The sequence below is a fragment of the Scyliorhinus torazame genome, chromosome 13, assembly GCF_047496885.1.
Source record: "Scyliorhinus torazame isolate Kashiwa2021f chromosome 13, sScyTor2.1, whole genome shotgun sequence".
Lineage (NCBI taxonomy): Eukaryota > Metazoa > Chordata > Chondrichthyes > Carcharhiniformes > Scyliorhinidae > Scyliorhinus > Scyliorhinus torazame.
In genome coordinates this window covers 73,917,668-74,061,846 of record NC_092719.1, presented here as the reverse complement: position 1 = coordinate 74,061,846, position 144,179 = coordinate 73,917,668, and the positions used below count along the sequence as shown (strand labels likewise).

The window sequence follows — 144,179 nt, the reverse complement described above, 5'->3', positions numbered from 1 at the left end:
AGAAGCCGTAAATCATTCTCCCTTTTTGAGCTGTCTTTCTCAACTACAATTTAAAACATCAACTTACTTTAAAATGTTAATCATCAATATAAATTTCAATTGAACTACTCTACTCCTCCGCTGCCCTCTGCTCTGAATACTCATTTACCAAATTGCCACCATGGAAATGTTGTTTTCACTCTCTGATGTAGTCTCTGTATAAAACCGAAAGCTCTTACTGCTACCTCTCATATGGTGTTTATTATCCCACCACTTCCAATCATGGTTTAATAACTCCTACACAGAATGCTAAGATTTTATTCAGGGACTGTCTAATGCTATGCTGTCAATGGCTATTAAAAGTAACAAGAGGGCCATAATTTGGTGTAGGACTGAATCTTCCGATATCTGCAGTTAGGCATAATCGCCTATGCATGTTTAGGTATATTTTTTAAGTGACAAGTTGCTGAAAATGTGAGCTGATAGTGTTGCTGAGAGAAATAGGGCATCTTAGACTGGACAGTACAATCAATTGTGCATCTCCCCAACCGATCAGATTAAAGATGCAAAATTAACACCAGAAGGGAAAAGAAGTGTGGATTAAAATGTTACAAAATCAGGCACAGAAAGATAAATAAAGAGATTGAAAGGAAGGTTGGATTGAGAACGAGAGATATAAGCAACAAAAGAGACCATTTTCTTAAATGTTACGTTTTGTTGCCAATCGGCACCGGAGACACCAATAATGTTGCTCTTTTTAATGAGTGGAATACTATCCCACCAGCGTCACCAATGATGTTGCCAAATTAACTAGATATGGCAGTTATTAATGATAATATTGCTTTTCAGAGTCGTCAGGTGTCAAATGTTACCACCACAAGGCTTTACTGGATATCGATCAAAGACCCAACAACCAGTTAGTCAGTTCAAGTTCAAAGATAGTTAATTTACACACAAGGATTACTTCGACATGCAACATAAAACACTACAAGTTAAATTACACCTAACAACTACAATAATGTATACTTAACTTCAGGGTAACCGGCTCTTTGCAGATGAACAAGGCCTTTGTTCGGATCTTGCGTGGCTGGGTAGAAGAAGTGGCTTCATTTCTGCTGGGCTCATCTGTCTGGTAGCGATCATTGATCTTGAACTTGTCTTCTGGTCGTAATGCTACACTTGGAGGTTTTATCCTTCTGGGATTTTGCGCTCTTTGGGCCGGTCCCAAGCTTTGGACCCAATAATTCGACAGGCTTCGATCACTGCCTTCGATTTTGGCCAATAAAGGGGCGGGTGCCTTGATGGCTGGGCGTGTCCTGAGCGGTCATTGACCTTGGCTGTTTGGGCTTTCTTAGCAAAGGGAGTGGCGCCGGTTAGTCTGCATCTGTATCGGTTACCTGAGTACAGTCCTTTTGTTCTGGGGAAATGCGCCATTAGAATGCACATGAAAGGGGGTTTCAATCGCGTCTAGCTATCTGGGTTGCAAATACACACACAAGCTCTGAGTGTGTCTGAGTCCTGGGTTGGCAATAATTCCCATGGTCCTTTGCAGGTGGCCATCCCAAATGGCTACAGTTTTAAAAATCTTCCAAGAATGAAAACCTAAAGAAAGGAGACTCTGAAACATGTATCAATTAATTTTCAGTGACAGAGAGGTTGTTTGGCAATAATCAACACTTTTCACACCAACCCAAAAGGGTTCCAAGATTGAAGTTTGTATCAACCTTACAAAGAGAGCAACTTCATTCCATTTATACACATCACTGTTAGCTGTGCACTTTGCATTTTGCTGCCTGCCTCACCATTGGAGTGGTAAATCTCTGCCAGTAACATTGTTTTTTCACATTTACATAGATTTATTCCTGGGATGGGAGGATTTTGTTCTGAGAAGCGATTGCATAGAATGGTCCTAAACTCTTGAGGTTTAGATGGATGAGGTGATCTAATTTAAATGGCAAGATTTCGCATTGTGGATGATTATAGGCTGTTTCCCTGGCTTGAGTGCCTAAAACTAAGAATGGTATCAGAATAAGGGGAATAGCTGTTTTGGACTGAGTGGAGGAAAGTAATTTACATTTAGAGGGTTGTGATTCTTTGAAATTCTTTACTCTAATAGGGCTGAGGATGCTCAGTTGTTGAACATCAATTCTGAGATCGATAAGATTTTTGTACTCCAAAGGAAACCAAGATATGGGGATCAGGAAGTAGAGTTGGGTCCAAGGATCAGCCATGATTTTATTGAATGGTGGAACAGAGATTTATGGCCCACTCATACCTATGTTCTTGCGCTCTTGCCTAAAACGGTTCCATTGGTTCCATTCGCACCACACAAGTGCCAGGCAATGACCATCTCCAGTAAGAGAGAATCTAATCATCATCCCATGACATTCAATGGCATTATCATCACTGAATCCCCTACAATCAACATCCGGGGGGGGGGGTAACATTGACTAGAAACTGAACTAGGCTAACCATGTAAATACTGTGGCTACGAGTGCAGGTCAGAGGCCAGGAACCATGCAGGTCAGAGGCCAGGAACCTTGCAGCAAGAAACACACCTCCTGATTCTCCAAAGCCGGTCCACAATCTACAAGGCACAGGTCAGGAGTGTGATGGAATACTCCCCACTTGCCTGGATGAGTGCAGCTCCAACAACACTCAAGAAGTTTGACACCATTCAGGCCAAAACAGCCCATTTGATTGGCACCCCATCCACAAACATTCACTCCCTCCACCAGTGACGCAGCAGTGTACAATCAACAAGATGCACTGCAGGAACTCATCAAGGCTCTTTCAAACTCACAAAATCTAGAAGGGTAGGGGCAGCAGATATTTAGGAACTCCACCACCCGGAAGTTCCCCTCTAAGCCACTCACCATCCTGACTTGGAAATATATCGCCTTTCCTTCACAGCTGCTGGGTCAATATCCTGGAATTCACTCCCTAACAGTACTGAAGGTGTACTTACATCGCATGAACTGCAGCAGTTCAAGAGGTAGCTCATCATTACCTTCTCAAGGGCAATTAGCAATGGACAATAAATGTTGGCCTAAGCAGCACAGCCCACAGCGCTTGAATGAACAAAAAAATTAAAAGGCAGAAAAAGATAGGCTGGTGTATTCAAGAGTAAATGAATATTTAATGTTATGAGTGCCAATTATTGTTAGGGACATTATTCCTTCAGCAATAAATTTACGTTGAAGTTTTCAAAAAACACTCCAGTCTCTCTACCTGCCTCACTTTTATATCTCCCTTAACCACATCTGTATGTTACAATCTTCTGTACATCAATTAAATTTAATTTATAGTTCCTGCTTTATACTTCCTGGTTTGAACTCTGCTCTTTTTTTACTCTTGTAAAGAGTGCCGCAATAAAACTGATGCTGAATTAAGCGGCAATTTCCACTGACAACCCTGTAAAAGGTATGTGGGCATCTGCCAGTGAAATGTAGAGTGAACACCATTAAACTCCTTCGCCACTGACAGCAAAATCCAGACAACACTATCATCACCCAGCGGCAAATCTTTAGCAGTTTCATATTCAAACTCCCAGGCAAATTGTGCATTTAAAATATCAAGGTTATATCAAGTAAACGGCAGCTGAAAAACAATTTTGAATGCAGGAAGGTTCAGGTCAAAAAGTAGTCAACTAGGATACAAGATTATTTTCAATGGGTCACAGCACAGGTCAAGAATTGCACTCATGAAAAGGCACACCCAATATGTATTTTCTATTGTGGCTATAAATCGCACATTCTGGGGAGGCGGGGCGGTGAATTTGATGTACAAAATTCAAAAATGTCAACCTGTATTAAGGTAAACAGAAATGTTTCCCAACACCGGAACTGCACTTGACCTTTTTAAAAAATATATACACAAGAGAGCTGTCTTACTGAATAAGTCAGGAGAACGTAACAGGATTTAAAATATCCTAAACATAAGGTTATGTTGTGAATAATAGTTTACTCACAGGAGAATTGCACGTATCAGCATCAATGTAAAAACTTTTAATTCACAGAAAACCTCCTGAACCAAGTTTGCACTGTCTATTGCATGATTCAATTAGAACTTTTATCCATCTTATGTATATGAACATTACCGTAACACTTTAATGAATTTTCTACATTGACTAATCGTCTCTTTCACAAGTCACCAACCAGCAGTCATGCTATTCTGCTCAGTCTGAAAGTCTGGCCAGCCCCCCATGACTGACACAAGATAACTACAGATGAGGGAAATATCCTATTGATTTTGTTGACTGCTACACTAAATTGGCTGGACACTTTGAACATCAAGTCTAAGATTCTTGGGTGACTTCCAACATTTTCCCTAGTTGTTTCAACACCATTGGAGTAAGTTTATTGCCCGTTATTTTCTTTTCCAATGTGCAATAGTCCACATTTCTCTGCATTAAATGCCATTATCCTGCCCACTTGCACATTTTGTTGAATATATTCAATTATTTGAGGTACCTCCTTTATTCCACTGCCTCCACTTCAACACATCCCTTTTTTACCTTCATCTCCAATTTGAACAACTTACAATAGATTTCTGAGGATAAATAGGGTAGTCACAAGGACTATAAACTAGCAAATGGAGTGGGGGGGGGGGGGGGGGGGGGAGGGAAGTGCAAAATTACAAGTAGTATACTGGTTCATTGGAACCAAAGCAGCAGGTCAATATGTAAGGAGAAGGCAGAGGTTAATAGGATGAACAGGCAGAGCCAGTCTAATGACTACGGAGGGGAAAGGAAACATAAAATATCAAAATGTAAGGTGACTGTGGGAATAAAGTTGGGGATAAGGCTGAGTGTTAACAGAGATTAATAAATGAGGTCAGAATGTGTGAAAAGCGTAGTGCACAAGAAAACTCTGCCTGGGAAAGACAAATCATGGGTGATTTAAAAACTTGTACCTATGTGCACGCAGTATTTGGAATAATGTCAATGAGCTGACAGCACAAATAGAGACAAATGGGTATGATTTGGTGGGATTTACTGAAATATGGTTGCAGGAGGACTGGGAATTGAATGTCCAAGGGTACACAGTTTCCAAAAGGATAAACAGGATGGAACAAGAGGTGGAGTTGCTTTATTGGCTAAAGATGACATCAAGGCTGTATTAAGAAATGATACCGGCACTAAGAGCCAAAATGTCAAATCGATCTGGGTGGAAATAAAAAACAAGGGGGAAAAAAATCACTGGTAGGGGTAATTTACAAACCCTCAAGCAATACTTCCAAAGTGGGGCATAGTATAAACCAAGAAATAATGAGAGCCTGTGAGAAGGGCACACTGGTAATCATGGGTGATTTTAATATGCATATTGACTGGACTAATCAAATTGGCAAGGGTAGCCTCGAGAGAGATTTCATAGAGTGTATGAGGGATTCTTTCTTAGAGCCAATCAGGGAGCAGGCTATTTTAAATTTAGTATTGACAAAAAAGGATTGATAAATAGTCTTGTCGTTAAGGGTCTTCTTGGAAGGAGTGATCACAGTATGCTAGAATATCAAATTCAGATTGAGCGAGAGATAAGACAGAGTGCCCTACTAGAGTTTTAGCATTGGACAGAGGTAATTATACAGGCCTGAGGAAAGAGTTGGCCCAAGTAGACTGGGCACAATAATTGAGGGCAGGACAGTTCAGGAACAATAGTGGATGGTTCAGGGAAATATTAAATACCTCTCAATTAAAGTACATTCCTGAAAGGAAGAGGAATTGTAAAAGGGAGAAAAATATTCCATGACTGATCAAGGAAGTCAAGGAAGACAAAGGCAAAAACTAGAGCATACCATACAGCAAAAGCTAGTGGTAAGCTGGAGGATTGGGAGAACTTTAAGGTTCAGCAAAAGGCTGTAGAAGTCAATATTTTCCTGCTTCTTTGACTATGGTAAAGACTCAACAAGAGTTTGTTATGGTAAAATAACAAGCCTTTATTTCCGAAAAGACCGCATGCAGCTTTGGCTGAAACTTGAGGTCGGAGAGCAGTTACTACCACTGCTGATTCCTTCTCAAGTCCGCTCTTTTACAGAAAATCAGTTCAGTATTTATACATTATCATTATCAAGATTGCGTGACTACAGCTTAGTCAGGAATTTGATCGGAAGTAGAAACGTAAGCAATGTCATGAAACAGGCATGACCTGTTGATCTTCTAGGACTCTTTGTCTCATCCCTCATACCATTATCTTGTCCTTTGATAGAACATTAAAAGGTCGGAGGAGACACATCCCTTCCTTATCTTGTCTTATTCATACCGCCCTGGGTTATGACGAGTTAGCCTTATCAGAAATTACAGAGGTCAGGCATTTTGGAATAGCTTGACCTTCTCTGATCTTGTTCATGCTGGTATATTGGAATGGCTAGATCAGCATTTCTTACAAAGGGGCCTGGTACATTGAAATGGCTAGGTCAGCTTTTCTTACATTGTACCGAATAGGTGTCCAGTTTTTCCATCATGCCATTACTTAATTCGTACAACATCACAAGGCTACTAAAAATAAAATCAAAAGAGCTAAGATGAACTACGAAAGGAAACTAGAAAAAAACATAAACATTGATTGAAGGGCATTGAGTATAAAAATTGGCTAGGCACGCTGCAGCAGTATCGAACATTAGTTAGGCCACACTTGGAATATAGTGTTCAATTCTGGTTGCCACACTACCAGAAGGATGTGGAGGCTTTGGAGAGGATACAGAAGAGGTTTACCAGGATGTTCCCTGGTATGGAGGGCATTAGCTATGTGTAGAGCTGTTTGTTCTCACTGGAATGAAAGAGATTGAGGGATGACCTGGCAGTAGTCTACAAAATTATAAGGGGAATGTGCAGAGTAAATAGTTATAAGCTTTTTGCCAGAGTTAATTACTAGGGTACATAGGTTTAAGGTGCGAGTGGCAAAGTTCAGGGGAGCGAGGGAAGTTTTTTACACAGAGGATAGTGAGAGCCTGGAACTCCCTGCCGGAGGAGATGGTGGACTTGGGTGCGATAATGGCATTTAAGGGCGTCTTGACAAATACACAAATAGGATTGGAATAGAGGGATATGGACCCCGCAAGTTTAGAAGGTTTTAGGCTAGATGGTAGCAGGCTTGGAGGGCTGAAGGGCCTGGTCCTGTGATGCCGTCCCAGCAGCCTTCACTTCTGTAACATCGCTGCAGTTCTATCTGATTAAAGCTGAACCGATATGACTCCTCGTGGTCTCAAGAGTATTGATTGTGCATCAGTCAGTTAATCAGGCCTCCGACTTCGGAGGCTTTGACTCCCTCCAAGCCAATAATATCCGTCTCCGGGATACCAGGGAGGCAAAGGCCAAAACATCTGCCTCTTTCTCCTCCTGGACTCCCGGATCTTCCGACACCCCAAAAATCGCCACCTCTGGACTCAGTGCCACCCTTGTTTTCAATTCTCTGGACGTGACGTCCGCAAACACCTGCCAATATCCCCAAAGTTTTGGACATGCCCAGAACATGTGGACATGGTTCGCTGGTCCGCCCGCACATTTTATACACCTGCCTTTCACCCCAAAGAATCTGCTCATCCGGGCCGCTGTCTTGTGGGCCCGATGGACCACCTTGAATTGGATCAAGCTGAGCCTGGCGCATGTAGCGGTCGTGTTGACTCTGCTCAACGCGTCCGCCCATAAGCCGTCTTCCATCTCTCCCCCCAGCTCCTCCTCCCGCTTACGCTTCAGCTCCTCGTCCTGCGTCTCCTCCGCCCCATTAGTTCTTTGTAGATGTCCGAGACACTCCCCTCCCCCACCCATCCCCTCGACACTACCCTATTCTGGATCCCCCTTAGTGGCAGGAGTGGGAAGGATGATACCTGCCTGCGCAGAAAACCCTGCACCTGTAAATATCTAAATTTGTTCCCCCTTGCCAACCCAAATTTCTCCTCCAGCGCCCTCAAGCTAGGGAAGCTCCCTTCCAGGAACAGGTCCCCCATCCTCTCAATTCCTGCCCTTCGCCATACTCGGAACCCGCCATCCAGGCTCCCCGGGGCAAACCGGTGGTTGTCACATATTGAGGACCAAACCGATGCTCCCACTGCTCCAATGTATCTCCTCCACAGACCCCAGATCCTCAGGGCCGCCACCACCACGGGACTGGTGGAATATCTCGCCGGCGGGAACGGTAGAAGTGCTGTTATCAACGCCCCCAAGCTGGTGCCCTGACATGAAGCTGCCTCCATCCGCTCCCAAACCGACCCCGTCCCCACCACCCACTTCCTTGTCATAGCAATATTGGCCGCCCAGTAGTAATTACTGAAGTTTGGCAGGGCAAGCCCCCCCTCCCCCCGATTCCTCTCCAGCATCGTCTTCTTCACCCGCGGGGACTTACCCGCCCAGACAAAGCCACAAATTATTTTGTTAATCCTCTTAAAAAAAGACCGCGTTAAAACTTAATTCTAACATTAACACTATCTCTTACCTTTCTCTTTTATGTTCACTTACAGGTCTGAAGATCCTCTGATGTCCGTGGGCTGGCCCACATGACCCGACCCTGGCTCGACCTGGAAGCGGAAGAGGCCCGACGCGGACGTCCAATCCCGACCTCGCATGGAAAACGATCCGGCCCCCGGAGCGCCCGACCTGGCCTAAGGAGTGATCCCAGCTCTCGAAGCGTTCAGCCTGGCTCATGGAACGCCAGACCCGGTCCCCTGACCACGGAAACCGGCCTGACCCGACCCAGAGAGGCCTGCCCAGCTCCCCGACGAACTGGCAGACGGAGGAAAGGGGCAATCAATATAGAGGCCCGACCAGATCTACTCCAGCACCCGATTCCAGGAACGCCCGACCAGACCACCAACGCTGGAACCAAACATGTGAAATGACCCAACCTGGCCCCGGAAGAACCTGTCAGCAACCCAAACCCAAACCCAGACTAAACACCCCAAAACTGGCAGAGACCCCACGCGAGGACCCAAACTCGCCAAAAGGTAGATCCATCCTCGTGGAATCCCGGGGTCTGACTGGATCATGAACATGCCCCCCTGGTGAACCCAAAACCATGACGAATGCCCCGGACCCCGCCACATGCGACCTCAAAATTGCAATCAGTGCCTGAGACCCCGCCAGACCCACCCACTTACATTCCACCAGGTCAGACTTCTCCATTTGATCCCGGGACAATCCAAATGCAGCTGCTGATCGAGGAAGCAAGGAAAATGCTGCGGTCTGCGTTTCAAGTCTCCTCTCCCCAGCATAGTCCTGGCAAACATCCAAGTGATCGAAAACAAGCTGGACGAGCTTAATGCTGGGCTTCTCTCTCAGAGGAAAGTAGAAACGCTGTGTGCTCTGTTTCACGGAGACATGGCTCACCCCTGCTTCACCAGACTGTGCTATATAACCTGACGGCTTCTCAATAGACAGGATGGACCACACAGCGAAGGGTGGAGGGGTTTGCCTCTTCATCAACTCCTTCTGGTGCTCGGATGTGGTGACCCTGGTGTACTTTTACTCCCCAGACATGGAATACCTGACTGTGAAGTGCTGCTCATACTACCTTTTAAGGGAGTTCACTTCTGCCATCATCACGCTGGTCTAGATCCCACCACAGGCGGAAGTGAAGAAGGAGCTTGATGAATTATACACCGCTATAAATAACAATGAAACAGAAATCCCGGAGGCATTGTGCATCGTGGCCAGGGGCGTTAACCAGGCCAACCTCTAAAAGTGCACTGCCAAAATTCCACCAAAACATCTCCTTTTCCACCAGGGGCCCCAACATTCTTGACCACTGCTGCACAAAAATAGAGGGTGCCTACTGATCCATCCCCCGACTGCACTTCGGAAAATCGGACCACAAGACGGTGCTCCTCCTGGCATACAAGCAGAACCTTAAGCTGGAGAATCCGGTTAAGAAGGTCGTGCGATGCTGGTCCGAGGCAACAGAAGATCTCCTAAGCGACTGCTTGGAGTCAGTGGACTGGTCCATATTAAACAACTCAGTGGTCAACCGAAACGAGCATGCCACCACCGTCACAGACTTCATCAGTAGGTGTATAGAAGATTGTGTGCCAAAGAAGGTAATACGTGCGTTCCCCGACCGGAAACCATGGTTTAACTGGGAGATCCACTCCTATTGAAAGCCAGGTCTGAGGCGTTCAAGACAGACGACCTGATCTATACAAGAAATCGCGGTACGACCGCCGGAAAGCCATCAGGGACCCCAAGAAACAATACCAGACTAAGCTAGAGTCATAGATTAATGACATAGACTCCTGTTGGTTGGGCAAGACTTAAACAACATAATGGGCTACAAAGTAATTCTGAATAGAATCTGTGGCAACAGCGCACCCCTCCCCGATGAACTCAATGCATTCTCTGCTCGTTTCAAGCAGGAAACCAACAAACCATTGTCAACTGCCCAGCAGCCTTGGACACACCCACATCCACCATCACAAACTCTGAAATCAGATTGGCCTTCTTGAAAATGAATCCACGGAAAGCAACGGGTCCTGATGGAGTCCCTGGTCGTGCAGTCAGATCCTGTGCAGACCGACTCTGTGTGTGTGTTCGCAGACATCTTCAACCTCCCCTTACTCTGTTTCGAGATTCTCACCTACTTCAAGACCACCATGTAAACCGATGCCAAAGAAGAACCAGGCAACATCCCTCAACGACTACTGGCCGGTGGCCTTGTCATCTATCATTATGAAGGGCATAAGACCATAAGACATAGGAGCGGAAGTAAGGCCATTCGGCCCATCGAGTCCACTCCACCATTCAATCATGGCTGATTTCAACTCCATTTACCCGCTCTCTCTCCATAGCCCTTACTTCCTCGAGAAATCAAGAATTTATCAACTTCTGTCTTAAAGACACTCAACGTCCCGGCCTCCACCGCCCTTTGTGGCAATGAATTCCACAGACCCACCACTCTCTGGCTGAAGAAATTTCTCCTCATCTCTGTTCTAAAGTGACTCCCTTTTATTCTAAGGCTGTGCCCCCGGGTCCTAGTCTCCCCTGCTAATGGAAACAACTTCCCTACGTCCACCATATCTAAGCCATTCATTATCTTGTAAGTTTCTATTAGATCTCCCCTCAACCTCCTAAACTCCAATGAATATATTCCCAGGATCCTCAGACGTTCATCGTATGTTAGGCCTACCATTCCTGGGATCATCCGTGTGAATCTCCGCTGGACCCGCTCCAGTGCCAGTATGTCCTTCCTGAGGTGTGGGGCCCAAAATTGCTCACAGTATTCTAAATGGGGCCTAACTAATGCTTTATAAAGCTTCAGAAGTACATCCCTGCTTTTATATTCCAAGCCTCTTGAGATAAATGACAACATTGCATTTGCTTTCTTAATTACAGACTCAACCTGCAAGTTTACCTTTAGAGAATCCTGGACAAGGACTCCCAAGTCCCTTTGCACTTCAGCATTATGAATTTTGTCACCGTTTAGAAAATAGTCCATACCTCTATTCTTTTTCCCCAAAGTGCAAGACCTCGCCCTTGCCCACGTTGAATTTCATCAGCCATTTCTTGGACCACTCTCCTAAACTGTCTAAATCTTTCTGCAGCCTCCCCACCTCCTCCATATTACCTGCCTCCTCACCTATCTTTGTATCATCGGCAAACTTAGCCAGAATGCCCCCAGTCCCGGCATCTAGATCGTTAATATATAAAGAGAACAGCTGTGGCCCCAACACTGAACCCTGCGGGACACCACTCGTCACCGGTTGCCATTCCGAAAAAGAACCTTTTATCCCAACTCTCTGCCTTCTGCCTGACAGCCAATCGTCAATCTGTTAGTACCTTGCCTCGAATACCATGGGACCTTATTTTACTCAGCAGTCTCCCGTGAGGCACTTTATCAAAGGCCTATTGGAAGTCAAGATAGATAACATCCATTGACTCTCCTTGGTCTAACCTATTTGTTATCTCTTCAAAGAACTCTAACAGGTTTGTCAGGTACGACCTCCCCTTACTAAATCCATGCTGACTTGTCCTAATCCGACCCTGCACTTCCAAGAATTTAGAAATCTCATCCTTAACAATGGATTCTAGAATCTTGCTGTTATAACCTGCCTACTTACCATTGGCTGGGGACTAATGACTATCCCACAATCCTGTGGGAGTATGAGCTTCCCCAATGAGGGGGGCGGAGAAACCATTAGTAAACTCCTAGTATAAATAAAACTGGCCAGTTCAGGAACCAGCAGGAAGAAGTATGTAGCAAGGGAAGTTACTGCTACTGTTATGTATATATGTTATTGTAAATAAATGTAATTACTTTGTATCCTTAAAACTCGTGCTGGATTCTACGTGGCCCTCACAAAACTGGCGACGAAGGTTAAAGTGAATAGCTGTCTACACTGCTGAAGCCACCTCCCTGGATTTTTGTTGGATACAGGTTGGAAGTTGTTTTCTATTATACCATGCCTCTGTACGGACGTTTGGATGTTTTTGATGCTGCGCTGGAAAGCTGGAACCAGTACACACAACGGATGCGTTACTATTTCCGGGCAAACAATATCACCGAAAACGAGCGCCAGGTGGTCATATTGCTCACCGCCTGCGGCCCGCATACGTTTGGGGTGATTAGGAGCCTTACGTACCCAGCTGCGCCGGACACCAAAACGTTTGATGAACTTGTGAATATAGTGGGGCAACATTTTAACCCAACCCCGTCCACGATAGTTCAGCGTGACCGGCTTAATACCGCTGAGAGGACCCCTGGAGAATCCCTTGCCGATTTTCTATCCAGGCTATGCAGGATTGCGGAGCACTGTGACTATGGGGAGACCTTGTCAGAAATGTTACGCGACCATTTGGTTTGCGGTATTAACAATGCGGCCACCCAGAGAAAGTTGTTAGCGGAGCCAACATTGACTTTTCAACAGGCCATTCAAATAGTATTGTCCCGAGAGAGCGCAGAACGAGGAGTACAGGAGCTACAGGGAATGGAAGTGCATGCCTTGGGGCGCAACCCCTTCCGTCCGAAAACGTCCCCCCGCACTCCTGCGGAACCTGGGCGAGGCAACGTCCGGACCGACGCCAATGGCCGTCGGACATTCGTCCCTGAAGGGAGCCTTCTCCAGAGCCAATGGATGAGGAGCCATGTCCGTGTCAGACTTGTAGGCGCCAACCCCGTCGCGGACGGCGGTCCTGGGGGCGCCAGAGGCACCATCGATCCGACCGAAACTGGGACCAGCCCAGGGGCCGTAACTGGGACCAGCCCAGGGGCCGTACCTTCCATGTGGATGAACCTGCGGCGACTACTCCTGAGGACGTGGAGACGGAGGACGACTGCCTGCAGCTGCATGGTGTGGCAGCTCCCCGTGTGGCCCCCATTAAGGCGACAGTACGGGTCAATGGCCACCCGCTTGAGATGGAGTTGGACACTGGCGCAACGGTCTCCGTGATCGCCCAGAGGACATTCGACTGCATCAAGCAGGGTATACAGACCCTTCCATTAACCGACTCACAGGCCAGGTTGGCCACCTACATGGGGGAACCACTGGACATTGCAGGAACTACAATGACCCCTGTTGTTTATGGACGCCAGGAGGGGCGTTTCCCACTTATCGTGGTGCGCGGCCATGGGCCCAGCCTGTTGGGTCGGGACTGGTTGCGCCATTTGCGGTTGCAATGGCAGCACATGCTCCAAACAGTTTCTGAAGGGTTGGCTGAGGTGCTAGGACGATACCCAGATGTATTCCAGCCTGGTTTGGGGAAAATAAAAGGGGCTGTAGCCCATATCAAAGTCGAACCAGGAGCCACGCCGCACTATTTCCGGGCGCGCCCAGTGCCTTACGCCTTGCTCGAGAAGGTAGAAGGGGAGCTCACTCGTTTGGAGAGTTTTGGTATTATCAGGCCCGTCCGTTTTGCTGACTGGGCAGCACCAATTGTACCTGTAATGAAGCCAGATGCCACAGTTCGCTTGTGCGGCGACTATAAACTTACAGTGAATACGGTTTCCCGACTCGACTGACAACCAATTCCTCGCATAGAGGATCTCTACGCGAAACTTGCAGGTGGACTCTTGTTCACAAAATTAGATACGAGTCACGCCTACCTGCAGTTGGAGCTGGACCCCGCCTCCCGACCATATGTAACGATTAATACACACCGGGGCCTGTATGAATATACACGGTTGCCCTTTGGAGTATCCTCTGCCTGCGCAATTTTTCAACGTGTTATGGAGGGCATTTTGAGAGGTTTACCACATGTGGCTGTCTACCTAGATGACGTTTTGATTACAGGGACGTCGGAGCAGGAACATTTGGAAAATCTGGAGGCTGTCCTTAGACGCCTTTCGGAGGCTGGAGTCCGTTTACGTCGCACAAAGTGCATATTTCAGGCAAAGGAAGTAGTCTACCTAGGTTATCGGGTGGACCGTGAAGGTTTGCACCCCGTCGCAGAGAAGGTGCGTGCAATTCAACATGCCCCCGCCCCGACTGACACTTCGCATCTTCGTTCTTTTCTCGGTCTCGTAAACTATTACGGGAAGTTCCTCCCCAATCTGGCAACTACGCTGGCCCCTTTGCACCTTCTGCTAAAGAAAAATCACACCTGGGTTTGGGGTCAGCCGCAAGAAACCGCTTTCCGGCGGGTAAAGCAACAATTGTCGTCGTCTGGGTTACTAACCCACTATGATCCTGGAAAGCCTTTGCTCGTCACATGTGATGCATCCCCGTATGGTATTGGGGCCGTCCTGTCCCACAAGATGGAGAACAGGGCTGAGCGACCGATAGCTTTCGCCTCCCGCACATTGACTGCAGCGGAGAAAAGGTATGCGCAGATCGAGAAGGAGGGCCTGGCAGTGGTTTTTGCGGTGAAACGCTTCCACCAGTACGTGTATAGCCGCCATTTCACTATCGTGACTGATCATAAGCCTCTGCTGGGACTTTTCAGAGAGGATAAGCCAGTACCGCCCATTGCTTCTGCACGGGTCCAGTGCTGGGCTTTGTTGCTTGCTGCATACGAGTATTCTCTGGAGCACAAACCAGGTACGCAGATAGCAAATGCCGACGCACTGAGCCAATTGCCTTTATCGACCGGCCCCTGTCGACCCCCACGACCAGTGAGGTGGTTGCAACCCAAAATTTTATGGACACCTTGCCTGTCACGGCATCACAGATCAGTGAGTGGACCCAGACGGAGCCAGTCCTGTCAAAGGTTCGGCACATAGTCCTGTATGGTGGGCAGCATAGACAGCTCCCAGGCGAGTTGTGGGTATTTTCCTCCAAGCTGTCAGAATTCAGCGTGGAAGACGGCATCCTCTTGTGGGGGACGCGTGTGATTGTCCCGGAAAAAGGCCAGGAGCTGATACTAACAGACTTGCATAATGGGCATCCAGGCGTGACCAAAATGAAAATGTTGGCCCGGAGTTATGTCTGGTGGCCAGGCCTCGACACCGACATTGAGAAGGTGGCCCAAAACTGCTCCATTTGCCAGGAGCATCAGAAGCTTCCGCCGGCCACGTCCCTACATCACTGGGAATGGCCAGGGCGGCCTTGGGCACGCTTGCATGCAGATTTCGCAGGCCCTTTTCAAGGATCCATGTTCCCTCTAATAATTGACGCCCAGTCTAAATGGCTCGAGGTGCATAAGATGCAGGGGACAACGTCCTGCGCAACAATTGAAAAGATGCGTTTATCGTTTAGCACGCATAGCCTCCCCGAGGTGCTGGTCACGGATAACGGCACTCCATTCACGAGTGAGGAATTTGCGAGGTTCACGAAGGTGAACGGCATCCGCCATATCCGCACTGCCCCTTTCCACCCGGCTTCAAATGGGTTGGCAGTGCAGACATTCAAAAGAGGCCTAAAGAAGCAGTCTTCCGGATCAATGGACACGAGACTGGCTCGCTTTTTGTTTACGTACAGGACCACCCCCCATGCAGTGACTGGGGTAGCTCCCGCAGAACTCCTAATGGGCCGGAGACTTCGCACCCGCCTTAGTATGGTTTTCCCGGACATTGGCACAAAAGTACGCCGCACACAAGAACGGCAGGGACAGGGATTTTCTCGGCATCGGCCGATTCGGCAGTTTGCGCCCGGTGACCCAGTATTCGTTCGGAATTTTGCTGGTGGTGCCCAATGGGTTCCTGGTGTAATCTTTCGCCAAACGGGCCCTATATCTTACCAGGTGCAAGCCCAGGGTCGTCTCCAGCGAAAACATGTAGACCACATTCGGTCCAGAAGACTATCCCCTCAAAAGATTCCCTGCCCCCGGAGCTCATTTCTACAGCCGCAGAGACCAGAGACAAGGGAAGGTAGTCCTCACAATCTTCCACTGGTGCCTCACTCGAAGCCTGCGCAGGTCGTTACGGAACTGAATGGAGATAGAGACGCTGACATGACGGAGGCAGCAGACTCTGACTCCGAGATGGAGACACAGGATGCATCAGAGGGGGAATCCTCGGGTCCACGGGCCGTGGATGTACAACCGTTGCGCCGTTCATCACGGAAGCGCCGGTCTCCGTCTCGTTACACGCCACCTGATCCAGCGCCGCGTGCAAATGGTGTCCGGCCTGCGGCCAAACGAGTCCAACGCCCTCCTTCGCCAGGGTCTTCGTGGATTCCTTGGACTTTGGGGGGGGGAGGGATGTTATAACCTGCCTACTTACCATTGGCTGGGGACTAATGACTATCCCACAATCCTGTGGGAGTATGAGCTTCCCCAATGAGGGGGGCAGAGAAACCATTAGTAAACTCCTAGTATAAATAAAGCTGGCCAGTTCAGGAACCAGCAGGAAGGAGTATGTAGCAAGGGAAGTTACTGCTACTGTTATGTATATATGTTATTGTAAATAAATGCAATTACTTTGTATCCTTAAAACTCGTGCTGGATTCTTCGTGGCCCTCACAAAACCTGCCAACAACCGAGGTTAGGCTAATTGGCCTATAATTTTCCATCTTTTTCCTTGTTCCCTTCTTGAACAGGGGGGTTACAACAGCGATTTTCCAATCCTCTGGGACTTTCCCTGACTCCAGTGACTTTTGAAAGATCATAACTAACGCCTCCACTATTTCTTCAGCTATCTCCTTTAGAACTCTAGGATGTAGCCCATCTGGGCCCGGAGATTTATCAATTTTTAGACCTCTTAGTTTCTCTAGCACTTTCTCCTCTGTGATGGCTACCATATTCAACTCTGCCCCCTGACTCTCCTGAATTGTTGGGATATTACTCATGTCTTCGACTGTGAAGACTGACGCAAAGTACTTATTTAGTTCCTCAGCTATTTCCTTGTCTCCCATCACTAGATTACCAGCGTCATTTTGGAGCGGCCCGATGTCTACTTTTGCCTCCCGTTTGTTTTTAATGTATTTAAAGAAAGTTTTACTATCATCCCTAATGTTACTGGCTAGCCTACCTTCAAAATTGATCCTTTCTTTCCTTATTTCTCTCTTTGTTATCCTCTGTTTGTTTTTGTAGCCTTCCCAATCTTCTGACTTCCCACTACTCTTTGCCACATTATAGGCTTTCTCTTTTGCTTTGATGCATTCCCTAACTTCCTTTGTCAGCCATGGCTGCCTAATCCCCCCTCTGATAGCCTTTCTTTTCTTTGGGATGAACCTCTGTACTGTGTCCTCAATTACTCCCAGAAACTCCTGCCATTGCTGTTCTACTATCTTTCCCACTAGGCTCTGCTCCCAGTCGATTTTCGTCAGTTCCTCCCTCATGCCCCTGTAGTTACCTTTATTTAACTGTAACACCTTTACATCTGATTCTACCTTCTTTCTTTCAAATTGGAGATTGAATTCTACCATATTATGATCACTGCCTCCTAAGTGTTCCCTTACTTTAAGATCTTTAATCAAGTCTGGCTCATTACATAACACTAAGTCCAGAATGGCCTGTCCCCTCGTGGGCTCCACCACAAGCTGTTCCAAATAGCCCTCCTGTAAACATTCAATGAATTCCCTTTCCTTGGATCCACTGGCAGCATTTTTTACCCAGTCCACCTGCATATTGAAGTCCCCCATGATCACTGTGACCTTGCCTTTCTGACATGCACTTTCTATTTTGTGGTGCATTTTGTGCCCCTGGTCCTGACCACTGTTAGGAGGCCTGTACATAAATTCCATTATGTTTTTTTTTGCCTTTGTGGTTCCTCAACTCTACCCACACAGACTCCACATCATCTGACCCCAGGTCGTTTAGTGCTATTGATTTAATTTCATTCTTAATTAACAAGGCAACCCCGCCCCCTCTGCCCACCTCTCTGTCTTTTCGATAGGTTGTGAATCCCTGGATGTTTAAATGCCAGTCCTGAACCCCCTGCAACCACGTCTCTGTGATGCCTACCACATCATACCTGCCAGTCACAATCTGGGCCACAAGCTCATCTACCTTGTTCCGTACACTGCGCGCATTTAAATATAGCACCTTTAATTCTCTATTGACCGTCCCTTTTTGTTTTCTCAGAGTGGTGGACCTTGGTTTACTGAGCCTTTCCATACACTGTGTCATATTTTGTGGGATGGGGACTATCGTAACCTCTCCTGAGTTCTGTCTTTTTGTGCTTTTTTGTATTCCTAAGCAGCTACGCTTCCCACTGATTACTTCACCTCTTGGTTCCCTGACTTTCCCTTCCCCCCCAATCTCTAGTTTAAAGTCCTATTGACCACCCTATTTACTCTTTTCGCCAGAACACTGGTCCCAGCTCAGTTCAGGTGGAGACAATCCCAATGGTATAGGTCCCCCCTGTCCCAAAACTAATGCCAGTGACCCATGAAAAGGAACCCCTCTTTCCCACACCACTCTTTCAGCCACGTGTTAACTTCCCTTATTCTTGCCTCCCTATGCCAATTTGCAGTAATCCGGAGATTATGACCCTTGAGGACCTGTTTTTTAATTTGAATCCTAGCTCTTTATAATCTCTAAACAGGTCCTCTTTTCTAGACTTGCCTATGTTGTTGGTACCGACATGGACCACAACAACTGGATCCTCCCCCTCCCTCTCCAGTATCCTTTCAAGCCGGTCAGTGATGTCCTGCGTCCTAGCACCGGGCAGGCAACATACCATGCGGGACTCTTTATCCTGCTCACAAAGGATACTATCTATCCCCCTGATAATAGAATCCCCGACAACTACAACTTGCCTATTTACTCCCTCCCCTTGAATGGCCTACTGAACCACGGTGCCTTGGTCAGCTGACTCATCCTTCCTGCAGCCCTGTTAGCCATCCACACAGGGAGCAAGTGCCTCATACCTGTTGGACAGGGTCAAGGGCTGAGGCTCCTGAGTTCCTGACTGCTGGTTCCCTTTACCTGCCTGACTGGCAGTCACACCCTGCTGTCCCTGGCCACTGGCAGGATTCAAACTACTTACTCTGACAGGTGTGACTGCCTCCTGAAACACAGTGTCCAGGTAAGTCTCCCCCTCCTGGATGTGCCTCAGTGTTTGAAGCTCAGACTCCAGCTCATCAACTCTGAGCCGGAGTTCTTTGAGCAGCCAACACTTACTGCAGATGTGGTCGCTGCAGCTCGCAATGGGATCTGCCAGCTCCCACATCAAGCAGCTCCACCACATCACCTGACCAGCCATCACTAATTAATTAATTAGTTTAATTTAAGTTTATGAGTTTTTAAAAAAGTTTGGGGTAGATTTGCTATCAACCAATCAGATCACAGCTTTCCTCTGACGTCACTTTTGGGGGAAAAACCTGGAAAACAGGAAGTTACCGTTAGGTTTTTTATACTCACAGAGACTGCTCCTCCTCCTCCGAATGGCTCCCAAAATTAGGCCCGAAGAAAGAGAGAGAACAAAACAGTCGGGAAAAAGCACCTTCTCCCACTCTTCACCGAATTACCTCACTGCACCAAATTACCAAATTCTCACTCTGTCTGTGTCTCACTCACTCAGGCTGTGTCTGAAGGGCAGCATGGTAGCACAGTGGGTAGCACTGTTGCTTCACAACTCCAGGTTCCCAAGTTCGATTCCCGGCTTGGGTCACTGTCTATGTGGAGTCTGCACATTCACCCTGTCTCTGCGTGGGTTTTCTCTGGGTGCTCCAGTTTCCTCCCACAAGTCCCAAAAGACGTCTTTGTTAGGTAATTTAGACATTCTGAATTCTCCCACCCGAACAGGCGCTGGAATGTGGCGACTAAGGGCTTTTCACAGTAACTTCATTGCAGTGTTAATGTAAGCCTACTTGTGAAAATAAAGATTACAAAAGAGGTTGGTCATGAGATACATCAACTCCATACTCCAGAATGCTTTGATTCACTGCAATTTGCATATCGCCACAACCGGTCCACAGCAGGTGCTATCGCTCTGGCCCTACACTCATCCCTGGAGCATCTCGACATCAAGGACTCCTATGTCAGACTGATTTTCATTGACTGCAGCTCCGCCTTCAATGCCATAATCCCAGCCAAGATTCTATCAAAACTCCAAAGCCTAGGACTTGGTTCCTCCCTCTGCAACTGGATCCTCGACTTCCTGACCCACAGACCATAATCAGTAAGGATAAACAACAACACCTCCTCCATGATAGCTCTCAATACTGGGGCCCCGAAAGGCTGCATACTTATCTCCCTACTATACTCCCCAATCACATGGGCAGCACGGTAGCCTTGTGGATAGCACAATTGCTTCACAGCTCCAGGGTCCCAGGTTCGATTCCAGATTGGGTCACTGTCTGTGCGGAGTCTGCACGTCCTCCCCGTGTGTGCGTGGGTTTCCTCCGGGTTCTCCGGTTTCCTCCCACAGTCCAAAGATGTGCAGGTTAGGTGGATTGGCCATGATAAATTGCCCTTAGTGTCCAAAATTGCCCTTAGTGTTGGGTGGGGTTACTGGGTTATGGGGATAGGGTGGCGGTGTTGACCTTGGGTGGGGTGCTCTTTCCAAGAGCCGGTGCAGACTCAATGGGCCGAATGGCCTCCTTCTGCACTGTAAATTCTATGATCTATGATATGACTGTGTGGCAAAATTTGGCTCCAACTCAATCTGCAAGTTTGCTGATGACATGTTCGTAGTGGGCCGGATTTTGAACGATGAGGAGGGAGATAGAGAACCTATTGACGTGGTGTAATGACAACAATCTCTCCCTCAACGTCAGCAAAACTAAGTAACTGGTCATTACCTACAGAAAGCGGAGTATCATACACACCCCTGTCTGCATCATTGGTGCCGAAGTGGAGATGGTTGACAGCTTCAAGTTCCTAGGTGTGCCCATCACCAACAATCTGTCCTGGTCCACCCACATCAACGCTATGACCAAGAAAGCACAACAGCGCTATACCTCCTCAGGAAACTAAGAAAATCAAGCATGTTCACAGCCTGGTATGGTAACTGCTCGTCCCAAAACCGTAAGAAACTAGAGTTATGAACACAGCCCACTCCATCATGCAAACCCGCCTCCCATGCATTAACTCTGTCTACACCTTCCGCTGCCTTTGGAAAGCAGGCAGAATAATCAAAGACCCCTCCCAACTGGGTTAGTCTCTCTTCCATCGGGCAGGAGATACAAAAGTCTGAGAACACACACTAACATTTAAAAACAGCTTCTTCCCCGCTGTTACCAGACTCCTGAATGACCCTCTTATGGACTGAACTGATCTCTCCACGCAGCTTCTCCACTGAATAGCACGACATTCCGTATGCTGCACCTGATATCTATTTATTTACATTGTCCTATGTTTTTTATGTATAGAACAATCTGACTGGACAGTACGCAGAACAACACTTTTCACTGTACCTCGGTACACATGACAATGAACCCAAATCCAAATGGCAAATAGAATGTTAGCATTCATTGCCTAAAAGTAGAGAAATGTTGTTGCAATTATATAGGGTATTGGTGAGACCACATCTGCAGTGGTGTCCAGTTTGGTCTCCTTATTTGAGGAAGGGTGTGATGGCATTGGAGGTGGTTCAGAGGAGATTCACCAGATTGATTCCGAGGATGAAATGGTTGACGTATGAGGAAAGATTATACAGTTCGGGCTTATACTCGCTGGAGTTTAGAAGGATGAGAGGGGATCTGATCAAGGTATATAAAATACTAAAGGGATTGATAAAGTAAACATACCAAATGTTCCCCCTTATGGGGCAATCTAGAATGAGAGGTCACAGATATAGGTTGAGAGGTGGTAGATTTAGAACTGAAATGAGGAGGAACTACTTCTCGCAGAGGGTGGTGAATTTATGGAATTCTCTGCTCCATAGTGTGGTAGAATCGGAGTCAATAAATGGTTTCAAGAAGGCGATAGATATATTTCTGATTTAAAATAACACGAAAAAGGGATATGGGGAACAGGTAGGGAGGTGTATTTGAGACCAGGAAGAGATCAGCCAGGATCTGATTGAATGGTGGAGCAGGCTTGAAGGGCTGAATTGCCCACTCCTGCTCCTAATTCCTATGTTCCTCGTCCAAGTCACTGGTGTAAATTAGAAACGGTAGTCACCTCAAACCAATCCTTGGGGAAATCCTCATCCTAACATAACTCCTTGAACAAATGTTTTTGTTCTATGCCATTCTCCCAATGTCTTATCTATAATAACAATAATCCTTATACCCAAGATTTACCCTGAATGCCAATATTTCTGAGTTTTACCAATCATCTTTTGTGCAGAACTTCATCACACATTCTGGAAGCTTGGATACAACAGGTTTAAGCTTACTTAGTTCACTTGGTTTGTTACTTCAAAGAAATCAAATAGGTTGATCTGGGGTCTTCCCCTTCTAAATCATTGTTTGCTGCTGTTTATTGAGCTGTTATCAAGTAATTTACTCCTGATAATTGCCTTACTATTCTACATGGGATGGAAAACTAATGGATCTGAATCTCTTACCTATTCCAATTGAGGCTTTTTGCCCTGATTAACACCTACATATCTCATTGTTAAATTTCTTATCCAGATGCTGTCCCTCAGCTGGCACAATCAACATTTTAAAAGAAAATGCTCCCTGCCTCCCCCGTAATAATAATTTTTATTAGAGTCATAAGTGGGTTTAGATTAACACTATAATGAAGTTACTGTGTAAATCCCCTAGTCGCCACACTCCGGCACCTGTTCAGGTACACGGAGGGAGAATTCAGAACGTCTAATTCACCTAACAAGCATGCCTTCCGGGACTTGTAGGAGGAAACTGGAGCACCCGGAGGAAACCCACACAGACACAGGGAGAACATGCCAACTCCGCACAGACAGTGACCCAAGCTGGAATAGGACACAGGTCCCTGGTGCTGTGAAGCAACAGTGCTAACCACTGTGCTACCTTGCCGCCCAGGAAGGTTGTAAGGGTCCTTCCTGCTTATTCCCTTATTTCCCCTTTTATTTTGCCATTATTATTTTTGATCCATGGATGATTAATGGACATGTATCTTTAAGGCGAGCAGCAAGATTCAGAAGTTACAGGAGAGAACACTTCTGCAAGTCTCAGCTGATTTAAACAGGAGCTGCAGACTTGTCGGCCCCAGGAGGTGATATGAGGTAGCACTTTATTTAATTGATTGGCAAATAATGGCCCAAAAGGTGGTGATTGGAGACTATCTCAGTGGAATGATTTTCAGAGTCCCCAAGGAGTTTCAGTTTTGATCCTGACAGCACAGAGACAAGAACCTGCTCTCTCTCTCTCCAGAAAGCCTGTGAGTGCTGTATTTCTGAAACCACAGGGACCTGAAATCTATCTACAGAAAAACCATTACAGGATGCAAACCAAGACGAGGACTTGCTTGCTCTCTCCAGAAAGGCTATGACTGCTGTATTTCTGAAGTTACAGATAACCTGAATGAATGAATTTACAGAGGCCATTACAGGTGGCAAACAGAAACTTTAACCTCCAAGCTTGCTGTGCTAAAAAAACACCATCTGAAACAAAGACCGTTTCCTTTTTACTAATTTTTAACCCCTTTCTTCCCCTCTGCGTTTGACTGTCTTGTGTGTGATATAAAGGGTGGGAGGAAAGCATAGTTAACCTGCTGTATTTACTGCAAATTTCATTATAGTCCCTATAATGACAATAAATAAACAATAATTGTGTTTACATTTACAAACCTGGTGACTGTAATTATCGGGCAGCCAAGGACCAAAGACTTTGAGTGTTTTTCTAAGCATTATTCGTTAATTCACTTGTGTTGTGACTCCGGGTCAAGTGGGGCTGGAATTGACCGTGCACTAGCCCAGGGTGCCATAACAAGGCTGACTGGATCAATTAGACTGGTTGAATGGTGATTTAAGGTTAGTAACAAACAATTTGATAATGGGTGGTATGGTTGCACTGTAGTTAGCACTGCTGCCTCAACACCAGGGGCCCGGGTTCAATTCTAGTCTTGGGTGATTGTCTGTGGAGTTTGCACATTCCAGCTGTGTGGGCTTCCTCCCACAGTCCAAAGTTGTGCAGGTTTGGTGGACTGGCTATGCTAAAATGAGGGTTAGTTGTGCTTACGGGGATAGGGAGGGCGAGTAGGCCGAGGCAGGGTGCTCTTTCAAAGGATCGGTGCAGACTCGATGAGCCATATGGCCCCCTCCAACACTGTAGGGATTCTATAGATCAAATATGTTAACACTGCAATGAAGTGACTGTGAAAATCCCCTAGTCGCCACACTCTGGCACCTCTTCGGGTACACCGAGGGAGAATTCAGAATGTCCAATTCACCTAACAAGCACGCCTGTCGGGACTTGTGGGAGGAAACCGGAGCACCCCGAGGAAACCCGTGCAGACACGGGGAGAACGTGCAGACTCTGCACAGACAGTGACCTAAGCTGGGATTCAAACCCGGGTCCCTGGCACTGTGAAGCAACAGTGTAAAGTCTTCAACAATCATGGGGAAATGCAAGTTAGAATATTGGCTTTTGTGAACATTTATTGCTCACCCTTAGTTGCCCTGGGACTTTGTTGCAACAAAGAGGCTTTTTTGGCCACTTCAGAAGACAGCGAAAAATCAAGTAAGTTAGCGTGGGAGGAGAGATGTGGTGGGCAACATGCCGCCCACAAGACATATCCATTGTTGACTATCCATGCACAGAGTTGCCTCGTTCCGCTTTCCACTTGCGTAGCTTTTCTCCTCCCAGTATGACTGAAGTGACATATAGCAAGGGCATGCAAAGTGAGGTTTGTTCTGATTGCACACAACCTTGACTATGAGATTGGTGTGCGCTCTCTGCGTTCAATCAAAAATATTTACTTTTTGTTTACCACTTAAGTTGATGACATACACATTTCTTATAACTTATGAAATATTTGGCATATATTAAATATACTTGTGGTAGTCACCACTAGCAATATTATATGTATTACGGTAAGACACGTATAATAGAGGTACATGGGTAAATCCCTGCCTGCTGGCTCTGCCCAGTAGGTGGCGTATAAATGTGTGTGCTCGCTGTGAATGCAGCCATTCTGGTCGAGATCAATGCATCGGACGTAGGTCTGGCCGCTACCTTCAACCAGGCGGGCAGGACCGTGGCCTTCTTTTCCCGCACCCTCCATGCCTCCGAAATTCGGCACTCCTCTGTCGAAAAGGAAGCCCAAGCCATTGTGGAAGCTGTGCGACATTGGAGGCATTACCTGGCCGGCAGGAGATTCACTTTCCTCACTGACCAACGGTCGGTGTGCCTTCATGTTCAATAACACACAGCGGGGCAAGATCAAAAACGACAAGATCTTGAGGTGGAGGATCGAGCTCTCCACCTGTAATGACGAGATTTTGTAAGGCCCGGGGAAGTTCAACGAGCCCCCTGACGCCCTATCCCGCGGTACATGTGCCAACGCACAAGTGGACAGACTCTGGGCTCTCCACTATGACCTCTGCCACCCAGGGGTCACCCGGTTCTTCCATTTCATCAAGGCCAGCATCCTGCCCTACTCCATTGAGGAGGTCAGGACTGTCACCAGAGACTGCCAACTCTGCGCAGAGTGCAAGCCGCACTTCTACCGGCCAGATCGAGCACACCTGGTGAAGGCCGCGCGCCCCTTTGAACGCCTCAGCATGGACATCAAAGGGCCCCTACCCTCCACCGACTGCAACACGTACTTTCTGAACGTGGTCGATGAGTACTCCCGGTTCCCTTTCGCCATCCCATGCCCCGATATGACTTCTGCCACGGTCATTAAAGTCCTCCACAGCATCTTCACACTGTTCGGTTTCCCCACCTACGTCCACAGCGATTGGGGATCCTCTTTTAGGAGTGATGAGCTGCGTCAGTTCCTGCTCAGCAAGGGCATCGCCTTGAGCAGGACGACCAGCTACAACCCCCGGGGAAACGGACAGGTGGAAAGGGAGAACGGGACGGTCTGGAAGGCTGTCCTGCTGGCCCTGCGGTCTAAAAATCTCCCGGTCTCCCGCTGGCAGGAGGTCCTCCCCGACGCGCTCCACTCCATTCGATCGCTCCTCTGCACCGCGACTAACGAGCATGTGCGGACCCATAAATCGGACACTTTGGTCGAAAGGGTCCACCTCCTACACGCGAACCCGCAGTATGCCTACGTGGCATACCCCGACAGGCGCCAGGACACAGTCTCCCTCCGGGATCTGGCACCTGCTGGATCTCCACCCATGGTCCCCGACCTGACACACGGTTGCCTCATTCACCGCTGCGCCACTCCCCCTCCCCCCAGCTAACATCACCGCAGACCCTGCCCCAGGAAGATCCGTCCTCCCATTGGTTCCACTCAGGGGTGACGAAGACGAGGACAACACACTCCCAGAGTCGAAGGTGACCAAGTCGGCACCCACATCACCACCAGGACTGAGGCGATCGCAGAGGAGGGTCAAGGCCCCCGACAGACTGAACTTGTAATTCTTTTTCACCACCCCCGCCGGACTCTTTTTTAACAGGGGGTGAATGTGTTTGCAATTCAGAGAATACAAAATGCAATCCCCATCTACTCTTGAAAACCATGGTTTCACACATTAATTTAGAATGTTTATTTCCAGTCCAAGATGAAACTAGCAGACAGGTTAATATCAAAGGAGTATGCTAAACATTAATCTGTTAACCATTGTGGTAAACCACTGTATTGTATTGTACTGTTGTATTGTTACATGCCCGGGCTTGTCCCTGCTGGCGCTGCCTGTGGCTCCTCCCCTCGGGCTCATGTATTAAGGTGGCCAACCTCCAGCTCTGCCCTCATTCTGGGACCGGCTGCCAGCAGGTGTCTTTAAGCTGATTAAAGCCAGTTTTTCTCCCGACTCCTCGTCTGTCGTCAACTGATGGTCGGTCCATCAATTTAATCAGCTTAAAATTTTCAGATGGATCCATCGCTAAAACCTGATCGACTGGAGCTGGACCCCCAAGCAGCCGACACCAGTATTACGTTTGAACACTGGCTACGCTGCTTCGAATCGTACGTCGAGTCCTCCGCGATCGCCGTCGCCGAGACCCACAAGCTGCGAATCCTCAACTCCCGGGTGAGCCCTCAAGTATTCCTTATCATCAGGGACGCTGATTCATACGAGGTTGCAATAGCGCTGTTGAAAGGACAGTATGTTAAGGGAATCAACGAGGTGTATGCTAGGCATCTCCTTGCCATGAGGCGACAGCGCCCCGGCGAATCGCAAGCCGAATGTCTGCGCGCATTGCGGGTACTCGGCCGGAACTGCAGTTGTAAGGCAGTATCGGCTGCCGAGCACATGGAGTTGCTGATCCGGGATGCCTATGTCGCAGGCATAAAATCGAATTACATCAGCCAGCGCCTACCAGATGGGGGTACACTCGACCTCCAAGAAACAGTACGGATTTTGGACTCATTAGAAGTGGCCTTCCGCAAATTGGAAGCCTACACCTCCGACCATGCGGCACCCTCGTGGACGTCGTAGGCACCGCCATCACTGGACCCGGGGGTGCCGCACGCCTGTGCCGTGCAGCAACCTGCCAATCCCGGAGGCTCAAAATGCTACTTCTGTGGCCAGGGTAAGCACCCCAGGCAATGCTGCCCAGCGAGGAGCGCGAACTGCAACGGGTGCGGTAAGAATGGCCACTTCTCTAAAGTCTGCCAGGCCCGACCTGTTTGTAAGCCCAGCAGCGCTGCGTGTAACTTGTGGGGGCCGCCCTCTTCAACACCACCCACCACGTGCGACCCGTGGGGGCCACCATCTTCGATGCCACCCGCCACGTACGACCAGTGAGGGCCACCATCATCAACGCCATCCACCACATGCGACCTGCGGGGGCCACCATCTTTGATTCACCCCGCTACCTTCCGGAACCCCTGCTCATCCGATCGGCACGCCCACCTTCCGAAGATTGCCTCCATCACCCTCGACCAGTCTCGACCACATCACCTCGTCAAATCATGGGGCTGGTTTAGCACAGGGCTAAATCGCTGGTTTTGAAATCAGACCAAGGCAGGCCAGCAGCACGGTTCAATTCCCGTACCAGCCTCCCCGAACAGGCGCCGGAATGTGGCGACTAGGGGCTTTTCACAGTAACTTCATTTGAAGCCTACTTGTGACAATAAGCGATTTTCATTTCAAATCCATGATGCCAGTCCAGATCAATGGTCACGAGATGTCCTGCTGTTTGACTCCAGGAGCGCAGAGAGTTTTATTCATCCAGATATGGTACGGCGCTGCTCCCTCCCAATCTTACCCGTGGCCCAAAAAATCACCCTGGCTTCAGAATCTCATTCCGTGGAAGTCCGTGGGTACTGTGTTGCAACCCTTACAGTTCGGGGCGTTGGGTTCAAAGGGTTCAAACTCTATGTCCTCCCACAACTCTGCGCTGCCATGCTACTTGGTCTTGACTTCCTGTGCCACCTCAAAAGTCTTACCCTGGAGTTCGATGACCCCTGCCCCGCCCCCCCTCATCGTATGTAGCCTTTCGACCCTTAAAGTCGCCCCACCCCCACTCTTCGCCAACCTCACCCCGTTGTAAGCCCGTCGCCACTAGGAGCAGACGATACAGTGCTCGGGACAAGGCCTTTATCAGGTCAGAGGTCCAGCGACTCCTGCGGGAAGAAATCATAGAGGCCAGAACTAGCCCCTGGAGAGCCCAAGTGTTGGTCGTCAAAACTGGGGAGAAGCACCGGATGGTCATCGACTACAGTCAGACCATCAACCGGTACACGCAGCTCGATGCGTACCCTCTTCCCCACATATCTGACATGGTCAATCAGATTGCGCAGTACCGGGTCTTCTCTACCATCGACTTGAAGTCCGCGTACCACCAGCTCCCTATCCTCCCGGAGGACCGCCAATACACTGCCTTTGAGGCAGCACAGGGCTAAATCGCTGGCTTTGAAAGCAGGCCAAGGCAGGCCAGCAGCACGGTTCAATTCCCGTATCAGCCTCCCCGAACAGGCGCCGGAATGTGGCGACTAGGGGCTTTTCACAGTAACTTCATTTGAAGCCTACTTGTGACAATAAGCGATTTTCATTTCATTTCAGATGGCCGCCTCTACGACTTCCTCAGGGTCCCCTTCGGCGTCACCAATGGGGTGTCGGTCTTCCAACGGGAGATGGACCGAATGGTTGACCAGTACGGGCTTCGGGCCATGTTCCCGTATCTGGATAATGTCACCATCTGCGGCCATGACCAGCAGGACCATGACGCCAACTTCCAAAAATTCCTCCACATCACCAAGCTCCTTAACCTCCCATACAATAAGGAGAAATGCGTTTTCCGCACAACCCGCCTAGCCATCCTTGGCTACGTTGTGGAAAACGAAGTACTAGGGCCCGACCCCGACCCCGACCCTGACCCTGACTGCATGCGCCCCCTTCTGGAACTTCCCCTCCCCCACTGCCACAAGGCCCTGAAGAGATGCCTGGGATTCTTCTCCTACTATGCCCAGTGGGTCCCCAATTATGCAGACAAGGCCCGCCCACTCATTAAATCCACCCTTTTTCCCCTGACGGCTGAGGCCTGGCCTTCAACCGCATCAAAGCAGATATTGCTAAAGCCGCGATGCACGCAGTAGACGAGTCCATCCCGTTCGAGGTGGAGAGCGATGCGTCTGACTTAGCCCTGGCCGCTACCCTCAACCAGGCGGACAGGCCCATGGCTTTCTTCTCACGTACCCACCAGGGCACTGAAATTCGACACTCCTCCGTCAAAAAGGAAGCCCAAGCCATTGTGGAAGCTGTGCGACATTGGAGGCATTACCTGGCCAGTAGGCGATTCACTCTCCTCACTGACCAACGGTCGGTTGCCTTCATGTTCAATAACACACAGCGGGGCAAGATCAAGAATGACAAGATCCAAAGTTGGAGGATCGAACTCTCCACCTATAATTATGATATCTTGTATCGACCTAGGAAGCTCAATGAGCCCCCAGATGCCCTATCGCGCGGTACATGTGCCAGCGCACAAGTAGACCGACTTCGGGCCCTCCACAATGACCTCTGTCACCCAGTGGTCACCCGGTTCTTCCACTTCATCAAGGCCCACAGCCTGCCTTACTCCATCGAGGAGGTCAAGACCATGACCAGGGACTGCCAGGTCAGCGCGGAGTGCAAACCGCACTTCTATCGGCCAAACATAGCACACCTAGTAAAGGCCTCCCACCCCTTCGAGCGCCTCAGCGTTGATTTCAAAGGGCCCCTCCACTCCACTCACCGTAATGTGTACTTCCTCAACGTCATTGATGAGTACTCATGTTTCCCTTTTGCCATACCATGCCCTGATATGACCTCTACCAGTCATCAAGGCCCTGCACGGCCTCTTCACCTTGTTTGGTTTCCCCACCTATATCCATAGTGAGCGGGGTTCCTCTTTCATGAGTGACGAGCTGCGTCAGTTCCTGCTTAGCAAGGGCATCGCCTCAAACAGGACTACCAGCTACAACCCCCAGGGAAACGGACAGCTGGAGAGGGAGAACGCGACAGTCTGGAAAGATGTCCTTCTTGCCCTATGGTCTAGAAGTCTCCCCGTCTCCCGTTGGCAGGAGGTCCTTCCCGATGCACTCCACTCCATCCGGTCACTCCTGTGTACCGCCACCAATGTGACCCCTCATGAGGGGATGTTTGTTTTCCCCAGGATGTCCACCTCAGGGATCTTGCTCCCGTCCTGGTTGACGGTCCCAGGGCCTGTCCTCCTCCGGAAGCATGCGAGGAGCTATAAGTCGGATCCACTGGTCGAAAAGGTCCTTCTCCTCTATGCTAACCCCCAATATGCCTACGTGGCACACCATGATGGGCGGGAGGACAGTCTCCCTTCGGGATTTGGCACCCGCAGGTTCCCCAGTGGCCATCACCACTACCCCCAGCCCTACACTGTCTCCCCCCATTGCAGAAGACGACATGCTCCTGAACATGCAGGCCTCAATACCTCATCCGACACCAATATCCACACCACAGCAGGGACTGAGGCAGCCACAGCGGAAAGTCAAAGCCCCCGACAGACTCAATCTATAACTCAACCCGTCCACTTCAACCCCGCCGGACTCTTCTTTGTTAAACAGGGGGTGAATGTGGTAAATCACTATTGTATTGTACTGTTGTATTATTACATGCCTGAGCTTGTCTCTGCTGGCTCCTCCCCTCAGGCTCATGTATAAAGGTGGCCGACCTCCAGCCCTGCCTTCATTCTGGGACCGGCTGCCAGCAGGTGTCTTTAAGCTGATGAAAGCCACAGTTTTTCTCCCGACTCCTTATCTGTCGTCAATTGATGGTACATCAACCATATCGACAGCAGTTAGCCTTAAATTAGAAAATAATTGAAATACACATTTGCTCAGCATCTAAGAAAAGCATGCTAAAATGTGGGTGTGGCTCTTATACAGCCCTGTTTCAATAATCCTGACTCCTCTAGAATGTATTTAAAAGCAAAATTTGTTTATTTAAAATCAGCATACCTCCATTGCAGATCACCCCACATCTGCCTTAAGGTCGCAATTGGGTCAGGGAAGGGACTGACAGAATAGAATTTTGATTTTGTTTATCATGTCAGACTGTACTGCAAAGATTTTGGTTCATAAATTCAAGCAAGGTAGCTAGGCTCAAACTTAATCAAATGGTGCATTAATGTAACCAAAGTCACCAAACCTACTTTTATTTCCACACGAATGTTGCTTATCTTTCCGAGGTAAATCATCTTTGGATCGTGGGACCAATTTACAGTTGGTTCCAAATGGTCAGAAAGTGATGAAAATCAAAATCTTCTGGGAATGCCTTTTGTTGAGAGAAAGTACCTTTACGTGTCTTCAGTAATTTTAATATCCACCACTGCTGCAAGCTATTTTGTTTACTCCTCCAGGAGTCAAAGGAATGAACAAAGAACAAAGAAATGTACAGCACAGGAACAGGCCCTTCGGCCCTCCAAGCCCGTGCCGACCATGCTGCCCGACTAAACTACAATCTTCTATACTTCCTGGGTCCGTATCCCTCTATTCCCATCCTATTCATGTATTTGTCAAGATGCCCCTTAAATGTCACTATCGTCCCTGCTTTCACCACCTCCTCCGGTAGCGAGTTCCAGGCACCCACTACCCTCTGTGTAAAAAAACTTGCCTCGTACATCTACTCTAAACCTTGCCCCTCTCACCTTAAACCTATGCCCCCTAGTAATTGACCATTCTACCCTGGGGAAAAGCCTCTGACTATCCACTCTGTCTATGCCCCTCATAATTTTGTAGACCTCTATCAGGTTGCCCCTCAATCTCCTTAGTTCCAGTGAGAACAAACCAAGTTTATTCAACCGCTCCTCATAGCTAATGCCCTCCATACCAGGCAACATTCTGGTAAATCTCTTCTGCACCCTCTCTAAAGCCTCCACATCCTTCTGGTAGTGTGGCGACCAGAATTGAACACTATACTCCAAGTGTGGCCTAACTAAGGTTCTATACAGCTGCAACATGACTTGCCAATTCTTATACTCAATGCCCCAGCCAATGAAGGCAAGCATGCCGTATGCCTTCTTGACTACCTTCTCCACCTGTGTTGCCCCTTTCAGTGACCTGTGGACCTGTACACCTAGGTCTCTCTGACTTTCAATACTCTTGAGGGTTCTACCATTCACTGTATATTCCCTACCTGCATTAGACCTTCCAAAATGCATTACCTCACATTTGTCCGGATTAAACTCCATCTGCCATCTCTCCGCCCAAGTCTCCAAACAATCTAAATCCTGCTGTATCCTCGGACAGTCCTCATCGCTATCCGCAATTCCACTAACCTTTGTGTCGTCTGCAAACTTACTAATCAGACCAGTTACATCTTCCTCCAAATCACTGGCCAGGCCACCGTGGGGGCACCTCCTGGGGCCAGATCACCCCGTGCCCCCCCCCAGGACCCCGCCCGCGCCGCCTTGTCCCGCCGTTCGAAAGGTGGTTCAATCTACGCCGGCTGGCGTGGGTTGACAGCGGCGGAACTTCGGCCCATCACGGACTGGAGAATCGCCGGAAGATTTCCGCCGACCGGCGCAGCGCGATTCCCGCCCCCGCCGAATCTCCGGTGGCGGAGAATTCGGGATACGGCAGGGGGTGGGATTCACGCCGGCCCCCGGTGATCCTCTGACCCGGTGGGGGGGTCGGAGAATCGCGCCCCATGTTGTCGAGGAGAATACGGAGATTCAGGCTACTAGACTAGAAGGGCTTGAGGTTCATAAGGAGGTGTTAACAATTCTGGAAAGGGTGAAAATAGATAAGTCCCCTGTGCCAGATGGGATTTATCCTAGGATTCTCTGGGTAGCTAGGGAGGAGATTGCAGAGCCTTTGGCTTTGATCTTTAAGTCATCTTTGTCAACAGGAATAGTGCCAGAAGACTGGAGGATAGCAAATGTTGTCCCCTTGTTCAAGAAGTGGAGTAGAGACAACCCCGGTAACTATAGACCAGTGAGCCTTACTTCTGTTGTGGGCAAAATCTTGGAAAGGTTTATAAGAGATAGGATGTATAATCATCCGGAAAGGAATAATTTGATTAGACATAGTCAACACGGTTTCGTGAAGGGTAGGTCATGCCTCACAAACCTTATTGAGTTCTTTGAGAAGGCGACCAAACAGGTGGATGAGGGTAAAGCAGTTGATGTGGTGTATATGGATTTCAGTAAAGTGTTTGATAAGGTTCCCCACGGTAGGCTACTGCAGAAAATACGGAAGCATGGGATTCAGGGAGATTTAGCAGTTTGGATCAGAAATTGGCTAGCTGGAAGAAGACAAAGGGTGGTGGTTGATGGGAAGTGTTCAGGTTGGAGTCCAGTTACTAGTGGTGTACCACAAGAATCTGTTTTGGGGCCACTGCTGTTTGTTATTTTAATAAATGACCTGGGGGAGGGCGTAGAAGGATGGGTGAGTAAATTTGCAGATGACACTAAAGTCGGTGGAGTTGTGGACAGTGCGGAAGGATGTTACAAGTTACAGAGGGACATAGATAAGCTGCAGCGCTGGGCTGAGAGGTGGCAAATGGAGTTTAATGCAGAAAAGTGTGAGGAAGGCGTACGTGTGTTAGCTTTTATTGGTAGAGGGAATTAGTTTCGGAGCCATGAGGTCATGTTGCAGCTGTACAAAACTCTGGTGCGGCCGCATTTGGAGTATTGCGTGCAACTCTGGTCGCCGCATTATAGGAAGGATGTGGAAGCATTGGAAAGGGTGCAGAGGAGATTTACCAGAATGTTGCCTAGTATGGAGGGAAGATCTTATCAGGAACGGCTGAGGGACCCGAGGCTGTTTTCGTTAGAGGGAAGAAGTTTAAGAGGTAACTTAATTGAGGCATACAAGATGATCAGAGGATTGGATAGGGTGGACAGTGAGAGCCTTTTTCCTCGGATGGTGATGTCTAGCACGAGGGGAGATAGCTTTAAATCGAGGGGAGATAGATATAAGACAGATGTCAGAGGTAGGTTCTTTACTCATAGTAAGGGTGTGGAATGCCCTGCCTGCAACAGTAGTGGACTTGCCAACACCAAGGGTATTCAAATGGTCATTGGATAGACATATGGACGATAAGGGAATAGTGTAGACGGGCTTTAGAGTGGTTTCACAGGTCGGCGCCACATCGAGGGCCGAAGGGCCTGTACTGTGCTGTAATGTTCTATATTTATATATACTACAAACAGCAAAGGTTCCAGCGGAACACCACTGGTCACAGCCCTCCAATTAGAAAAGCATCCTTCCATTGCTACTCTCTGCCTTCTATGACCTAGCCAGTTCACCCCTGATCCAGTGTGACTTCACCTTTTGTACTAGTCTACCATGAGGGACCTTGTCAAAGGCCTTACTGAAGTCCATATAGACAACATCCACTGCCCTACCTGCATCAATCATCTTTGTGACCTCTTCGAAAAACTCGATCAAGTTAGTGAGGCACGACCGCCCTTCACAAAACCATGCTGCCTCTCACTAATGCATCCATTTGCTTCCAAATGGGAGTAGATCCTGTCTCGAAGAATTCTCTCCAGTAATTTCCCTACCACTGAAGTAAGGCTCACGGGCCTGTAGTTCCCTGGATTATCCTTGCTACCCTTCTTAAACAGAGGAACAACATTGGCTATTCTCCAGTCCTCCAGGACATCACCTGAAGACAGTGAGGATCCAAAGATTTCTGTCAAGGCCTCAGCAATTTCCTTTCCAGCCTCCTTCAGTATTCTGGGGTAGATCCCATCAGGCCCTGGGGACTTTACCTTAATATTTTTTAAGATGCCCAACACCTCGTCTTTTTGGATCTCAATGTGACCCAGGCTATCTACACACTCTTCTCCAGACTCAACATCTACCAATTCCTTCTCTTTGGTGAATACTGATGCAAAGTATTCATTTAGCACCTCGCCCATTTCCTCTGGCTCCACACATAGATTCCCTTGCCTATCCTTCAGTGGGCGAACCCTTTCCCTGGCTACCCTTTTGCTTTTTACGTACGTGTCAAAAGCCTTGGGATTTTCCTTAACCCTATTTGCCAATGACTTTTCATGACCCCTTCTAGCCCTCCTGACTCCTTGCTTAAGTTCCTTCCTACTTTCCTTGTATTCCACACAGGCTACGTCTGTTCCCAGCCTTTTAGCCCCGACAAATGCCTCCTTTTTCTTTTTGACGAGGCCTACAATATCTCTCGTTATCCAAGGTTCCCGAAAATTGCCATATTTATCCTTCTTCCTCACAGGAACATGCCGGACCTGAATTCCTTTCAACTGACACTTGAAAGCCTCCCACATGTCAGATGTTGATTTGCCCTCAAACATCCACCCCCAATCTAGGTTCTTCAGTTCCCACCTAATATTGTTATAATTAGCCTTCCCCCAATTTAGCACATTCACCCTAGGACCACTCTTATCCTTGTCCACCAGCACTTTAAAACTAACTGAATTGTGGTCACTGTTCCCGAAGTGCCCCCCCTACTGAAACTTCTACTACCTGGCCGGGCTCATTCCCCAATACCAGGTCCAGTACCGCCCCTTCCCTAGTTGGACTGTCTACATATTGTTTTAAGAAGCCCTCCTGGATGCTCCTTAAAAACTCTGCCCCATCTAAGCCCCTGGCACTAAGTGAGTCCCAGTCAATATTGGGATGTTGAAGTCTCCCATCACCACAACCCTGTTGTTTTTACTCTTTTCCAAAATCTGTCTACCTATCTGCTCCTCTATCTCCCGCTGGCTGTGGGGAGGCCTGTAGTAAACCCCCAACATTGTGACTGCACCCTTCTTATTCCTGATCTCTACCCATATAGCCTCACTGCCCTCCGAGGTGTCCTCCCGTAGTACAGCTGTGATATCCTCCCTAACCAGTAGCGCAACTCCGCCACCCCTTTTACATCCCCCTCTATCCCGCCTGAAACATCTAAATCCTGGAACGTTCAGCTGCCAATCCTGCCCTTCCCTCAACCAGGTCTCTGCATTGGCAACATCATAGTTCCAAGTACTAATCCAAGCTCTAAGTTCATCTGCCTTACCCATAATACTTCTTGCATTAAAACATATGCACTTCAGGCCACCAGACCCGCTGTGTTCAGCAACTTCGCCCTGTCTGCTCTGCCTCAGAGCCACACTGTCCCTATTCCCTAGTTCTCCCTCAATGCTCTCACCTTCTGACCTATTGCTCCCGTGCCCACCCCCCTGCCATACTAGTTTAAACCCTCCCATGTGACACTAGCAAACCTCGCGGCCAGGATATATATGCCTCTCCAGTTTAGATGCAACCCGTCCTTCTTATATAGGTCACACCTGCTCCGGAAGAGCTCCCAGTGGTCCAGATAACGGAAACCCTCCCTCCTACACCAGCTGTTTAGCTGCTCTATCTTCCTATTTCTAGCCTCACTGGCACATGGCAGAGAGTAATCCCGAGATTACAACCCTAGGGGTCCTATCTTTTAACTTTCTGCCTAGCTCCCTGAACTCCTGCTGCAGGACCTCATGCCCCTTCCTGCCTATGTCGTTAGTACCAATAGGTACAATGACCTCTGCCTGTTTGCCCTCCCCCTTCAGGATGCCCTCTACCCGTTCGGAGACATCTTGGACCCTGGCACCAGGGAGGCAACATACCATCCTGGAGTCACTTTCACGTCCACAGAAGTGCCTATCTGTACCCCTGACTATAGAGTCCCCTATTACTATTGCTCTTCTGCGCTTTGACCCTCCCTTCTGAACATCAGAGCCAGCCGTGGTGCCACTGCTCTGGCTGCTGCTGTTTTCCCCTGATAGGCTATCCCCCCGACAGTATCCAAAGGGGTATACCTGTTTGAGAGGGGGACAACCACGGGGGATTCCTGCACGGACTGCCTGCCCTTTCTGGTGGTCACCCATTTCTCTGCCTGCATCTTGGGTGTGACCACATTAATGTAACTGCTATCTATGACGCTTTCCACCACCTGGATGCTCCTAAGTGCATCCAATTGCTGCTCCAACCGAACCATGCGGTCTGTGAGGAGCTCCAGTTGGGTGCACTTTCTGCAGATGAAGCCATCCGGGACGCTGGAAGCCTCCCGGACCTGCCACATCTCACAGTCAGAGCACTGCACCCCTCTAACTGACATTGGTCAATTAATTAGTAAATTAAAGTTAAAAGTTAAAATTTTTTTTTAAAAAGTTACTGTTAACTATGTTTCCTAGCACTAGATTTCTACTATAAATGTGAAAACTAATTATAGTACTCTCCGATCTCTGGCTTAGATACCCCTCTAAATTATAATCAAGTAATTATGTTTAATTAGTTACCAATGCTTAATTTTTGTAATTTAGTGTAGATTCCCAACCAGCCACTCAGGTCACAGCTTTTCTGTGATGTCACTTCAGTCGTCCCCGTCCCCCCACCCCCCATACACAATTTGAAAAGGTAATAAAAGTAAAAATGAGTAAAAATCACTTGCTTACCTTCGGAGGGTCTCAGATGTTCTCAGGTTCTTTCCCTGCTGCTTAAAAGTTACAGGCCAGAAGAAAGAGAACACTAGGGAAATAGCACCTTCTCCCACTCTGCACCAAATTACCAAGTTTCAAATTCTCATTCTGTCTGTGTCTCTCACTCAGGCGGTGTCTCTTTGACCTGCGCAACGCTATGACCAGTCCGTGTCTTTCTGCATTTTCGGTCTACCTCATCCTCACAGATCGTACAACCTTCAACTGGGGCTGTTTTGGTTCATCAGCTTTTGCTAATTTGCGAGGTTGGCATGTGTGCATGTAACAACTTGACTTTAACATGGTAAAATGGCCCAAGGAACTTCACACAGCATCAAAATGTGGCAGAGTTTGGTCAGAGGCAGATTGTTTTTAGGGAGGAGCTGGAGGGACTGAGATATTTAGGCAGCTGGGGGTTAATGAGACCCAACTTTTTCCCTTTGCCATCACTCTGCTTCCTTGTCTAATTCAAGCTGTAATAGAGAACTATTTTCAGATCAAACAATGGCAAGGTGAAAAACTCATATTCCTGGAAGGTCAAACTGAATCATAGCCCCCAACTGAGGGTGTAGTCAAAATGATGCACAAATTCAACTTGACCAGTTTCCACCTCTGTAACTTCATGTGTCTTGGTGCAGACTTCACCTCCACTGAAACTAGTTTTATCATTCCCAGGCTCAAGCTCACAAGTCTGCCTACTGTTGAAATCCACTGCTGATATTTTACACCCATTCCAGTTCACTAACTTGTCCTGTCCAACCTTCACTGCCTTCCTGAGCCGACGAGATACTTCCAAATCCTTGTCCACATTTAAAAAGCACTCATTCTACCTGCTACAGTCCTTCTAGCCATTTTGTTTCTTCCATCTTTTCAACCCGATTTACTGTGTACCTGCTCCTCTCAAACCAGTTGTTCATCCTTCAAACATCAACTCTCTCCACTTGGGGAACTTTCTTCACTCAACCACTCTAGCTTGTTTCCCAGCTCCCCAGTTTCAAAGTTGTCCTACAAATTCTTACTTGCAGAACAGCATGTCCGTGCAATGGTTAGCACTGCTGCCTCATGGCACCGAGATCCCAGGTTCGATTCCAGCTCTTAGTCAATGTCCGGGTGGAGTTTGCACATTCACCCCATGTTTGCGTGGGTTTCACTCCCACAACCCAAAGATATGCAGGATAGGTGGATTGGCCTCGCTAAATTTCCCCTCAATTGGAAAAGAAAAATGAATCGGGTACTTCAAATTTATATTTAAAAAAGAACAAATCCTCTCTTGCGTTTTGACCATGGCCAATTCTGCAAACATTCCTCACAATTTCCTATTCTGCGTCAGCTCCATGAAGCAAATTATTGTTTTGCGATACAAGTATGGGGAGGCTGTGATATAGTTGCTGGACTAGCAATCCAGAAACCCCAGTAATGCACTGGGGGCCTGGGTTCGAATCCCATCATGGCAGTTGGTGAAATTTGAATTCAATAAAAATCTGGAATTAAACGATGACCATGAAACCATTGCCGATTGTTGTAAAAACCCATCAGGTTCACTAATGTCCCTCAGGGAAGGAATCTGGCATCTTTGCCTGGTCTAGCCTATATGTGACTTCAGATCCACAGCAATGTGGTTGACTCTTAAATATCCTTGGGGATGGACAATAAATGCTGGGCCAGCCAGTGACGTCCAAATCCCATGAACAAATTTTTAAAAAGTAGATGACATGTCAGGCCCAGGAATTGTACAACAGATACTCAAGCTAGTGCAAAAAAAAAAGCTAGTGCAAAAAAAAAAAAAGAAAAAAAAAAAAAAAAACAGGCTTCTACAGGATCTTGCTCTTCATCAAATGGAAAAATGTAGTACTTGTATGTAAATAAACATAGCTTACGTCAGAATCAGACCTCACTAGTTGCTAGGCTAACAGAACTTCAAAACAGCAGAAAGTTGGTAGACGAAGAGCAGGTAGCCGAAGAGCAGTTGCTTCGAGGATAAGACTTCACTTTTTCAGAGATCAGGTGACGTGATGATGAATTATTTATGTGGTGTGCGCAGCCATTAGTCAAGCTGTAGTACATCTGCAACATAGCTTTGGTGATCAAACCCAGCATCAGAAGAAACTCCAAACTAGCCATGCAACAAATACCTTCAGAATACCCTTTCATAATGAAATATTTTTGATCCAGAGCTTCTGCACTATCACAGTTGTAGACCACCGCATGCCAATATTTAGTTTATTTTAGCGACATCACTAGAACAATTTACATAGTCATATGTGCAGAGTTGCCTAACAGTGTAATTTACACAAGTACTCATCTGTCTTGAGGATTCTGGAACCCAGAATGGTTGATTCTTGAATATGTTGGTTTTTAAAATCACAGTTTAGGGAGAAAAACAGGGCCTGAGACGTGTGCATCCGCAAGCCTGTTGATTTTAGGGACATTTATGGTGCCATCAAATCAATATAAATTATCGTTTTTCAAAATTAGAGATAACTGCACAACAGAAAGTCCTACATTCTCAAACTGAAGACCGAAAAGATTTCCACACAATGATTTCCTTTCCTGAATCTATTACAAAATATTCTAACAATTTAAAACTTTTGTGGAATAGGATGTGTATGCTTGAGAGGATTGGTATATTAAATACATGCAATTTCTTTTTCTTCAGCACAGTAGAAAAATATGGACAACCATAATTAACTTTTATTTTCTTTCTGCAGACTAGAAAGATGACCAAATGTCACGTTCTGGGCACATATTCACAAAAGATACACAATGCACTGACTTCTGCTCTACTTCTGCTCTAAGGTGGGTAGCAACATACAAAGGAAAAATGCAATTCTGACATGTTTAGCAGTTGCCATGTACATTGCAAACAAATTCTACCTACTGTGTGCTGAAACAATTTGCATATTAGTTTGGGGTGCACACTTTAAAAAAAAAAATTTAGAGTACCCAATTTATTTTTTCCAATCAAGGGGCAATTTAGCGTGGCCAATCCACCTAGCTTACACATTTTTGGGTTGTGGGGGCGAAACCCACACAAACACGGAGAGAATGTGCAAACTCCACACAGACAGTGACCCAGAACCAGGATTGAACCTGGGACATCGGCGCCGTGAGGCCGCAGTGCTAACCCACTGTGCCACCAAGCTGCCCAGGGGTGCACACAATTAACTTGAATTCTATAAAATTAAAAAAGTTTGAATTGCGTTTTTCTCGACTGACTTTCCCCCAGTGGTCTCCAGCTGAGCTAGCATCTTTGCCATAATTACTTCTGAAAGCATACATCCCATGAAACTTACACCTGCAGTTCTGGTGTTTTCAGATGGTATCACCAAGTTTAGACGTTATTTGCTTTCCAAAGTCAACAAGCATCTTTATGGGCAATGAACCAATATAATGAACATTAGTCTTTTCAATATTTCAAACAAGTGATCTCTACTTTTAAAAGATCAAGAAGAAGGATTTCCATTGTAGGATTCCCCTGATCAAGAACAATACCTATGCCATTGGAAGTCAGTTATTTTTTTTTACTTCTCTTGTAGCTTTAAAGAAATATTTTCTTCCATTAGCAGATAAATATAGGGCTTACAAAAATCTGCATGAATAAGCAAAACACACTTATTAACTACTATATTATTAAGGGAACATTTTGTTAAAAAGATTCAGTGATAATTATTTGCTTCAAACATTTATTTACAATAGTTTAACACCAAGAAGAAATTGCATGTTTGAAAAGATAAACTTTCTTTAAAAAAAAATCTGCTTACTACCTATAATCACCTTCTTTCTAAAGGTACATAATAAGTCAGAAGTCCATTTGCACAAAATTCCTGCCAAATGAGGCAGTCACAAAGGATAAAATCTCATCATTAACCTGGTCTTTGCAGGTATAACAAGAGAATGACGTGATCAAAAATAACTGCAGGGAGAGACACACACAATTGGGGCAAGACAATCATGGATGCAAGCTAGTTATTTTTACCTCAAAGATAAGATCAGCTGTACATATACATTTAAGTGAAAAATGGGACAAGGCCTGTTCCATTAAAGTATTTCATTCTTTGACTTGCAAACCAAAAGGTGGCAAGGTGAGCCAGAGTCCTTCTAGATTTTCCCAAACTCAAACTTGTTTTAGTTGAATGAGGTTCAATGTTTAAAAAAAACAAGATGCTCCTTCTCAGTTGGTCTTGCTTGGTCCAACTCACCCAGTTTAAGGTCCACTTCCTTCTGATCATTGAGCAGCATTGATGGTGGTAGTGGTGGAGCCCACAGCCCAACCCATCTTGCCCTTCCTGCTGGAGGATGTGGTGTGAAGCATCCCACACAAAGAGAACATGAGGGAGGGGAGGAAAGGTCAAAAAGAGTGAAATTCAATGCCATGACCACCTTTCTCCCCTATGACAAAATATTTTGTAAGAATGTCATCAAGTTTTATTTGTTCCTACACAGGTAATTCAGTAAAATATAAATTTAGAAATGTTTGCCTCAGGTAAACCTTATAAATATATTATACAGCATACTTCTGTAGTAGTCGTCCATCCAGTCTCTGTTATACCATGCTGTTGCTTTCACCAACTTTATCTACAAACTGCAAAAATAAAGGAAATCGCAGTTAACCAAAATAGGTATTATCACATTAGGTTTAATATTCCCAAGATGTTGATACAGTTGTCTTACATCAGTGACAATTAGGATGCATGTCCAACATTCTCATTTCTGCACTGCCCATTAACAAATCAGTCCAGTTAACACACTTCCCTAATGGGAGTTCACACTCCACATATTGATCTAAAGACCAGGGCTAAAACCAAAACAACTCCTAGACTCCCATTAGCGTGCACGTTATTTATCTTAAGTAAATTAGCATTTTTGGAGGCATGATGATTTAACGTGATTGCATGTCTAATATGTGGAAACAGAAGTTTAAATGCGCTTATGATCATAACTTTGGAAGTTCTCCATATTTGCAGAAAATAACAACTACAAGTGCCCTCCTTTCTACACCAAAATAATTTCAAAACAAGAGAAATTTTCTGACCAAGGCAGGCTTTTAAGGAGTTTTTTTTCCCCCTTTTCCAAGTGAGATGTCTCAATGCTATACCAAGTTCTATTCAACCTGTTCCCAACAGGATGTAGCCATGATAATACTAAATTCCCAGTTAGCTCAACAGCAACCATGGGGTGAAACAAATTAACTGCAATATTTTTGGAGTTTTCTAGCTTGGCTGTCTCATTAATGCATACCCCTGGAAAATAGTAAAGGGGTACCAGTTTTTAAATAAGTGCAGAGGTAGGAAAGAAGAGGAAGAAATAACTAAAACCTGTGCGAGGGTAGGGGACAGAAGCGATAATCCTGCAGGGTAACAGAGGGTGGTAATAAGACAAGTAAAGAAACGCAAGATGGGTCTACAGAAGCTGCAAATACGAACAGCAGAACTATTACCAAGACCTAATTTCAAAATAATGGGAAGGTTGGATATGATCTGAAATTGTTGCCCTTGCTGTCCATTGAGTCTGCACTAACCCTCAGAAACAGCACCCTACCTAGGCTCAATCCCCAAACCCTCTCCCCATAAGCCCACCTAGGGGTATTTTAGCATGACCAATCCACCTAACCTGTACATCTTTGGACTGTGGAGGAAGCTCACGCAAACACAGGAAGAATGCGCAAACTCCACACAGACAATCAGGGAATCAAACCTGGGCCTCTGGAGCGGTGAGGCAGCAGTACTAACTACTGTGCCACCAACGTGTTAATTTTTGAAAATAAATGTAGAGTATCCAATTCATTTCCCCCCCCCCCACTCCCCCAACCACCACCACCACCACGCACCCCCACAAATTAAGGGGCAATTTAGTGTGCCCAATTCATCTACCCTGCACATCTTTTTCAGTTTGTGGGGGTGAGACCCACGCAGAGACAGGGAGAATGTGCAAACTCCACACGTTCGGTGACCCAGGGCTGGGATCACATCCAGGTCCTCAGTGCCATGAGGCAGCAGTGCTAACCACCTGCACCACCGTGCTAAACGGGAAATCACATCTCTAATCTTTTCCAGTTGACAGAAGGCAATTGATCTGAAACATTAACTCTCTGTCGATGTTTTCTGATCTGCTGACTACTTCCAGAATCTTCTGGCTTTTTTCATGTTCTTCTCTTATTCTTGATTTTTACTGTCCTAGATGCCCCTGGTATTCCTCTCAACCAACTCATCTGTGCAGCTGGTTTCTTTCACTTCATAAACTCTTGTCATCTATTTTATCCAATTGTTTTTAGCCTTCCATATCATGCTTAATCTTCCAAAAGCAGAAGTTAGTTCAATCCTTCACGTTCCATGACTGCTTTTAAGTAGCTGGTCTCCATAATTTGAATGCAAAATGTAGATACACAACAAATATCAATAATTAAAAGCAACAGTATGAAGGATATACAATGCATGGGGAACCAAATTGGGGATGTAATTAGTTTGATCAGAGACGGGACAGATTTCTTTTCCATAATTTTCTGCAGAATAATCTTTCCAACCCAACCTATAATGGGGAGAGAGATAGAGTGCTTGCGGCTTGTAAAACAATAGCACTCTCAGCAGTTTTCCTGTCTATTTTCCTAATGAAGGAAGATGCATAGCACGGGAAATTGCAAATAAGATAAGATGTCTCATATGCAACTAATGGACTATGAATAGGTTTCAAATACTCAACTACCGTTTGATACTAATTGATGTGGTATAAAAGCCTGTGACATCCACTCCATCCACGTGGAAATGAATGTTAATAGTATATAATCTTGTTAAAGCACAGTCTAAAACACAGTATTTCTCTGCTGTAGTCAACGCAAAGATGGGGCCAAATCACTATATTACACAAAAATGTCATATCAAATAAAATAAAGCATACTTTGAGATCAACTCTAATAATTTGATTTATTTTTTTGTTAGAATCTTTAAAAGCCATTTCAAAAATCCATCCCCATAGAAGAGTCAGTGACGCATGCCATCCAGCCCAAGGAACATCAGGGTCATGGTATTTCTATATTTATAAATCCATCCTTCAATGTACCAGCAACTACATTTCCCAAGAGCCACACCATCTCTGGGGAGTTGAATGCAAGGGGTTTATTGGAAAATTGAGTACAGCACTGATAATTTTCCACACATTAGTCTCAATGGATGGCAGATTGCAGGCAGCACGCTTGTGATTTGCCAGTAAGTTGCCCTTTGCATGTCCATTCTGACCAGTGGCATAGGGCATGGACCTCTTTTAGCTGGTCTTGCAGTTTGCAAGTGCACAACATAACACTTAAAAAAAATAAAAAAAATAATCTATACTGCTGCAGGCAGCAATCTTCCCTCCAGGTTATGCAAACAAAACCATTATGAAAATGTAACAAGGTACGTACTTCATGCTCAGCCTCCTTTATGATATTGTCAGCTTTAAAGATATTTAACGGAACAATTATTAACAAGTAGCATAGAACCAGAAAAGTCATTATTCAAAGCGTTAGATGCCTTGATTATGTAAACATTTAAAAAAATTTTTATACAGGTTCATTTCAACAAAATACAAAATGAACGGAATGCATAGCAGTGGATGATCTTAATGGAAAGGAACTGTGAATTCCGAGTTTTAGATTTTAAAACTGTTAACTTAGGAGGACTTTCTCCCACAATTTGTAGGGATGCTAATGTTGATTAACTTTCTATGGCAGAACACAATCAATCAATTATTTTTAAAATGAACTTGAGGATTGGACACTCTTTACCTGCACAGATAACAGAAACATCAATAGGGTCAAATGTGTATTGATCAGCCCATTCCTGTATGTTTTGGATAATGACAGTTTGAAAGGCCACTTAAATTTGGAAGTTTTTTTTGTTATGACTTACCCTTCTACTTTTGTTCACAACACTTCAACCTACTTCAGCACATGACTAGCATAAGAAAATCCTTTACTGAATTTCCACATGGAAGCCTTTCACAACTCATTTTTCCTCACCATCCAGCCATACAAATATTTTTTAATGTATTTTACAGGATGAAAGAGTTGTTGGCTTATTGCCCACCCTTAACTGCCCTCAAGGTGGTGGTGAGTCGCCTTCTTGAACCGCTGTAGTCCATGTAGTTTATGAACACCCACCGTGCTGTTAGGGAGGGAGTTCCAGGATTTTGACCCCAGCGACAGTGAAGGAAGAGCGACATATTCCCAAGTCAGGATGGTGAGTGACTGGGAGGGAAACGTGCAGGTGGTTGTGTTTCCATGCGTCTGCTGCTCTTGTCTCCCTAAAAGGTCAGGGATTTGGCAAATTGCTGCAGTGCGCCTTGTAGATGGTACACACTGCTGGGCCACTGTGTTGGTGGTGGAGGGAAGGATGAATGAAAATTTATAAAATGCTGAATATCATAAAGGGAGATGAGAACATTACAGTACAAGGAAGAAATTGAAACTATGCAATAGTTTATGCCTTCACCATATCCTAAAGCACCTTGAAGTGTGGTTGGCACTGCTGTTCGGTTTATAAATACAGCGTGCATAGCAAGGTACCAGAAACAGCAAGTTAAGATGAATGACCAATCACTGGTTTCTGGTGCTTTTTGAGACAGCAGCATTGGCCAGATACCATGAACCGCCCCCCCCCCCCCCCCCCAATTAATATGGTCATGTATCTTTATATCCAACCCAAAAGAAAGATATGATTTGCTTTAACAATCCTCTGATAGACATTAGTTCTAAGAATACAATACTCGTTCAATACTGGACTCAGAATTGGTTATGTATTCAAGTCCTGCAGCAGGGTTTAAACCCACGCCATCCGAATAAAAGGCAATAGAGCTTTCAACTGTTGCAAGTGATGCATAATGCTACAATATCGAGACATCTTTTGCATCCAAGTAAAGCTTTCATAAATAGGATAGACACCAGTTCTGCCTTTAAATGGCAGACCTTCCACAGCAAGTCCACTATAGTTAGAAGATTGGAGATGTGTCAGCTGCCAATAAAATGCACTCTAGCGGCAACAGCCTTCGGGAAGAGAAAAGATAGCTTACAACATTTTGGGTGGGTACCCTTCGGAACAGATAGGAAGGAATATTCCCAAAACATTAACTGTACTTTCTTTTTGCAGAGGCGGACAGACCTGCTAAGCACTTCTAGAATTTGTTTTTGCTTTAAAATTTCCAGCATTAGTATACCTGCACTAAATACATTCTCTCACTGCCCCTTGTGCAACTTAATTGAATTTTGTTTGCTTCGGTGTAAAATTTAAGATACCCCTGACCTGAGATGGTAATTAAAGCATCCTGAAGTTATATGTTCACAAAAACTGATAATGAGATTGAATGAAACATTTGGGTGGGAGTTCCACAAACAAAACATTACTCCAAAGTTTATTTGTTGTGGGATAAACATGGAAAAATCTGCTTATATGAAATTAATGTTTGTTTTTTGCTATTAATAAATGCAATTACTTTTCTTCAGTTAGGGGAAAGTAACAGTTTTCAGTAGTAGAAAATCATCATCACTTTATGTTTTGCATCTCGAGTCAAGGATGGCACAGGAAGACAGAAGCCAAAAACATCCTCCACTCTGACCTAATAAAGTGTGCTCTATCCAAGTCCATTGATTACACCAGTACGTGACTTCCATTTCCCCTTCAACTAACCTTCTACATCATGAACTTTAACTCAAAAAACACCAGAAACTGGTTCATTATGGGGACTCTGCAAGTGACTAGAATTGTGCTTTAATCTGCCTGGGTACTAGATGGTGCAGAGCCAAGATTTTCAAATTGGATTCTCGGAATCCTGGTAAGAATGCAGGTCAGCAAATTTCTGCGGTCGTCTTGATTTACCAGTTATTAATTTGCTATTGCTAAATAGAGAATCCTTTAAAAAGAGAGCACCAATTCCTTTTATGGTGAGCTGTTCAAATGTTTTTTTAAATGCCATTGTTTCTCATCAGATCAGGTAAATCGCTTGCCCGTTTTTTGCTCTTCAATCCTAATGCATATTAAACATAAATGAATGATTACCTAGCTTTGACGTGTCTTCCTCTTTCTTCAACTGAAGTTAGTCTTCGATATTCATTGACATTCCTCCCCCTGTCCCATCCCTGTTGCTGATTTGGAGTAATTGGCACGTTTTAAATTTGCTTTTTCAATAATTCATTTGTGCAGGCACTGTCCAGGCAGTCTCTCTGTTCTTGTATGTATCTACCCACTTTTCTGCCATTACATATCAGATATGTTCAATAGTGTTGTAGAAGCAAACAAGACCCATGCTCGAATTAGGGTCTACGGGTACTCCTGTTAGTCGGGGTGGGCCCACTACACTTTAAAGAAAATAAAATGAAGTTGCATTTCAATTAATGTGTCTTTTCCTTAACAAGCCTGAAAATATAACTATCCAAGCAATAGTCAATATCGAATTTGGTGCACCAAATGGCTTAATGATGATGAGAATTAGTTGATGCACAACACACAAAACTGGAATGCTTAAGAAATGTTCCAGATTATTAGGTATTTTTGCACTATTTCTCATCCAGTCAGATATTCCCAGGGTATGCATGATTCTTCACTTGAAAAGACAAATAAGCGACGTTTGTTCCTAATTCTTCACTGATTTGACTCAAAAGGAATTAATGAAGGTGGCAAAGCAATATTCCACGAGATTAAACGACTTTTTAAAATCTCCTGCTGAAAATGTGACTAGGATCCCTTCAATAATGATTTATAGCCGTAAATTCTTCAATCCCTTTGCCCAAAAATAATGAAGGGCCAGCCAATCAATGATTTAAAGGTTGCTCAATCTTCAATATTAACTGTATATCAAAATAAACACTGCAAAACATCAATTTGTTGCATGAATCCCAATTGATTGCCAGATTATCGAAGTACTAGGCAATTATTTGAACTACATAATATGGTAGAGTCTCCCACATATTACACAATGGCATCACTCAAACAAAAACTTGATATGCAGAAAAAAAAATGAGTCACAAATACTTTTGAGGTTTAAATGTGATGCCCATCTTCTATAGCACTAAAACAGAAAACGGTCTAAATGTTTCCATTGTAATAAGACCAAATCCACCTGTCTGCAGCTGATTACCAGAGATTAAAATGACTGCTAGAAATTCTGTAGTGAAGTCACATTCTTATACTCCTGATAAATGGACGACAGCTGGGAGCCTCCATTTTTAATCACAGTTGTGGACTAAATTCACACCACTTAGTTCAGTTTATGTACTACCCACAAAACAATTATTTCAAATGTCACAACAGCTTCCTCAATCACTGTCTGTGCGGAGTCTGCACGTTCTCCCCGTGTCTGCATGGGTTTCCACCGAGAGCTCCGGTTTCCTCCCACAGTCCAAAGACGTGCAGGTTAGGTGCTAAGCCATGCTAAATTGCCCTTAGTGTCCAAAAGGTTAGATGAGGTTATTGGGTTACGGGGATAGGGTGAAAGTGAGGTCTTAGGTGGGTCGGTGCAGGCTCGATGGGCCGAATGGCCTCCTTCTGCACTGTGTTCTCTATGTTTACCACCTTTACCCAATTTTACCTGAGAATTATCGATATTTGTAATGTTATGCTTAGTGTAAAGGAGTCAATTGATAAATACAATATTTAAAATAGTTTAAAAAACACATATTCCAAAGAGCATGACTCCTGTTTAGAGCAGCTTTGGGGGTGAACAGTTCTCAGTGACTCACCCATGTAACCATTCTTCCTGTCTGACATGGACAGCAAGTTTCAGCAGATTATTTTACCACAGGGAGCATGACAAACGTATGGATCTCTGGATGAATGAAATTTTGCAAGGGGTCTTACATCCACCACTACTCTATTTAAAAGTCTGATCCACATACAGAATGCTGCGTTTGAAGAATTTCTTTGATCAGTTCTAAATTTACTTCAACTGGTTTGAACAGGTCCTCTTTTTCTACACCTACAGTTTAACTTAAAGCAGCAATTCACAAAGTCTAGGAAAAGCAATTAGCTGATTTTAAAAGCTAAAACTTCTATTCTTCTCCACTCTTTGCTCATAACTAGGACCCCAACATAGTTCACCCTCCAGGTTCTTTTTTTACACTGCCTCCAGTGCCTGAACGTCTTTTGCTGCTTGGCAATCATGTTCAAGCTATGATCCAACCATTGGATGCATGTTCAAGCTCTGGTCCAACCATTTTCGATCCCCACCTCCTCGGATTTTGTTATTATTAGCTTTGTTGATCAATGTTCTCCATTGATTAGACATGTCAAACTCAGTCTCCATCAGTAGCTATTTAAACAATGTTAAAGTCATTTATTTTTATGTCATACTTTACATCGGTTGGGGTTGGGATAAAATTCCATCTGCAACTGTTCTGCTCACATTTTGCTGAACTAGTTTTGTAATTTCTTACTTGCTGCTTCCAATTCCATTGTCCTAATTTTGGTATCAGCTGCAAACTTGATCACTTTGCATGGAGTTTCTGAATCTAGGTCATTATGTAAATCTGGAAGGATGGCGGTATTTGTCCTGCGCCATCCCACACAGTACTGCCCTTACAGAGACACAGCTCCCATATGGAGAAAGTTTCATTTCCTAATACATTCCCCTACAGTTAACCCCCAGAGCACAGCTATTTTCACGTAGAAATTTATCACAGCTCCTTTGGAAATCAAAATAAGCTAGGTCATAGGGTTTACAACAGTCCACTTCGAGTGGTTTCTCCCTCAAATACAAGGGAGGATCTTGCCCTTCTGTATCAACTGTTTGTGCAGAAGGTCAATTTTATTGCTAATAATGAATTCTGTTCACACCAAATGGAAGTAAAAAGAATGGATCGGTTAGTCGTCAGTGTCTGTTCTGGCACCAATTTGGAATATACTCTCATATTAACCCATTTTCAGGCTACTGGTACCTCCACATTGTCCATTGGCCTCTCCATAATAACCATTATTTCACAACTCCCTTTCTTAGTTTTGCAGCACTGGAACAAATTATTTTGTTTTAAGATTTTTGTCGAAATTCCATCTCACCAATCAAAGGCATTGATTTTACTTGGGATACTTTGGGAGGGCTTATTATTGTAAGCCATTACTCAAGGAGACTTAAAATAAAGATATCCAGATGCATTACTATGTTAATCTAAAAACAAATTTTTTAAAAAACCACTGCATCTATATTGTTCTTGTAAAAGACCTAGTTTACATACTATTCAGAATATGAGATTTTTGGTCCAATTTTCATCCCTCATATGGAGGATGGTGTTGATGACCCCCAAAAGGTATAGACGCCTAAAAGCACTTATTACCATTAAACGTGAGTTTTTTTGAAAATGCAAGGTGTAGGAGAGGAATTTCTTAGATTTTGCTCCCCTTTTAATTTAGTTTTTTTTCTTCAAATCTTTCATTCATCTGTCTCTGAAAGAGATTACATGGTTGCTGATGGATGAGGGGTGTTGAGGAGTGTGGAGATTAGGGATCATGATGTTCAACTGTACTATGACTGTATGAGATAAGCTCAATGGACCAGCTGATGTTTTTCTGACCCCTATTTTCATAAGTACCCGTGAACTCTACGAATTCAATAAAATCCTTTTTAAAATTACACTTCATACAACTTAAAAATGCAATACATATTTGAACAGTTAACAAAGCATTCAAATGAATTCTTCACTTTATGCCCATTTGAGTTCTTACCCTTCAGTTGGTAGAACACTTAAAATGGTTTGACTAAATAACGGACCCTATAATTCATCCCCAACTATTGCCTGTGGATTTCGGAACCAAAATCTGTTAAATGCACCGCTAAGAACTCAGAATTTTAAAAAAAATCTTATTTAAATGGTATGATTATAATCTAACATGCACTGAATAATACAAATACTTACTGAGCTTATTCCAGGTAAATTCAGAATCGAGCCTAATATAGGCACTCGTCTAATAAAGCCAACCACCACTGGGAAGAAACCCCTAGCAAAGAAAATGGAAAATAAATGGGCTTTTAGAAAATGAAACTTTCGGTATGAAAAAGAAACAAAAACTAACGGACATTTTGTTGGGCAAGATACAAGCTTCAAGAGACAGTTAGCACTGGAATCCTGGCTTAGTGAAGTTTTAGAAATGTAATCCTAAATTCTAAAATTCACATGACTTCAAATAATTAATTCCAGCCTCTTAAATTGTCCAGTGAGAAGAGGCCAATTGTTTTTTCTTAAAATTATGCTACCCAAAAGAAATCAACTATCCATTACATGAGCACACTTGGATTTATGGACAGTGGAGTGGATAATGAATCACTCAGTACAAGTTCTAATGTCCCTTACCTGAATAAAAGAAAGAATCCATAAATTTCAAGAGCCATGCCTATTACAGGCCAGCCAATCAGCACCACAAAAATGCCACCCAGAAAGAAGCCCGTGGCTTTCATTTTGTGTTTTTGGAAGAAGAACCTGAAAGTCCTTTCTAAGCCGATTACAAAGGACAAGCCTGCCACAAATAAAATCTGTAAAGGAAAGAATAAGACTGTTAGAATTCTCCGAATTCCTCCAACGTCTCATGTTTATCATATGTACTTTATCATTCTGATGGGTATATTATTACAGGGTTCATTATTTACTATCTACATCAAAGCCTTGGATGAAGGGGCCAAAAATAAGGTAGCTAAATTTGCTGATGACACCAAGCCAGGTAGGAGAGCAAGTTGTCAAGAGAAGGTAGAGAGTCTGTAAAGGGATAGAGACACATTAAGTGAGTGGGAAAATATTTAGCATATGGAGTAAAACATGGGTAAATGTGAACGTGTCTGCTTCAGCAGACAAAATAGCATATTATTTCTATGGAGAGAGATTGCAGAATTCAGCGGTACAGAGAATCAAGTGTTCTGGTACCTGAATCACAGGAAGCTAGTATCCAGAGGTTGAATGGTGGCATTTAGTACAGGGGCCTTGGTGAAGTTTGAACAGGTTGGGGAATGCACCCATTGGAGTTTTGAGGAACGTGAAGTGATCTTATTGAAGCATACAAGAACCAAGGGGACTTGCAAGGGTCAATACCAGAAGGATGTTGCCACTTGGTGGGGAGACTAGAAGTAGGGGACACAGTGTTAGGAAATTAAATTTCATTAAGAGATTTATATTTGTATTGGTAAACATTATAAAGAAGGTATAGTTTTAAGTGGGTTTAATTTATTTGGGAGGCTGAAAAGCGACTTTTACAGTTGTTTTTTTCCAGTGAGATCTTCTTCCGGTCCCACCGACTGATAAAGCTTCTGTGGGTTTCCCAGCAGTGAGGAGGAGTTTAATAGGAAAATCCCACTGACAGTGGTGCGACCAGAAGATCAAGAAACACGCCACACTGGAGGGGCGGGGCGGGCTGGGGGGGGGGGGGGGGGGGGGGGGGGGGGGGGGGGGGGGGGGGGGGGGGGGGGCGCAGAACCTCTCCCTCTCTTCCCCCCCCCCCCCACCCAATGTTTCTGTGCTTGGAAGGGGTAAAATCTATAGTTAGATTCATACGGGACAAAGGTGCTTGTAAGTGTGGAGATTGGTTTCAATGGCAACTGTGATTTTATTGTGCTTAGAGGGCTACAGCTTGAAGAGTAAATAAAGTAGCCGTGATTGCTTAGCAACCAGGGCCTTGTAGGGAACTTTAAAGTTTTAGTTAAGTTAATTTGATTGTAATTGGAGATAGGTAGAGAGAGAAAGCAGACGTCACAGCTCTGCTAGGAGCAATTGGATTTTTATACGGCTAAAGAGGGAAACCTAAAGTCCAGCTAGTTAAGGAAATTAGAGAAATTAAGAGAAGTTTGCAAGAAGTCTGGAGTTAACGGAACAGAGGAAACTGGGAACCATCACAGATTACTGTTCAGTAAAGAGAGTTGAAAAGGCATTGGATTGAGAGAGGCCAGAAAGTAATGCTAAGGTTTGTGAGAAATTACAATTTGGGAGACCTTATTTGAAATAATTGAGTAAACCAGGTGACTGGACCTCAGAATTTGTGTAAAAGTCTTTAAGACAAAGGAAACCTGAAGGGAGAGGTGTAAAACCTGAAAGCGAAAACTTAATGGTAGCAGGGTCAGGAAAGCAGAATTTAAAAGAAGATTTGGAAGTGTGGCTTTTGAAAACGGAATCTTGAAACCACTCGTATGGAAGCCAGACTTCAGTGAGACAAGGTGGCTCACTGTACAAGAATAATCCAGGGGGGGGGTCGATGGGTGGATTTTGAAGAGAAATCCACAGACATTCACTTGGGTTCAGAGAAGAGTGTCTTACCATAGTCACTTGGAGTGCTTAAAGGGGACTTTGTGTGTTAATGAGACCAATGTAGCTTAAGATGTACTTGGTAAAATCTTAAAATCTGTTCGTAATTGTAAAACCAAGGGGGAAGTAAAGGATTATATAGAAATCCAATTTTTCATTAAAATGTTTTGTTTTAGTTGTTAAAGCTAATTAGCGGTCCTGTGACTCTGTTCCCCCATGTTTTATTTTAAAAACTTGCATGCAGATCTGGTCGCCACATTACCAGAAGGATGTAGATGCTTTGGAGAGACTGCAAAAAAGGTTTACCAGGATGTTGCCTGGTCTGGAGGGTTTTTGCTACGAGGAGACGTTGAATAACTCGGATTGTTTTCGCTGGAAAGACAGAGGCTGATTGAGGGTCTAAAAAATTACAAGAGGTATAGACAGAGTGAATAGCCAGAAGCTTTTTCCTAGGGTGGAAGTCTCAATTACAAGGGGGCACAGGTTCAAGGTGAGAGGGAGAACGTTTAGGGGAGATGTGCAGAGAATGTTTTTCACGCAGAGAGTGGTGGGTGCCTGGAACGCGTTGCCAGTTGAGGTGGTGGAGGAAGGCACGATAGCAACGTTTAAGATGCATCTTGAACGGGCAGGGAATGGAGGGATACAGATCGTTTGGGCAATAAGTAGGTCTAAGTAAGGAATCTGGATCGGTGTAGGCTTGGTGGGCTGAAGGGCCTGTTCCTGCTATAATGTTCTTTGTTCCCTTAGTCTTTGAGCCAGATTTCCATTCTGGGATCTTCACATCCATTAATAACATCAACTGGGACCATAACAGGGAGCTATGGTTTAAGACGGAAATGAGGAGAATTGTTTTCTCAGAGGGCCATTAGTCTGTGGAATCCTCGGTCAGAAAGCAGTGGAGGCTGTGTTATTAAATTTATTCAAGGCAGAGTTAGACAGACTTTTGTGATAGACAAGGGAGTCAGAGGTTAGGAGGGCAGACATGAAAGTGGAGTACGAGGCCACAACTAGATCAACCATGATCTTATTGAATGGGGAGCAGGCTCAAAAGGTTGAATGGCTATTCCTGCTCCCACGTCCTATGTTCCTCTGATCGGGAGCAATCTTGTATTATGAAATGGGATATTAGCAGTGTTCTGCAAATTATATAACCGAGTTGTACTTTGGACAGTTTCTTAGCAATGAGATTATTTTACGAATTCTAAAGATAGAGGAATTTGTGGACATGCTTGTGTTACAGGTATCCAATGCACTTTGAAGGATGAATATCTAGGCATAAAATATTAATTCCTATACAACTTAATACTTTTTCTACATATCTGGATTTCATAAAGTTTAGCTGCAAGGTTTCAAAACAGATATTAGTTAAAAGCGCTGTCACCAGGACTTTACCATGAGTGGCTAGTTCAACTTTTTGTATCATGTCCATTGAAGGGCAAAGAAAATCCAGCAGTTACCATTACCCTGACCTTCCAACTTGGGTTGTATCTGTAGAGTGCATTTTGAAAAGAATGAAACTATGTCAAAAGAACAGGAATCATGCACCAAAGTCTGTGAACTACTAATTCTGGCAGCAAGGAGGAGGAATTAGGAACAGTTCAAGAGCATCACACAAGAAGCATATTACACAAGGGTGAGGATCTTAGCTTAATTACCAATATCCTAAATCTCCCTAATGACACCACTTGTGTCATGTTGCACGGCACAAGAATCTTTGCCATTGGACTGTTATACTCATTTAGCCTCATATATTCTACCTTACGCATAGCCTATCTCCTTTTTGTTCTGCCACCTTCTAGGCATAATAGAACAGCGAGGATCCTTGTCAAAAGACTAAGCAACAGACTGATGCACTGAGTACAACTTGGCTCACAAAGCTTACGATCAGTATAGCACAATATGGCTTCATATCAAAATGAGTAGTTTAGAAATTGAGATTTTAAGAGAAACACAAGTTCAATAATCAAAACTTACATTTCCTATCGCAAGGAGTGCCTTGTCAAAGAATAGTACCATGCCAAAGAACAGGAAAAACACACCAAAGCCTGTTAGTCCCATTCCAATTTCTGTAAGGGAAAGAAGAGATAACAATCAGATTCACTGCTCTGTTGTACTTCCTACTGTCACTTCAACCATGAGATAATTATAAAAAAATAAGTCAATATATAACAGAATTCAAATGAATTTAATTATGCCAAAGATAAATTTAGTGCTTGTTTAACTGCATAAATATCTTGCCATCAGTGTAGAAGAATAATCTGATCACACAAAGCAGCTTAATGCCGAGCTTTTAAATGTACATTACGCAACTACCTAATTTCCTAACCAAAATGGGTTATATTTTTCATTGCTCGAGCTTTAAAAATGAAATAAAGACAGAACAAAAATTGCATTTAAAGAATGGTCTTATGATATCCCAACAGAACAGTCAATTGAGTACTTTCACACTGGAGTTACTGTAGCAATATGGCCACAAATTTACACAAACCAACCCCCCCCCCCCCCCCACCCCCAAATCAAACAGCAATAAGTTAATCATCAGGTAATCTGTTAGTGATGTTGATCGAGGGGTACATGCAGGTCAGGACACCAGGGAAAATTCCCCTGCACCATTTTTGAAATTTGCATCAGATAGGTCATCAGTTGATTTTTTTCATCTGTCGGACAGGACTTCCAATTGGGTAGCATTTCCCCATTACTGCATTTGACAGCGAGTGGACCTTGTGCTCAAGGTTCTGGACTGGGATACAAACCATTTGCCCTCAGATGAAAATTCAAAGTTATAGTGTTTTATGTGGCTCTCAGCTGCCATTTGGTCAAAGTCCATGCCCATATGGACAACATTCAAGTAGCAAGGAACATATACGCCACACAAGTTCCAGTGTCTATTGTTGACAAGAGAGAGTCTAACTACCTTCCACTGACATTACCATACTTGAATTCTCCATCATCAACATCGTGGGGTAACCACTGATCAGAAACTAAACTGGACATGTCAAATAAATGCAATGGTTACAAATAACAGCTCAGAGCCTGGGTATTCTGCAGTGTATAACTCATCTCCTGATTCCCCAAAGCTTGCCCACCATCTAGTCGGAGTCGCAAATTTGATGGAACAATCTCAACTTGCCTCGATGGGTACAGCTCGAACACTATTCAAAGAAGCTCAACAGCATCCAGGATAAGGCAAATGGTTAACTAGGACCCCAACTACCACTGTCAAACACATGTCCTTCAACACCAGTGCACTGTGGCTGCAGTGTGTACCATAGATAAAAAGCGGCAACTTACCAAGGCTCCTTTGACAGCACCTGGAACAAGATGGGCAAAAGGGAACATAACCACCTCCAAGTTCCCTGCCATGTCAAGCACCACCCAGACTTGGAAACATATCACTGTTCCTTCCTCAGCACTGGGTCAAACCCAAAGCACTGTATATGCAGATGCATTCACCACATGGACGGCAGTGGCTTATGAGGGCAGTTCACCACCACCCCAGGGAAATGGCAGATGGACAGTAAATGTTCACTTGCATCTCATTACCAGCCTACATGCTTCATCATAGAACATAGAACGATACAGCGCAGTACAGGCCCTTCGGACCACGATGTTGCACCGAAACAAAAGCCATCTAACCTAAACTATGCTATTATCATCCATATGCTTATCCAATAAACTTTTAAATGCCCTCACTGTTGGCGAGTTCACTACTGTTGCAGGTAGGGCATTCCACGGCCTCACCACTCTTTGCGTAAAGAACCTACCTCTGACCTCCATCCTATATCTCTTACCCCTCAGTTTAAGGCTATGTCCCCTAGTGCTAGCCATTTCCATCCGCGGGAGAAGGCTCTCACTGTCCACCCTATCCAACCCCCTGATCATTTTGTATGCCTCTATTAAGTCTCCTCTTAACCTTCTTCTCTCTAACGAAAACAACCTCAAGTCCATCAGCCTTTCCTCATAAGATTTTCCCTCCATACCCGGCAACATCCTGGTAAATCTCCTCTGCACCCACTCCAAAGCTACCACGTCCTTCCTATAATGCGGTGACCAGAACTGTACGCAATACTCCAAATGCGGCCATACCAGAGTTTTGTACAGCTGCAACATGACCTCATGACTCCGGAACTCAATCCCTCTACCAATAAAGGCCAACACTCCATAGGACTTCTTCACAACCCTATCAACCTGGGTGGCAACTTTCAGGGATCTATGTACATGGACACCTAGATCCCTCTGCTCATCCACACTTCCAAGAACTTTACCATTAGCCAAATATTCCGCATTCCTGTTATTCCTTCCAAAGTGAATCACCTCACACTTCTCTACATTAAACTCCATTTGCCACCTCTCAGCCCAGCTCTGCAGCTTATCTATGTCCCTCTGTAACCTGCTACATCCTTCCGCACTGTCGACAACACCACCGACTTTATTGTCGTCTGCAAATTTACTCACCCACCCTTCTGCACCCTCCTCTAGGTCATTGATAAAAATGACAAACAGCAACGGCCCCAGAACAGATCCTTGTGGTACTCCACTTGTAACTGAACTCCATTCTGAACATTTCCCATCAACCACCACCCTCGGTCTTCTTTCAGCTAGCCAATTTCTGATCCACATCTCTAAATCACCCTCAATCCCCAGCCTCCGTATTTTCTGCAATAGCCTACCGTGGGGAACCTTATCAAACGCTTTACTGAAATCCATATACACCACATCAACTGCTCTACCCTCGTCTACCTGTTCAGTCACCTTCTCAAAGAACTCGATAAGGTTTGTGAGGCATGACCTACCCTTCACAAAGCCATGCTGACTATCCCTGATCATATTATTCCTATCTAGATGATTATAAATCTTGTCTCTTATAATCCCCTCCAAGACTTTACCCACAACAGACGTGAGGCTCACCGGTCTATAGTTGCCGGGGTTGTCTTTACTCCCCTTTTTGAACAAAGGGGCATTTGCTATCCTCCAGTCCTCTGGCACTATTCCTGTAGCCAATGATGACATAAAAATCAAAGCCAAAGGCCCAGCAATCTCTTCCCTGGCTTCCCAGAGAATCCTAGGATAAATCCCATCAGGCCCCAGGGACTTATCTATTTTCAGCCTGTCCAGAATTGCCAACACCTCTTCCCTACGTACCTCAATGCCATCTATTCGAATAGCCTGGGTCTCAGCATTCTCCTCCACAACATTATCTTTTTCCTGAGTGAATACTGACGAAAAATATTAATTTAGTATCTTGCCTATCTCTTCAGACTCCACACACAACTTCCCATCCCTGTCCTTGACTGGCCCTACTCTTACCCTAGTCATTCTTTTATTCCTGACTAACCTATAGAAAGCTTTTGGGTTTTCCTTGATCCTACCTGCCAAATACTTCTCATGTCCCCTCCTTGCTCGTCTTAGCTCTCTCTTTAGATCCTTCCTCGCTACCTTGTAACTATCCCTCGCCCCAACTGAAACTTCACACCTCATCTTCACATAGGCCTCCTTCTTCCTCTTAACAAGAGATTCCACTTCTTTGGTAAACCACAGTTCCCTCGCTCGACGCCTTCCTCCCTGCCTGACCGGTACGTACTTATCAAGAACACGCAGTAGCTGTTCCTTGAACAAGCTCCACTTATCCAGTGTGCCTAACACTTGCAGCCTACTTCTCCAACCTATCCCCCCCCTCCCCCCAAGTCATGTCTAATGGCATCATAATTGCCCTTCCCCCAGCTATAACTCTTGCCCTGCGGTGTATACTTATCCCTTTCCATCACTAACGTAAACGTCACCGAATTGTGGTCACTGTCCCCAAAGTGCTCTCCTACCTCCAAATCCAACACCTGGCCTGGTTCATTACCCAAAACCAAATCCAAAGTGGCCTCGCCTCTTGTTGGCCTGTCAACATATTGCGTCAGGAAACCCTCCTGCACACACTGTACAAAAAACGACCCATCTATTGTACTCGAACTATATCTTTTCCAGTCAATGTTTGGAAAGTTAGTCTCCCATAATAACTACCCTGTTACTTTCGCTCTTATCCAGAATCATCTTCGCCATCCTTTCCTCTACATCCCCAGAACTATTTGGAGGCCTATAGAAAACTCCCAACAGGGCGACCTCTCCTTTCCTGTTTCTAACCTCAGCCCATACTACCTCGGAAGAAGAGTCCCCATCTAGCATCCTCTCCGCCACCGTAATACTGCTCTTGACTAGCAGTGCCACACCTCCCCCTCTTTTGCCTCCTTCTCGGAGCTTACTAAAACACCTAAATCCCGGAACCTGCAACATCCATTCCTGTCCCTGCTCTATCCATGTCTCCGAAATGGCCACAACATCGAAGAACCCATGCTGCCAGTTCCCCTACCTTATTTCGTATACTCCTGGCATTGAAGTAGACACACTTCAAACCACCTACCTGAACACTGGCCCCCTCCTGCGACGTCAAATCTGTGCTCCTGACCTCTATACTCTCATTCTCCCGTACCCTAAAATTACAATCCAGGTTCCCATGCCCCTGCTGCATCATGACACATTGTCCTAAGTGGGAGCATTTGGTTTATGTAATGTTACAAGCAAAAGTAATATCTACTAAATAAATAGGTATAATTTCTTCCTCCAATGTATAAAAGCACAATTTATTTATCCTTTGTACACAACATATACAGGCAAAGTGAGGATCAAAAGGTTCATTCAACTGTTCAGCACATGGGTATCAAAGCCCATGTGGCATTGCCCTTGACAGTTAAGTCATGAAATACACAGTTCCTGCTGAGATGTAGCAACATTATATTTTGTTTATAATATTTCCATGTTACAACTGAAAAATTGTGGAGAATTAATTTGGGGTATGACAGTAAAATTAATGTTACTACAATTTCGACGCTGGCATTTATTTCTTGAAATTAAGCTCTACTACCTGGTGAGACAATTTTGTCCTTGCATGATTGCAAAGATGGAGGCATATGCCCACTAGGTCAATGTTGGTCAATGTTAAGGGTTTTCCAGTACATAAGCTCTGATCTGACACTTTTGAATGCAATGAGGCCAAGGGATGTGACAATCTACCAGATGGCATCACAAATTGTTTCAGCTTTGCGATGTACATGGTGCAATCCCAATCTGGTGTGAAGCTTGTTTAACAAGTTGCTATGCATTCTGTTGAATTCTCATGGGGTTTGAGGCAATCTACTTCCTGCTCATTTTTTCCTAATGTAATTTAGGGAAACAAAACACTGCTTGAAATATCCTTCATTACGACAATGACCACATTTCCAATGTATTAACTGACTATGCAGTAATTTGGGTCATTTCATGGTTGTAAAAAAGTGCTTTATGAATGCAAGCTCTTTTATATATGCACAGAATTTTCATCTGTGAGATGGAGCACAAGTCTCAGCCTTGGACTTAAATCTCAGTTAACACTGGGTAATATGCTATGTAATATGGCATTCATACCTGACTTTTCAAGTGCAGATTCACCCATTTCAAAAGTATATTCCATAAAATCTTATAGATGGTCCAACTCAATTTGAAATATAATGCTGACAGGTACACCTGGCAAAATAATTTAACCAATCATCGTATCCCTACAGTGCAGGAGGCCATTCAGCCCATCAAGTCTGCACCAGCCCTTGGAAAGAACACACTACTTAAGCTCCTGCCTCCCTATCCCCGTAATCCGACCTAACCTTTTGGACACTAAGGGAGAATTTATTACAGCCAATCCACCTAACCTGCACATCTATGGACTGTGGGAGGAAACCGGAGCCTGGAGGAAACCAACGCAGACATGGGAAGAAAGTGCAGCATCTGCAGTCACCCGAGGCCAGAATTGAACTGGGGACTCTGGAGCTGTGAAGCCACAGTGCTAACCACTGTGCCACCCTGTTGGTATTTCTTGTCTTTATTGCTACTGTTACAGCAGAATAATGTCATTACAGTCCATGCCAGCCTTGGCTCAGTAATAAACTCTTGTCTCTTAGTCAAGAAACTGTGAGATTAAGTCCTACTCCAGATGTTCGAAGACAAAGATCAAGGATGACACCCTGGCTAAGCACCGAGGCAGTGGTGCTCACTTTCTGATCAGTCCTCAAAACACAGAACGGTCACATATCACAGTACACCATTCGGCCTCTCTCCAACCAGCTCCGGTGTTCTGCAAGAGCAGTTTAACAGGTCCCATTCACTCAATTACCAATATGGACCCTCAAATTCCTCGTCCCCACTAAATGGTACAATCTGTTCTCTCAAGTTAAAGGCTTCCCTGCAACAGAGGTGTTCCAGATGAGATGAAGGAACAGATTGATTCAACACACAATTGCGGCCATTATCACATGGCTGTGGTGTGTGTATAAGTTTCCTACATTAATGACCAGCCTCGAAAAAGTCCAATCAGGTCCTGAACTATACGAAAGGCAGGTCTCTCAGTCTAACCACCACCGCCCATTGCGACCACGGGGCCTGTGTTCACACCCACCCATCTACAGCACCTCCTGCCTTTATTTGAACTTCAGAAGGCCAATAGGCCAAGGTAACTCGTTGGGAGCTTGGTGCCCGTTCGCTGTTCCTGGAGCAGGGTCTGAGAGGGGTTCCAGGCCGCAGCCGGGCCCAGGGAACGTTTAGAAGAAGCCAGGCCGGCTGCCTAATCCCACTTCCCCACCACCTCACACGGCAGTGCCGGTGCGGCCGGCCATCTCTTTCTCTCGCTTTCACTCACTCTGCGAGTCCGTCAGGGAAATCATGTTGCCAGCCGCTGATTCTCATCGGCTTCGCCAAATCCACATCAGCCGCCACGTCTTCCGGAAGCAACGCGCCTCCCCCTAGTAACCTGGCGGCCACTTCCTGGGCGGGGCAGCCCCGCCCCCTCTTCCGGGCAGCCCAGCCCCGCCCCGCCCCCTCTTCCTACCAAGGGGGTGCCGGAGAAAGCCCCGCCTCTTAATGGAGACTGCGCGGGCTCCTCACCTCTGATTGGAGATGTGAGCCGTCCTGTGTGATTGACAGGAATAGGCCGTAGGTCCAATTGGAGGAACGCCGAGCCAATGGTATGGTGGGGCGGGCTGCACGCCTTTGATTTGAAGAGCGCCGAGCCAATGGTATGGTGGGGACGGGTTGCACGCCTCTGATTGGAGGAGCGCGAAGCGAAAGCCGCATCTCTAATTGGACAAGTGATACCCAATGATTGGTGGGTGGGGATTCGACCTCTGATTGGATGAGGGAATGATTGACCGGAAGTAGCCCCGCCTCTCTCGAATCTGGTAGCCAGAGGCCTCTTTCATCTCCGGTGGTGCGTACCATTTTACAGGTTTGAAGCGGCCTGTGCTTTTAACCGCGATAGTAGGCCAGTCAGGGTTTCCGCCGATGGATGAATCGGTCTGGGGTGCGGGCGGAACTGGGTTAATTAAAAAAAAATCAGAATTTGAATTTAAAAAAACGGACAGCCTCGCGCCAGACGTGACGTCATGGAAACGGCCATCGTGGCTGTGATTGGCTGCCAGTTGGCCAATGGCGGGTGGCCTTGATGTTGATTGGCAGCAGAGCTGTGTAGGTAACGTGCTCGGGGGTGGGACGGCAACCTCAACTTGATCTATCTGGCACCTGTGTGATAGTCCCATTGGGGCAACGTGACAGGACAGATGGGGTACCCTATTTACAAAGTGGACCCTCTGAAGTGCAAAGCACTCCCTCACTATTGCCAAGAGATGAGCATCATTTGAGGGTAGAGTGAAGCTCTGTGAAGCAGGATGTTGCCAGCATTGGGAAAATCTTAGTCGTGAGGAATGATTGGATTGGATTGGTGGGGGTGGGGGGAGGATCTTTGGTGTGTTTCTTTTCTGAGGAGAACAGGCTGAAAAGAAATCTAATTGAAGTGTGTGCATTCATAAGGGATCTAGATAGCAGGGTGACCAACTGTCCTGTATTTTGCCTTGTGAAGGGACACCTTTTTTTCCTTATTTCTGGCGCAGCCTCAGGGAGACGGGTCCTTGGAGTCTCCAGGGTGAGTTTGAGAGATTCAATCATCACTATCCTCTTGAGTCCCGTGGTCAAAGTGTCCCTTATTTTATTTCATAAGAGTTGCTAGAAGGGACCATAATCAATTGCTATGGATCTCAGGTAAGGTGGTAGTAACTTTACAGGGGCTTGACAGGGTGTTAGAGGCAGAAATTTTCATAACATTTAAAAATGTGCTTGGATATACACTTGTAGTACTGTAACCTATTTTACCTATTTAAAAAAATATATACCTGAATTCAGAAATAAAATAAAACTTTAATCAGGAGAGGGGAGGGCTACCAGACTTCGCCTACTGCTCCAAATCTTCTCCAATATTGCATTTGTGAAGTCTAAGGCACCATCTTTTTTAAATTTAAAAATAAAGTTATCATGGAGCAGGTGACTGTAACCTCCGTTTCCAAAAGCTCTCCACGACTGGTTTTTCTCATAATATGCCTGGATGTTTTGTGAACTAATTGATTGTTATGCTGAGTCAAACAACTCCTTTATTATATCACATAACTGTCAGAATGCTGAAATAACCCTGGCCTTTCTTCAGCTAACAATTCCTATGTTGAAATGATTAATTTAGCATCTTGAGCTATGAGCCCACTCCATCCAAATTTGGCTTTATAGCACGAACAAATGTAAATGTCCGTGAGCTGTACATTTCTAGACTGGCTTCCTGTTGACTGGATTATCTGGGAAACTTGGCTTGTCTGCTGCAAAGTTCTGAACTGTTATAAACACTGGCCTTTTATGGCAGAAATGTGAATGAACAAAGGCTAAAATTCACATTTAGGCTAGAATGTAGTGACAGCAATTTGAAAATGTTTGTATAGGGCATGCATCTTTGAATCCTCCTTGTTAAGGACAAAATCTGAGAAGCTACCAAATTGAGTTTATGTGCAAGCTCCATGTGGCTTTTGTCTATTGTGTTAGCTAAATTTGTTAACCTCTTTCCCGCCACCTCCAACCCCACAGCATCCCCAACATATGCACAATGTGTGGCTGGACTGTCCAAGATTTTCACACTTAAGCCCTGAACTATGCAGCCTCATGAGTAATATATGAAACATAGATCCATTTTGTAATTATTGTCCCGATATCAGCCTGCCGGTACTAACATATCAGCAATTGAGGCTTTATGCAGCAAGAAAGATTTATGAAAAGCCTTGTTGAAGACCTGCAATTCAGACAGGCCAAACCATTGAGAAGAAAATAGAAGTGTAAATAATAATGAGCTATGTGGGATTGGTGTCAGAACATTACAGCTCAAAGGCTGCAGTTTGGGCACTGCCGATTTATTCTGCACAGCAATGTGTAATTATGTGATTCTTGGGAAGTTAGGTGCTTGGAACACCACTAAATTTAGGATTAATAGCAACAAATGGTCAGGTTGAAACCTTTAAGAGAGGAGTCTTTTACATGGACCTGTAAAAATTCGGGCCTTCTTATAAATGTGCTGTATCTGTCCATAGGAATTCATTTGATTGCATTTTTCTTTTAGGTTTTGAAGGCATACTGTATTTCTGAGGAGTGACAGTTATTCTGTTTCAAGTATGGCTGACGTTTCAGGTGAGTTAATCATTTGTTATCATAAAACACTGTTTTATGTTAACTGTAAGAGCTCTGTTTTGCTGTATACTTGGTGAGGTTTGCGCTCTTCAAGGTGTGGGTGCTTAAGATGGTTAGTATCTTAAGCTCTCAACTGCTTCAGCTTCAATCTGAAGAGCATCTCCTGCGCTAGTGTTACATTTCTATCCTTCCTGGTTATCTGGGTGAACAAGGTTACCAATTCATATTGAGGTTTTATGGCGAGTTGTTGACTTGTGCCCACCAGGACATGAATTGAGACTGACCAAACTAAATGGTTTATTCACAGAGCTGCTCAACATGGGTCCTAAGGTCTGCCCATGGTGAATACTGGGTGAGTTGATATGGTAGGTATAAGGGAAAAGGTAGTTGGGGGGAGGGAGGGGGGCAGGTGTTGACATGAGATGACACTAAGTTGGTATAGGGGCTATAAAGTACCATGAGGGATGTTTGGAGTGTTGGCATGGAGGTTATGAGGGTCCACAGTTGTGGGTGGGGAGGCATGTGGTATGCTGGATTGGCATGGATAGAGCATGTGTGGGAGGGTGGTGGACTGAGGGGTGAGGTCTATAGAGCAGTTTTAATGTTTTATTAAAAATACTTCAACATAGCGCCAAGGAAGGCCTTTCATCCAGCTCTTCTTTGCAACTGACAGCCCTTCCATTCGTTCCGGGGTCACCCTCCTAGACCCCAATTTTCAACCTTCCACCACAAACTGAAAATCTGACCTTCCAAGACACTTTCTCCCAGTTTCTCTAATTTGCGGGGCGAAGAATTGTCCCAACTCTGCATCCCTGGTCCTGCAGTGAAAATTTAAGCTTTTGATCTCAGTTGTGCCATCATGAGGGGACATTTTCAGTTTTCTTTTTGTGTAAGTTACAAAAGCAAAGTAGCAGACATTCGAAACCAGCTCAGAATCGGTAAGAGTCCAGTTTTTAAATCCCTTTCTGCTCGCTTAACCAGGCCCAGCAAATAAAAAAAGTAATAATCGTAAGTCAACAACCACATTTTCAAGCACTCTCGTTTTATTGACTTAAAACCATAGAAATATTGGAGCAGTTGTGCAAATAAATTTGGTTATACAATAGGAAATATTAATTGTATGTCCTGCATAAATGATGAACATGAGTGTAACAATCTATCTGGATATTTGATTCATGGTTCTTTTGAATTGGACCCTGAAACTGGTTATTTGACAGTTGATTAGTTTATTTTAAAAGAATAGGCGAGAGGGTCACATTCACAGTTTGTTGTATGAAGGCTGGCAATTCAAATCTTGGAGGCTGATCTTCCAACCCTCTCCTTACTCCGCAGTGCTCTTGAAACCTGATGTTACGATTCTTGGTCAGACTGCTGGATGTGGGGGAGATCTGATTAGGGATCAATATGATTAGGGATTAAAATGGGTAACGGTTGAGATTCAAACCACCAGCTTTTAGAAAAAAGCCACAAGAATCCACTAGTTTTTAAACAAACATAAACAACCTTTACTATACAAGCTCAGAAAGATAAAACCGTTTACATTAGGTATCTTATGTTCTACCATTCAGGGTAAGTATGAGGTACATAAGGATTACCAGACAAACTGTGGTCGAATGTACCAACTACTGAGTAAATGACAGATGCAACCAAGACAAGAGTCCATAGATTTCTCAAGAATCCACTCAGACAACCGTAAACACCAAATCAAACAATCTCTATCTAACGAATGATTCCTAGATTCACTCAAAGATTTATCCTTGGAATTCTCTCCAAAAATCGATCCCAATCAGACAGCTTTAACAATGGCCCACTTCACTGGGCTTCAATCTCGCCTTCCAAGACTCCTTCTCCTGGGATTCCCGAGTCTGTATTTCAGCATCTACCTACAGGCGTAATTTCAGTTCTTTACTAGATAGCCAACTTCACTGAGCTGGCACTGCCCCTGAGTTTTTCAGAGCTCCTGTCTCCCAGCTGCACCCAGCTATATATGTATAACTCCCAGAGTTTCACCTGAGTCCTCTTTGATTGCTCAGGCTTCTGCTGAACCCTACCTGGGACGTACCTGGCTGCTCCTCTGAAACTAACCCCTTCAAGAAGAGTTGTTCACTGACCCTTGAACTGTTCTGGTGACGTATCAAAACAAACCCAGAGGGTCCCGCCTTTGTTACTCGGCAGGACCAATATAAACAAGCTTAGAACACCCTGCATCTTAAATGTCGCATTCTCCACGGACTGCTAATTTACCACCCAGGGACACAATGAATTGAATTTGTAACTTTGTCTGGGCAAGCTATGGCTGAATTTGCGCATTATCATGACCTGGTTGTAACCTGGCACCAGGACGGTCCCTTCCAGGGTCCTGAGCCAACTAAATGGGACAAAAGCAAGTGTGCAGTTGTCGACCTGGTTGCCAGCTTTGGGGGAATTGGCTCCAAAGCCAACCTATTGCTGCAGTTTTCATGAGAAAAGGTAACCATTATGCTTCTGGCCTTGCAGATGATCATTCTCAGGCCCTCTGATAAGAGGGAAGTATCCCACCCCGATCAGCTACTACAGGTGTATTGGTATCGAGCTAGTGAAAAGGATTGGAACACTTTGGACCTGCTTTTGATGTCGCTCTGGGCTCCACTGGCACCCTTATAGGAAACCCCAACAATCCTGGTCCAGAGATCCACCGATCAGTGCCATCTAGATTTCACCTTGGAGTAAAAATCTGGAAAATTGTCCCCTTCAGTCAGGTGTTTAGGTTGCTGTCAGACTGGCCTGAGCAAATACTTTCACCATATGTGTACCATAGCATCTCCTATTACAGAAATATCACTCCAGAACCAGGGCAGCACGGTAGCATTGTGGATAGCACAATTGCTTCACAGCTCCAGGGTCCCAGGTTCGATTCCGGCTTTGGTCACTGTCTGTGCGGAGTCTGCACATCCTCCCCGTGTGTGCGTGGGTTTCCTCCGGGTGCTCCGGTTTCCTCCCACAGTCCAAAGATGTGCAGGTTGGGTGGATTGGCCATGATAAATTGCCCTTAGTGTCCAAAATTGCCCTTAGTGTTGGGTGGGGTTACTGGGTTATGGGGATAGGGTGGCGGTGTTGACCTTGGGTAGGGTGCTCTTTCCAAGAGCCGGTGCAGACTCGATGGGCCGAATGGCCTCCTTCTACACTGTAAATTCTATGATAATCTATGATAATCTATGAAACCATGTATATAAATTTAAAATTTAAAACCTCAATAATCATTTAAATTCTATTTAAATGTGGTTTGCGTGACCAATATCAAAATCTTTTTTCTGCTTTAGGTAAATACTTCTCCTACTTGTATTCCGTTCCAATGACACTAGTAGAGTAACATTAGCATCTTGATAAAAAATTGCTTCTTGTGTAGATCTGGAGGAGCAATTGGCATTGGTTGACAGTGAGATGGACGCATTGGAAGTCCAGATGCAGGAACTGCTTGAGAGACAGCAACAGCTGCAGGAAAAGAAACGGCAACTAAACAAGAAGATAGAAAAACTGTCTGGGAATAACGAGGGTGGATCAAGCGGAATACCAAGGGTATCTGCAGAGGACTGGAACAAAAAAGGTCAGTGAAGTCGGGTCAGATCTACTTCAATTTGAAGGGCTTTAAAAGGCAAGACTTCATATAGCACCTTCCATTACCTGAGGACATATTGTAGGGTTTACAGGCGATAAAGTATATCTTCATGTAGTCACTGCTGTGATGAAGGTAACGCAGCAGTCAATCTGCGCACCGTAAGCTCCCACAGATGGCAGTGAGACAAAGAAGGCCGAGGGGCGACCTAATAGAGGTTTTTAAAATGATGAAAGGTTCTGATCGGATGGATGGGAAAGAACGTTGGGGGCGATTCTCCGAGCCCTGCGCTGGGCCGGAGAATCGCCGCAACCATGCCACGACGCCCTGAGGTGCGGAGAATCGGCGCCATTTGCGCCGGCGCGTTTGGCGTGGCGTGGGCTGCTGGAATCGGCGGGGCCACCGATTCTCCAGCCCGGATGGGCTGAGCGGCCGCGCCGATACGTCAAGTGTCGCGCCAGTGCCATTCACCCCTGGTCGCTGCCGGCGGGAACTCTGCGGGAACAGTCGGGGGGCGGCCTGTGGGGAGGGGGCTCCTTCCCCGGGGGGGGGGGGCCTCCGATGGGGTCTGGCCTGCGATCAGAGCCCACCAATCGGCGGGCTGGCCTCTTCTTCCCCTCCCCCCCCCCCCCCCCCCCTGGCCTACTTTATGGCACGGCCAGCCCCTGAACACCGACACCATGTTGGTCGGGGCCGGCGCGCTAAAGAAGTACCCCGCGCATGCGCGGGTTGGCGCGGTGCCCATTTGGCGCCGCAAAAGGAGGCTGGAGCAGCATGAACCGTTCCAGCGCCGTAGGGGGCCAGAATCGGGGCCTGGTTCGCGCCGTCGTGAAACGTGACGACGTTCACGACAACCCGAACACTTGGGCTCCATATCAGAGAATTGCCCCCGCTATCTCTTGCAGGAAAGGGCATAACTAGAAGCTATCGATGTAAGATGGTCATCAAGAAAGCGGGAATTCAGAAGCAACGTCTTCACCCAAAGAGTGGTAAGAATGTGGAACTCTCAATCACAGAGTATTTGAAACGAATAGTATAGATTGCGTTTAAGGGGAAGCTGGACAAGTACAACAGGAAGAAGGGAATAGAGGATTATGATGGCCGATTTAGTTGAGAAAAGACAGATGGAGGTTTGGGTGGAGCATAAACAGTGGCATGGGCTAGTTGGGCTGAATGTCCTGTTTTTGTGCCGTATATCCTGTGATGATATAGTGCAGTATGTTGAGGGATGAATATTGGTCAATACATCTTTGAATAGTGATACAGAATCTTTCACATCCACTTGAGGGAGAAGATGTGGCCTCTGTTTGATGCCTCATCAGAATGTGCTGAACTGGGCTGCCATGCTACATTATGCACTCTCGTCTCAGGTGTGGAATCTGAGCATTCTTTCCCTCCTAAGTACAAAGATCCTTTGTTTGTAACCGCTAGCCCATTTTAGACCATCTCTCAGCAGTGGCTTTCAGATTGGAGTGTTGAATTTATTTTAGTTGTAAAGAAGGGTTTGAATATTTAGGCAGAAGCAAGTTACAGCGGATGCTGGAATCTGAAACAAAAACAGAAAGTACTGGCCAATCTCAGCAGATCTGACAACATCTGTGGCGAGAGAAGGGACCTAACGTTTTTAGTCTGGGTGACTCTTTGTCAAACCTTTGGAGGAGGGGTGCTAGGTCTGGTAAGCATTGCAGTCCTTCTCCCTACGGACCCACAAGGAAAGCTATTAAAATAATATACATGTACCTACCTTTTCTTCTCCACTGAGCCTGCACCCATGTTATACCTGGTTTCCCTGGAGACCGCAGGTCCTGGTGTCAGAGATGTGACTGACCCATTGGGGCTCCGAATGCCACCACCCGATGCCACCTTTTGGATTTTGAGGAGGCCCTCGCTCTCTGGCCAAAGACCCAGCTGTAAAACAGTGTGAAGTCACAATGGCTATTGTGAGTAGGATGCTGCTTCAATTTTAAATCCCCGCATGCCCTGTTTTCTTTGGGCTTGGTGTGGGAATGCGGGGGCAGTTTAAAATCATTGTGTGTTTCTAAAAGTTGCTTGTAGTAATTTGAATAGCTTGAAACCTAAAAAGTTCCATAGGTTTCTTGCCAAGGCAGGGGTTTAATTTTTGAACAAACAAACAATGTTGAAGCAAATTCACCATCTTTCATTTGTAGTCACCATGACAGCGGAAGGTCCTGTAATAATTAGGACTTTGGCTTTCATCCAACTACAATGTCAAAACCAGCATGTTATAACTTTATGTCGAGCATTGTACAATGTGAGCCTGTATCAGGATTTTGAGCATAGTGTTGTGACCTTTTATTTTTTCCAACCACCTTTCGTTGTTGAGTAAAAATTAGAGCTCCCGCCACGAAGCAGCGCACAATGGCAGTACATGTTGGGAACTCCATCGAGATCAACACAGCCGCAAAGAGTCTTGTCATGGTCCATTAAATGTAGTGGGTGGAAATTCACATGAGGGCACATTGGTCAGCGTATTCATTCTAGATGCTCCCACTGTGAAGCTGTGTGTCCAGTGGACAATATCACCTGTAGAGTAAAATTCCACTGTCTTGCTGCTAGAATATTTCTTGCAAGTTAAAAATCACTTGGTGCGTTAGGATTGTCTGAGCAGAAAAGGCTGATTTCATTTGTTGACAAATTGACCGTTATGAATGGGGCAAAAGAATGAACTGATAACAAAAACATGGGGAGGGATTCTCTGACTCCCCGCCGTGTCGGAGAATCGCCGGGGGTTGGCGTGAATCCCGCCCCCGCCCCCTCCAAATTCTCCGCCCCCCCCCCAAAAAATGCCCCGGCGTGAATCGCGCCGCCCGCCTCGAGATTGGCAGGGACCGTCGCGGCTCAATGGGCCCTGGGGACGCCCAAATTCTCCGGGCCGCGATGGGCCGAAGTCCCGCCCGTTTAACGAGGGTCCCGCAGGCGTAGATCAAGGTAGGTCCCTACCGGCGGGACCCCGCTCCGTGGGCGGCCTCCGGGGTTATCGGGGGGTGGGGGGTGCGAGGGGATCTGGCCCCCGGAGGTGCCCCCACGGTGGCCTGGCCCGCGATCGGGCCCACTGATCCGCGGGCGTGCCTGTGCCATGGGGGCACTCTCTTGTTCCCCACCGGCGGCTGTAGCAGTCCACCATTGCCGGTGCGGAAATGAAGCCCTCTGCGCATGCACGGGGATGACGCCAGCACACGCTGGCACTCCCGCGCATGCGCCAACTAGCGCCAGCCAGCGGAGGCCCTTTGGCGCCGGTTGGCGTGGCGCCAAGCCCCTTCCACGCCAGCTGGCAGGGTGCAAACCACTCCGGGACGGGCCTAGCCCCTGAAGGTGCGGAGGCACCTTTGGGGCAGCCTGACGGAACCACTCCGTCCTGCCGGAGTGCCCGACCCGCCGATTATGGAAGAATCCCGCCCATGATCTTATCCTCAGGACACATTCAAGTGCTTTGCTGCCAATGAATCATTCTTGAAGTTTGGTAATATGTAAGAAAGTGTGGTAGCAAGTTTACACACAGCTATATCCCAAAAAGAGCAAATTAATAACTAGATACGTTTTTGGTTGTGATAGTTAAAGGAAGAATGTTGGAAGAATCTCCTTTTTCTGAATATCATAGGATCTTTCACATCCGCCTGTGGGTAGATACTTTATTCCCAGTCTCATGTGAAGGATGGCACCTCCAACAAAGGAACACACTCCAGTGATGCATTGAATTATAGGTCTTTACAAGGACTTGAACTCGCAACCTTTTAACTGTCTGAGCTGAGAATGCTACTAACTTAGCCAAGCTAACTTGTAACAATAGTAAATAGCTGAAAAAAATAGTTTTATGCACATTCAGAAATTTCAGTCATCCATATAGATACAAAGATGTTTGGTTGTTTGCTAGATTGAAAGTTTATATATAAATGATTTAAAACGTTAATATTTCTGGCATGTAAATACTGAAAAAAAGGGCTGTTATTTTGGGATTAACACTGATTGTTTACTAAGTAGCTAGTAGTTAGTTGGGTTTTTATTTTTCAAATGTTGCTTACCAGCATGGTTTGTTTTTTTACTCCTAACCAGGTTTTTCATGGTCACCGAAGGTTGATGAGGTTTTGAAGAGTGTGTTTAATCTGCAAAATTTCCGATCATTGCAGCTTCAGGCCATCAACGTTACTATGGCAGGGAAGGATATATTTCTGATAATGCCGACAGGTGGTGGGAAGAGCTTGTGCTACGAGCTGCCAGCTGTCTGCTCCACTGGTACGTACTGCAAGCTGCTAATGGTGTTTCTTCCTGATTCATTTGTAACAATTTGAAAAAGCTTTTGTGATCCTTGTCATCTGATTTTTTTCAAAATCATTTTTTCCTTCCTGCTTTTATCCTGCTCCTTGCTTATGGGAAACTGGCTTGGAAAAGTTAGAAATTGTATTTGTGTAGCACCTCTCATGTCCTCAAGATATCCCTAAATGTTTCATAGCCAATGAATTAATTTTGAAGTAGTCGTTCTTATTATACAGTGAAACGTAACAACTAGTTTGTGCACTGCTAGGTCTCTCAAACAGCAATGAGGTAAATGACCCTGTGACCTGTTTGTGATGTTGGCCAGGACATTGGCAGAATGTTATGTGTCGCTTTGAATGGTGCCAAGGAATCCTTTGTACGCACCTGACCGGAGAGTTGGGTTCTTTGTTGACAGACCCATCTAAAAGAAGCCCCTCCAACAATGCTGCGTTCCCTCACTATTAAGTCTGAAATGTTAACTTTGATTATGCTCAAATTCTTCAAGTGAGGCTTCTGATTCATAAGTGAGAATGTTATCGCTAACCCAAGTTGGCACTAGAACAGCTTGGATCAAACAATGAATTAAATGAATCTAATTTTGTAGTACAATTATTATTCTCCGTGGCTATCGTGATTTAGGCCTTTACAATTATGTATGAGATTCCATCTCTTTTTTTTCTGAATAACATTATGTTTATAATTAAAGCTGGTGGGTCCAAATGTAGAGTTGCATGGTTAGCAAATAAATGGAGCTCAAACTTTAAGTTGATCAGAATGTATTGTAATGTAGATTTTTATAAACTGATGAATGTGGGGGAAAAGCTGCTATATTGGAAATAATTGCTCATTTGTTTGATTAGGATTCACTCTGGTAATCTGTCCATTAATCTCGTTGATGGAAGATCAACTAATGGTCCTAGAACAATTGGGCATCCCATCCGCCATGCTGAATTCCAACAGCACTAAGGTAAGAAAGTTTATATATTACTTTTCACATTCATCAGGGCATCCCAAAGTGCTTCACAGCCTATGAATTACTTTAGGGTAGTCAGCAGAACAACAGATTGCATACAAGATCCCACAAACAGTAATGAGGTAAGAAACCACACTGTGAGCCAGATTTTACAGTAGGAATAAATCTGAAGCTAATAGTCGCTTAAAGTGTAAATTGAACTACACGTGTGGTCACATGAGAAAATGATAAAGTTGCTTCCCATTGGTGTCTTACTGAAAGGTTCAGGATGAAATGTGTGGAATGGCATGTAGATGCTGTACTTGCATGATAGACACAGTATAAGTGCCCTTTTTCACAGCATGGTGAATCTAAAATGCTGATTAACAACCTCTCTGGCACTGAAATTTACAAGTGTGGAGTTTCATTCTTGAAAATTTTAATCATTGTTAGAGATGTAGTAAAATTATTATAATTTAAAATGTTTTACTTTTCTATTTCTCTTAATTCAATCCTTTTCCCCTGTCTCCGCTTTTTATACCTAATTTCACATTGAATTACATATTCTGACACTTATTCAGACTCAGCACTACACATTGACAATTCGTCCACCTTCTTGTCTAAGAGACATAGTTGCTTTTACTGCTCACACATGCCCCAGATTTTCTTTAGAGGACACAGTAAATTTTGGAAAATTGAGTAACAGCAACTTACAATGCAAAAGCACATAAAACTCTATGGGCAACTGCTGTCCGCTATGCTTTATCGATATTGGCTGAGGGGCAAATATTGAGCAGGACATTGGAATAGTCCACTGCTTTTCTTTAAATTGAGCTATTCAATTTTTTACATCCATTGAAAATATAAATACTTTTTGAGGAGTTGGCTATCTTTGTAACAGATTACAAATGTTAGAATTGCTTTGCTTGATATATCCAATGTTGTTAGTCCGAACACAAGTGGAGATGCTGCCAAATCTTGCTGTGTGCTTGTATTTTTATTTCTTTTAAATGTAACCCTCTTGCATATTCTTGCCAAAATATGAACGAGCCTCATTTGTGCAAGGACAGCTTCAGTGGGTCTCCTTCCCAATGATGTTTTCGGATTTTTATTGACTGGTTCTTCTACCTATGGACCTCAGTCCAAAACAGCGTCATCACCTGTGATTTTGACTTTCACGCAATCATTAAAACAAATCTGAACTGCTATGTCCCACCTTCATAATTTTGAAGGCTTCATAGTGAGTACCACAATACCTGGAAGGCCATGCATAAACCAATATTCTCTTTCATTTGCTAATGGCACACGTTGCTGATCAAAACATGTATTGGTGCTTTGGTTATGAATTAATCCACCAACGAGGCAACGGCACTAAAATATTCCTTTCTGAACCTCCCAGCTACAGGAAAAATCAACATATGGATGAATTCACTAAAAATTGAGTTGCCTAGTCTTCAAGGGTCTAAGGAGCTGCAAGTTGGGCACCTTGCAATGGGCCTATGGGAAGGATCTGAACCTTTCACGTACTCAACAACCACTAGAGTCCCTCAGATCTGGAGTACTGTGTTCAGTCCTGAACCTCAGACAGATATGTTGGCATTCAAGGCGGTGCAGCTCAGATTCCCACTTTTATATCTGACTAAAAGGATTACATTCATGGCTGCATAAAACTAGCCTGTAATCTCTTGATTACAGAAGGTTGTGGGTGATGTGATTAAATTTTTTTAATGTCTTAAGAATTTGAAACAGTAGATAGAAACTATTTCCCTTTCTGGGAGAGTGCAAAACAAGGAGGCACAATCTTACATTTTTGAGCCATTCAAGGGTGATCTTCAGAAGTCCTTAGTACGAAGTGATAGTGGACTTTCTAAAGTTTCTTCCTCAAAAAGGTGTTGATGCTGAGACTCAATCAATAAAAAAAAAAAAAATCCTGGATTGCTAGATTTCCTTTGTTACATAAAAGTGTTGAAAGATATGGAATCAAGTTGAGAAAATGGAGTTGAAATACAAATCAAACTGAATGTTGGAAAAGACTTGGGCTGAATGGCCCATTCTTGTTCTTAAGTTCAGAACTCTGTCGCAACTATATCAAGAAAAGGCTTGGAAAAAAAGCAATGCTCAGCACCATTTGCAAAGTCAGCTACCGAGTGCTTGTCAAGATTCAGTCTGTGTCAGATTCAGAGCAAATTACAGTGTGACAGTCTGTCACCTTGTCATCATTGAGTGAGTGTAGAGTAACTCAATCTAACTAACCAGTCTGCTCTAAGCCATGCGGTGGGTGTGATGCTTCCGATCTGCCCCGTCCTTCTCTTTTGGTGTCGCCTGTGGAAAGAGGAAAAGCATGTGTGCCCTGTCCTTTTATATGGGTTGTCCCCTTGTGGTAGTATCACCTCTGGGTGTCTTGACTGCCCATTGGTCATGTCTTATTCTAAATGTTCATTAGCTGTATGTCTGCATGTCATAATGTCTCCAGTGCTCCCTCTAGTGTTCACTTAGGCTTATTGTATTTACATTAACCCCTTGTGTATTTACAGTGATGCATATCACCACAGATATAATCACTCCAATCTTGCACCCCCTCACAGGATATTTTGTGGATCCTTCAGAATGGGCCAGGATATTTTCTGGATCCTTCAGAATGGGCCAGTGACATTGCACTTTTGAGTTGAACCCAGCAATTGACCATTCGATCTTTGCTGGTAATAATGAACTTTTTGCGCAGGTTCATTGCAACTGATTTCTGTTCCAGTTTGAAAATCCACAGAGAGTGGTCTAAAATGTGAAAATCGTATGGAAGCAAATGTGTCCTGAAAATTGTCAAAAGTTCTGCTAGCTACCTGCTGTTGAGGATATATTTGTCTTACTAGCCTCTATATTTTGGAAAGGAAGTTTGTTATCATGTCCACCACGTGACATTTGGCTTCTGTTGTACTGTAATTATTTACTCTCTTACAGGAGCATGTAAAGTGGGTCCATGATGAAATGCTCAACAAGTCCTCTAAGTTGAAGCTCCTGTATGTGACCCCAGAGAAAATTGCTAAAAGTAAAGTCTTCATGTCCAAGCTGGAAAAGGCATACCATGCAGGCTGCTTGACCCGTATTGCTGTTGATGAAGTTCATTGTTGCAGTCAGTGGGGTCATGACTTCAGACCCGGTGAGTACTAATGTCTTGGAGTTGTTTTGCTTCGCCTCTCAGGATGTCACATGGCTGCGTGAAGGGACATGGTGCAGTTTCCTGGAAAGGATGTGTTTAGTCATGATGCTGCAGTAGGGCAGCCTAGATGAGTGAGCCTTTTCTTACCTGTCAGTTTTCTATGTACTTATATCTTCAGAAGTCCCAAGGGGGAAAAATATCTACAGCTTTGTACTTTTTATAATGAGTGTATATCGAGAAATAAGACAACACACGTTGAAATTAGTTGGGAATACATTCCTCAAAATTCCATGTTAGGAAGAAACTTACATTTATATAACATTTTATTGCAACCTCCAGGCATCTCAAAATAACGCACCATTGGTGAAGTGCAGTCACTTTGGTTACATAGATAAATGCTGCAGCCAATTCGAGCACAGCAAGATCCCATACAAAGCAAATGAGATGAATTACTGGTTAGCATCTAATTATTGGCTGGGGTTTTGTTTTTAGTTTGGAGGAGGATGAAGATTCCCTGCATGTGCTTTTAGAGATAAACTTTAAACTTTATTATCTCTAGACTACAAGAGCCTCGGTATCCTGAAGCGTCAGTTCCCAAATACTCCGTTGATTGGATTGACAGCAACTGCGACAAACAGCATCTTGGAGGATGTGAAAAAAATCTTGTGCGTTCCCAAATGCCTCATGTTGACTGCTTCCTTCAACAGACCCAATCTGTTTTATGAGGTACCTAAAATGCACTGAAACGTTGAACAACTTTCACATTGTTTTCTACGTTCTCTGTAATAGATGTTGGTTTCATATGAATTTCCACAGTAAGAACCAAATACATTTAACACATGATATAATAAACCATGTTCTTTATACTTTCGGGGTGGATGATGGTGAGTGTTGTAAATCGTAGCTGGCAGTGAAAACTATTTTGTAATGGGTTTGTTGGAGATGGGGATGATTTTGCTGGAGGTTCTCCAAGTCCAACCTGCTGAAAGAAAAATCGTGAAGAAGATTTCCAACTGTTATTTGACAGAAGTATTTAAACTCCTATAATTGACAAGCACACTACATTTGACATATAAACTATTACAAAAAGTGTGACCACAATAAATTGAGTCACCAAAGTGCATTTAGAAATCTACTAAATGGGCTTTAAACATTACATATCTGTACACACCTAAGTGCCAATAGTGTGGCAATTCTCTCTCCCCTTTTTTTCTTTCTCTCTTGCTCTTTTTTTTTCCTCTGTCTCTTTTCCTTCTTTCTCTCTTTCTCCCTTCCTTTCTCTCTTTCTTTCTCTTTCTTTCTTTCTCTCTTTCTTTCTTTCTTCTCTCTTTCTTTCTTTCTCCCTTTCTTTCTCTCTTTCTTTCTTTTTTCTTCCTTTCTTTCTCCCTTTCTTTCTTTCTCCCTTTCTTTCTCTTTCTTTCTTTCTTTCTCTTTCTCCCTTTCTTTCTCCCTCTCCCAGATATGGCCAGCTCATATTCTTCCTCCCATTCCTCTGAATTCGAAAAGTTGCCCCCCTTCCAACCCCCCCCCCCCCCCCCCCCCCCACCCCCAGTACAAATCTGTGATCACCGCAAATCAATGCCCACACCGAAGCACATTCCAACCTCAGATGCTGTCGCCACTGTCCCCACACCCGCAGGGCTCGTGGAGAACTTGGCCGGCGAGAACGGCAGAGGCGCTGTCAAAAATGCCTCCAAACCCGTACCCCTGCAAGAAGCTGCCCCCACGGCGACCCCTCCCCCGCTACCCACTTCCTAACCATAGACATATTCGCTGTCCAGTAATAATTCATTATTTTGGCAAGGCCAGCCCGCCTACCCCTCGCCCCTGCTCCAACAGCACCCTCTTTACCCGTGGGGTTTTCCCCGCCCATACAAACCCGAGATCAAAGCATTAACTTTCCTAAAGAATGACTTTGGGACGAAGATTGGGAGATTCTGAAAAAGCCTCGGTCGCACTATCATTGGCATTGTCTGCACCCGCCCCGCCAGCGATAGCGGTATTACATCCCACCTCTTGAAATCCCCCCCATATCTGTTCCACCAACTGCGCCAGATTCAATTTGTGAAGTTGTCCCCACCCCCGCGCCACCTGGAAGCCCAAATATCTGAAGCTCTTCCCCCACCACATTAAATGCAGCTTGCCCAACCTTCTCTCCTGCCCCCAGTCTCGATCGGGAAGACCTCCCTCTTCCCCATGTTTAGCTTACATCCGGAAAACCGGTAAAACTCCTCTAAAATAGACGTACCCCCGATGCCTCCCAGTGGGTCTGAAATATAAAGCAACAGGCCGTCCGCATCTAGAGAGACCTGTGCTTCCCCCACCCGGAAATCTCTCTCCAACTCATTGATGCTCTAAGCGCCATTACCAATGGCTCTATTGCCAAGGCAAAAAGCAATGGGGAGAGTGGGCACCCGTGCCTTGTCCCACGGAGTAGCCTGAAGTGCCCTGAGCTTACCTGATTTGTCCGTATGCTCACTACTGGCGTCCTATACAACAATCAGACCCAGTCTCCAAACCCCTGCCCAAACCTGAACAGTCCCAACACTTCCTCCAAGTACTCCATTCCACCCGATCGAACGCCTTCTCTGCATCCATTGCAACCGCCACCTCTGTGTCCTGACCCTTCGGGGGCATCATTATCAAAGTCAGTAATCTCCTAACGTTCGCCGACAATTGCGTCCCCTTTACGAACCCTGTCTGGTCTTCCCCTATCACCACCGGCACACATCTTCAATTCGCAAGGCCAAGATCTTTGTCAACAATTTGGTGTCCACATTTAGCAGTGATATCGAGCAATAGGACCCACACTGCTCCGGATCTTTATCTTTAATATTAGGGATATGAACATCTGCGATAATGTGGCGGGGAAGCTCCTCCTTATCCCTCTCCTCATTAAATGCCCTTATCAGCAGGGGCCCCAGGTCTCCAGCAAACCTCTTATAAAATTCTACAGGAAACCCATCTGGGTTTGGGGCCTTCCCTGCCTGCATCGCCCACATGCCCTCCATCCCACCAGTCTAATGGGGGCCCACAGCCCCTCCACCTTGGAGAAGTCCAACCTGTCTAAGAATCGCCGCATCCCACCCACCCCCCACCCCCACCCGGCAAATTCGTAGAGCCTCCTATAAAACCCCCACCTCCTGTCCGTCACCCTTCTGATCGTCCTTGCCGCCGCCTCCTTCCTACTTGCCTACTGTTACTCATAAACTGCCCCACTGGTCCTCCGCAATTGCCCTACTGCCTTCCCGTGAACACCAACCCAAACTCCATCTGGAGCTTCTGCCTCTCCTTCAACAATCCCCCCTCCAGGGCCTCCGAATACCTCCTGTCCACCCGCAGAATCTCATCCACCAACCTTGGCACCTCTGCTGGTTCCACCTTTTCCCTGTGTTCCCAGATCGATATGAACTCTCCCCTAACCACTGCCTTGAGCGCCTCCCATAGCATGCCGGTCGGCACCTCACCCGTATCATTCAGTTCCACGTACCCCCGATGGCGGCACTCGCCTGCTCGCTCAACTTCCTGCCTATCTCTTAACTTGGCATCGAGTCCAATTTACCTAGGTGCTCGCTGATTTACATTGGTTCCTGTTCAATCAATGTCTTGATTTTAAAATTCTCATCCTTGTTTTCAGATTCCTCCATGGCCTCACCCCTCCCTGTTTTTGTGATCTCCAGCTCCACAATCCTCCCAAATTTCAGCATTCATCTACTTCTGGCCTCTTGAGCATCCCTGATTTTAGTTGCTCCACCATTTGGCTATCCAGGCGTTAAGCTCTGGAACATCCTCCCTGCCTCACTACCTCATTTTCCTCCTTTAAGACATTCCTCAATACTTGCCTCTTTGATCAAGCGCCCTAATATCTCCTTGGCTAAATCGCTGGCTTTGAAAGCAGACCAAGGCAGGCCAGCGTGGTTCAATTCCCGTAACAGCCTCCCCGAACAGGCGCCGGAATGTGGCGACTAGGGGTTTTTCACAGTAACTTCATTTGAAGCCTACTTATGACAATAAGCGATTTTCATTTCATTTCATTTCATTATGAGGCTTGGTTTCATATTTTGTTTTAAAATACTTCTGTGAAGCACCGTAAGATGTTTTATTATGTCAAAGGAGCTATATAAATATACTTGTTATTACAGATGGATGAAGTGTTCTTGGTTATTTTTGATAGATGAGGGAACTTGGAGCATGAGGGGACCTGCAAACTCTTCTCACAATATTTACTACTTGTAATTTTCTTAATTTCACAGATCCGGCAAAAGCCATCCAACTTTGAAGCCTGTGTCGAAGATATGGTCAGGATCATCAATGGACGTTACAAAGGAAAATCAGGTATCTCCTTTTTGCATAGCATTTCAATTATCAAAACCTACCAGCTTCCATCTTCTACCAAGCATCCAGACATGAAATGTTGGCATATCATCAACTGCTTTCTTAAATCTATATTCACTTATTTATTTCGGAAGATTTGTACACTTGAAGGAACTTGATTCAGATTTTCCATTTTTCTTGCCTGATGTTGTATCCTACTGGCCATTTTGATCATTTCAACTGCAGAGCTGAAAAACCTGTTTCCTCCTTTATCGCTATTTGCCCAGTCTTTGGGTCAGTGGACCTGCTCGCTGCTCCATAAATTTCACCTAGAGGTGTGAATCTGTCAGCGTTGAGAAAAATGGCACTTGTATCTAGAGGGTCTCAGTGAAATCACCTTCACAGATATTTTTACCCATAATAATTCACATCAGAGACAACAAACTGAGCTCCGTGTTTTTCACTGTCTTGTTTCCATAGACAGCAAAATCCAGAGGAATAAGTAGCAAGACATGTAAACAGTTGTAACAAATGGGTAAGGGAAAGACGGTTTAAAATCCCTGCTTTAGAAGCCATACACTTCAGGGTGATATCTCATTGGAAACCCATGGGATCTGACCTACGCAACCATGGGATAGCCAGCAATACCTTCAGCATACGGTGGACTTCTCTTGGGTCAGTTTTTTCCTGGACAATAATACCATGGAGTTTAAGCCTATCTTGGGTATTAGTATGAACTCTAGTCCTTTGCATTGTTTTCATGGTCTCTCAGTGGAAGGTTACCTTTGATCTAGGCATGGGCGAACTCATTATGCTTGCTCAAATGGAGGAGTGCTGCAAGCAGAGAAGTAAATGGGATATTTAATAGAGGTTTTCAAAATGTTGTAGGGTTTTGATGAAGTAAATAATAAGAAACTTCCTCATGGTACCCACGTCAATGTATTTTTTTCCAGCAAAACAGAAGCTTTGGAGTCAGCCATTCCCTGGTTCATTCCCCATGACAATGCCTCGACTAATCAGTCTACCTGCCTGGTTTGAATTTAAACTGCTTGGCTGTTAACTGTTCCTGGTGCATTCTCCATGGTAACCTGCCCCTACTAATCAGAATCTACTTGAGAGCCAATCAGCATTCTTCTTATGCAGTATAAATTGTTGTTCTCTTTACAACTGGTATTCTTGTGACTCTGTCCTGATGAGTGCAAAATAAAAAGCTTCGGCAGCATGTCTTTTTTTTCAGCAATACTCGATTTAAGATAGTTGACAAAAGAACCAGAGTGGAGATCAGAAGGATTTATTTTACACAGCAAATTTTAGTGATCTGGAATGCACTATCTTGAAGGTTACTGAAGCATATTCAATTTTTTCAAATTTCTGCACTGTACATAAACAGTGGAGGGTGGGACTATTTCAAATATGATGGTTGAAAAGGCTGCCTCCTGTGCCGTCAGTGTAGTGTGCTTAAATCCAGATGTTCTGGCAAATAGTTCTGGAAAATACCAGAAGAGCTTTTAATGCATCTTCCAGTTAAACTATGTTAGGCTTAGGCTGATGTAATCCTCCCTATTTAGGGTACAATAAAAGACAATCATTCCCTTTAGTAGATACTGATGTGCACAAGTCTCAAGATGGTTAGCAGATGGGGAGTTCAAGCATTCCAAATATCTACATCTTCCCTCTCTCTCAGTACTGCTTATCTGGAAGGATGGTGATTTCAGGTTTCTTCCCTTTCTCAGCTAACCAGACTCTCCTTTCTTCCCTTTTAATCCTCTCACTATTACTGATATTGATCAGACACCTATCAGAAGTGTGTTACGGAGACTATCTGCCTTTGGAATTATATTTCAGATTCTAATAGTCATTTCTGTTTTTTTACGGTTCTTTGTGTTACTGGTTGGAATTTTCCAGCCGTTCTCACCAGCGCGATCTTCCAGTCCAGCTGGTGGCGTGACCGCCATCAGCCAATGGCAGGCTGCCTCCACTTCCGTGAACATGCCGCGGGGGTGCATGGAAAATGCTGCCTACCGTATTGAATGCCATGCGCCAAGTGCATTTCTGCCAGCGCCTCATGCAATTTTATTTTCATTTTGATTCTGCTAACTTTTCCTCTAGGAATCATCTATTGCCTTTCTCAAAAAGATACTGAGCAGCTCACCATCAGTCTTCAGAACCTTGGCATTTCGGCTGGGTGTTACCACGCTAACATGGAGGCTACTGCAAAGAGTAAAGTTCATAAGGACTGGACTTTAAACAAAATAAAGGTCAGGTAAAATGAGAATGATTGTGAAAAGCTGCTTGTGGTCCTCTAGGTCGTTTATTTTAACACGGCTCTTTGATCTAATGAAAGAAAGACTAGCATTTTTAATTAACGTCACCCACCATGAATGAACACTCCACTTCCCAAGTGCTGTACAACCAATTTGCTTTTGAAAGACAGTTATTTGTAATGTAACATGTGGCAGCCAATTTGCAGAGAGCAAAGTCCCACAAACTGTAATAGGATGGGCTGATTTTTTTTTTTTAATGAGATTGGTTGAGGGATGGTTATTGGCCAGGACACTGGTGAGATTCCCATGCTCTTTGAAATAGCACCATGAAATCTTCTACATCCACCTGAGAAGGTAAACAGGCTTCATTTTTAAGATGACACTCAATTCAGCAATAGGGTGGGTTCTACGAAAATCAGGCAGTCAGCTTGTCCAGATTAACATCAAAGCACCAACTGTGAAAATAGGCCCTTATATCCATTTGAAATGATCAAGTGAAAATGATATAAATTTTGTTGCTGTTCCTCTGGGCACCCGAGTAATGTTTCATTTACATAGGGGATGTCTTTAGAATCCATGGAATCCCTACAGCGCAGAAGGAAGCCATTTTGTTCATTGTATCTGCACCAATTCTCTGAAAGAGCACCCTATCCCTGTAACCCCACCTCACCTGCACATTTTTGGACATCTAAGGGGCAATTTATCACGGCCAATTCACCTACCCTGCACATCTTTGGGACTGTGGGAGAAAACCGGAGCACCCGGAGGAAACCCACCCTAATCATTGAGGCACTGGGTATAATATTATAGAGCGTGTTTACTGTTGTCATTGGGACACTGGGTATGATGTTGGTCTAGATGGTAAAGATCCGGTTGTGCACCTAACCTTTCCCATTCAATAGCATTAGCACTGTTGCACTCAGTGCCATGGACCCGGATTCAAGTCTGTGACTGTGTGGAGCTTGCACATTCTCCTCGTGTATGCTGGGTTTCCTCCAGGTCCTTCGGTTTCCCCCCATAGCCCAGAGATGTGCAGGTTAGGTGGATTTGCCATGCTAAATTGCCCCTAAAGTCTCTTTAGTTAGATGGGGTTACAGGGATAGGGTGGGGGAGTAGGCTTGGATGGGGTGCTCTTTCAGAAGTTCGGTACAGACTCGATGGGCCGAATGGCCTTTTTCTGCACTGTAGGGATTCTATGATTCTAAGAGTAAGGAGTTCATATTGAACTAGTATAAGACACCAGGTCTCATCTGGAGACTACGTCCAGTTCGGGGTACCGGACTGAATGGTATGAAGGCATTGGTGAGACTATAGAAGCGATTCACAAATTATTCCCAGGATAAAGAACCTTGGGCTGGATTCTCCGTTTCAGCGGCTAAGTGCCGGCTCGAACGGAGAATTCGCGGGCATTTTCCGAAGAAAAAAATCGACGCCGACCACTCACCAATTCCGGGACCGGGGTGCCCCCTGACCAGGCTGATCACATGGAACGTGAGAGGGCTGAATGGGCCGGTCAAGAGAGCTCGCGTATTCATGCCTTTCAAGAGGTTGAAGGCAGATGTGGCAATGCTACAGGAGACACACCTGAGGGTAGTGGATCAGACTAGACTGAAGGGGTGGGTCGGACAGGTGTTTCATTCGGGGCTAGATTCTAAAACTAGGGCGGTTGAGATCTTGATTAATAAGCGGGTGTCATTTGAGGTAGGGAATATAGTGGCGGACTCGGGGGTGGGGGGGAAGTATGTCATGGTGAGTGAGAAGCTGGTGGGGCGCCGGTGGCATGAATGAATATTTACGCACCAAACTGGGACGATGCAGAGTTTATGAGGTGGATGTTGGGGAAGATTCCGGACCTGGACTCGCATAAGTTGATCATGGGGGGGAAGACTTTAATACGGTCATTGATCTGAGGTTGGATCGGTCAAGTTCAAGGACCGGGAGGGTGCCAGCCGTGGGGAAGGAGCCAAAGGGTTTATGGAACAGATGGGGGGATGGGGTGGGGGTAGATCCGTGGAGGTTCGGACGGCCAAGAGCGAAGGAGTTTTCTTTTTTCTCCCACGATGAGTATGGTAAGAAGGCCAGTAGGATGCTAGCACACCAGCTAAGGAAAAGGGAAACGGCCAGGGAGATAGGATGAATGAAGGACAGAGGGGGGAAACACGGTCTTGAACCCAGCAGGGGTGAATGGGGTGTTTAAGGAGTTTTACAGTCGGCTGTATGAGTCGGACCCCCAGCTGGGGTGGAGGGGATGAGGCAGTTCTTGGAAGGGTTGGAGTTTCCGAAGGTGGAGGAAGGGTTGGTGGAAGGGTCGGGAGCCCCGATTGGGATTGTAGAAGTAGTAGAGGGATTGGAGGCCATGCCGTCGGGCAAGGCCCCGGGGCCGGATGGCGACCCAGTGGAATTTTACAAGAACGTTTCTGGGATGCTGGGCCTGCTGCTGGTGGGGGCATTTAATGAGGTAAGGAAGCGGGGTGTTCTTCCCCCAATAATGTCACAGGCTTCGATCTCATTGATCCTGAATCTCCCTACTAAATGTAGACGCCAAATTGCTGGCCAAAATTCTCGCCTTGAGGATAGAGGACTGTGTTCTGTTCCAGAGGTGATGGGGGAAGACCAGACGGGGTTTGTTAAAGGCAGGCAGCTAATGACCAATGTTAGAAGGTTCCTGAATGTGATCATGATGCCCTCCGAGGGGAGGGAGGCAGAGGTGGTGGTCGCTATGGACGCGGAGAAGGCCTTCGACCTGGTGAAATGGAATTATTTGTGGGAGGGTTTGGGCAGGGCTTTATTGACTGGGTGCGGTTGCTGTACCAGGCACCAGTGGCGAGTGTGCGGACACACCGGGTGAGTTTGGACTACTTTAGACTGCACTGGGGGACAAGACAAGGATGCCCCCTCTCCCCACTGCTGTTTGCTTTGGCTATAGAGCCATTGGCGATGGCGTTAAAGGACTGGAAGGGGCTAGTCCGGGGGGGGGGGGGGGGGGGGGTGGAAACACAGGGTCTCGTTATATGCAGATGACCTACTCCTATATATTTCTGACCCTTTTTTTGGGGGGGGGGGGGGGGGGCGTGGGATGGGGGAGATTATGCGGATCTTAGGGGAATTTGGCCAGTTCTCAGGGTACAAATTGAATATGGGTAAAAGCGAGGTTTTTGTGATCCAAGCAGGGAGGCAGGAGAGGAGAATGGGAGCGTTGCCGTTTAAAGTGGTGAGAGGGCGTTTATGCAACTTGGGTATCCAGGTGGCACGGGTTGGGAGCAGCTACATAAATTAAATCTGGCCCATTTAGTTGATCAAATGAAGGAGGACTTTCGGAGATGGGACATGCTCCCGTTGCCACTGGCGGGGAGGGTACAAACCGTAAAAATGACGGTCCTCCTGAGATTTTTTTGTTTGTTTTACAGTGCTTCCTTATTTTTATACCAAAAGTCTTTTTTAAGTGGGTGAATAGGGTGGTATCTGGGTTTGTGTGGGCGGGTAAAACGCCATGAGTAAAGAAAGTACTGTTGGAGCAGAGCCAAGGGGAGTGGAGATCTGGCACTGCTGAACTTTAGGAACTACTACTGGGTGGCAAATATAGCCATGATTAGGTAGTGGGGGAGGGGTTGGTCTGGGAGCAGGTGGAAGCGGCCTCATGTAAGAGCACACATTTGGGGGCATTGGTAACGGCTCCTCTGCCATTCTTGCCAGCCCAGTACTCCACAAGCCCAGTGGCAGTAGCACCCCGAGAGTCTGGGGGCAGTGGCGGAAGCATATAGGAGTGGAGGGAGCATCGGTGTGGGCTCCATTTTGTGGTAATCACCGGTTTGTCCCGGGGAGGATGGATGGGGGGTTAAGGAGGTGGCAGAGAGCAGGGATTGAGAGGCTGGGGGACCTGTTTATTGATGGGAGTTTTCCCTATTTGGAGGAGGAGTTTGAATTTTGGGTGGGAATGGGTTTCAGTATCTGCAGATGAGGGATCTTGTGCAAAGGCAAATTTCGACCTTTCCACTTCTACCGCCGCAGGGGACACAGGACAAGGTATTTTCTAGAACGGAAGGGGGGAGGTGAAGGTATCGGAAATCTATAAAGAACTTCTGGGAGTAGGAGCACACCCAGATATGTGAGATAAAACGTAAATGGGAAGATGAGCTGGTAAGGAGTTAGAGGCGGGCCTGTGGAAGGATGCCCTGAGCAGAGTCAACGTGACCTCATCATGTGCCAGGCTCAGCCTGATACAATTCAAGGTGCTTCACCGGGCACACATGATGGTGGCCTTTTTTGGGGTGGAGGATAGGTGTGAGGTGTGCAGGAGGGCCCGCAAACCCATGTCCACGTGTTTTAGGCATGCCTGAAGCTTTTGGGATTCAGCCAGGGGTTTGCAGATGTCTTGTCCACGGTACTAAAAACGAGGGTGGCGCCGAGTCCAGAGGTGGCGATTTTTGGAGTGTCGGAAGACCCAGGAGTCCAAGGGGAGAGAGAGGCTGACGTTTTGGCCTTTGCTTCCTTGGTAGCCTGGAGACGATATTACTAGCATGGAGGTACTCGAAGCCCCTAAAATCAGGGGTATGGTTTAGTGACATGGCTGGGTTTCTCAGACTTGAGAAAATTAAGTTCACCCTGAGGGGATCAACGTTAGGCTTCGTTCGGAGGTGGCAGCCGTTTATCGACTTCTTCGGAGAAAACTAAACTGTCAGCAGGTTCAATAAGGGGGGGGAGTTAGGCTATTTTTTGTCTAGATTAGACAGGAACAGTGGGAGATGGAGGGATGTGTTATGCACTGAACTATGTTTACATTTGTATTTGTATCTTTTATTGTTAGAAAACCATAAATGCCTTAATAAAACTTTTGTTTAAAAAAAAAAAAAAATTATATTCCAACAGCGGTACTTAATTCTATGAGTTATCTATGATGGGACGTTGGGAAGAGGCAGAGGGAAGGGAATAAGATGATTATGGCCCAATATGTTTCAGCTATCCATGCTGTCTTTCATATTGTTGAACATGGTCCTCTCTTTAAATAAAATAATTTTGAATGCTTCCGCTAAATGATTTTTGTGGGGTAGGGGAGAAGGAAACCAACTAACTCTCTTGATTTACAAAGTAGGATGATGCATGTTTTGCTTCTGATTGTCAAGTGTTCTCTATCTCAGGTTGTCGTGGCAACAGTGGCATTTGGCATGGGTATCGACAAAGCTGATGTACGATTTGTGCTTCATCAGACTCTCAGCAAATCCATGGAGAATTATTACCAAGAGAGTGGGCGAGCAGGTGGAGTATCAGAAAAGATTTCTGAATTTGAAACTATGATGATCACAAAATAAACGTCATACTGTCATTTTTGATTAACATCTTTTTTATCCATTTTGTTTCACTTTAAATATCTTTCATAAAAATTTGCAGCACAGATGGGGACCATCATTAGCTAACTCTTTCTGTTTCCCTGCTCTACTTTCTTTTCACGTATTCATCCAGGTCCCTTTTAAATGGTATGCTTTCTTTCTCCAAAATCACCGTTCCAATAACCCTCATTTATGAAAAAGAAATCCCAATTTTCTCTTCATTTTCTAATAATGCTATATCTATGCCCTCTTGTTTTTCAATAATCAGGATGACACTGTGGAGAGGGCTATAATGCGAGGTGCTTATTTAGCATTCAATGGAGCACTCTGAATTGGAATTTATGATATGATAAATATGAAATAAAAACATTTGGGCGTTCATTGGTCCGTGTTCTTTAAAGCTAGGTATTAAACTTCCATACAATAAGCTCTTTGTTATTTCAATTATTGATTTAATAATCTGAATTCTTAAGAGAGTACAATTGCCATCCCCTACATCATCTACACTTGGAATAGGCAGCCTCCTGCACAGGGCAACTGGCGCTGGCCATTTACATTACTGTAGGTATCAATTTCAAATGTGCTGTTTATAACTTAATCACATTGACTATTCCAGGCAGGGCAATAGATATTCACTGGTTCAGAAGGCTCTGTTGATTTCATGCAAAGTTTGGTCTTCAATCAGCTGTTGTACCTGATTAAAGTCTTGAGTAATTTAATGATATTCTGGATGCAACTAATTATTAGAATAGAATCCCTATAGTGTAGAAGGAGGCCATTCGGCCTATCAAGTCTGCACCGACCCCCTGAAAGAGCACCCTAACCCAGGCCCAATCCCCCTTCCTATCCCTGTAACCCCACCGAGGGACAATTCAGTATATCCAATCCACCTAACTTGCACATCTTTGGACTGTGGGAGGAAGCCGGAGCATCCGGAGAAAATAATGGGGCTGGTTTAGCCCAGTGGGCTAAATAGCTGGCTTTTAAAGCCGACCAAGGCAGGCCAGCAGCACGGTTCAATTCCCGTACCAGCCTCCCCGAACAGGCGCCGGAATGTGGCGACTAGGGGCTTTACACAGCAACTTCATTTGAAGCCTCCTTGTGACAATAAGCGACTTTCATTTCATTTTTCAAATTTTCATTTTTATTTCATTTTTCATTCATTTTCAAACTTATGCAGACACGGAAAAAATGTGCAAACTCCACAGTCACCCAAGATCAGAATCAAACCCGGGTCCTTGGCGCGGTGAGGCAGCAGTGCTAGCCGCTATGCCGCCCACGGAGGAGGCCGTTTCTAAGTGAGATTGCAGATTTTTTTTTAAAGTATGCTGGTTACTTGTCTTTTTGGTTTTACTGTGCACCCACATATGCAAGCAAACTGCATTAACATAAGTTCACTTTTCGTGATGGGAACTGAACCTGGAGAAGCATTTCCCATTCCTGATACCTGCTTATTTCTTCCTCCTGTGCAACCAGTGACTTAATGCTGTGGTATGGCTTCCTTGCTACTCCGTAGACCTGTTTGGTTAAGCTCCTAGATATCCATGTTGATATCAAGATTGAAGATTGACACTTCCAAGTGACACAGCATGCAGGCTGTTTTTTTGCTCGTTAGTAAGATAGATCATAACCTCAATGTTCCCTGGCTGAGTTCAGCTAACATGAACCAGACCAATGTCAATCCAGGCAACATCTCGTGCAGTTCGTTAAACTAATGGGTTGGAGGCACCTTTCAATGAAAAGGAACGATTGTAAACATACCTCCGTCTCTTGTGTTTTCTAGGTCGAGATGACCTTAAAGCCGATTGCATTCTGTACTACGGGTTTATGGATATCTTCAGGCAAAGCACAATGGTGGTCATGGAAAATGTAGGACAACAGAAACTTTATGAGATGGTGGCATACTGTCAGGATTTAAAAAGGTGCATTTTAAATTAGTCTATCAATGGTTCTGTCCACTCTAGTTCTTTATTTAAAAAGATGCTTTCAGGACACCTACCTTGTCTCAATACTCGGGCACTGGACTCTCATCTGGGAGGTTCCAGTTGAAATGCAAATCTCTAATGGTCTGTGCACCTAGCTAATTGCGAAGAAATTGTTCTAATTGCTGCATGGTGATATGGGAGTGGAAGGAATACAGGAAGGGATAGAACAAAGACAAACAAAGAACAAAGAAATGTACAGCACAGGAACAGGCCATTCGGCCCTCCAAGCCCGTGCCGACCATGCTGCCCGACTAAACTACAATCTTCTACACTTCCTGGGTCCGTATCCCTCTATTCCCATCCTATTCATGTATTCGTCAAGATGCCCCTTAAATGTCACTATCGTCCCTGCTTCCACCACCTCCTCCGGTAGCGAGTTCCAGGCACCCACTACCCTCTGCGTAAAAAAACTTGCCTCGTACATCTACTCTAAACCTTGCCCCTCGCACCTTAAACCTATGCCCCCTAGTAATTGACCCCTCTACCCTGGGGAAAAGCTTCTGACTATCCACTCTGTCTATGCCCCTCATAATTTTGTATACCTCTATCAGGTATCCCCTCAACCTCCTTCGTTCCAGTGAGAACAAACCGAGTTTATTCAACCGCTCCTCATAGCTAATGCCTTCCATACCAGGCAACATTCTGGTAAATCTCTTCTGCACCCTCTCTAAAGCCTCCACATCCTTCTGGTAGTGTGGCGACCAGAATTGAACACTATACTCCAAGTGTGGCCTAACTAAGGTTCTATACAGCTGCAACATGACTTGCCAATTCTTATACTCAATGCCCCGGCCAATGAAGGCAAGCATGCCGTATGCCTTCTTGACTACCTTCTCCACCTGTGTTGCCCCTTTCAATGACCTGTGTACCTGTACTCCTAGATCTCTCTGACTTTCAATCTCTTGAGGGTTCTACCATTCACTGTATATTCCCTGCCTGCATTAGACCTTCCAAAATGCATTACCTCACATTTGTCCGGATTAAACTCCATCTGCCATCTCTCTGCCCAAGTCTCCAAACAACCTAAATCCTGCTGTATCCTCCGACAGTCCTCATCACTATCCACAATTCCACCAACCTTTGTGTCGTCTGCAAACTTACTAATCAGACCAGTTACATTTTCCTCCAAATCATTTACATATACTACAAAGAGCAAAGGTCCCAGCACTGATCCCTGTGGAACACCACTGGTCACAGCCCTCCAATGAGAAAAGCATCCTTCCATTGCTACTCTCTGCCTTCTATGGCCTAGCCAGTTCTGTATCCACCTTGCCAGCTCACCCCTGATCCCGTGTGACTTCACCTTTTGTACTAGTCTACCATGAGGGACCTTGTCAAAGGCCTTACTGAAGTCCATATAGACAACATCCACTGCCCTACCTGCATCAATCATCTTAGTGACCTCCTCGAAAAACTCTACCAAGTTAGACATGACCTCCCCTTCACAAAACCGTGCTGCCTCTCACTAATACGTCCATTTGCTTCCAAATGGGAGTAGATCCTGTCTCGAAGAATTCTCTCCAGTAATTTCCCTACCACTGAAGTAAGGCTCACCGGCCTGTAGTTCCCGGGATTATCCTTGCTACCCTTCTTAAACAGAGGAACAACATTGGCTATTCTCCAGTCCTCCGGGACATCCCCTGAAGACAGCGAGGATCCAAAGATTTCTGTCAAGGCCTCAGCAATTTCCTCTCCAGCCTCCTTCAGTATTCTGGGGTAGATTCCATCAGGCCCTGGGGACTTATCTACCTTAATATTTTTTAAGACACCCAACACCTCGTCTTTTTGGATCTCAATGTGACCCAGGCTATCTACACACCCTTCTCCAGACTCAACATCTACCAATTTCTTCTCTTTGGTGAATACTGATGCAAAGTATTCATTTAGTACCTCGCCCATTTCCTCTGGCTCCACACACAGATTCCCTTGCCTATCCTTCAGTGGGCCAACCCTTTCCCTGGCGACCCTCTTGCTTTTTATGTACGTGTAAAAAGCCTTGGGATTTTCCTTAACCCTATTTGCCAATGACTTTTCGTGACCCCTTCTAGCCCTCCTGACTCCTTGCTTAAGTTCCTTCCTACTTTCCTTATATTCCACGCAGGCTTCGTCTGTTCCCAGCCTTTTAGCCCTGACAAATGCCTCCTTTTTCTTTTTGACGAGGCCTACAATATCTCTCGTCATCCATGGTTCCCGAAAATTGCCGTAATTTATCCTTCTTCCTCACAGGAACATGCCGGTCCTGAATTCCTTTCAACTGCCACTTGAAAGCCTCCCACATGTCAGATGTTGATTTGCCCTCAAACATCCGCCCCCAATCTATGTTCTTCAGTTCCCGCCTAATATTGTTATAATTAGCCTTCCTCCAATTTAGCACATTCATCCTAGGACCACTCTTATCCTTGTCCACCAGTACTTTAAAACTTACTGAATTGTGGTCACTGTTACCGAAATGCTCCCCTACTGAAACATCTACCACCTGGCCGGGCTCATTCCCCAATACCAGGTCCAGTACCGCCCCTTCCCTAGTTGGACTGTCTGCATATTGTTTTAAGAAGCCCTCCTGGATGCTCCTTACAAACTCCGCCCCGTCTAAGCCCTGGCACTAAGTGTGTCCCAGTCAATATTGGGGAAGTTGAAGTCTCCCATCACCACAACCCTGTTGTTTTTACTCTTTTCCAAAATCTGTCTACTTATCTACTCCTCTATCTCCCGCTGGCTGTTGGGAGGCCTGTAGTAAACCCCCAACATTGTGACTGCACCCTTCTTATTCCTGATCTCTACCCATATAGCCTCACTGCCCTCTGAGGTGTCCTCTCGCAGTACAGCTGTGATATTCTCCCGAACCAGTAGCACAACTCCGCCTCCCCTTTTACATCCCCCTCTATCCCGCCTGAAACCTTCTGACCTATTGCTCCCGTGCCCACCCCCCTGCCATACTAGTTTAAACCCTCCCGTGTGACACTAGCAAACCTCGCGGCCAGGATATTTATGCCTCTCCAGTTTAGATGCAACCCGTCCTTATACAGGTCACACCTGCCCCGGAAGAGCTCCCAGTGGTCCAGATAATGGAAACCCTCCCTCCTACACCAGCTGTTTAGCCACGTGTTTAGCTGCTCTATCTTCCTATTTCTAGTCTCACTGGCACGTGGCAAAGGGAGTAATCCCGAGATTACAACCCTCGAGGTCCTGTCTTTTAACTTTCTGCCTAGCTCCCTGAACTCCTGCTGCAGGACCTCATGCCCCTTCCTGCCTATGTCGTTAGTACCAATATGTACAACGACCTCTGCCTGTTTGCCCTCCCCCTTCAGGATGCCCTCTACCCGTTCGGAGACATCCTGGACCCTGGCACCAGGGAGGCAACATACCATCCTGGAGTCTCTTTCACGTCCACAGAAGCGCCTATCTGTGCCCCTGACTATAGAGTCCCCTATTACTATTACTCTTCTGCGCTTTGACCCTCACTTCTGAACATCAGAGCCAGCCGTGGTGCCACTGCTCTGGCTGCTGCTGTTTTCCCCTGATAGGCTATCCCCCCCGACAGTATCCAAAGGGGTATATCTGTTCGAGAGGGGGACAACCACAGGGGATTCCTGCACTGACTGCCTGCCCTTTCTGGTGGTCACCCATTTCTCTGCCTGCACCTTGGGTGTGACCACATTTACATAACTGCGATCTATGACGCTTTCCGCCACCTGCATGCTCCTAAGTGCATCCAATTGCTGCTCCAAACGAACCATGCGGTCTGTGAGGAGCTCCAGTTGGGTGCACTTTCTGCAGATGAAGCCACCCGGGATGCTGGAAGCCTCCCGGACCTGCCACATCTCACAGTCAGAGCACAGCACCCCTTTAACTGACAATGCGTCAATTAATTAAAATTTAAATTTAAATTTAAAAAACATTTTTTTTGAATATTTTTTTTAAAATTTCAAAGTTACTGTTAATTATATTCCGCAAAATGACATTTGTTGTGTATACTAACACAATGTGTTCACACTGTGACAATGCTGCAATCTAATGTGTATATACTAACATGATACATTCACACTGATGCTGTAAAAGTTATGGTTTTAACCCATTTAAAACGCACCCATTTGTACACCATTAAAAGTGGAATGTTTATTGTTGAGTGTCGATGTGCTTTATTTCCAGATGCCGACGTGCGCAGATAGCACAATATTTTGATGAAGTCTGGGATTCAACAAAGTGCAATAAGATGTGTGACAACTGCAACAATGACATTTGTAAGTACTTCTCTGCATGTTCAGGCCCTGATTTGTTCTGTTGATATGTTTTCTTCCTATGTTCAAAATATTTTTTCGGTAGAAACTGTTAAGTACCCTGGGAACTTGTGAAGTGACTGTATGTGACTACTGTGGAAGCACCGAGTTCGTATGGAACATTTGGTCGGTTCCGAAATCAACAAAATAAATGCTCATTTTTATCAGTTATAATTCTTAAACCGGATTTGGAAATAATTGTGCATCATTCTGTAAATGCCATAGCATGACTAAAACATAATTCCTCAGGAAAAGAAAAGTAAGGCATAAATGAGAAAATCAGGAAATAACATCACATGGTATTCAAGGTTACTTAATTAATAATCTAGGTATTTATCACACCCCAAGAGTGTGCCGTGCCCATAAATATTCATACATTACTGTGTTTTAGCACTATTTGTATTTTCAGAGGTTTCTGTTTTGGGCTCGGCATTGTATTGCCAGCGGGTTTTAATTTGAGTTGCCAGACGGTGGCTAGTCTGTCAACGCTTGACCATAATTGAGACCTCTAAAATTAAACACTGTCCAGTAGGTTCAGACTGCTGCCAGGAGGGATGAGTGCTCCCCAATGCACCTGTAAAACAGGCAGTATTTAAACAGCAATCTGTAGCCAGTCATGGTGCAGTTAATAAAAGCAGAAAACACTGGAAGCACTCCGCAGCCCAGACAGCATCTGTGGAGAGAAGAATAGAGTTAATGAAGCAGGTCAATGACCTTTTGTCAGTATGTCAGGGTAGAATTAAGGTTGTAAAATAGTTTCAATGTTACCTGTTCAATTGGGTTGCTTCCTCCTCTTTGGCACCTCCACTCACCCACCAGCGACTTGAAAGAGAATCGTTAAAATAGAAGTTAAATGTTGCTTGACAGCTAGGATTCAAACTCCCAATTGGAAACTTAAAGCATTGGGAAATGTGGGAGGGAATGGTTCTCCATGCAGGAGCTGCTATTATGTACGAGAGAATGGTTGTCAAATAACAGCTGCTATTATATGGGAGAGATTTTTTTTACAAGGGAGAGAATAGTTTTCTATATAAAAGTTGCTATTATGTAGGGGAGAATGATTTTCTGTATGATCAATGCTTGAATTAAAAATATTGTTTCTATGCGACCATAAGATCTTAGAGCAGAATTTGTCCATTCAGCCCATCGGGTCTGCTTCGCCATTTGATCATAGCTGATACGTTCCTCATCCCCGTTCTCCTGCCTTCTGCACATAAGCCCTGATTCAAAGATGTGCAGGTTAGGTGGATTGGCCATGATAAATTGCCCTTGGTGTCCAAAAAGGTTGGGTGGAGTTACTGGGTTATGGGGATAGGGTGGAGGTGTGGGCTTGAGTGGGGTGCTCTTTCCAAGGGCCGGTGCAGACTCGATGGGCCAATTGGCCTCCTTCTGCACTGTAAATTTTATGATTCTATGATCCCCTTATTAATCAAGAAATCCCCTTGTTAATCAAGAGCACCAGATTTGTGCTTGAGGTTCTGTTACCTACAAGGCTATAGACCAAGATCTGGAAGGTGGAATTAGACAGAATCATTCTTTCTTACACCATAATGTAATAATGATCTTTGTTGTCACAAGTAGGCTTACATTAACACTGCAAAGAAGTTACTGTGAAAAGCCCCTAGTCACCACATTCCGGCACCTGTTTGGGTACACACAGGGAGAATTCAGAATGTCCAAATTACCTAACAGCATGTCTTTCTGGACTTGTGGGAGGAAACCGGAGAACACGGAGGAAACCCACACAGACACATGGAGAACATGCAGACTCTGCAGACAGTGACCCAAGCTGGGAATCGAACCTGGGACCCTGGAGCTCTGAAGCAACAGTGCTACCATGCACATAAGAACAAGGAGCAGGAGTAAGCAATTTAGCCTCTTTACCCTGCTCCACCATTCCATACAATCATGGATGATCCCATCGTGGCCTCGACTTTCGACTTGGTTTAAACTGCATTTAATGTAGTCTTGAAGCTCTGTATCATTTAATATTTATACATGTTCAGACAAATAAATTGCAGTGTAGTAACATCTAATTAATGTGAAAAGCAATCCTTTCTAATGCTGCAATGCATTTATTCTCGTCTTGTAGCAGATGAAAAGGTCGATGTAACCAGTTTTTGTGCTGATCTGATCAAAATACTAAAACAAGCTGAGCAGCTCAGTGAAAAGCTCACCCCACTGAAGTTAATTGAAGCCTGGAATGGAAAGGGTCCCTCTAAACTGAGGGTGGCTTCAGTACGCCCTCCAAATCTCTCCAGAAATGAAATGGAAGAACTAATTGTCCATCTTCTTCTAGAGCAATACTTGAAGTAAGTATGATGATTCTTTAGTAATTTTACAATAAGGCAGTAGACCTCTGGAGTGGGAACATTGAAGATTTACTAGAATGATGGCAAGAATAATTATTAAGCAAAGCTTAGAAACTGGGGCTTCATTACTGGAACAGAAAAAGTTAAGGGAGCAAACGTCCTGAAAATTATGAACAGGAGTAGACCATTGAACTAGGCCCGCTGCGCCGTTTGTTCCCATATCCAAGTCATATATTGTGAATGACAGGGAACCCCGAGTGCTACTCCCAGCATTACCCCTCAAGTCACATCTTGCCAATGTGATGATGACCTGTTTATTCCTAGTCCCTGTTTTCTGCCTCTTAGCTAATTCTTAACCCATGCCAGTATATTGCATCCTATGCCATGTGCTTTAATTTTGCTAACCAACCTCCTATTGGGGTCATTATCAAAAATCCTCTGAAAATCCAAGTATACTATGTCCACTGACTCCCTTTTATCATCTCTGTCAATAGCATAGAACATTACAACGCAGTACAGGCCCTTCGGCCCTCGATGTTGCGCCGACCTGTGAAACGACTCTAAAGCCCATCTACACTATTCCCTTATCGTCCATATGTCTATCCAATGACCATTTGAATGTCCTTAGTGTTGGCGAGTCCACTACTGTTGCAGGCAGGGCATTCCACGCCCTTACTACTCTCTTGAGTAAAGAACCTACCTCTGACATCTGTCCTATATCTATCTCCCCTCAAATTAAAGCTATGTCCCCTCGTGCTGGACATCACCATCCGAGGAAAAAGGCTCTCACTGTCCACCATATCCAAACCAGAGTTTTGTACAGCTGCAAAATGACCTCATGGCTCCAAAACTCAATCCCTCGGCCAATAAAAGCTAACACACCGTACGCCTTCTTTTTCTTTTTGAAATATATTTTATTAAAGTTTTTCGATCAAAAAGAATTTTCCATTTTTACAACTTTGTAACAAAATGTACATTGACCGTTATTTAAACAATATATTAACTTAACAACAAGTGCAGAAAAATAAATAATAACATTGAAAAAATAAATATAATCATAAATAACTAGCATGGAAAAGAACAAAAAAAAACCAAGGACCCACATGTACCCCCCCCCCCCCCCCCCCATTCCCCCTGGGTTGCTGCTGCTATCTTTCCTGTTTTCCCTTATCGCTCTGCGAGATAGTCAAGGAACAGTTACCACCGCCTGGTGAACCCCTGAGCCGAACCTCTTAGTGCGTACTTTATTCGCTCCAATTTTATAAACCCTGCCATGTCGTTTATCCAGGCCTCCACGCCCGGGGGTTTAGCTTCTTTCCACATAAGTAGAATCCTTCGCCGGGCTACTAGGGACGCAAAGGCCAAAACATCGGCCTCTCTCGCCTCCTGCACTCCCGGCTCTCCTGCAACCCCAAATATAGCCAACCCCCAGTTTAGTTCGACCCGGACCCCCACCACCTTTGAGATCACTCTTGCCACACCCACCCAGAACCCATGCAATACCGGACTTGACCAAAACATGTGGGTGTGGTTCGCCGGGCTTCCCGCGCACCTCCCGCACCTATCCTCCACTCCAAAAAATCTACTCAGCCTTGCTCCCGTCATATGCGCCTTGTGTAGAACCTTGAATTGGATCAGGCTGAGCCTGGGCACACGAGGACGAGGAATTTACCCTACTTAGGGCATCTGCCCACAGCCCATCCTCAATCTCTTCCCCCAGCTCCTCCTCCCATTTACCCTTTAGCTCCTCTACCATCGTCTCCCCCTTGTCTCTCATTTCCCTGTATATATCGGACACTTTACCTTCACCGACCCATGCCCCCGAGATCACTCTGTCCTGGATCCCCTACGCCGGGAGTTGCGGAAATTCCCTCACCTGTTGCCTTGCAAATGCCCTCACTTGCATATATCGGAAGGCATTCCCAGGTGGCAACTCTTATTTTTCTACCAGTGCTCCCAGACTCGCGAACGTCCCGTCCAAGAACAAGTCCTTCAATTTCACAATTCCTGCTCGTTGCCAAGATTGGAATCCCCCATCTATCCTTCCCGGGACGAACCTGTGGTTGTTCCTTATCGGGGACCACACCGAGGCACCCGTCACCCCCCTATGTCGTCTCCACTGCCCCCAAATCTTCAAAGTCGCCACCACCACTGGGTTTGTGGTGTATTTTTTCGGGGAAAACGGTAACGGCGCCATCGCCAGTGCTTTTAAACTTGTTCCCCTACAGGACGCCATCTCCAGCCTTTTCCACGCCGCTCCTTCTTCTTCCCTCATCCACTTACATATCATAGACACGTTGGCGGCCCAATAGTAATCACTCAGGCTCGGCAGTGCCAGTCCCCCTCTGTCCCTCCTATGCTGCAGGAACCCCCTCTTTACCCTTGGGGTCTTTCCAGCCCACACAAAGCTCATAATACTCCTATCCACTTTCTTGAAGAAGGCCTTTGTAATCAGTATGGGGAGGCACTGAAACACGAAAAGAAACCTCGGGAGGACCACCATTTTGACCGCCTGTACCCTACCCGCCAATGACAGGGGCACCATGTCCCACCTTTTAAAGTCCTCCTCCATCTGCTCTACCTGTCGTGTCAAGTTAAGTTTATGCAAGGTTCCCCAGTTCCTAGCCACCTGGATCCCTAGATATCGAAAGTCCCTTGCTACTCTCCTCAGCGGCAGATCGTCTATTCCCCTGTCCTGTTCCCCGGGGTGCATCACAAATAGTTCACTCCCATGTTCAATTTGTATCCCGAGAACTCTCCAAACTCCCTGAGTGTCTGCATTATCTCAGGCATCCCCTCCACTGGGTCCGCCACATATAGCAGCAGATCATCCGCATATAATGACACCCGATGTTCCTCTCATCCTCTAAGCACCCCTCTCCACTTCGGAGAGCCCCTCAGCGCTCTGGCTAATGGCTTGATTGCCAACGCGAACAGTAACGGGGACAAGGGACACACACCCCTGTCTTGTGCCCCTATGTAATCGGATATAGTCAGATCGTTGCCTGTTTGTAACCACGCTTGCCACCGGGGCCCCGTACAGGAGCTGAACCCATCTGATGAACCCCTCTCCAAATCCAAATCTCTTCAGTACCTCCCACAGGTAGTCCCACTCCACTCTATCGAATGCCTTCTCTGCATCCATCGCCACCACTATCTCCGCCTCCCCCTCCGGTGGGGGCATCATCATTACCCCCAGTAACCTTCGTATGTTGGCATTCAATTGCCTCCCTTTAACAAACCCTGTCTGGTCGTCATGTACCACCCCTGGGACACAGTCCTCTATCCTAGTTGCCATCACCTTGGCCAGTAACTTGGCGTCTACATTTAGGAGGGAGATGGGCCTGTATGACCCGCACTGCAGCGGGTCTTTGTCTCGTTTCAGGATCAACGATATCGTCGGGGGTAGTGTCCCCCTTTCCTTAGCCTCATTGAAGGTTCTCGCCAGGAGTGGGGCCAGTAGGTCCACATGTTTCCTGTAAAGTTCCACCGGGAACCCATCTGGTCCCGGGGCCTTTCCTGCCTGCATGTTCCTGATTCCTTTTACCACCTCCTCCACCTCAATCTACGCTCCCAGACCTGTCACCTCCTGCTCCTCAACCCTCGGGAACTCGTCCAAGAAGTGCATCATTCCCTCTTTCCCCTCCGGGGGTTGGGACGTATACAGCCTCTCACAGAATTACTTAAACACCCCGTTCACCCTCTCCGCCCTCTGTTCCATCCTTCCCTCCCCGTCCCTAATTCCTCCGATCTCTCTCGCCGCCCCCCTCTTCCTAAGTTGTTGGGCCAGAAGTCGGCTCGCCTTTTCCCCATACTCGTATTGTATTCCCTGTGCCTTCCTCCACTGCGTCTCCGCCTTACCCGTGGTCAGCAGGTCAAACTCCATCTGTAGTCTCCGTCTTTCCTTGTATAACCCTTCATCCGGCACCTCCGCATATTGCCTATCCACCCTCAGAATCTCCCCGATCAGTCTCTCCCTTTCTTTACCCTCTTCTTTCCCCTTGTGGGCTCTTATGGAAATCAGCTCCCCCCCTAACCACCGCTTTCAGCGCCTCCCATACTACTCCCACCTGGACCTCTCCATCATCGTTGACCTCTAGGTACCTTTCAATACATCCCCTCACCCTTCCACATACCCCCTCATCTGCCAACAGTCCCATGTCTAATCTATAAAGTGGGCGCTGCTCCTTCTCCTCTCCTAGATCCAGATCCACCCAGTGTGGGGCGTGATCTGAAACGGCTATAGCCGAATATTCCGTTCCTGCCACTTTCGGGATCAGCGCCCTTCCCAGGACAAAAAAGTCTATCCGGGAGTATACTTTATGGACGTGGGAGAAGAAGGAAAACTCCTTACTCCTCGGTCTAGCAAATCTCCAGGGATCTACTCCTCCCATCTGCTCCATAAACCCCTTAAACACCTTGGCCGCTGCCGGCCTCCTCCTGGTCCTAGATCTGGACCGATCCAGCCCTGGGTCCAGCACCGTGTTGAAGTCGTCCCCCCAATACCAAATTTCCCATCTCTAGGTCCGGGATGCGCCCCAACATACGCTTCATAAAACCCGCGTCATCCCAGTTCGGGGCATATATGTTCACCAGCACACCGCCTCACCTTGCAATCTGCAACTCACCATCACGTACCTGCCCCCACTGTCCGCCACTATGGTCTTAGCCTCAAACCGTACCCGTTTCCCCACCAGTATTGCCACCCCTCTATTTTTCGCATCTAATCCTGAGTGGAAAACCTGTCTCACCCATCCTTTCCTTAATCTGACCTGATCCGCCACTTTCAGGTGCGTCTCCTGAAGCATAACCACGTCTGCCTTTAGCTTCTTTAGGTGCGCAAATACCCTTGCCCTCTTAATCGGCCCGTTCAACCCTCTCACGTTCCACGTGATCAACCGGGTTGGGGGGCCCTTTACCCCCCCCCCATCGTCGACTAGCCCATCCCCTTTTTTAAACCAGCTCCTCACCCGGGTCCCACGCACCCGTTTGTCCCCCAGACAGCGCCCTCCCGTCCTGACCATCCCATATCAGCTCCCCCTTGCCCTCAGCAGCAGCAACCCAGTTAATCCCCCCCCCCGCTAGATTCCCTTCTAGCTTGATTGCTCCCCCCCCATATTGCTTCCGGGAGTCAGCAAACTCTGGCTGACCTCTGCTTCCCCTGTTTACCCTTGGCCTCCCTGCGTGTGGGGCCCCCTTCCTTCCTGCGCCCACTTTTCCCGCCACAATTTCCGTAGCGCGGGAGAAAAGCCCGCGCTTCCCTCTCGGCCCCGCCCCCAATGGCACAGTCCCCTTCCCCACCGGCGCCAACATTTCTTCGTGTTCCCCCCCCCCCCCCCCCCTGGCGGTGGGGGAGAAAAAATTCTCTCGTCCAACATTTTTACAGATAAGCTCTGCCCCCTTTACAATTCCTTGCCACCACCTCGCTACTTCTTTCCAAACATCCATTCCTCAAATCTAGTCCAACTTCTCTTGAATAAATGCCCACATCTCCTCCGCCGTCTCGAAGTAGTGGTGTTTGCCCTGGTGTGTAACCCACAGTCTTGCCGGCTGCAACATTCCAAATTTCACTTTTTTCCTGTGGAGCACCGCCTTGGCCCGATTGAAACTCGCCCTCCTTCTCGCCACCTCCGCACTCCAATCTTGATACACGCGGATCACCGTGTTCTCCCACCTGCTACTCCGTGTCTTCTTAGCCCATCTCAGGACCATCTCTCTGTCTTTGTAGCGGTGGAACCTCACCACTATTGCTCGCGGTATTTCCCCTGCCTTCGGTCTTCTCACGAGGGCCCGGTATGCTCCCTCCACTTCCAGGGGCCCCGTCGGGGCCTCAGCTCCCATTAAAGTATGGAGCATCGTACTCCCATACGCCCCAACATCCGCTCCCTCTGACCCTTCGAGAAGACCCAAAATCCTTAAATTCTTCCTCCTCGAGCTATTTTCCAGGGCTTCCAGCCTTTCTATGCACCTCTTATGTAGTGCCTCGTGTGTCTCCGTCTTCACCACCAAGTCCTGTATCTCGTCTTCATTCTCGGCTGCCTTTGCCTTCACTCCACGGAGCTCCATCTCCTGGGTCTTTTGCGTCTCCTTCAATCCCTCAGTCGCCAGCAACATCGGCGCCAGCACCTCCTTCTTGAGCTCCTCCACACATCGCCGGAGGAACTCTTGCTGTTCCGGGCCCCATACCATCTGGGCTCCCTCAGCCGCCATCTTGCTACTCCCTTCTCTTCTCTGCCGCTGCTCCAGAGGATCCTCCGCAATCTGGCCACTACTATCGCTTCTTTCCATCTACACCCGGGGGGACTCCTTCCTTTATCGCCTCACACTGAGTTTGGCCATGAAACATTTCCGTTGGGGCTCCCGATAAGAGCCCAAAAGTCCGTTAAAACGGGAGGTGCCGAAACGTGCGACTCAGCTGGTCATCGCCGCAACCGGACGTCGCCACCGTACGCCTTCTTAACAACCCTCTCAACCTGGGTGGCAACTTTCAGGGATCTATGTACATGGACACCGAGATCTCTCTGCTCATCCACACTGCCAATAATCTTACTATTAGCCCAGTACTCTGTCTTCCTGTTATTCCTTCCAAAATGAATCACCTCAGACTTCTCTCCAATAAACTCCATTTGCCACCTCTCAGCCCAGCGCTGCAGCTTATCTATGTCCCTCTGTAACTTGTAACATCCTTCCGCACTGTCCACAACTCCACCGACTTTAGTGTCATCTGCAAATTTACTCACCCATCCTTTGCCCCCTCCTCCAGGTCATTTATAAAAATGACAAACCCCAAAAAACTCCCAACATGCCCATCAAACATGATTTTCCATTCATAAATCTATGTTGACTGATCATTATTATCCAGGTGTCCATTTATCACATCATTTATAATAGAAAGGTCTTTTTTCTCTCTTAAATAGTGGAGTGACTTTTGCTACCTTCCAATTTGCAGGAACCTTTGTAGAATCTGTAGAATTTTGAAGATCATCACCAATGCATCCAATACCTCCATACACACCTCTTTCAACACTCTAGGATGTCATCAGGTCCCAAGGACTTATCAACCTTCAGTCCTATTAATTTCTCCAATACAACCTTCTTATTAATACAAATTTCCTTCAATTCCTCATTCTCCCTAGTCCCTTGGATCTCTAATCCTGGGAGATTTCTTGTATCTTCCTCAGTGAAGTCAGGCACAAAGTAATCATTTCGCTTCTCTGCCACTTCTGTAATTCCCATTATAAATTCCCCTGGCTCTGTCTGGAATAGACCCACATTTGTCTTATCCAAATCTTTTTACATACCTATAGAAGCTTCTACTGTCTGCTTTGAGATGGTAAATGGTGAACAAATTGTTTCCACTGGATGGCAGATGATTAACAATTGGCTTGGGGCAGTAGAAATACTTATACACATAGGGTTATTAATATGTAGAATGTTTTGTCATGAGGTTTTTGAGGCAGAAACTAGCATAATTTAAAAGGAAATTGAAAAGATATTTGAAACTGTGGGTAAAGCAGGATGCATGGCATGGGGATGGAAATGGAATTGGACAATAAGACAGCTGCAGTGGAAGAACTGAAGCAATAGGCACAATTACTTTTTCCTGTGCTTAATGTTTTATGAGCCTTTATTGGAGCATTTCTCAAAGCCGCTATTACCATAAGACATCGGAGCAGAATTAGGCCACTCGGCCCATCGAGTCTGCTCCGCCATTCAATTATGGCTGATATTTTCTCATCCCAATTCTTCTGCCTTCTTCCCCTAATCCCCTTATTAATCAAGAACCTATCTAACTCTGTCTTAAATATACTCAATGATTTGGCCTCCACTGCCTTCTGCAGCAAAGAGTTCCACAGATTCACCACCCTCTGGCTGAAGAAATTCCTCCTCATCTCAGTTTTAAAGAATCGCCCCTTTAGTCTGAGATGGTGTCCTCTGGTTCTAGTTTTTCCTACAAGTGGAAACATTCTCTCCACGTCCACTCTATCCAGGCCTCACAGTATCCTGTAAGTTTCAATAAGATTCCCCCCTCATCCTTCTAAACTCCTGAGTACAGACCCAGAGTCCTCAACCGTTCCTCATACGACAAGCTCTTCATTCCAGGGATCACTCTTGTGAACCTCCTCTGGATCCTTTTTTTTTTAAAAAAACACATATTTTTATTCAAATGTTTTACTTATTTTCAACAACCCCCTTACTGAAATAAGCAAAAACAAAATAAACGTCTTATACCTATGTCACGTATTCTCCCGATATACAAGCTCCCCATTAAACAATAATAAACACAGTAGTAAACACAAAGTACGGCCCCCCCCCCCCCCCCCCGGTTGCTGCTGCTGCTGACCACCTCCTAACGCTCCGCTAGAAAGTCCAGGAACGGTTGCCACCGCCTGAAGAACCCTTGCACAGATCCTCTTAAGGCAAATTTTACCGCTCCAATTTAATGAACCCTGCCAAGTCGCTGATCCAGACTTCCACGCTTCGGGGCCTCGCATCCTTCCACTGTAGCAGAATCCTCCGGCGGGCTACCAGGGACGCAAAGGTCAGAATACCGGCCTCTTTCGCCTCCTGCACTCCCGGCTTGTCCGATACACCAAATAGTGCGAGGCCCAGCTCTGCTTAACCCGGGTGTTTACCACCTTAGACACCGTCCTCGCAACGCCCCTCCAGATCCCATCCAGTGCTGGGCACGCCCAGAACATGTGGGCATGATTTGCTGGGCTCCCCGAACACCTCACACACCTGTCCTCTACTCCAAAAAACCGATTCAGCCTTGCCCCCGTCATGTGCACCCTGTGCAGAATCTTAAATTGTATCAGGCTAAGCCTGGTGCAAGAGAAGGAAGAATTTACCCTACCCAGGGCGTCCGCCCACATACCCGCGTCTATCTCCCCCCAGCTCCTCCTCCCATTTACCTTTCAGCTCCTCCACCGAGGCCGCCTCCCCCTCCTGCATCTCCTGGTAGATCGCCGAGACCTTGCCTTCTCCAACACACCCCCCTGAGAGCACCCTATCCTGGATCCTACGTGCTGGCAGCAGCGGAAATTCCCTCACCTGCCGTCTTACAAACGCCCTTACCTGCATGTACCTGAAGGCATTTCCAGGGGGGAGCCCAAATTTTTCCTCCAACGCCCCAAGGCTCGCAAACCATCCCATCTATAAACAGGTCCCCCATCCTTCTAATACCTGCCCTGTGCCAGCTCAGGAATCCCCCATCCATTCTCCCCGGGACAAACCGATGGTTCTCTCTGATCGGGGACCACACCGAACCCTCTGCCTCCCCCCGTGGCGTCTCCACTGCCCCCAAATTTTGAGGGTCGCCGCCAACACTGGACTCGTGGTGTAGCTTGATGGCGGGAGCGGCAGCGATGCCGTCACCAGTGCTCTCCGGCTCGTGCCCACACAGGACGCCATCTCCAGCCTCTTCCATGCCGCCCCGTCCCCCTCCATTACCCACTTGCGTAGCATCGCCACATTGGCAGCCCACACAGATTAGGCAACGCTAGCCCTCCTCTGTCCCTGCTCCGTTCCAGAAATACCCTTCTCAGCCTCGGGGTCTTTTTCACCCACACAAATCCCATGATGCTCCTGCTGACCCGCTTAAAAAGGCCTTGGGGATCAGGACGGGGAGGCACTGGAATATAAAAAGGAACCTCGGGAGCACCGTCATCTTCACCAACTGTACCCTACCCGCCAGGGATAGTGGCAGCATATCCCACCTTTTAAACTCCCCCTCCATCTGCTCCACCAGCCTCGTCAAGTTGAACTTGTGTAGGGCCCCCCAGCTCCTGGCCACCTGGATCCCCAGGTACCGAAAACTCCTTTCCGCCCTCTTCAGTGAAAGCTCATCTATCCCCCTTCCCTGGTCCCCTGGGTGTACCACAAATAGCTCATTCTTCCCCATGTTGAGCTTATACACGGAAAAGTCTCCAAATTCCCTGAACATCTGCATCACCTCTGGCATCCCCCCCCAATCGGGTCTGCCACATACAGTAACAGGTCGTCTGCATACAGCGATACATAGAAAAATACAGCACAGAACAGGCCCTTCGGCCCACGATGTTGTGCCGAACCTTTGTCCTAGATTAATCATAGATTATCATAGAATTTACAGTGCAGAAGGAGGCCATTCGGCCCATTGAGTCTGCACCGGCTCTTGGACAGAGCACCCTACCCAAGGTCAACACCTCCCCCCAACACTAAGGGCAATTTTGGACACGAAGGTGTTCCTCCCCCCCGCCCCCCTGCACCAGCCCCCTCCAGTTCCTGGACTCCCTCAGAGCCATCGCCAAAGGTTCAATTGCCAACGCAAACAGCAGGGGGGATAGGGGGCACCCATGCCTCGTCCCCCGGTACAGCCGAAAGTATTCCAACCTCCTCCGATTTGTGGCCACACTTGCCACCGGGGCTTCGTACAGTAACCTAACCCAACTAACGAACCCCTCCCCGAACCTCCTCAACACTTCCCACAGGTATCCCCACTCCACCTTATCAAAGGCTTTCTCCGCATCCATAGCCGCCACTATCTCCGCTTCCCCCTCCACATGATTACATTTAGGAGCCTCCGCACATTGGCGTTTAGCTGCCTTCCCTTCACGAAACCCCTCTGGTCCTCGTGGATCACCCCCGGAACACAGTCCTCAATTCTGGTAGCCAACACCTTTGCTAACAGCTTCACATCCACGTTGAGGAGCGGGATTGGCCTATACGACCCACACTGTAAAGGGTCCTTGTCCCGCTTCAAGATCAGCGAGATCAGCACGCTGGACATTGTCGGGGGTAGGGGCCCCCCGCCCCTCGCCTCATTGAAAGTCCTCACTAGTAGTGGGCCCAACAGGTCCATATACTTCCTGTAAAATTCCACCGGGAATCCATCTGGCCCCGGTGCCTTTCCCGCCTGCATACTCCCCAGCCCCTTAGTCAGCTCCTCCAGCCCTACCGGTGCCCCAAGCCCCGCCACCTGCCCCTCCTCTACCCTCGGGAACCTCAGCCGGCCCAGAAAACGACGCACCCCCCCCCCCCCCCCCCCCCCCCCCCCTCCTCCGTCTTGGACTCAGACCTATTCAGCCCCTCAGAAGTCTCTAAATACCCCATTTATTCCCACCGCACTCCGCAGCGTGTTCCCCCCCCTTTACCCCTGACTCCCCCAATCTCCCTCGCCGCCTCCCGCTTCTGAAGCTGGTGTGCCAGCATCCGGCTAGCCTTCTCCCCGTATTCATTCACCGCCCCTTGCGCCTTCCTCCACTGCACCTCCGCATTCTTGGTAGCCAACAGGTCGAACTAGGCCTGGAGGCTCCGTCGCTCCTTGAGTAGTCCCTCCTCGGGGACCTCTGTATACCTGCTATCTACCCTTAAAATCTCCCCCACCAACCTCTCCCACTCTCTCCTCTCCTTCCCCTCCTTGTGGGCCCTAGTGGAGATTAGCTCTCCCCTAATCACCACCTTCAGTGCCTCCCAGACCACCCCTACCTGCACCTCTCCATTATCGTTCACCTTTAGGTATCTTTCAATGCACCCCTGGATCCGCCCGCTCACCTCCTCATCCGCCAGCAAACCCACCTTCAGGCGCCACAGCGGGCGCTGGTCCCTCTCCACCCCTAGCTCGAGCTCCACCCAGTGCGGGGCATGCACTGAGATGACTATGGCCGAATACTCCGTGTCCTCCACCCTCGGGATCAGCGCCCTGCTCAAAACGAAGAAGTCAATCCGGGAGTAGGCTTTATGGATGTGGGAAAAGAAAGAGAATTCCCTGGCCCCCGGCCTAACAAACCTCCATGGGTCCACTCCTCCCATCTGGTCTATAAACCCCCTCAGCACCTTGGCCGCCGCCGGCCTCTTACCCGTCCTGGATCTAGAACGGTCCAATGCTGGATCCAATACCGTATTAAAGTCTCCATCGACCCCCCCCCCCAGTGTGAGAATCTCTCTCCCCTCCCCCCGCCTGTCCATCAGCGGGCGCTCCTCTCCAGCACCACCCCTCCCCCTGACCCCGCCCCCTTCCCTCCCGAGCACAGGAGAAAAAACTGCGCTTTCGACCAAGCTGGCCCCGCCCCCTCAGTCGCAGCTCCCTTTCGCGGCCTGATCTCAGCTCCCCCACCTCGGGCCTCCCCTCTCCCTCCCCCCCCCCCCCCAATGGGGCCCCCTCCTCTAACCATCGACGCCCACACTCTCACCAAACTCCCACTACGAACCATTTGACCCTACCCCACCCAGCACCCAAAAAGAAAACAGTACCAAACAGAACAGAACATCTCTCTCTTTCCACCCCCCCCCCCCCCCAAACACAACAATCACATCAATCCCCTCTCGACATCCCCTCGCAACCGACCCTTAATCCGATTCCAACTTTTCGGCCTGGATAAAGGTCCATGCCTCCTCTGGCGTCTTGAAGTACTGGTGGCGGTCCTTAAAAGTGACCCACAGTTGCGCCGGCTGCAACATTCCAAATTTCACCCCCTTTCGATGCAGAGCTGCCTTAGCCCGATTATACCCGGCCCTCTTCTTGGCCACCTCCGCGCTCTAGTTCTGGTATATCCGGACCTCTGCATTCTCCCACCTGCTGCTCCACTCCTTTTCCCACCTTAGGACACACTCCCTGTCCACAAAGCGGTGGAACCGCACCAGCACCACCCGTGGCGGCTCGTTGGGCCTCCTCGCCAGGACTCGGTGGGCCCCCTCCAGCTCCAGGGGCCCCGGGAAGGCCCCCGCGCCCATCAACGTGTTTAGCATCGTGACCACGTATGCTCCAACATCCGACCCCTCCGGGAGACTCCGAATCCGCAGGTTCTTCCTCCTCGACCGGTTCTCCATGTCCTTGAACTTCTGCCATTTCTTATGCATCGCCTCGTGCGCCTCTACCTTCACCGCCAGTCCCAAGATCTTGTCCTCATTCTCCAAGGCCTTTTGCCGCACCTCCCGGATCGCCGCCCCTTGGGCCTTCTGGGTCTCGAGCAGCTTGTCTATCGAAGCCTTCATCGGCTCCAACAGCTCTGCCTTCAATTCCGTGAAACAGCGCTGGAGAAACTCCTGCTGTTCCTGCGACCACACTGCGTGGTATCCACACGCCGCCATCTTGGTTTTCCTCCCTCGCACTTTTCGCTGCTCCAAAACGACTTTTTTCACCGCTCCACTCCTGGTCCAATCCACACAGTGCCGGGGAAATGTTACTATCACCTTCCCACACTGGGAACCGTCGAACAAATGCCGCTGGGGGCCCTAAAAAGAGCCCAAAAGTCAGTTTCTGTCGGGAGCTGCCGAACGCGCGACTTAGCGCCGCATAGCTGCAACCGGAAGTCCCCTCTGGACCCTTTTCAAGGCCAGCACATTCTTCCTTAGATACGGGGCCCAAAACTGCCACCAATACTCCAAATGGTGTCTGACCAGAGTCTTATACAGCCTCAGAAGTACATCCCTGGTCTTGTATTCTAGCCCTCTTGACATGAATGCTAACATTGCATTTGCCTTCTTAACTGCCGAATGAACCTGCACATTAACCTTAAGAGAATCGTGAACAAGGACTCCCAAGTCCCTTTGTGCTTCTGATTTCCTAAGCATTGCCCCATTTAGAAAATAGTCTGTGCCTAAATTCCTCCTTCCAAAGTGCATAACCTCACACTTTTCCACATTGTATTTCATTTGCCACTTCATTGCCCACTATTACGATGAACTGAAATTGATTTCAATTCAATGTTTCTGTTCAATATAATTGAATTGTTGTTTGGCTTACAGAGAAGACCTCAGCTTTACTGCATTTGCCACAATTTCATATCTGAAGGTGGCACCCAAGGCCAATCTCTTGAGTAATACGAAGCATGTCATTTCCATGCGCATGAAAGTGAGAAATAACAAGGTAATTATGGAAGTATTAGTGTAAAACTGGGTAGCTTGAGAGTGGAAGAAGTGAAAAGAATAATCACGAAGTGGGAAGACTGGGACTTTTGTTCAGTATTCTAATTTTTTTTAAAAGAATTGTTGGCTGGATGTGGGTGACCACGTTTTTCCATCATCCCTAAATGTCCAAGAAAGTGGTGGGTCTTCCTGAACTGCTGCAGTCCCAGTGATGATGGTGTGCCCAATACATTGTTCCAGTGACATTGAAAGCATGGCACTATATCCCTTGGCTGGGATGGTGTGTGACTTGGAGGTTATGCTGTTCCCAAGATATTTCTGCCATCTCATAGCAGTGGCAGAAATCCCAGGAAAGGGAAGTATTCTGGACTTGATCTTAATGATTTGCCAATGTGCATCCTGTAGATTGTGCAAACTGCAGTTGTATGGTATCGAGGCTGGGGGAGGGGTGGTGCAGTCACAGGGCAGGTGCAGGTTGGATAAGGTGCAAATTGAGTTCAGGGCATGGGTGCTCATCAAATGGATTATTTTGTCCTAGTGTCGAGCTGCTTGAGTATTGTTGCAGCTGTAGCTATCTAAGCCAGTAGTGGGTATTCAATAACCACCTTGTGCACACAAAAGGCATTTATTAGCTTGGGTGAAAGGCTGGTGTGCAAAACCTAACACTGACTGCACATTGAGAATTTAAGAGACTACCACTTAATGTTCAATATCCAAATATCAGTTAGTGTTGCTATTTAAATGATCCCGTAATCAGGCTTTGTTGCCTTTTCTACCTGGGTTTGGGCGACATTGGATTCATGTCACTATAAATAGGTTTTTAAAAATGTGCTATTTTGATTAACATTTGTTTTCAAGAAAAGGTCTAATTCTCCGAGATGTATGTGCCATTTGTAGCTAGGTTCTTCTACTGAGGAAGTACCAGAAAAAGTCAAAAGTGCTCAGCAGAACGAGACTGGGAGTAAGCGTAAACAGACGTCCACTGCAGACAAAGTAACCCCCAGCAAGAAAAGCAAGGCAGTCAAGGATATACCACTCATCCTGGACTGATTCACCTCCACTAAAACAGTAAGACATGGTTGACTAAATGTTTTCCCAGCACATCCCCATATCCATCAAATGGTTAAAACAGCCTATACTGTAATAAAGTTAACATTTTTAATGCTCTTGAGGTCACATGGGTTCTGTATCAGTGACTAGTTATTACTGTTTTTAGTGTCACACTGAAAAGCCCTGTCTCTCAAGTGAACTGAAAGCAGTGATGCACAGCTCCTGCTATGATCTACTTATGATCTTCTGACTGCTTCATTAACAATTTAGAAGAATAGATTGCAAAGTAAATCATTCACTCAAGTAAACATATATCTCAATCTAGAGATTAGGTGCTAATGTACTTTGAAATGAAAATGAAATGAAATGAAAATCGCTTATTGTCACAAGTTGGCTTCAATGAAGTTACTGTGAAAAGCCCCTAGTCGCCACATTCCGGCGCCTGTTCGGGGGGGCTGGTACGGGAATTGAACCGTGCTGCTGGCCTGCTTGGTCTGCTTTAAAAGCCAGCGATTTAGCCCAGTCGGACATGTCCAGGAAATGCAACAATTAACAAATGAAGTTGTCACTCAGTAGAGTGGATCTCTCCGCCACATGCTATTACAGTTACTCCGCTCTTACTTGAGGCTTTTTCCTGCCTGGTTGTTGCTCTGTAACCACAAAGCTGAAAAAAATACATTTTTATTAACAGCTTCCACCTCATTGAGGAGGCTTTAGACCAAGCCACATCCAACAGACGACATTGAAAAGCACCTGCAAAAACAAATCCGTTCTTCTTTGGGTCATACCCTATACGCACCAAGTTTTGTTGAAATCTGTCCATTAGTTTTTGCAATATACTGTTTACAGACAAACTGCCCAACAAAAGGAACAAAAGCATTAACCCTGCCCACCTTCCGTGGCAGAGTTAATTAATGTTAAGAGTGAATCCTTGATTCCACACTCTCAGCGGGGAACAGCAGTCATGTGGGTCAGAAATGAGGACTACAGTTTTGCCACCTCATCTCTGATGGGGGTGGGGGGCAGGGAGGCAATACACGTTCGGAGCAGAAAATCAATTAATCCAATCAACAAAAAAAAAACTGCTGGAATTTGTAAGAATTGCCCAATAACGAGACTTCTTTCAATTTTTTATTCTCAGGAAGAGACTGTTCCAGAAATAACTTTTGGGAAGTGGAACAGAGTGTGAGGAGAAGGGAGATGTTGAAGAAGATTAGAAAGCTTTCTGCTAAAGTAAGCTTGCCAGAAATCCTCGGCTGGAAATAAATGTTCAAAAGAGGCTAAAACGCTGCAACAGTATGATTAGCGATCACAAACATTACAGCTAACCTGTTTCAGACTCAGTGAAATAACAGAGGTCCATAAAACCTGAAGGAAGTCTGCAATATTACATGTGATTATTGGGGACATGCGGGGCGGGGGTTTAAACGTCATGCATTCTTGCAATAATTGAAACCAACAATAGAACGGTGAAAAGTGATTGAACTGCTTTAGTAGAAAGCCAACACCTAATGATTTGAAGCCATCTGCTGGTGGACCAGTACAGAAGATAACTTGGGAAAGCTAGGAACTTGAACAAGTCAGTATGATGAAACAAATGCATAAAATTTCAAAACAAATAGAAGACAGCTGATGGTAAAAATGGAAAAGGAGTCTTACCAAAAAGGTTTAGCTTAATGTTTACTAAATGGACGCAAATGCTATTTCTGCTCTTCGCTGCAATGCCTTTTCACCTAGGCGAATATAAAGATTTCGCCTGAATGATAAATCTGTATCACCCCCTTGTGACAATAGGTTGCAACTGGTGAATGTGTAGTTAGTTCCTGAAGCAATGATAAAACTGACCAGAAACAATTTTTTGTAAATAAATGCTACAAAATATTTGATGCATGACTGATTTAATTTTGCATATTGTGTAAGCAGTACATTACAAATTGTGGATTGTAAACTTTTTTTTAAGGGTGTCACTAGCCGTGCAAAACCCTGGCACTGAGCACCATGAAATAAAGAACTGGCATTTCTATAGCACCTCGGGTTATCTCAAAGTACTTCACAGCAAATGCACCTTTTGAAGTGCAGTCACTGTTGCAATATAAGGAAATGGAACTTGGGCATGAAAAACCTCTTTGCCACTTCTGTCCTGCATATTGAAGCTGGGAACAGTGGCTGACAAACTTGAGGAGGAGGAGAACATAACTTCTCAAAAAACCTGTCGCAGCTGGGGAGAGCTGTAGACTGGAATGCTTGGACGAATTGTACATTGGTTCCGTGTAATCTTCTGCAAATTTGATCTCATGGTTACAGAAGCTGTGGAACAGAATTCACTGTACCATCTGATCATTTAAATAATTGGTTTGATAAAAGAATCAACAGCATAAAATCACATCATCATTGATCATCTTGGATTTCTCGTAGTTAAGAAAAATTCTAAAGACTGTCGAAAATGATTGGCTTAATTAATTTTAAGATGCTTATTCCCAAGGCTGACCATAAATGATCAGCGTTCATTGTACTTCCAGTAATTTACAAAAAAATTCAATCGTGTGCCCAGTTTCACTTCTGCAGTACTCCAGTGCTAATGCATCAACAAAAACAGAGGCCGCCTCTTGCTGGAAGTAATGAAATCTGTGCCACAACAAATAATTGGCATAAGTGATTTTTCTTTTATTCATACAAAGGATGGGGGTGCTTCATTGGCTAGACCAGTCCTTGGGTGGCATGGCAGCACAGTGGTTAGCACTGTTGCTTCACAGCACAAGGGTCCCAGGTTCAATTCCTGGCTTGGGGCACTCTGTGCGGAGGCTGCACGTTCTCCCTGTGTCTGCGAGGGTTTCCTCCGGGTGCTTCGGTTTCCTCCCACATGTCCTGAAAGACATGCTGTTGGGTAATTTGGACATTCTCAATTCTCCCTCTTGTGTACCCGAACAGGCGCTACAACGTGGCGTCTAGGGGCTTTTCACAGTAACTTCATTGCAGCCTACTTGTGACAATAAATATTATTATTATTATATCCCTCGATGGTGGTGATGAGCTGCTTTCTTGAACCACTTTGTTCAATATTGTCAATTGTGGAAAATCAATCAATCATTGTTAGCATTTATTCAGCTATGTTGGTAATCATTTTTATTTGCACTATTTCTTGTATGCTTTTAATTGTAATAAAGTTTTCCAAGTTACTGTCTTCCATTTGGTCGACTGAAATAAAATTTCAATAGTTATGTACCACACTGCATAAAATCGGTGTCATTTGGGCTGGAAGCATGCAGCTAAAAAGTAAAAATTAATGTGAGGTTAAATATGCAAAAGTATTTGCTGCTAATTTTGAACCCAATGATAGCCACTATTTTTCAACTTAGTAAAAAGAAACAACAATATTGGCTTGTAATCTGGAGCACATATTTCTGTACAATAGTACAACAATTCAATAAACATCATGAGCTGAAAACTGCATGTGGCATTTTCTCACATCAATACTTATTGTGGCGTGAGAATTCAGAACAATCGATCCTTAATATCCACTTCTGATCGAAAGAGGTTGCCATTTTTATATGCCTGGGTTTTCACAATAGTAGCTAGATATTGGGCTTACACTAATAGAAGAGCAAAATGTTCAACAAAACATGAGTAACAAGCTTATCTGAGGTGGGATGCAAAGTTATAACTTGCGTGGCAGGTTTCTTAAATATACCATCTACATCTGTTTCTGGGTCTGCCAAAAATGCAGCTTTTGAGCTTGTTTGCTGCTTCTTGCCAGGCCTCTGCTGAAGGTCCAATATTCCTTGTACCCAACTCCAGTCGCAGCATATCCACATGACACACATCACTTTCCAGCAAACCCTGTTTCATACCTTGGCATTGAATTAATTTGCTTTTGTCTACTCCACTTGCTCCCACCCCATCCAACTGACATATTTATCACAATTTTCAGCCTCTCTGAGGAATACTAGTTCCCTTTCCATATTCTGTATTGGTTAAAAAGCCATTTTCGTGGGTTTAAACTAGCTTGCCTGGGGGTGGAATCCTGAAGGGTGGCCCAAATTGGAAGGAAGTAAAGTTGGTAGTGGTGTGACCAAAAGGCTGGAGAAATGAAGCAAAGCATTGAATACGGGTGGAATTATGTTAAATTGACAAAATTTAAGGACACTGTACCTGAGGGTGGATAATCTAAAGGAAGGAATAGAGGTAAATAGGTATATAATGACTATTACAGAAACATGGCTGCATGGTGACCAAGACTGGGAACTGAATATTCAAGGATATTTGACATTTAGGAAAGACAAACGGAAGGAGGTGGAATTGTGCTGATAAGGGATGGGATCAGTGCAGTAGTAAGGGAGGATCTGGGATCGAAGAACACTGGGTGGGATTCTCTGATCCTGAGGCTAAGTGTTGACGCCGTCGCGTTTTACGACGGCATCAACAGGCCCAGGAGCAGCGATCTTGAGCCCTACAGGGGGCCAGCACGTCACTGGAGCGACTCACACAGCTCCAGCTGCCAATGCCAGCGTCAAACGGGCGCCGTGGGTCTGTGCATGTGCGCTGCATCCGGTGCAAATGCGTGCTGTGACCGGCGCGAACTCCCGCATGCGCGGTAGCTTCCTTCTCCGCGCCAGCCCCGATGCAACATGGCGGAGAGCTACAGGGGCCGGCACGGAGTAAAAGAGGTCCCCACCAGGAGAGGCAGGCCCGCCGATCGGTAGGCCCCGATCGCGGGCCAGGCCACAGTGGAGCGACGTCGGGACGGCGTCGCGTGAATCGCGCCCGGCCCAGCAATTCTCTGACCCGGCCCCGAGATCAGAGAATCCCGTCCAATATGTTGAATGTGTTTAGCTGGAGCTAATAAACAGCAAATGGCAGCAGACATTGGTTGGAGTTGTTTATAGCTCACCTAGTAGTAATGGTATGTGGGACATGGTAAAAATCAAGAGATGAAAGAAGCATATAGCAATTCAGTAATCATAGGTGACTTCAATCTGCACCTAGGCTGATTAAACCAAGTGGGCACAATGCTATGGAAGGTGAGTTTTTTGGAATGTGTCAGGAATGGGTTCCTAGAACAGTATGTTGAGGAGCCAACTAGAGGGTAGGCTAATCTAGATCTAGTATGTAATGATAAAAGGTTAATTAATATTGTCACAAGTAGGTTTACATTAACACTGCAATTAAGTTACTGTGAAAAGCCCCTAGTCGCCACATTCCGGCACCTGTTCGGGTACACTGAGGGAGAATTCAGAATGTCCAATTCACCTAACAGCACGTCTTTCGGAACTTGTGTGAGGAAACCGGAGCACCCGGAGGAAACCCACGCAGATACTGGGAGAGTGCGCAGACTCCGCACAGAGTGACCCAAGCCGGGAATCAAATCTTGGTCCCAGGCGCTGTGAAGCAACAGTGCTAACCACTGTGCTACCATGCCGTCCAAAAAGGAAGGCAAGGCTTCCTTCGACCCAGAATTGAACCCGCGACCTAAGGATGTCAGCTTTAATCATCTACAGTCCTCCGCTCTACCAGCTGAGCTCTCAAAGGATAATTAATAATCTTGTTGTAAAATAACTTTTACGGGTGCGTGACAGCTTGAAAGTGAGGAAGTTCAATCTGAAGCCAGGGTGTTAAGCTGAGGAAAGGAAGTTATAAAAACATGAGGGACAAATTGGCATGACTGTGTGAGGACAATGGATAGTCTTCAAAGAACTATTACACAGCTTACGTATACATTCCCCCCCCCCCCCCTCCCCCCCCCCCGCCGCCCAAAAACAGCCAGTCAACCATGGCTGAGAAAGGAAGTTAAGGATTGTATAAAATTAAAAGTTGCCAGAAATAGTAGTAAACCTGAGGATTGGGAGGTTTTTAAAATACAGCAAAGGGTGGATAAGAAACTGATAAAAGAAAGGGAGAATAGAAGAAAGAAAAGGGCAGAACAGGAACAGACCCTTCGACCCTGCAAGCCTGCAGCAACCATTTTTTAAAAAGATTTTTTTTTAAGATTACCCAATTCATTTTCAAGCCTGGGCCAACCATCTTGGCCATCTAACCTAAAACTTTTTTTATACACTTCAGGGTTCCACATCTCTTATTCCCATCCTATTCATGTATTTGTCAACGTCACTATCGTCCCTGCTTCCACCACCTCCTCCGGCAGTGAGTTCCAGGCATCCACTACCCTCTGTAAAAAAAATAAAAAAATAATCTTGCACATCTCTAAACTTTGCCCCTCGCAAATAAATGCAATTTGGCAAAACAACTTAAAAGCGTCCAGAGGTATGTAAAAAGGAAACCTTTGGCGAAGACAAGTGTGGGGCTATTCCAGGCAGTCAGGAGATATCATAATGGGGAATAGATAAATGACAAGAGAAGTTAAATGGTTAATTTGTGTCTGTTTTCACAAAGGGAGATACAGAAAATCTCTCAGATATAGAGACTCCGGAGAATGAGGGGTTGAAAGAAATGAGTAGAAGGTTGTATTGGAAAAATTAATGGGACTGAAAACTGATAAGTCTCTGGGACCTAATATTATGTATCCCAGAGTGTTGAAAGATTGCTATAGAGATAGTGGATGCATTGGAGGATCATCTTCCAAAATTGTGTAGATTCTGGAATGGTTTTCACACAGCTGGTTGTGAATCTTTGGAATTGTATACACCACAGGGCTGTGGAAGCTCAATCACTGTGTATGTTTAAGGTAGAGATTGAAGATTTATGATCAACAATGACGTAAAAGGTTATTGCGATAGTGGGTGTAAAAGGCACTGAAGTGTCCAATCAGTCATGATCGTATAATTGGAGGAGCAAGCTTGACGGTCTGAATGGCCTACTCCTATTCCTATTAATATCATAAAAGACTCCACACAGCTTCAGAGGATAAGAAGACGGTTGAGCCACATAAGGATGTTTCAGGAATTAATCAAAGCTTTGTCAGAGAGATTAATATTAGAGGAGGAAGAAAGTGACAAGGAGGAGATGGTTTTCCAGAGTAAAAGTGCAGATTGTGGGATGATTTTTCTTTAGCAACTCGCAGTTTCATCGCTGACTTCATCTCTTTCCCTGGCCAGATGGTTTGCAACCTAAGTGATCCTGAGATTAACTTTCCAATGTACATCAGGACAGCTATTTTTCACCATAAATTTGCGTAGACCCAAAGTACACACCACTAGCAGAGCAAAGAATCCCACTCATTAATTTTCTCTCTGGCTTTGGAGATAGTTTAGAAACATCACCTAACATTATAATCACAATTAAATACATCTGAGGAGGCCACGCCACCAAAAATGTTGCAGCAATTGAATATTCTTACCACAAATTAGAATACATTTCCTGTTGTTGCTAACTTTTGGTTGGCTCTTAAATGTTGCTCGTTGTGTCTTTACTTAATTTGCTCTGTTTCTATAACCTTTGCTCTAGAGTCGCCAGGTATCTTTATGATACCACCACGAGGTTCAAGTTCAAGTGCTGATCAATAACTCAATACACCAGTTAGTAAGTTTCAAATCAAAACACATTTATTATACACAGTCAATCACTATTCATGCATAAAACTCTACTTACTAGACTATCTCTAACACTAAAAGGCCGATACTTAGCTTTGGAACTGGCCCACCAGGTCAGGGGAACAAATGGCCTTTTGTTCGATTCTGAGTCTGCAGGCTTCAAAGCTGGTATAGACTGGTAGCTAGGAGCGCCGATCTCGTAGCGTGCGTTGACTGGAGACTTACTTGGTTGATGCAACTACTAGGCAGGTCACTGTCAAGGGTTGTTTCGAGCTGCTGAGAGACCCTGCCAAGAAGGACGAATTAAACTTGGGGGCTCTATTTTATAGTCCCCAGGGGCTTTGCGCCATTCGGGGCGGACCCCGTACCTGGTTCCAAGTGATTGGACTAAGTTCTGATCACTTGGATCGATTTCTCCAATACTGGAGCTGTTCCCTGATCACTGGGCGATTCCTAAGTGTCCATTGGCCTTCCTTTGTCTTGGCTCCTGCTGGTGCCGAGGAGTCTGGCTTGGCCTTGTTTACCTTAACTGCTTCCAATTGTTCCCGGGGATCGCTCATTAATGTGCGGATGGTTGTTAGTTTCAGTGCTGTCTGGGTTCCTGCATGTTCTGATATACAGGAAACTTTGCACCTGCTGTTTTTCCTGCGTTTGACTGAATTTCCCTGCATTCTTAGCGGATCTCCATTTTAAAGTCGGGAAGTGGCCAGCCCAGGTGGCTACACTGTTACTGTAACATAGAGAAGAATTAAATAGTATAACCATCATGTAAACAGTTTTTACAATAAACTTAGCATTTGTTCTAATCTGATGTGACATTTCGAGCGTATCAGTGACACACCCTTTGAAGCAGATTCAACAGTAATTTTCAAAATTAAATGGAGAAATATTTGAAAATGAAAAATGCGCAGAGTTATGGGCAAAGAGCAGGGAGGGGGAGTCCATGGATAGTTCTTTAAAAGAGCTGACAAAGAAATGGGCCAAACCACCTCCTTTTTGTGTTGCACAGTTCTATGATTGTACACTGAATATAGGTATATAACGGATTCCATATTCAGTTGACAGCAGTATTCACTGCCATCTACTGCCAATGTTTAGAAAGACAGTTACAAGCCTCACATCCCTATGACCATTTAGTTTCTAAGTGTGAAACTACTGTTGTGTGTTCTCTAAGTAAACAGACAAATAATGCCCACTTGTTATTTGTTATCCAGTATTATTTTTTTCAATTTCTGGAACATCTAAGTTTACTTACAATATTTTAGATTATTTATGGGCGTCTTAAATGACAAGAGGTATAATCTTCTTAGCTCTCAAACTTCTTGTCGCCACTCAACTTCCTCCTTATGAAAGGGGTTGCTATGGGAGCCTGTATGGGACCGAGCTATCCATACCTGCCCTCCTGTGGGACTGAGCTATCAATGTCTGCCTGTCTGTGGGACCAAGCTATCCATACCTGCCTTTCTGTGGGACCGAGCTATCTATGCCTACCTTTTTGTGGGACAGTGCTATCTACACCTGCCTTTCTGTGGGAATGAGCTATCCATACCTGCCTTTCTGTGGGACCGAGCTATCTATGCCTACCTTTTTGTGGGCCAGTGCTATCTATGCCTGCCTTTCTGTGGGACCGAGCTATCTACACCTGCTTTTCTGTGGGAATGAGTTATCCATACCTGCCTTTCTGTGGGACCTAGCTATCTATCCCTGTCTTTCTGTGGGACCTAGCTATCTATGCCTGCCTTTCTGTGGGACTGAGCTATCTATGTCTGCCTTTCTGTGGGACCGAACTATCCATACCTGCTTTTCTGTGGGAACGAGCTATCCATACCTGTCTTTCTGTGGGACCAAGCTATCTATGCCTAGTTTTCTGTGGGACCTAGCTATCTATTGTAGCCACCTGAGTTGGCCACATCCCGACTTAAAATGGAGAACAGCACAGGCAGAAGGGAAATTCAGCCAACACAGGCAAAAACTAACAGGCGCAAGTTACTGTGTATTAGACTCTGAACAAACCCAGGCAGCATCGATACAAGCAGCCATCTGCATAGTAATGTAGCAGCCATCTACATAGTAATGAGCGATCCCCGGGAACAATCAAAACATTTAAGGTAAACAAAGCCAAGCCAGACTCCTCGGCGCCAGCAGGAGCCAACACAAAAGAGGTTAACGGACACTTAAAGACCGCCCAACGATCAGGGAACGAAGTCCAATCACTTGAAACCAGGTACGGGGTCCGCCCCGAAGGGCGGGAAGCCCCTGAGGACTATAAAGTAAAACCCCCAAGTTTAAATTGTCCTTCTTGACAGGGTCACTCAGCAACGCAAAGCAACCCTTGACAGTGACCTGTCCAGCTGCCTCCAAAGAAGTAAGTCTCAAGTCAACGCTCGCTACGAGATAGGCGCTCCTAGCTACCAGTCCTTACCAGCTTTTGAATCCCGCAGTTTCGAACCCGAACAAAAGGCCATTTGTTCCCCTGACCTGGTGGGCCAGTCCGAAGCTAAGTATAGGACTGTTAGTTATAGAAATAGCCCAGAAAGTAGAGTTCATGCGTGAGTAGTGATTTACTGTGTATAATAAATGTGCTTTGATTTGAATCTTACTAATTGGTGTGTTGAGTTATTGATCATTACTTGAACTTGAACCTTGTGGTGGTATCATAAAGATACCTGGCGACTCTAGAGCAAAGGTTATAAAACAGAGCCAATTGAACCAACCAAAAGTTAGCAACATATTACTGGCGACTCCGCCGGGACCCGATCTAGAAGTGGCTTAACCACTCCGGGAGAACCCAAAATTTGAATTAGAAATCCAATTGGGAACAGAAAAAGCACAAGTGTCCAAGCAATTCTGACCAATCCTCATAATTCGGAAGTGTGTTAAATGCATGCGTAACTAACAGGGCGATAAGATAATACTGATAGACCTGAAGGCAGCATTAAGAACACTCCATGCTGCCACCACGGAGCAAAGACAAAGCTCATTAGACCACGCGAAGTGCCGGAAGCAGATTGCAGAACAGTTCAAAAAGGATTCCAGGAAACCTTTGGATCCCAGCTAGATGAGGAAGACGGCCCTGATTGGGAAGAATTGAGTGAGACAGCACAGAGATATGTTCAGGGAACATGTGTGCAGGGAAAGCCCCAGAAGAGAAAAGTGCCCCAACCCCCCACAGTGCAGATAGTTCAGGCTGCAATGAACCCAGTCACCACCCACCGCACAGCCACATCGGATGACACGGAATTTCTGTACACCACCCCATTAACAGTGACCCAATTACGGGACGCGTGCGATAAAATCAAACCGTTCCTCCCCACCTCAGACCCCCACCACTTCTTTGCCAGAGTAATACAGCAGGCTACCATGTACGGCCTGGATGAGCGAGAGCAAGTAATGCTCACAGTTTTGAGTCTAGACCCTTCGGTCGTAGCAGCCCTTCCTGGCCCACAGAATGTAGGAGGAGGCACCCTTGCAGAAATGCATACCGCGATCCTAGACGCGATCAGTTTTAACAGAGGTGACCCCGTAGAAGGCCTCAATAAGTGCAGGCAAAAGAAAACCAAGCACCCCACAGCGTTTGCTGGACGCTTGTGGATCCATTTCGCAGCAGTTTTTGGAGACTTAGACCGCGCCCATTTGTCCCCAGACAACATGGCCAAATGGACCCGCACCCTTATCTCCCATGCCACAGAAACAGGACAAAATGCTCGTGCGAATTATGACCCCCTCAGAGGAGGCTCATAATGAGAAATGGGTTGTAAAAAGATTGTCCCGCACCTGGGAGCAATCTGTTCACAACAAACCCACGAACAAAAATCCCGAGGAACAGCAGGCAGAAGCAGACATACAAGCAGTAAAAGCACACCAGAACCCCGCATGGGTAAATGTAGGCAGGAAAAACCCCCCACAGAAACCACAGGAGTGTTACAACTGTGGACAGTTGGGACACTTTGCAAGAGAATGCAATGCCCCACAAAAGCAACAGAGAGCCCAGCAGACAGGCACTCTAAATAAGAACAGGACAAAGCCAAGACATAGCGTTAGTGTCATGATATTCAAACACACACATCATGATAGACACACCAACAGACAAATACAACTGTGTTGGCTCATCTGTGTGTCAGAACGCCCAACACCACATGGTACAGGAGTGGATCGATACCTGCCGACTAACCTGCCATTCTGGACATGGACCTCACCAATAAACCGCAGCCATTGCAAGTCGCGGGGAACCTTGGTACCAATTGGAAGCTCTTCAAGCAGCGATTCGACCTGTACATCCGAGCCAACGAGAAACAGAGTGCCTCGGACGAAACAAAGATTGCAATGCTCCTCTCCTACGCAGGTCAGCACACCATAGATGTCTTCAACTCACTGGTGTTCGAAGAAGGCGAAAACCAATCCAAGTATGACACAGTCATCCTCAAGCTAGACCAGCACTTTAATGTTGAAGTGAATGAAAGTTTTGAAAGATATCTCTTTCAGCAACGCCTGCAAGGTAAGGAGGAGCTTTTTCAACCCTTTTTGACGCACCTCCGAATTCTAGCGCAGTCCTGCGGTTATGGCAACACCTCAGAGTCCATGATTAGGGACCAGATTGTTTTTGGTATTGCCTCCAGTGGCCTACGCCAGCAGCTTCTTAAAATCAAAAGCCTCACCTTAGCATCTGCAGTGGAAGCCTGTGTCCTCCACGAGAATGCAACCAGCCATTTTGCCCGATTTCAGGCGTCCGAATTGGCACGGAGGGGGTCCCCAGCCGTCGAATCGGCAAGCCAGGCCGCCCACGACGCCGAACGCATCCAGGGCATCGATTATCTCCCGACCCGCGGTCCCGTCGAGAGCGGCCGCTTCCCGCGATTTTCGTGGTCTCCCGCGCTTGTGCGCGCCAAAACCAACGGCAACATCGAGGGACGCACCGCGCAGGCGCACCCAATGCAAGATCGCACTGCGCATGCGCAGTGGCGCAACGAACGCCGTGACGTCATGACGTGCGGCAACTGTGGAGCTGTACACTTAAAAGGGCAATGTCCTGCTAAAAACCGACAGTGCCTCCGATGTGGCAAGATGGGCCACTATGCTGCCTACTGTCGTGCGGCTCAATCCATGGATCCTACACATCTCCGACAACCTCGCAGACACGTCAGGACCGTCCAGCCCACGCATCAAGACTTCCAGCTAAATGATGCAGATGACCAGGATGCCTTCTGGGTTTCCGTCATCGATGTAAACAGGGTCAACGCCATCAATCCGGCCGATGAGTGGTGTGCCATCCTAACGGTCAACCCGAATTCGTCGCACACCCATTAGACTGGACTTATAACACTGTTCATACGTTTAAAAAGTTAAACACTACTGTATTATAACCTGTTGTTGTTTATCGTTCCAGATATCGTTTGACCGGACCACTATTCAAAGTTTTTTTCGCATTCATGTTTTGTTATGGTACAACCTCGTTAGCATGACGCACCCGACATCGCCCCATGTAAATAGTTACGTCATATGCACATGCTGTACACGACACACACACACACTCTTAGATGCACTCACGACACGATTATATTTATAACCACGTAGGCACATATCTTTGTAAAAAGGGGGGATGTCATGATATTCAAATACACACATCATGATAGACACACCAACAGACAAATCAGAACACACAACACCACAACCAATCACAGACAAAGACAGGGACAGTATAAAAGGACAAACACGACACCTGGTGGGCAGTAGATCTGGGGACTAGGACAACGACAAGAACTGTTTTAACATCACAGACAGGGAGTCCCCACGTGCAGAGTATCAAGACAAAACTGTAGATAGTAAGTTTGAATAAAACAGCGTTGTACCAAATACAACTGTGTTGGCTCATCAGTGTGTCAGAACGCCCAACACCACAGTTAGCACCCGTTCAGATCAGACGGACCTGAACGGAATGGACTGACGGTGTTCGGGCTCCCGCAGTTGGGTCTGCGACACCCTTTGGGATAGGTCTGGCCGACCAGTAGTTGCAGCAAAGATACGGGGACAGCCCATTGAGTTTCTCTGGGACACAGGAGGGTCCCGCACCACAATCAATTCCTCCACCATGTTTCAGGGCACGTGGCCCACTACAGCCACCATCACCCTCAGCGGCTTTACAGGCCACTCACAACAGGGACACATCACAGCCCCTGTACCCATTCAAATCGGCAACATCACCACCAAGCACCCCATTGTTTTAGTCGATCTACCCCACACAGCAGAACACATTTTAGGCATAGATTTTATGAATTCCCACAACCTCTACTTTGATCCAGTCAATCAATGTGTCTGGAAAATGGCAACATCCACAAGAGCCCCCGCAACGCTCAGCATAGGGGAATATGCAAACAAGATTAGCGCAGTAGGCGAATTTTGGTTTGACCCAACTACGATTAGCACGGACAAGCAGGTTAGGGCAGTTCTACAAAAGAACAGGACAGCATTCGCGACCCACAAACACGACTGTGGCCGGATGACTGGTTCAGTACAAATGACAGGACCTGACCCTAGACCCCAAAAGCAATATGGATTTCCCCAAGAGGCAGAGGGCGAAATCGCAAAAGTTATCGACAGCTTATTAGAGCAGGGCGTACTTAGATCAGTAGCCTCCACTAATAATGCCCAGATTTGGCCAGTGACAAAGCCCGATGGATCATGGCGACTGACCATCGATTACTGGGAACTCAACAAAATCACCCCCGCAGCAGTCCCCACAGTAACAACAAGTCCCGAGACCATGCTCAAACAGGGACTCAATTCCCGATTCTTCACGGTTTTGGACGTCAGTAATGGATTCTGGTCCATTCCATTGGCAAAAGCGTGCCAATACAAATTTTCCTTCACTTTTAAAAATCAGCAGTACACGTGGACATGCCTGCCACAAGGATTCCACAACTCCCCCTCCAGTTTCCACCGACAGCTGGCAAATGGATTATCAAAATTTTCTCGCCCCAAATGTCTGGTCCAGTATGTGAAATGAAAAGCGCTTATTGTCACAAGTAGGCTTCAAATGAAGTTACTGTGAAAAGCCCCTAGTCGCCACATTCCGGTGCCTGTTCGGGGAGGTGGTTACGGGAATCGAACCGTGCTGCTGGCCTGCCTTGGTTTGCTTTCAAAGCCAGCGATTTAGCCCTGTGCTAAACAGCCCCTGTGGACGACCTATTACTGCAGACAGGCACCAAGGAAGAGCACATCGAGCTTCTGTCCGAACTCCTGGAACTCCTACAGAAAATTGGTTGTAAAGTTAACCCCAAAAAGGCCCAGATTTTGGACACCAAGGTGATATATTTGGATACAATTATCACACATGGTAAACGCGAGATCGAGCATAAAAGAATTGACTCGATTGCCAAATTGCCCCTTCCCCAGAATGTTTCAGCCCTCCGGTCGTTTTTAGGACTGGTTGGCTACTGCCGAAACCACATTGACGGTTTCGCCAGCAAGGCAGCACCCCTCTCGGAACTCCTAAAGAAAGGAGCCCCCTGGGAGTGCCTTCCGCAGCATACGGATGCTGTGGACTCTTTGAAAAGAGCCCTCATTGCAGCCCCCGCACTACAAGTTCCAGACCCGCTTTCCCCCTGTGCGATAGAGGTAGCAAGCACAGACCGCCCCTTTCGGTTGTGCTCCTCCAGGAACGGCACGACCAGTTAAGGCCTATGGCTTACGCCTCCAGAGTTTTAGATGCTGTGGAGCAGGGATTTTCAGCCTGTGAAAGGCACCTGCTTCGCAGTTCTTTGGGCAGTACAGTATTTTTCATACATAACCGGACTAAACCCCATCACAATCCTGACGGAACACACACCCACCCAACTTTTACTGGACGGATGACTTAAGGATGGTACCATCAGTCAAATAAGAGCAGCTAGATGGACCCTTCTTTTGCAGGGACGGGACACCACTGTTAAAAGGACAAAGACCCACACTTTTTTAGCTGATAACCTACAGTGCCCCGGAAACCCCCATGAGTGTGAAATCATCTCACCACACCACAACACAGGCCCCTTTATTGCAAAAACACCCCCCAGAAAGATAGGTACTCCAACCCAGAGCCCCAAGCACACAGACACGTGCAAACCCATTAGGATATATGTGGATGGTTCTTCCACAGTATTAGAAGGGAAGCGCATAACAGGATGCGGCATTTATGTTGAGGATGCGCAGGGATGCGCCCTAGAAGAAATCGCAATAAAACTTCCAGGACACTTAGGCACGCAGGCGGCAGAGCTTGCGGCCATCGCATACATAGTGGAACACCCAGATTTCTTCCCCAGCCCTGCAGACATATATTCGGACAGCCTCTATGTCTGCAACAGCCTTACGGAATTCCTACCCCTGTGGAAAGCAAGAGGATTTGTTTCCGCAGACGGAAAAACCCTCCCCTCAGCCCCATTGCTCCGTCACATTTTAGAAAGAGCACAGAACAGGACCTTTGGAATCATCAAAGTAGTCACCATCATTCCTCCCCCCCTGGAAATGTAAAGGCCAACGCATTGGCAAAAGCAGGTTCCAGGCACGGATATTTTTGGACACCCCCCGAGAGCGCTCCAGTGAATGCAGTTCAGGTCTCGCAGACTAATATCAAGGATTTAGTGCAGGCCCAGAAGCAGGATAGCAATCTCAGGGAGATTTTGAAAGGAAAAACTACGGCACCCTATGATAGGTTTAGAAATGCTCTAACCACACATGATGGTTGGTGTTAAAAGACACCCTTTATGTGGTTCCTGAACAGGACAGGAATCAGCTCATTTGTTTGTTCCATGACAGTCATGGACATCAGGGAATTGATCCCACTACTGCCCACCTCAGGCAGCTCTGTTGGTGGCCGAGTTTAAAAGAAGATGTAACTCACTACGTTGAGAATTGCCTTATCTGTGCCCAGAACAATCCGGACAGATATGCCAAAAAGGCTCAGCTTAGTCACACCCGACCCGTTAATGGCTGCTGGACTAACCTCCAGATCGATTATATTGGACCATTGCCCCCTTGCAGGAATCGTTATAAGTATGTACTCGTGGTGATAGACACGTTTACAAAATGGGTGGAAGCATTCCTATCCAGAACAAACACGGCAAAGACCACAGCCAAGATTTTAACCCACCACATCTTTACGAGATGGGGACTCCCCCGTAGCATTGAATCCGACCAAGGTTCCCATTTTACGGGACGTGTCATGAAGAACGTCCTCACGTTATTTGGCATTACCCAAAAATTCCACATTGCATACCACCCCCAGTCAAGTGGTATCGTGGAGCGCATAAATCGGACCCTAAAATCCACCCTCAGAAAAATGGTCCAGCAAATCAACACCACTTGGGATTTAGTCCTCCCTTTTGCGCTGATGTTACTGCAAAATACAGTTTCAACATCTACAGGTTACACCCCACACACCTTCATGACCGGACGCCCCATGAAAGGCACAGAATTTTTATTAGGATTAGATTTGACCAGCCCCGAAGTGACGGCCCTCACACACGAGAAAGCAGTAGAACAATTAGTGGAGAATGTTAAAACGGCTCAGCTAGCAGCCGCCGCGAAATTGGGCACAAGAAAGAAAAAGAGCAAGGCCTGTTTCGATAAGACAGTGCATGCGACTGAGTTCAGTGTAGGACAGCAAGTCATGCTCTCCGTATACAACCCCAGCACATTCCTGTCACCTAAATATTCGGGTCTGTACTCCATTGCGGACAAAGTAAGCCCTTCCGTCTACAAAATAAAGTACCCCAATGGAAAGACTGCGTAGTTCCATATCAACCAGCTTAAGGCATATGGAACACAGTCCAACCACACACACCACGTCATGCTCGACGCAGGAGACCACGCCCCGCCCACAGCCAACGTACCCTACCCTCCCCCAATACATCTAGCCCAGCCACGGACACAACCTCGACTCCACCCCCGAAATATACACTCCGCCCGGAACGCCCACAGACTGCAGCAGTAGCGACAGCGACTGTGACTCGCACAATAGCCACAGCACACCTCCCTACTATCCCCATGCAACAGGACCCACACCCAGCGAATCTGACCACGATTCGAGTGATCCCTTCATGATCACTTTCCGAAATAAACCCCACCACTGACCACCGACCTACAATGACGACCCCGATTCCGTCCCCACAGAACTAGACACCACCTTTTGGCACCGAGATAACTCATACAGACTCGTCCGGAATGACGAGAGGGATCCCAAATCACACCATTTAGCCCTATCAGCCCTGATACACTCGAGAGTTTGGCATCCGGGAGAAGATGACGACTTTGAGTCTGACTCCCAAAGCGATAACCCCTTTGCGACCCTGTTCGCAACTGATAACTGAGGTGTCCAGATGATGTTTTAAAAAGGAACCGCTTGGGAGAAAACGGTGTCCTTTCTGATGGAACCTGCAGCATGTTTAATGTTGTTTGTTAGTGTTATTGTTAAATGTTGTTTGTGAAATCGGAAATTTTTTCCACGGCCCCACGCCTTATTTTTTGGCCGAAACCTCTGACAACTTGCCAGCACGCTCATCAGCAGAAATCTCTGAGAGCTTGCCAGACGCCCGTTCGTAACTGACCTTCTAGTTCGAAGGAAGAACCAATACGGCAACCCCCCACGATGACTACATTTTTTGCCCGTTCTTGTCGGTTACTCAGGCAGTGCAGAAACCGCATTGGGACCCGCCCTGCCTGGGAACCCCCCCTCTGGTCAGCTACGCTCGGGTAGAGCACACACGGCATTGGTCGCCGTCCTACCCGGGGATTCCATCCAAATCTTACCCGTCGCAGTCCATACGCACCTCATTTCGGCAATTTTAGTTCAAAAAGTTTTGTTTCGTTTCAGACGACCCTTAGGTTGCCAACCCTATTCTATTTACATCCTCAAACATTTGGATGGTAAATCGCACAGCCTGCGAGACGGCTCGCACTGGTTCAGTATTTGTAAGTGTGTCTTGTCCTGAAATTCGGTTTTTGGAATAAAAATGAGGGAGTCACACATAGTGACCAATTATAAAGGGAGTAATTGGCATGCTATCATACGAGATATTAAAACAAGGTAGTGACAGACACAATGCTTGATCCCACAGAACCTCAGAAGCTCCAGGAACAGAAGAGAAGAGAAGAGAAGAGAAAGAAGTACCATGAGGACATTCTCCGTGGTGCTCATCACCCGAATGAACATTTGGTTGCGCACGAATACAAACCCCCTGACCCCAACCCCCCAGCCGTTAATGATTCACTTCCCCATAGTACCCAGAGCCCAGTCACAAGCGACACCACACCATCTTGATCTGACAGGTTTATAACCTGGTACTCCCTGTCCTGCTTAATAGAATCCCTACTAGTATTGACGATACTCTGCTGCATCGTGCAGACTATTCGTCTGAGGAAATGGAGAAGGCGAGCCTACCGTGCTCGCCCTTATTTTCGGTTATGACCAGACCCCCGACCCCTGTGATCTATAATAAAGAACATTCGTTTGCGTTCTTTTGGTGAATAAAGAAATGTGTTTCATGAGCGATTGTACAATCCTGAGCTTGACTGCCAAGCCAGGAAACATGTGAATAATGCTGCTATGATTTTGTTTGTATCATTAAGGAAGTTAGTATGACTGAATGTTTGAGTAAGTGTAGTTTATTAAGGATAGTTAGAGGTACCATTTTTCTTATTTTGTAATGCATGTCCCTGTTTTGACATAACGCCAGTTAGGATTGTCAGTTAAAATTTTCTTGCATAGTTAGGGTCAGTGTAGAGGCCATAGAAGAGTGCTCGCCTAGTCAGGGAATGAAGACAACGCAGTTATGTGATCCTTCACGCTTCGCATTAGAATCACAAGGAGGGAGTGTAGGCACCTGAGTTGGCCACTTCCCGACTTAAAATGGAGAACAGCAAAGGCTGAAGGGAAATTCAGCCAACACAGGCAAAAACTAGCAGGTGCAAGTTACTGTGTATTAGACTCTGAAAAAACCCAGACAGCATCGATACAAGCAGCCATCTACATAGTAATGAGCGATCCCCGGGAACAATCAAAACATTTAAGGTAAACAAAGCCAAGCCAAACTCCTCGGTGCCAGCAGGAGCCAACACAAAAGAGGTTAACGGACACTTAAAGACCGCCCAACGACCAGGGAACAGCTCCAGTATTGGAGAAATCGAAATAAGCGATTGGAACAAAGTCCAATCACTTGAAACTAGGTACGGGGTCCGCCCCGAAGGGCGGGAAGCCCCTGGGGACTATAAAGTAAAGCCCCCAATTTCAAATCGTCCTTCTTGACAGGGTCACTCAGCAACACAAAGCAACCCTTGACAGTGACCTGTCCAGCTGCCTCCAAAGACGTAAGTCTCAAGTTAACGCTCGCTACGAGATAGGCGCTCCTAGCTACCAGTCCTTACCAGCTTTTGAATCCCACAGTTTCAGAACCCGAACAAAAGGCCATTTGTTTCCCTGACCTGGTGGGCCAGTCCAAAGCTAAGTATAGGCCTGTTAGTGATAGAAGTAGACTAGAAAGTAGAGTTTAAGCATGAGTAGCGATTTACTATGTATAATAAATGTGTATTGATTTGAATCTTACTAATTGGTGTGTTGAGTTATTGATCATTACTTGAACTTGAGCCTCGTGGCGGTATCATAAAGATACCTGGCGACTCTAGAGCAAAGGTTATAAAACAGAGCTAATTGTTAGCAACACTATGCCTGCCTTTCTGTGGGACCGAACTATCCATACCTGCTTTTCTGTCGGAACGAGTTATCCATACCTGTCTTTCTGTGGGAGCGAGCTATCTATGCCTAGCTTTCTGTGGGAGCGAGCTTTCTATGCCTGCCTTCCTGTGGGACTGAACTATCCATACCTGTCTTTCTGTGGGAGCGAGCTATCTATGCCTGCCTTTCTGTGGGACCGAGCTATCTATGCCTGCCTTTCTGTGGGACCGAGCTATCTATGCCTGCCTTTCTGTGGGACCGAGCTCTCTATGCCTGCCTTTCTGTGGGACCGAGCTCTCTATGCCTGCCTTTCTGTGGGACCGAGCTCTCTATGCCTGCCTTTCTGTGGGAGCGAGCTTTCTATGCCTGCCTTCCTGTGGGACCGAACTATCCATACCTGCCTTTCTGTGGGACCGAGCTATCTATGCCTGCCTTCCTGTGGGACCAAACTATCCATACCTGCCTTTTTGTGGGATACATGAAGCATTCTTTATTCCAGTTCCACTGAGTTTCCCTCTATCACCTTTTCTGTAACATTGATGGCCATTGGTGTTGTTTCCTGCTCTCTTCTGCCTTGAACTAGAACATTTCAGCAACTTTGCGTCATAATTTCACCCCTCCCTCACCATTACTTTGTCGATTTCCAATCTTCCCCTGCCCTTTTGGCTGTTCTATCTGCATTTCTGGTATAAGTCTGTCAACCAATATCCCCAACAAGCCCACTGATTCTCACAGCTACCTGACTGCACTTCTTCCCCTCCCGCTTCCTGCATGGACTCTCTACCTGTCCTGATTATGCCACCTTCTTTACCAATGCTTCTGAGATGTCTTCCTTTTTCCTCAGCAGAGTACTCTCCTCCACCATGGCCAACAGTGTCTTTAACTATGTCCATCCTATTTGCTTCACCTCCTCCTCCAGAACCACAATAGAGCTAGCTATGTGCTCACCGAACACCCCATCAGCCTCCACATTAAATAGGGCATCCTCTGCCACAAACAAATATTTTTCTCCCCTTCCAACATTCCAATGGAACCATTCCCTTTACAAATTCCTGGTCCATTTTTCCATTACCTCCAACACCCACTCCCTTTCCCCTGATACTTCACTTCGACCCTCCTCCCCATTGCACAGTGCCTCAAATTCCTTCCAAGGGAAACAGCCATTACTTGTGCTGCTTTTAATTTAGTATGCTGGACTTGTTGCTCAAAATGTAGTATCCACTGCACTGGGGGAGACCAAACACAGATGATGTGATCATTTTGCTTCCATTCAGTCAACAGACACGGTTCTGAGCTTCTAGTTGGTTCGCATTTTAATTCTGCACCTCTTACACCGTTCCAATGAAGCTCAATGGAATAAAAGCAAAATACAGCAGATGCTGAAAATCGGACAATGCTGGAAACAGGCAGCAGGCCAGGCAGCATCAATGCAGAGAGAAATGGAGTTAACATTTCAGGTCTAGGACCTTTCTTCAGCAACTAGAAACAAAATAATAGGCTTTGAACAAGTGTAAGTGGGAGGGTAGGAAAAACAACAAAAGGGAAACTTTGTGCTAGAATGGAGAGTAAGAGAGATCTGATCAGACGCAAAAAGGGAAATAGAAAGCAATGAAGATTAACAAGTTGGAAAAGACAAACGGAAGTCTCAGCAGAGTGGAGAGCAGAGCTTCTTCAAGGTAGGCATTCCTGGGAGAGAAATTGCAATGAGTTAAATGCTAATACAAATGCAAAATACTGCGGACACCGGAAATCTGAAATAAAAGCAGGTCTCCAAGTCGGTCATCGATCTGAAACATTAAGTGTATCTCTCTCCACAGATGCTGCCACATCTGCTGAATTTTTCAGCATTTTTGGTTTTTATTTAAACTCATTGGAAATTTGAGGAACAATACCTGGATCGGAATTGTCCAGCCATGGGAATCTCTGTTCCCGGTGGCAACGCACCCCCGCCTGCAGGTTTCCCAGCTGCATGGGGTGGCTTCAATGGGAAATCCCATTGATAAGCAGTGGAAGTAGACAATCCCACCGCCAGCGAACAGCGCGCCGCCGAGAAACACGCAGCTGGGGACTGGAAAATCCAGTCCCCGATCTTTCAATTAGGTACTTTACAGCTTTCTGGACTCAAGGCAGACTTTAACAATTTCAGATCATAACCACTGCTTTCCTTTTCTATACAGTCGTTGCTGGTAACAATTTTACTGCTGTCATTTACACCTTCTCCAGACCCATCTTTTGTTTCTTGCCCATTATCAATCACTTTTGACTTTTAAAATCATCCCTTTGGTAATTTTAATCTCTCTTGCCTTCTGTCCTTTCACAGACCTTCTCTAACATTCTTCCCGGTGCCTCCTCTGCTTTGATTCGTTTAGAACCGGTTGATGTGCAGGTTAGGTGGATTGGCCATGATAAATTTCCCTTCGTGTCCAAAATTGCCCTTAGTGTTGGGTGGGGTTACCGGGTTATGGGGATAGGGTGGAGGTGTTGACCTTGGGTAGGGTTCTCTTTCCAAGAGCCGGTGCAGACTCGATGGGCCGAATGGCCTCCTTCTGCACTGTAAACTCTATGATAATTATCCAGTTCTAATAAAAAGCCACAGAACTGAAATGTTAACTTTATTTTTCTCTCCATAGCTGCTGTCCGACTTGCTGAGTATTTCCAACATTTCCTACTCTATTTCAGATTTTCAGCATCTGAAGTACTTTTCCTTTTATGTAAATAATAATAATCTTTATTGCCACAAGTAGACTTACATTAACACTGCAATGAAGTTACTGTAAAATCCCCTAGTCGCCACATTCTGGCGCCTGTTCGGGTACACAGAAGGAGAATTCAGAATGAGCTGGATTCTCTGATCCCCGACGCCAAAATTGCGTTCGGCGACGTGGCGGAGAATCTCCGATGTCGACGAAATCGGGGGCAGCACCGCTTTCGCATTGCTCCACCCCCTGAGTATGCCGCACGCCGTATCCATGGCCTCCGTATGTTGGTTGATGCTCCGTTCCCGACCGGCCGAGTTCTCGGCGGCATAGGTCTCTCATGGTCTCACCCGTCAGGAACACAGCGTGGCAGCTGTGGACTCAGTCACAGTCTGAGGACCGATCTGCAGGCAGGGGTGGACATATTCGGGGCTGGGGGCATTGTTGTGGGGCGGTCCGGGAAGCGCGAGCCGGCCGAAGGGGGTCACTATTTCGCGGGCCTGGTCCACGAGCGGCATCCGCCATGAAGCATGGTCGTTGTTCGCATGCATGGCCATGGGCCCGGCAATTCTCCAGGCCATATCGGCAGCTAGAGCTGGGTGCTCTACGCTGCCTCCCTGCTAGCCCGCAGCAAAACGGGGCATCGGTGGCCGTTTTGCACCAGATTTCCTGCCATTTTCACGCCGGCGAGGGGACATAGTCTCCAAATCGGAAAATCCAGCCCCATGTCTTTTGGGATTTGTGGGAGGAAACTGAAGCACCCAGAGGAAACCCACGGAGACACAGGAAGAATGTGCAGACTCCGCACAGACAGTGACCCAAGCCGGGGTCGACCCTGGCGCTGTGAAGCAATAGTGCTGACCACTATGCTACCGTGCTGCCCTACTACTAACACACTTGTGTTATTTGAACAAACAACAAACAAAGAACAAAGAAATGTACAGCACAGGAACAGGCCCTTCGGCCCTCCAAGCCCGTGCCGACCATACTGCCCGACTAAACTACAATCTTCTACACTTCCTGGGTCCGTATCCTTCTATTCCCATCCTATTCATATTTTTGTCAAGATGCCCCTTAAATGTCCCTTTCGTCCCTGCTTCCACTACCTCCTCCAGTAGTGAGTTCCAGGCACCCACTTCCCTCTGCGTAAAAAACTTGCCTCGTACATCTACTCTAAACCTTGCCCCTCTCACCTTAAACCTATGCCCCCTAGTAATTGACCCCTCTACCCTGGGGAAAAGCCTCTGACTATCCACTCTGTCTATGCCCCTCATAATTTTGTATATCTCTATCAGGTCGCCCCTCAACCTCCTTCGTTCCAGTGAGAACAAACCGAGTTTATTCAATCGCTCCTCATAGCTTATGCCCTCCATACCAGGCAACATTCTGGTAAATCTCCATTTGCTTGAAAAATGAAGTAGCTAATTTATTCTTGGACAGGAAAGGGCAGAACTGTAGCACAAGTGGATAGCACTGTTGCTTCACAGCGCCAGAGTCCCAGGTTCGATTCCCCGCTGGGTCACCATCTGCGCGGAGTCTGCACTTTCTCCCCGTGTCTGTGTGTGTTTCCTCCGGGTGCTCCGGTTTCCTCCCACAGTCCAAAGACATGCAGGTTAGGTGGATTCGCCATACTAAATTGCCCTTAGTGACCAAAAAATGTTAGGAGCGGTTATGGGGTTGCGGGAATAGTGTGGAAGTGAGGGCTTAAGTGGGTCGGTGCAGACTCGATGGGCCGAATGGCCTCCTTCTGCACTGTATGTTCTATGTCTATCAAGCAAAATAGAGTACTATGACCTTACATTCCCACAATTAGCTTGCATCAAGTACAACATTCGACTTTCACCATTTCAATTACTTTAGCATAGGACCTGACATTTAAAAAGAGCATTCAATGTAGAAAAATGCCCAAAGATATTTCCAATGTCCATGTTTATAATGCGTACTACCTAATCTTGTCAATAATTGCTTCAGCTAGTTGTGACCCCACATCACCCCCTCTGGTGAAAGACTGTACCGACGGAGTCACAGTTTACATTGCCAATGTCAATATAAATGTGGATACAGGAATTTATAAGAGGAAATTCCCAGCAAGTGCAGACATGTGAGAGGTTTAACATGTATATATATTCTCAGTTTATCCAATTGATGAAAGAGGTGAGTTAAAATGTTTGTACACGTTCATTAATGGGGTTTACTTAAAGGCAACAACATAATGTATGTATTGCACCCACATGGCATGCAAACAAATGGGGATAACAGGCACATGCTAATGAATCTCTTGAAGCATTACTCCAGGCTCTGACTAAGTCTTGGGAGTTAGCTCAAAAGTTAGTCAAAACTGATTGCGGGGGCTTAATGTGGGCATGATGCTTGGCTGACGTTCCCTATCAATTAGTTTGGGTGTTGGGGGATATAGGTTGGGGCCAATAGGTTGCTAAATATAAAGATTATTGCACATATTTGAATTAATTTGCAATCAGTTTCAATATTTGTGATGAGTGGAAGGACAAATGCAGTGATGCAGAAACAATAATTAGCTAAAGACATGTAGTTCAGGGCATTATTGGAAATAATTTAGAGATGTCTTAAAGCAATTCAAAGAGAATGAATTACTTTCTAAGTGTCGATATTATTGTTTTGTAGGCAAACCTGACAGCCACCACGCTCATAGACGTGAGTGAATTAACAGTCAGGATGCCTGAAGAACTCAGCGATTCCCACAAAAAAGTGCCATGAGATCTTTCGCATCTGCAGACATGACCTCAATTCAACACCTAATTTGAAGGACAAGAGTTGACATCCTGCAAGCATGCCCTCAGTACTCGGTGGAAGTGTCAGCCTAGATTATGTGCTTCAACTCTGGTGTGGGTCTTGTACCCACAACCTTTGAATCCAAGGCAGGGGCCTCACCACGGCACCAAGCTGATGTTAGGCATGTTAAAACAGATCCCATTTTAGGGGCGGCAGGGTGGCACAGTGGTTGTCACTGCTGCCTCACAGCACTGAGGACCCGGGTTTGATCCTGGCCCCGGGTCACTGTCCATATGGAGTTTGTACATTCTCCCCGTGGCTGCGTGGGTCTCACCCCCACAACCCAAAGATGTGCAGGGTAGGAGGATTGGCCACGCTAAATTGTCCCTTAATTGGAAAAGAAAAGAATTGGATACACTAAATTAAAAAACATCCCAATTTAAAATTGTACGATAAGCATATTTTCTGTTTTCTGAAGCCATTGATTCTTCTGAGACTTTACAATTTCACAAGTCCAATTGTCTTTATAAGGCTGGCAGTCTGAAGAATAGGCCTGGGTGATGCGATGGGAATAATTTCTAAGTGTGCGAGCGAGCGGAAATTATCGCGGGTTTTCCAGCGCTTGGCCCAGCGAGACCGGCAACGCTATTCAACGTTAATTGGTCCACTTAACGAGGTCTCTCGGACTTTTCGCCCCGAATGCCGACTCGCCAGCTGATTCACCGGGACCGCGTTCATCAGCCTCCCGCTGACAAGGTAGAGCAGCACTTAAGCTGCACTCGCTCACCGAGCCCCAGCCAGCTCGCAATAATGGCGCAGAGGAGGCCAGCCCCAATATTCAGGAATAATAATAATAATACTCTTTTTACTGTCACAAGTAGGCTTACATTAATATTGCAATGAAGTTACTGTGAAAAGCCCCTTGTTGCCACATTCCTGCGACTGTTTGGGTACACTGAGAGAGAATTCAGAATGTCCAAATTACTTAACAGCACGTCTTTCGGGGCTTGTGGGAGGAAACGGGAGCACCCGGAGGAAACCCAGGGAGAACGTTCAGACTCCACAGGCAGTAAACAAGCCGGGAATTGAACCTGGGAGACTGGTGCTGTGAAGCCACAGTGCTACCCACTGTGCTACCGTGCTGCCCCATTCTGACCTGGGGAGGGTCCTGGATGCGGTGGAGGCCAGGAGGGATGTCCTGTTCTCCCGAGCGTCCCAGAAGGTGAGCCACAATGCTCGAGGTGGCGGCAGCAGTCAGCCCGGGCAGTGTGACCAGGAAGACTGGCCATCAGTGTTGGAAGAAGGTCATGACCACCACCAAATGATGCAGGGGCAGCCGGGGCTCAAACCTGCTGCCCCCCCATACCAAGGTGAACTCCAGGGCCCTATGGGCATCAGCCAGATGGAGGGGGCGCTAAGTGCCAACCCGGACCCATCCCATGGGGCGGCGATGGTGGCCACCAGCTCTCCCGAGTTCCATCCCTCTGATGAGGCCACGTCTCGAGGCCAGCACACAGGATAGGGCGGCACGGCTGTGCATGTGCCATCCACAAGTGAGCCGGTGCCCTCTGGCCCCAGAAGACGCCAGCCAGGGGCATCGAAGACGATGGCACGAGGTAAGCAGCTGCCTGTCCACCTCAGATGTGCATCCTGGTGAGACACCTAGATGTAGTGGTAGAGCTAGGAGGACAAAGCACATTGAGGATCACTGAGGGCACCAGGTGAAGGGGTAGGTAGGAGTGAGGGGGGCTGCATCATCGGGAGAGTGGGGACTTATATAAGTGCCTCTGACACTTTCTTCCACAATGTATCACTGCATGCAGGTGATGGGTGTGGGCGAGCACGCAGCAGAAGACATGCAGGGGTCAGACTATGGCATAGATTGAGGAGCACCAGCGCCCAGCTTTCTGTGGGTTATCATCACTCCCCTGCCCTCGAAAGTGCCGACACAGTCCCAGCACCCTGGAGTGTTGTGACACAACCCCAGGAGGGTGGGAAATAGGGGTGATGGGTGGGTAAGGATGTGACGATGGACCAGGCTACGTGCTAGGTGAATTGGGCGAGTATGTGGGCCTCCCTGCCCCTCCGGGTTTGCCAGACCCTCACCGCTACCGCCGTCCTACAGCCTCCCTCCAGGGAGGGCCTCAGGTTCCTCCCTGGCCTTGTCCTCCAGCCCCTGCCGGTCCCCTACTTGCGCTACAGTGGCCACATGTTCCTCATCATCAACATCCAGCTCGTCGCCCCACTGCTGTGCCAGGTTCTGGAGGACACAGCAGACCACAACAAAGTGGGCGACCCTCCAGGCAGTGTACTGAAGTGCACCTGCAGAGCGGTTGAGGCATCGGAACCTCATCTTGAGAAGTCCGTGGCACTAATCAATGATAGCCTGGGTGGCTGCATGGGCCTCGTTGTAGCAGGTTTCCGCCTCCGTACTGGCGTCATTAGCCAGGTCCTCATTGGATATCCCTTATCCCCCAAGAGCCAACCTGCCATCCTCGGGCGCTCCTCGAAGAGAGCAAGGATGACTGATTGCCCCAGGATGAAGCTGTCGTGCACACACCCTGGGAAGCGTGCACACACGTGCATTATCTTTATTTGATGGCTGCAGACGAGTTGTATGTTGAGGGAGTAGAACCCTTTCGGTTAACATAGGGCACTCCCAGATGGTCCGGTGAGCACATGGCAACATACGTGGCACCTATAACTCCCTGGACTTGGGGCATCCCGGCAATGGCGGAGAAACCTGCTGCCTGAGCATCCTGCTGGGCCTGGTCCATTTCAAAGTGGATGTAGTCTTCTGTCCGGGCATACAGGGCATTTGTGACCTGCCAGATGCACCTGTGGGTTGTGGCTTGTGAGATCCAGCACAAGTCCTGGAATGATCCCGTGGCATAAAAGTTCAGGGCTGCAGTGACCTTGACATCCACTGTGAGAGGGTGTCCGCCTCCATGTGGTGCCAAGTCCACGAGGATATGGCACAGGTGTCGCACCGTCTCCTTGTTGAGATGGAGCCTCCTGCGACACACGCTGTCCATCATCTGTTCAAACGACCAGCGACGCCTTTACACCCTGGGCCGTCTTGGGACTCCCCCTCTGGGTCCCTCCCTAGCCTGTTGGGCGGCTGGGTCCTCAGGGTGTGGGGCGGGATCCTGCACATGGGCCGCTGTCTCGAGCATCTAGACACTGCCGCCTTCTCTGGTGTCTGGCCGCATCATGTAGCATCAGCACCAATAAGGCAACCTTTGTATCCAACATCCCTGCCATTGTGTTCAATATTGGTCATGCATTGGGAGAGGGTGTTAAATCGACAATCAACGATGGCTCCCACCCTGGGACCCTCCATACCCCCACTGATCCTCCCCACCCTCCCATTCGAAACGTCCTGCCCACGTACTCCAGGCTGCAGCAGGCCCCCCAACTTTGTACCCCGACACTCGCTCACATCAACCGGGGCGCTGGCCCCCTTCCTATGGCATTCACCAACCCTCCGGCCGTGGACATGTTCCCCGGAGCTGGTCCCATTCCGTTCGGATGTTGGCTGCTACGTGTGTGGTGTTGCCTACTGCAGTGTTCTGGCATACTGTCCAGTCTGATCGGTATGCTAGGCAATGACTCCCGCATGCTACATGGCCCGCCCACCCACGTGAATACTCTTGGGTTGTGTGAAATGCTCACTTAACCACAAGTGCCAATTTCCCAGAGGCCTCGACAGATGGTGGGGGTTATGGGTGGTGCTGGAGCAGATGGGCAGGGACAAGGGTTGCTCTGGGAACAGATACACACGATCAAGGGGTTGGCATGTTGGTACAGCGAGCGGTTGCCTCCCATGGCTACCCACCCCTGCTGAGGGTCCCCCTGCCCCCAGCCGAGGGTCTCCCATCCCCCACCGAGCAGTGCAGCAAGCCCAGTGCCCCGGGCCCTTTGCCTGTGAGCAAAGATGGCTACTCACCTCCTCGTCTCCCCACAGAAGCCCATGTCAGGTTCATGTTTTTAAAAAGCACTAATCGGCGCCAGCGTGACCACTTGCTGGGGAGGCCGCTGGATAAGGGGTGGCTCTCGTCCATTGTATGGAAATTAATTGGTTTCTCGCCACGCTATGGCATGATTCCGATTTCGCCTAGGGGAGCGGGCCAGCTGCATCGCAATCTGTTTGGCATCTGGCGCAGTTCCCGTTTTTGGCCTCTCCCGCTATTCACCGGCCTCGTTTCGCTTGAGTGCGTGTAACGAGGCCGTAAGATCGCGCCCATTAACTTTTATTAGCTGCTCCTTATAATTGAGGAAAAAGATAGGAATCGCTGAGTCTGTGATCCACCATGCTTCACATTCAGGATCAAGAGGGGTATGTGGCCACGTAAAGTGGCATCCAGCAAGGCCTGCTGGGAAATGTGCCCAACATCGAGGGGAAGCAGGCTGCAGCTCAGAATAAATACTAAAGCTGCAGCCCAGACTCTTGCAAATACAGAGGAAAATGTTCATCTCCAGGCCACCCCGGGACAATAGGACTTGCATGTTAATTTCACTCAGCTAACAGACATAACGGCACCTACTTTCCTTATTTGGGTCTACGTACCCTGGGCACCTACGGATATGGCCGGTAAAGACATGCCCCGCCATCAAGGCAGTGGACCTTGATTGGACTTTATCGATCAGGGTAATTGAACAGTGATCGTTTGATTGGACCACAAGAGCGCAAAGTCCCCAGGGATAAAAAGTGCTGCGCAACCCCACGATCTCTCTCTGCAGCAGCAACCAACAGCGGTGACCTTCACCGGCCAACAAAGACGACCATCAACCCAACCAGCAGAAGGAAGACCAGAGTGAGGAACAGGCCAGACCAAGGACTGAACATCGTGGACTGCAAGACTCAGGATCACAGATAAAGGCCGATATCTGTCCAGTACTTGTCAATCACTCCAAAGTTAAGTCAAGGTCTTGTATGAACTTGTTCTGTAATGTCACTTATGTTGGGTGTGTGTGTGATTGTCTAACTTTAACATTGTGTGCACGTGAATAAATATTGATTGTTTTATGAACAGACTTGCAGTCATTTGTCCACTGTATACGGGTTAAGACACACTGTGGTTTAGGGACAACAAATTCTGCAATTCATAAGTCCTGTACAGTAATGTTGAAAAAACAAATGTACTTCTTTTATGGATGCAGGAGATTGTAGAACTTCAGAAGAAATGGTTTCCAGGTAAGCATCAGTGGGGCACATCAGAAAAGGGTGACAAAATATTGGAAATAATTCCAGATCCCAGAGCTTTATTCC

General features: G+C 46.4%; 2 protein-coding genes and 1 long non-coding RNA gene across 10 annotated transcripts; 1 reads left to right on the top strand and 2 right to left on the bottom strand.

Annotated features, from left to right (window-relative positions):
- Window positions 1-40,811: 40,811 nt before the first annotated feature.
- LOC140388111 (vesicle transport protein GOT1B) lies at window positions 40,812-63,257 on the bottom strand. 3 transcript variants are annotated; one of them, XM_072471773.1, is made up of 6 exons: window positions 63,084-63,257; window positions 56,351-56,442; window positions 52,445-52,623; window positions 52,010-52,091; window positions 45,536-45,567; window positions 40,812-42,724 (listed from the first exon to the last, which is right to left on the bottom strand). In XM_072471773.1, exons 1-5 carry the CDS (start codon window positions 63,106-63,108, stop codon window positions 45,553-45,555), a joined length of 393 nt encoding a protein of 130 aa, XP_072327874.1. In that variant the 5' UTR covers window positions 63,109-63,257; the 3' UTR covers window positions 40,812-42,724; window positions 45,536-45,552. The 3 variants fall into 3 exon arrangements, with proteins under 3 accessions (XP_072327874.1, XP_072327873.1, XP_072327872.1); XM_072471772.1 differs by lacking the exon at window positions 45,536-45,567 and having other exon boundaries at window positions 40,812-42,428; window positions 42,657-42,724; window positions 63,084-63,256; XM_072471771.1 differs by lacking the exon at window positions 45,536-45,567 and having other exon boundaries at window positions 63,084-63,256.
- Window positions 63,258-63,568: 311 nt separating this feature from the next.
- Window positions 63,569-116,501, top strand: recql (RecQ helicase-like). Of its 6 annotated transcripts, none has more exons than XM_072471769.1 (17): window positions 63,634-63,650; window positions 65,868-65,935; window positions 66,243-66,300; window positions 69,321-69,518; window positions 73,599-73,778; window positions 74,660-74,766; window positions 77,707-77,905; window positions 78,465-78,631; window positions 82,159-82,240; window positions 84,329-84,477; window positions 89,619-89,736; window positions 91,591-91,729; window positions 95,942-96,033; window positions 98,162-98,381; window positions 112,110-112,230; window positions 113,127-113,297; window positions 114,421-116,501. In XM_072471769.1, exons 4-16 carry the CDS (start codon window positions 69,356-69,358, stop codon window positions 113,277-113,279), a joined length of 1,890 nt encoding a protein of 629 aa, XP_072327870.1. In that variant the 5' UTR covers window positions 63,634-63,650; window positions 65,868-65,935; window positions 66,243-66,300; window positions 69,321-69,355; the 3' UTR covers window positions 113,280-113,297; window positions 114,421-116,501. The 6 variants fall into 6 exon arrangements, with proteins under 6 accessions (XP_072327867.1, XP_072327866.1, XP_072327870.1 ...); XM_072471770.1 differs by having other exon boundaries at window positions 63,635-63,650; window positions 66,243-66,287; XM_072471766.1 differs by lacking the exon at window positions 66,243-66,300 and having other exon boundaries at window positions 63,569-63,668.
- On the bottom strand, window positions 67,142-73,704 carry LOC140388110 (uncharacterized). Its single transcript, XR_011934094.1, has 3 exons — window positions 73,568-73,704; window positions 71,272-71,435; window positions 67,142-67,323 (listed from the first exon to the last, which is right to left on the bottom strand). It is a non-coding gene; the product is annotated as an uncharacterized lncRNA (long non-coding RNA).
- Window positions 116,502-144,179: the final 27,678 nt, after the last annotated feature.

What these genes read in the sequence shown, in the direction of transcription:
- LOC140388111 (XM_072471771.1), bottom strand. Translation starts at nt 63,108, where the DNA reads ATGATTTCCCTGACGGACTCGCAGA. An exon ending in CACTCCTTGCGATAGGAAAT is followed by an intron (nt 52,624 to 56,350) that starts GTAAGTTTTGAT and finishes TTTCCTTTACAG; the next exon opens with ATTTTATTTGTGGCAGGCTT. An exon ending in ATTTACCTGGAATAAGCTCA is followed by an intron (nt 42,725 to 52,009) that starts GTAAGTATTTGT and finishes TTATTTTTGCAG; the next exon opens with TTTGTAGATAAAGTTGGTGA.
- recql (XM_072471766.1), top strand. An exon ending in GGGTCATGACTTCAGACCCG is followed by an intron (nt 77,906 to 78,464) that starts GTGAGTACTAAT and finishes TATTATCTCTAG; the next exon opens with ACTACAAGAGCCTCGGTATC. An exon ending in CAACTGCAACAATGACATTT is followed by an intron (nt 96,034 to 98,161) that starts GTAAGTACTTCT and finishes CTCGTCTTGTAG; the next exon opens with CAGATGAAAAGGTCGATGTA.